Below are 144,179 nucleotides of genomic sequence, written 5' to 3' on the forward strand. Positions count from 1 at the left end.
TTTGGAAATCACCTAAGAGTTCCTAAATGATTATTCTTAAAGCAAAGCATTTGAATTTTGAGTTTTTAAAGGCTTGGATTTCACCTCAATCTTGAACATTATTTTCTTTAGGTACATAAAGGGTATGATTAGAAATTATTGAAGTTCATGTATAGGTTGAATAGGTTAAATTCCCAAACAAAAAGTAATTTTATATAGGATTTAACCTGAGAGAGTAAATCAATAGTAAGCTCCCCTAGGAGTATAAAATCTTTTGACATACTAAAATATAGGAACCTACCAAATCTCATCAGCATAGACTTGCCCTCTTTTTCTTTTCTTTTTTTTCTTTTTGTTTTTAATAAGGGTACAAAATTTTATTAATAATAGAATTGTAGAACATTGCCCAAGTTTTAGAACGTTGTGCATGGCCTATTTGTACTCGAGGTGTACAGAAAGCAGCCATACACTATACATCCTCACCAACCCCGCTTAAAGCTAACTATATAATTAATATTATACATGTAAAGTGTGTGATATAATTTCCATTAGAAATATGAAAAAATGTATAAGGTGTCAACTTTAATCCTATAGAGTAAGTTGCAATCAAAAGTCTAGTTAAAAAGGAAAAAGTTGTTTTGATATAAGAAAACCATCCAATTGATCTTCTCAACTCCGAATATATAAATATGAGGAAAAAAAATTTGAGTCATGAAAATAGTGCATCTTGCAGCACATTATCTTGACCTTCCATTTTATAGATTTTCAAGTGGTTATAGATCTACTTGAATTGTACCATTTTTAGAGTTTTGAACTCCATAATTAAAAGTGAAAATAGACTTTTAGACCATAACTGTCTCTTTTGGCACAGTTTGGAATACCTTACTTTGATTGTTTAAATTGACAACTTGAACAAACCCACACCCTTAAAATATGCTTAAGAGAACATAGGTTAAAATGGGTAAGTTGCCTTCATAAAATTGATTAATGGAAAGTCTCCCGTCGATGTGGACGGTTGAAGGGTGCATAAGCACCCTACTAATCGTTCATATTGAGCCAAGCCATGCCCAAAGGCCAAGAAATTATTTTATTTTATTTTTTACCCAATAGTGATAATACTTGGATTCCTCTAAAAGGTTTAAGGGTACTTGGTATTCTGTCAATTTTTTATTTAAAATATTTCTAATTATTTTGCTTGGGCATGCTCCGTGTTGATTTTGTTTTGCCCCAATTTTTGTTTCAACATAATTTATAAAAAAATAAAAATAAAAATTAGAATAACTTTGTGGCCCTTGGATAGAACTAGGTTCATATCAAACTGTTGAATGGTACTTGTGCATCTCCTAACTCCACATCACAAGAATTCTATACCATCTCACTAATTAATATTAGGGAAAATTTCGCATAAAACCCTAATTCCTCATATTATTTCATGGTAAACCCTCTTTCTGTTTTTCTTTCAAGCGGCATAAGAAAACTTATAAAGATTTGAACCTACCTCATCATCTCTTATTTCCCTCTTTTATTGATTTTTTATCATAAAAATTAGTCCCAACAAATCTTTTTATACCATTTCATTTCAAAAAAAAATTTAACCTTCTTTTTCCATTGCCACCAATTAAAAAAGTTTTTGAGTTTAAATGGTATAAAAATATTTGTTGGGACTAATTTTTATGATCAAAATTCACTAAAAGAGGCAGATAAGAGATGAGAGAGTATTGTGAAATATTTAGGGTTTTTTTATGCCGCTTGAATGAAAAATGGAAAGAGGGTCTACCATGAAATAACATGAGAAATTAGGGTTCTATACAAAATTTTTCCTTAATATTATTGGTTTTAAGCACCAATATAAGCATAGAATCAATTATCTTTTCTTAAAGAGATTTAAATGCAATAATGCAAAAAGCGGTTGCTGGATGGATGTTACAAAAGAGGCAATAATGTTCACAATTATTTCTTTTCTTTTGATGTTACAGGAGTAGGACAAGTATTTGACACCAATTCTTCTGATTCTTTTACTTCTTTGCAAACCATTTACATCAACTTAGACTTGATCTTCTTCATAATGGAATTGCTACTTTATCATGAGATTTAATAGATTTTCTGAACTTTCTAGAGATGGTGGGAAGTTGCCTACATTAGCATGAACAACACCTTGTTGTATGACATTTTTTATTTTTTTTTATTTTTTTATTTTTTCTTTCTCTTGATCATCATCTTTTTTTTATTCCTACTCTCCCTCTTCTTTATTCTCGTCCTATAATATGATGAGGATTGAAACTTATCTAAAAGCTTGCTCTGCTACCATGTTAGGGGAAGAGGATATGTTTCTGGACACGGTTTTTATGCGGCCAAGCCCGCATATGTAGAAATGTAGGCCTATTAAAAAATCTACTTTTGAGATAGATTTTGGATTTAATTTTTAAGGACATGTAACTCTAACATGGAGATCATGAATATGAAAAATTAAATAAATTTTAAAAACTAGAAATAATAATTCTATTAAAAAAACATTTACACCGTTAGTTTCCATTGTTTTTAGATGGAACACCTACTTACATCCATCTTTACAATGGACGCTTTACACTTTTTAGACCGCATATGTAGTCATCCGGTCCAAGCCCGCATGAAACATTTTCCAATGTTTCCAGAATGGAAGCACCAAGATTTGTGTTTTATTTCCTCATAATGCATGGTAACCCTTATGTGAGGTAAATACATAAAACAACATCCAGTTTTAAATTTTACATGGAAAGAACTGACCTTAAAATTGGGGAGAGGCAAAGATGCATGCTGCCATGTAAAAGAGGCACAATAAAAATAACATAGGGAGTCAACATGTATCATATTGAAACCATAATCACATTATAGTTACAACCAACACTCTAATGCTATGTCAGCATCATAAGTTGGCTAATATGTTACTAGTAGTGATCAGCTACCATAATCACATTATAGTTAGGACACGGTTTCTATGCGGCCAGCCCGCATATTGTCGAAATGAGGGCTTGGTAATAAATATATATTTTAAATATAATTTGATCCTATTTTTTAAAAAATATATTATCTTTAACGTGGAGATCATGAATATGGGAAAAACAAAATTGAAAATTAAAAATAATAATTATATTTAAAAACATTTGAACCATTAGTTACAATTGTTTTTTAGATGGACCACCTATTTACAACTATTTTTAGGATGGATGATTTATAACTCTGGACCGCGTATTGTAGAAATGCAGTCCAGCCCACATAAAGTAATTTTCCTTATAATTATAACCAACACCGTTTGCACAATATTAGAACCTTGCAAAGAGAAAGTCTGTGCAATCTCATGATAAAAGATCTCGTGCAACCTCAAGGTGTAAACTAGTTTGCACAATATTAAAAAGTGCCTTGCAAAGAGAGTTCGTGCAATAAAAATTCATCAAGGTGCAAAAAATGTGGGGGCTTTCTGCACAGGTCTCATGTCTTGACTTCTTATGATATTATGTCGAAGTTGTAATAAAAAAAAATAGAGAAGAGAAAGATCAACACAACATATACGTTGTTCGATAATGGTGTTTACGTCTACAGAGGATAAACCAATATCTCATTCATAGAGATTATTTGAGTTTACCAGATATTTATATAGTTATAATTTTTGTCTTTTAATAAACAAATCTCATTACAACTGTAAATTCCACAAAATAGAAAACTCTCAATATATGAAACTTTATATCGTGTTGTTATAACCTTCGACACATCATACTCCGGGAGTAGATTTTAATACTTACTCCCAAAACAAAATCCCTTGTTAGAGGAATTTTTGGAAACGCCAGAAATTCATAAATGAGTAAACTCTTTTAGAAAAAAGAAAGAGAGTTTTGAGTTCCAAAAACACCCATGCGATGGACTTCAAGTACTATAGGGACCGGATTTTTTCGGAGCAATTTTAGGGTGCAAATTCTTCATTTTTTTCTATTAAGAAAAAGTATCTGGTCCACATTATGTGGACAGGTGGGAGGGTGCACAAGCATCCTTTTAATGGTTGAGATCTCATATGGCCATATACAATGGCCGAAATTTAGACTCATATTTTATTTTTATTTTTTATTTTTTTAAAATAATAGGCTTATCTAAATTTTGGCGTGTAGGTGTATTTTTATAAATATAACTAAATAAACATGATTAAAAAATATTTCAAACAAAAATCACTAACATACCTCTAAATTTAATTTGGTCAATATTTTTTATTAATTTTATTCAATCTTACTTATAAAAATGAATCTAAAATAAAAAATTTATGATAGTATTTTAAATAAAAATAAAACAACATGCATTATTGGCCCTTGAATGAGCATGGTTCGAACGTAACCATTGGTGCATGGCACCTTTAAAGCTTCCACGTGCTATGGAAGCAATACTAACCCTTCCATTGTGAACTCAGTAATGATAGGATCTTTGATTTGAGTAACAGAAACACAAAGGTTTGGACTTGTAAGATCCTAAAAGGGAGGGTTAGAACCTTTTTATGGCTTTTGTAACAAGCCAAGGTACTTACGGGAGACCAGTTGAGAAAGAGAGGCAAAATTTTGATTTTGATTAATGTATGCTTCCTATGTCTTTAAACAAATGAGGATTGTCATCACTTATTCTTGCATTCTCCTTTTGCAAACTATTTATGGAGTTCGGTATCATTTATTTTCAATTGGCATTGGATTATGCCAAGTAACATTCAAGGTTTTTTTTGCTCAAAAGTGCTCAATCCACCTTTTCCCAAATCGGGCATCTATTTGTGGTGTATTATTTGTGCTGATGTACTTTGGTGTTTATGGAAAGAGATAAACCAACGGATCTTTGAGGGTGTAGTTAGTGATAAGGAAGTCATTTCTAAAAGATTTATGAACCTCACAGTTCACTGGGCCCAGGCCTTTCTATGCTACAAGGACTATCCCAAAGAAGCTTGCTTCACCAATTTTGGGGATCTTTTCTCTCGTAGGCAGTATGAAATGCATCAAACCCTCCTTTTTGGACCCCGCCATGTGGAGGCTAAAACTCAATTTCCATGTGGCTACTAAAACTCAACTTTGATGGCAATGTTAGACAAGAAACTCATAACGCATGATTTGATGGGCTTCTTAAGAGATCATGAAGGCAATGTCATCTTCTCATATTTCGGGGAGTTATCGTTTTGTGATATCAATCAGGCTGAGTTAAGGGCGGTCAAAGAACGGGCTATCGGATGAACACGAACATATTTAATTGAAAGGGATTCCACTAATGTAATTCGATGGTGTTCACACCCCTCTTCAATTCCGAGGGAATGGACTACGATTTTGGATGAGATCTGCTTGTCAATAGGCACTAAGGAGGTTCATTTCCAGCACATCAACAGAGAGAGGAATAGTGATGCTGACGCTCTTGCTAAGTTAGGATCTTAGTAATTTTTCCTCCCTTTTTCGCTCTCCCTCCTTGCTTGCTCTGTATTCATCTTCTCTCTTCTTTTTCTCTTGCTTAGTTTTATCTTTTGTTACTTACTCTTGTAATTTCTCATTCTCACAATGAAATTTTACCGTTAATGATAATAATAATAAAAAAAAAACCCTTCCATTACTAGCTAGAATGAGTAGATAGTAGCTCCATAATTGGAGTCCAAACATGAGCAAATTATACATTTTGCTCCCATGGAAACAAATGTTGGTAATCAGATCGGATTGACCCATGGATTTAGCAAACAATAATGAGAAAAAATAATAAATAAAATAAAATAAATAAACTTAAAAAGGTTGAGAGAATATACCATCTCTTTGGATCTATAGAGGAGTCCATCGCAAGATCTTTTCACAAGATCAAAACACATTCTTTATTTTTTATTCACTCTCTTTACAAAGAAAGACTTATTCCTTTTAAATACAAACTTGTAAAGAATAATAAATAAAAGGAAAAATTTCGTACAAATCCCTAATTCCCCATCTTATTTCACGGTAGACCCTCCTTCTATTTTTTTTTCAAGCAGCATAAAAAAACCCTCAAGTATTTCACCGTACCCCCTCATTTCTTCTCTCCCACGTTTATTTACTTTTGGCCACAAAAACTAGCCCCAACAAATTGTTTTATTCCATCTCAATCCAAATGTATTTTTAACCTTATTTTGTATTTTTTCAGCCCCATCTCTCGTTTTCTTTCCCTTGTTATGGCAAGGGTTCTTTCTCTATTATAATGAATCTACATTATACATAAAAGAAATGAGAGAGATGGGGTTGAAAAAGTGCAAAATAGGTTAAAAAGGCTTTTGGATTGAGATAAAATGACACAATTTGTTAGTTTTTGTAGTCAAAAGTGAATAACCGTGGGAGATAAGAGATGAGGGGTACCGTGAAATACTTAAGGGTTTTTTTATGCAGCTTGAAAGAAAAATAGAATGAGGGTCTACCGTGAAATAAGATGGGGAATTAAGGGTCTATACGAAATTTTCCCTAAATAAAATGAATAAAAATATAAAATTAAATTTTGTATCTCCCTTATCTCTTAAAAACAAGTCTTAATATTTCCTAACCAACCCAATGATGCTAATCTATATCTATATCCATCTTTTTAAGGAAAGAGTTAAACTTCCAATTCTTTCCTTTAAATATATGCAACTAAAAATACAAAAGTAACAAACTAAAAACCTAAATAATACTGAATCTAAAATTAAAAAAAAAAAAACTTACTACATCATTCTCCTGGGGTTGGGAGAAGCTCGACTTTGAACTTGTTGAACTTAAATCTTTCATAGGCCTTCTCAAAGTTGATGATGCAGTTCCAATATTTTTTTGGGTACTTTTTTTTCTTCAAATAAACAATTGATCTGTGCAATTTGTAGTGGAACTCTAAGATACTAAACTCTAGGATACCAAATTGAATCTTGATTTTTTCTTTAGGCTGATTGAGTTGGGTTTCACATATTGCATCACACATATCTTATTATTCATAGTTGATTTTCAAAATTTCTTGCACTTTAAGGTTATTGACGTTGTCTTTTGTATTGAGATTTACCTTTTCATATTCGTATTCCTCTTATTGTAATCTATTAAATCAATATTGTAAAGTTGCTATATTGATCTACGAAGGTCTTCCACGTGTCTATCAAATTGTTGGTCCAATTGCTCAAATATTTGATCAAATCAATCCAAAAGCCCCATATGGTGTATGGATCTTTGATCTGAAAGCTCTAATATCAACTAATGCAAAGAAAATAATTTAAAATTTAAAATTAAAATAAAGGTTTAAGATATTATATTATCTCTCTAGGTCTGTAAGGGAATATACCCCATGTTCTTTTGACAAGATCAAAGTCTACTCAATTACCAATCACTAAATAAACTAGGGAAAATAGCATATATATCCATTATATTTGCTGTTATTATAGGATTACCTACAAGTTTCTGGTATTAGACTTATACTCATTTTTTTCATCTTCCTAATAATTTTTTAAAAAAAAACCCAAAGATGCCTAATGTCGGTCCATTTCTTTTGGAGTGTTGTGTGAATGTCGAGCTCCTCCCTCCTCTCAACGCTTCCCCTTCAAAGAGCAACCCCCCACCCTCACTTCTTCTCCTCTCTCCTCTCTAGTTTCGGAAGAGCTCTCTGCCCAGCTTAACCAACAGAAGAATTAAATCGATCAGTTTCTCAGAGCTCAGGAACTCCTCTTCTCTCTAGAAGTAGAAACGTTATTCATTGGAAACACTTGTGTGTTTATTTTGGTAACCAGAGTTTAAACTATTATGAAAACCACAATCGAAGGCCTGCAACTGTGACCACTCTTTCTCCTGAAACGTCTATGAGCTAGAAACGTTGTCTTCCATGGCTTTATATTTTGCCTTTTTCTAGGGAAAAACCCAAATGCTCAGGGGAGGATAGAGAAGCTCTCTCTATCTTCTATTGCTATATCATTTCCTTATTTTTTTGTGATTGAACTCAAATATCAGCACACATGGGGAAGGATAGGAGAGACACTCTCTCTATTATCCAAAGGAAAATTGTTTCTTTCAGGCTGATCACATTTCTACAATATGCAGTTCCAACGTATAAAGCATTCATCTTATGGATGCAGATCACATTTCTACAATATGCAGTTCCAACGTATAAAGCATTCATCTTATGGATGCAAATAGGTGGTCCATCTAAAAACAATTGAAATTAACTGTCCCAATATTTTTTTAATAAAATTATTATTCTTAGTTTTTAAAATTTATTTAATTTTTCATATTCATGAAGTCCATGTTAGAGATCACATGTCCTTAATAATTAAGTCCATCTAAAATAGATGTTTAAGAGGTGACTCATTTCTATATGGACACATAAAAATCGTATCCTTTGACAAAACCATGTCTTTTACTTATGGGTTTTCCGCTTTTTTGAGAGAAAAACCAAATATTTAGAATTTAATAACACATGGTCCCTTTCTCAATGATAACCCTCTCTTCTTTTAACAGGGTGATGGGATCAATTGAAAGAAAGACGTATGTGATCTTTTATCGGAGAATAATATTTATTTATTTATTTTGTTTTATATCACCTCTTTTGTTTTGACAAAAGATCACTTATAGGTGGTCTTATTACAACAACATATACTTCAAAATAAAATCAACATGGCAATAAAACCAAGATCTTAAAACTTGATGTCATTGAAATAACTATACGTTATGTTTGAGAATAAAAAGTAAGATTGGAAGAAATAAAAGAGAATAGTGTTGGAGATTACCTCAACCGAGCTTATTACACCCCACACCGAGTCACCACCATCTGATGGAGCGGGATCAATGATCAACGTTCAATCTAAAACTGGGAAAGCAAGCTTAGGCCAAGCCAAATATGGACCCCTTTGATCACAAACTCAAACCCTAAGTGAATTCCCTTAGCAACCAAGTTTGAGAGAAATGAATTCTCTTTTTGCTAACCCTAAAAACCCTTAACCCCTTTTCACAATGTGGGAGAGAGAGATCAAACATGAGAAAGAGATAGAAATATAAGGTGTAGAGATTTTGGGTAAAGATCATCTCTTTTTTATAGGCTTGAACAAGATTAGAGTTTCTTAGGGTTTTCCTTGGCTTGCTTCTTCTTATGAGATTGAACATAGATCGTCAATCAAGGGTGACTTATGGGGTGAGAGATCTGAGCATCCATTCCATAGATGGGCCATCAACATTATAGAAGGTGCATGAACTCTTATCCCCCTTTCATAAACTATTTTCCCATCAATAGAAAATAATTTAATTAATTTTAATTAAATATTGTGTAATCTATAAAATAACATATCTCTACACATAGTGATATGCTGTTTTATGGAAACTTTGATAGTTTCCGTAAAATCTATCAAAGATATATCAAGTCAATAGCTACTTTCACATTATGTCAATATATGGTCAATACATACTCAATCTATAATTTGACGACATGTCACAATTTAAGTTACCAAAACGTAAGGTCACATGGACCACAAAATAAAACTTTCCATAAAATGGAAAGTAAGAAGTGGGGTGTGCCACCCATGAAAGGCACATGTGGGCTTATGTGCACAATGGGCCACCATGATTATTTTTTATGCACTTAAAATTAACAAAATAATTTATAGTTAATATTAAAACATTGTAAAATCAATATCTTTAATTTATAAATTAAAAAATTATAAATAAAATATTCAAAGGTTCATAAAAATTCAAATAGTAATTCTAAAATAGTCATTATTATAAAACAAACACAATTAAATTAATTTGATGGAAAATTGATCTATATAATTTAGGAATTGAATCAACAATCATGGGGCACTCTACTTTCAACTATGGACTACAGACCACACTTGTTTTATCAGATCGACCTAGTGTTTTCCATGACCTACAGTCCAACCAGGGGCTCATTAGTGCGTCACCAAAGTCTGGCCAATGAGCCAATGGGTCGCAATCTCAATCTGTGGATTATAGGTCCTCCCCTAGAGACGAGTCCAGGTTTAGGTTACCAAGACCTGATGCGACCATAGCTCTATGACGCATAGGGAGATCTCTCGCACATGCATACGCTTCACCCTAAAATGTGGATTTCTGGCTTTCCCGAATGATCTATCGATATGCATGACGCATGATGGCACATGGATGAGGTTTTGGCCCCCGTCTCTTTAGGTCACACAGTCCCTCACCTCACTCATCCGGGCATGGTCCCCGACCTCATCAAGGGCTAACCTATGAACCCTCATTGGTTTGTTCTTCATGCCCAGGTAACATGATTTTTTTTCAATTGACTGGCCTAGATCGTCAAATACAGTTCGGTATCTGTAAACATCGTTTGCATGGTATAGTCCACGAGGGATCACACTCCCACTGAATTCATGTTTTACTATATCATTTCATTTTACCAGCACTCATAAAGCATTTAAAGGCCACATAAACCCAACATCAATTACTCAGATAAGATTGAGCAACTCTTATTTCTCCATGAAGCAAAATTGACAAACTCTCTCTCACACCCAACTCTTTCTCTCCCCCTATTGCCTCTCTTTCTATCTCATGTGAAAATTTTGAACATTTCAGTTTGAAAAATCGAATTCAACCCCATTTTATTTAATTTTTTGAAAAACAAAAAATGGGTATTTTTTTATCTTTTTTTAAAAACAATGGTTAGGATGGTAAAAAAATAGATATAAGTATACTAAGAGAAGCTTTGAGGTAATCATGTAACAACGGTAAATATAACATATATGTATGTTATTTTCTCAATAATATCATAATCTAAATAATACCGAATCTAAAATCAAGAAATATAAAATTAAAGAATAAAAAAACACCTTACATAAACAACCATTAAAAAATAATAATAATCTAGAACCGTGTATGAGTCGAGTTTTGGACGCAGCCATTCAGGTCAGGGTCATAGACCCAAAACACAACCTGACCTATTATATTCTATATTTTTATATTATAAAAAATTAAATTCTATATTCATCTAGATTTTTATTTGTGATATTTTGATCCATTTTTTATGAAATGAGACCCTTCATGGTGGCTTTGAGACGCGTTTAAAATCCGGTAAAACCCATCATGTCCAAGTCCGCCAACTTGAAAGGACTACACAGTTTTTTAATAAAACACCAACGGCTGCGGTCCCTCATCCATGACAATTTGGGAAGTATAGGAAAGTAGCCTCAATGACAATATGTATTCCAAGAGTGCCCTTGGTCTATTAAAATGTATATAAAAATTGCCCCCTATGGATTTTCTAGGCCATAATTTAACTCAACACACTTAAATTTAAAGGATAAATTTACGTGCTCCCAGGGGACCAAATTGGAAATCTGGTCCCATAAATCAAACACCAAATTTGGGGTATTTCTTGGTCTCTAAAGATCTCGAATAAATGCCTCAAATTAAAGCACCTTCTAACGCTGAGTTTGGACTGTTAATTTGATGTCAAATCTGGGGAATTGTGTGCCCAGCTCATTTTTTGTAGATCACAAAATGAATCAAGCTCATGAAAATTCCCCCACATACTTTGGCCATGGGACCAATGTACATGCCACAAGTGGAGATAGGAAAAAGACTCATTTTAGCTCTCAACATCTAGAAAAACTTGGAGCGATTGATAAAAAAATACAAAGGAAATCCATAAAAGGCGACCACCTTATACTATAAAAGTGAGGCATATCTCAATAAAATACTGAAAAAGATTATTCTAGTGCTAAAAAGCCCTTAAATTGATCATCTCAACCTCAAGATTTATGGACTAGGAGCAATAAAATAGTGTATATTGGATCATATTACATTTTGTTGGATCGGTGTTCCAAAATCACCACCAATAGTTTTTTCTCATTGTTAAAGGTATTTTTTAGTCAATGTGAAAAGCACTTTAAGATGGGGCATTATAAGCTATATTTTGGAGAGAGCGAGAGTAAGTACGTGTGAAGGAGAGATCTTGTTGAGGTTGAGATTGGGAGTTTTGTGCCCTATTTTGAGCGGTTTCATTGTGGTTTTCTATTGTAGGTAGTGATGAAGTTAAGGTTAGTTTTATGGTTCTTTTGTGGTAGTGAAAAGAAGAACGTGTGGTGCTTTACCAATTGTGAGGTAACTATTGTATTTACCCAATCTTATAATTACTCTATGATGATAAAATCATTTCCTTTTAGGTTGCCCATAGATGTAGCCTGATTAGGCTCCAACCACATACATTTATATGTTGATAGTGTTTAGATTATGATTTGTAGTTTGTTGTGGTTTTTAGTTATCCTATTTTTCTTCTCTTGGTTTCATAATGTTTTTCCCAAAAATTTATTGCAACAAATATCGTTCTTGGGTATTTTCAATTATTAAAATCGATTTATCAGTGATAAGCGAGTTGGGTTCAAGGTAATAGAGATTTGGTGTAATGAGGGATTCACACAAAAAGAGGTAATCGAGAAAGTCTCAACATCCAGGAAGTAGTATCAAAGCTCAAGGGTAATAATTTGAAAAAAATAACTAGTTACCAATTTGAAGTAGAGAAGTTTGACGGGAAGACAAATTTTGAACTTTGAAAAATAAAAATTGCAACAAGGTCAATACAAAGTATTGGAAAGAAAATCAAAGAAAGTGAATGATAAAAAGGATGATGATTGGGGAATAATTTCATAGGAAGAGGCTCACCAATACTATCTTGTGTTTATAAGATAAAATACTACTTAATATAGTGGGCGAAACGATAACAAAGGATTTATGAGCAATGTTAGGAAGCTTGTACCAAACCAAATCCTCACAAACACAATTTTTTTTTTAAAAAAAAATTGTATTATTTGAGGATGAGAGATAATATAAAAATATTAGAGTGCTTAAATGGATTAAACAATATAAATTTGTGAACTCGATAATATTGGGGTGAAGATAGATGAGGAAGATAAGGCGGTGACATGGCTTTGATCATTACCAAGCCTTATGATAATTGGGTTAACAATGAGGAATCCCTCAAATTAGATTCATTTTGCATTGCTTTCTTTGCTAGTTAACTTCGAAATAAGGTATGGAGGGGTAGTTTGATGATTCAAGAAAGGAATGTCTTTAATGAGAGGCCCATCAAATATACAGGCTGGTTCATTCAGAAGTCCCTCAAGGGGATACGGCTCATCTTTGATCAAAGTCAAGATCTAAAGACTAAGGTGATTTTTTGTTTGTGGCAAACCGAGCCACATAAAGAAATATTATTGGGGAAAAAAAAGGTAAATTCCTCAAAGGGTTCAAGTTCAAGAATAAAGCTCACCGGGTTAAAGAATGAACATCCGGTTATATCAAAGATGAGGTATTGATGGTGGGATGAAATCTCATGTTTTTTTATTATAAGAGGCTCAAATTATATATGACCAAATAGATCATGGTTTGATGCATATAAACCATATGAGGATACATTAGAATTAATGGGAAACAACTTAATTAATAACACAATTGTTATAGGCTCGATTCGCGTAAGAATGTTACGATGGAAGGTTCAAACTTTTGAAAATGTGATGCATGTACAGGGATTGAAGAATACCTTTATTTCACTCTTTTTTTTAAACATAAGAGGTTGTAAATTTACTGAGCAAAAGTGGAGTACTCAAAATTTCAAAAGGGCTGTAGTCGTGATGATCCACGTAAATACATAATAAATTGTTAGGGAGTACAACTGTGAAAATAAATTTGGTTGAAGAGAAAGATGAAACTCAAAAAAAGGAAATGCAACTTGACAATAAAAGATTTTAATGGTGCAAAGCAAGGTCATAGTAAGGAAGGGGGTTGAAGAGGTCACATACCCAGAATTAAAGTTAATCCTAGATATACTTTTACCCTGAGTAAATAAGCAGTATACTCCTGCCGGAGTATAATATATTTAGCTTCGCTTTTTGGGATGAGATAAAGAATTGGTGGGATTTTGAGAGGAATGGCATCATCGTAATTTCTCTTCATCTTTGGGTAGTTGGTTTACTTTCTTCTATAAAGCAATTTGAGGTTTAATACAGATTGGTAGCGATGGTGCAGAAGAGAGGGGAGTTTCAGAAATCAGGAACTCATGGGAAACTGAAGAACAAATCACAGTGCAGGAAACAGATCCCTCCGATCAACCACGTAAGTGAACTCAATGTCCTCATGTTTTTAATTTTATCTACAATGGCAACTTATACATCTGGTTCGCAGCAGAGCTTGATGTCGCAGCAGTGCTCTGTGAGTTTGAACGAGAGAATCGGAGTGAAAAAATGGCTTTGAAATTTCAACCCACAAGCATCGATCATAAAGATTGATGTTCTGTAAAGTGCATTGAATACAAATAACATATGGGCGGTGCAAAACAAATCCAAAAAAATGTATTTTAGATTCTAGAAAAGTTTGTTTTATTTTTCATATTGATGATCGCCTTGCTTTAGATTATGAATTATTAAATTTTTAAATAAAAATTCATCCTTAAGATGGATTTTAGAGGGGAACACATGTTAATATGAGTCGGCTGACTCATATGACCCCATCCAAATTTTGAGTCCACAAAGGTTAAATATATGTATTTTTGTTCTTTTCCATAGCTGAATTTTATTTTCTTGAAATAACTGCAAAACCCATTAAAATAAAACCTAATCTCTTCAAAACCTCATCCATACCCATTTTTTTCATTTTTTATATTTTTTTACTAAAATAACCATTATAGTAGTGTGAAGACGTCACGGTAGACTCACTATCATGATGGTCATGGGCAGTTTAATATTTCGAGGCATCCCGGCACCTTAATAGCTATGATGGTCATGGGCAGTTTAATATTTCGAGGCATCCCGGCACCTTAATAGCTATGATGGTAATTAAGAGGCATCACGGTACTTAAAAAATCATGATGAGACCAATAAACCATCACGAGTCTCTAAGCGTCGTGATGCTTTAAAATCATATTTGACTTACAACTCACCATCACCATTTGAGTTTTCAATAGACCGTGATGCTTTACAGTTCTAAAACTATCGTGAAAGTTATTTTCATCTACTTACTAAAAAAAAGACATCTAAAAAAGACATCTATGAGGTTTTCGAAAGTTTGAGGTTTATTTCTAATAATCCAAAAATTAAAGTATATTTTTTATAATTTCCCAGTAATCTCGTGAAAGTGCATAGTTTTTCTTCATAGCATAGCAGGGTTTTAAAATTCCATTTACTCGGGTAAAACAAAATAATAATTAAAAATCATAAAAGCTATATTTTTTTGGAAAAATTACACGTATATCCATTATTATAAGTGTTATTACAATTTCACCTAAAATTTTCTATTATTACAACTGTACCTATTTTATATCCATTATTACAATATTTTAAAAAAATGACCAAATTGCCCTTTTTTGAAACACGTGTAATTTTCCCAAAAAAAAATATAATCTTCTTGGCACATGTCCCACTTGCATAATTTTTCTTTTTTTTGGATTTTAAATTTTTTTTTACATCTATAAGTCAATTCTTCTAAATCTATATTTTATATTTTTTTCATATTATTGGAATTTTCAGTGTTGTTTATTGTTTACTTTATTTTTGTTTATATTTTTTTTGTAATTCCTCTCAAATTCATAACCCTTATTTGAGCTTGTACATTACTCGGGTGAGTTCACTCAGCTCGGCCATGCCTTGCAATATCTGGGAGTAATTTGTTTGCCATTATTGCTCTTGGATAAAGAGGCTGGAGAAATTTTATTTGCACCTTCTACAATCCATTGAAAATGGTGTCTTCATAGTAATAGCAAAAAAAAAAAAAAAAAATTATTGACATGATGGAAACCCAATAGGTGTATGAGAATTCTAATGTGTGGATAAGAAACACAAAAAAACAAATATTTTCCTAATATTTTAATACATATTTTTTATTCTGTTATTTTTCACTTTCTTTATAAATAGGTCATTTCGTTAAGGGGAACATCTTATGTCCTTTATGTGGGGAAGCATATAAAATTCCTTTTTTTTTTTTGTCAACAATTAGGTCGTATAGCATCAACTTCATGCAGTAACAACTAACCCACCTAATTTAGGATAAATTAAGTACATAGTGAGGGCCAGTGTATCAAAAATCACCAATTTAGAAAAAGGGCTCGAGTCGTCAAGGAGGTAGCACCACATACCTAGTCACCACATTATGGTTTTCATTCCTACCACTAATATCACTTACCAATATCTTCAAAAAAAATTAACTCGTAATCTACTTGAAAAAATAGGTAGGGGCTCGTCTTCTCCACTAAATTTCCCTTATTTTTACCGTACGCATCACTATAGCTTAATAATATAGGATAAATATTTGAAAGTGACTATATGGCATTTTGGCGTACTTGGCGACCAATTAAGTTAAAAAGATTTGAAGCTTTGCGGAAGAATACTTTCAGTTTATTCCCTCATGTAAATATCAATATAATAGTATTTTTAGGACTCAATATTTGGCAATGTATTCTTTCCAACTTATCTATCAACTTCAAAAATTAAGAAATTTAGCCCGAAAAAATAACATCACAAAATTGACAGTAGACCTCTAAATTTGAGACAGCGAGATCTAAGCATTAAAAAACTCCAAATCCAATTCGTTAAGTGGATCCTGAAATTTGCAATCCAACAAATCCTCTTAAGTTTTTCACCAGAGGGAGTAAGTGGATAGTATATGCTCCCACAAGGGAATAATATATACAAGGGCAAGTAAGGTGTATGTGGACATTTTGTGTTTCATCTTCTGGCAATTTTAGGAAGTGCACTTACTTTTTAAGATTGATGCCTTAGTATAAACCACACCCTAATGCACAATTCATATATTTTTTACAATAAAATAATTTTGTATATTCAATTTTCCAACAAGCTCCAAAAGATAATATAACATAATGAATTTGGCTGGTGGCTGGTGGCTGGTGGCAGTGTACCTTTCTTTTTTATAAAAAATAACCGGTCTAACCTACAATATAACCAAATAATAGGGGCAAATATAGGGTTTAAAGTGGGAAAGAAAATGTAATAAAGGAGAAATAAAAAGTTGACCAAAATATACAAGAGACCTAATATTTTATGTATTGTTTGTGAGGGAATTTTAGTCCTTTTCTACCATTAAAAAACAAAGTTCAAAACTTTCCTAAAGCCTCCATGTCAACGTGGGGAGGGTAATTTTAATAACCATTAAAATATGGGAATAGTATATATAGAGCCGGAGCTTTAAACAATCAAATTTGAGCCTACATATAAATTTTCACTAAAGGAGCTTGTTTTGATATCTAAATATCCTCAAATTGATCATCTCAACGTCAAGATACATAGACATGAGAAAAAAATGGATTTCAAAGTTTTGAAAATAATGTATTTTGTTATTTATTTTTTGACTGTCAATTTTCAAGTTTTTCAAATTTTTCATAGATTTGTTGATGACACTATTTTTGAAGCTTTAAACTTTATAAATAAAGATAAAAATATATTTAAGGCTATCACAAAGATTTTCAATATTGAAACCACATTTCTCGACACAATTTGAAAGAAGGTTCTAATTTGATTATTTAGAACCTAGGCCCTATACAAACCCCACGGGAGTAATTTTCTTTTATATACTTTTATATACTTTAATGATAGAAAGGGTGCGATTTGTATAAAGCCTAGGCTCTAAACAATCAAATTAGAGAATGAAAATACCTTTGCCTCGAAGCCATACCAAAAGTTGCCAGACCACCTTTTAAAAAACAATATATCAAGTGTTCGGACCACGGCACTCTTGTGCCAGACCGAGGGCTACTACTGTTGGACTGCTTGGTCTATATGTCGGACAGCATTTACGATATACCGTACCGTTTGGTCTATGTTCCGGACCATTCATTCAAAAAGTGCCTTCCTACCACAGTGAGCATTTAGACCGCCACCATAAAGTGCCCGACCAGCTTTTGATAGCTGAGCGTCTCCAAAAATGTGATCGCTTCATGTACGGGCAAGGGTGTTTCTGCCCTCCAAACCATTAATTTTTTTTTTTTTTTTTTTAACTTGGATGAGTTTTTGATATAAAAGTTAGGTTTGAGGTGGAGAATTTCAAGAAGTTGAGTCTAGGGTTTTTTTTTTTTTAATTTGCTCAAATAAATTGCAAGACTTTGATTTAATACTCTTGATGCGCCTCTTTCAATTAATTTAAAAATGACTAAAGTGCAACATAAGGGGGTTTGATTTTCACTATGGGGTGTTTCGATACCTAAAAATCTGTTACGATAAGATGGAATTTGGCAACAAAGTGCATCGTTTGGGTGCAAACGACCCCCTAAGGAGGCAGGAGATAGAAATGGATTACCATAGTAATAATATTAGTTCTCTACCTAATTACTTGTCATTTTTTACCATTTGAATATAGAAATTTCTCTTTATAAATGAATGGATTTTATACCAGATGTCTAACTTTAAACAATCAAAATAAGATCTTAGTAACAATATTAGTTCTCTACCTAATTACTTATCATTTTTCTCTTGAACAATATTAGTTCTCTACCTAATTACTTATCATTTTTCTCTTGAACATAGAAATTTCTCTTGACCTTATACGAGATGTAAACCTTAAACATTCAAAGTAAGGTACACTCCTGTCTAACTCAAAGTTGCCATAATTGGGCCAAACTAATAAGGGAAAAGTTTATATAGAGCCTAGGCTCTAAACAATCAAATTAAAGCCTACCTCAAAACTTTCACTAGAAGAGGTTATTTTGATGTCTAAGTATCATCAAATTGATCATCTCAACATCAAGATGTATGGACATGAGAAAAAAATGGATTTCAAATTTTGGAAATAATGCATCTTATAACACATTTTTTACCGTCAATTTTCAAGATTTTCAAGTTTTCATAGATCTGTTTAATCTAACTATTTTTGAAGCGTTAAATTTTATAACTACATATGAAAATATATTTTAAGGCTATCACAAAACTTTCTGGTATTGAAATCATATTTTTCGACACTATTTGAAGATGGGCTCAAATTTGATTGTTTAGAGCCTCGGCTCTATACAAACCGCACCAATGTTTTAGAAAACGGTTCACCTGGCGCCCGCCTAGGCAGCCTGGACCAAAAATCTGCCCGCCTAGACCTAGGCCGCCCTACACGAGCAGATGTACCTGAGCGAGCACCCCGGTCTGATGTACTTAGGCAGGCGCCCCGAGCGGATGTAATTGGCCGGGCGCCCAAGCAGGCTAGGGAGGCACCCAGGGATGTTAGGTGTTTCTCGTTTTTTTAAACTGCGGGGCGCTTGAGATTTTGGGTGCCCACCTAGGCACCAGGCTGGTCGCCTAAGGGTCCCCAAGCGTTTTTTGAAACCTTGTCTAAAGGTATCTACTATTTAGGAAATATGATAGGACCACCACCTCTTATCTTAATGCCTCATTTTCAAAATCCTTTTCTTCAATAAAAATAGTTGCAAATCATCAGTATACTCAATACCAATTATATCATTGACACATGGTATATAAAACTGTGCAGGTCCTTCAATACTACTTTCAAGAGATGGAGAGGCCAAAGCTGATTTTTTGTGTACATCTCCTGGGATTGCTATGCTTCACATATGTGGTTTGCGGCCAAGATGGTAAGTATGAAAGTAAACTTCCAGCTCCCTTACTCCTTGGTGGATTTACGTGCATTGCACATAAAGGTATAAAAAAATAAAGAAAAAAGAGTCAGCCAACTCACCTGTGCATCTTAAAGATGGATTTTGGATCCAAAATTTTGGTATTTGTTAATCTCAACTTTTATGGTGATTATGAATATGGAATTTTTTTTTGTCTTTCTAGAATCCAGCACCATTTTTTGAAGTCCATCCTAAGGAGATGTACATGTTTTAGTGAGTCAGCTGACGAGCCAAAACTGTATTGCAGAAAAATAAACTAGAAAATAATTGAAGAAAACTAATAATATTTTCTAAACCTTTAATGTTAGAATGAGCTAAAATATGAATTACTATTCTTATGTTCTAGACAGTTAGGTCCAAGAATAAGAGTTTAGAAATATTGGAAATGGAAACAAAATTGATATGATTTTTCAAAAACATTAAAGTCTTTAAATAAAAACAAAAACGACATGACTACACTCTAGCTTCGACTACACAAATCTTTAGCTTTGAAAGCTTCTTTATTTTATATCAGTACTCACCATCCATCTTAGCTGAAGGCAGTCTAGATCCTCCATTTTATGCTTTACTCAGATTTATGTTCTTGCTCTGCATCTTCTGTGAAGATGTGGACCAGAGAATAAAAATAAGCCCTGGGGTTTGTAATTGTAGAGGAAGATGAATTTCTACCAATGCATGTAACTCTTCTTTTATAGCCTGTAGTCCACACTGTACACCTACTACTACTTATAAGACTTCACCTCATAGCAAGAATGATCCGATGAAAGAGTAACTACTTCCACCACCTGGTTTTGCATAACTAGCAAAATGAACTATAGGAACTATAAAATGGAATAGAATATTAAAAAAAAAAAACACTATGACATGGGCGATGTATCATCAAAATAGGTGGAAGATGATCTCCATTCACATTGTAGAATGCCTATAATATAGTTATGCGTGAAAAGGAAATATATTACTAAAAAAGTGTACCGTCAGTACTAAACATCAAAGAAGAATCATGTGGCGGTGTGGAATCTACCATATGTGAATAATCACAAGTCATACGGCTTGACGCATTATTGTCAATCACCCTTCGTATAAAACCGACACTAACTTGCACTAGAAGATAGAGATTAGGATGGTCAATCTCATTGCAAGATGCAGGAGCAATGTAAGATAGAAATCTTTTTTTCTTGTTTAGCAAAGAACTCAAACTTCCGTACGTATGACTAAACTGCTCTCTAGAACAATATACCAAAGGTTTAAAGATGCAACATCTTTTAAAGATGTGACATTGTAACATGTCATTCACACCTTTCTAAATGTCACACATTGTTTTTCCAACCATGTGAATCATAGATATTCAACATACATGGTTGCATGTGTGTGTCACATGTGCATGCTTGAATGTTATTGTGGTAGAACTATTCCACTTGATTATATTATAGAGAAACAGAACAATTCCCTATGGGGATGTTAATAACTAGGCTGAAGTATTTGACATGATGATGAATTTGGTTCAGGATCCGTATATCTAGATTGTGGATATATGGGAGCAGAGTATCTGGATCCAAGCACAACCATCCATTATACTTCTGATGCGATGTACATCGATACCGGTGAACCTATGACCATCAACAACTCTTCCTTGTCAACTCAGTATCAGTCACTTCGAGCATTTAAACAAGGAAAAAGGAACTGTTACAACGTGACTGGTTTGACACACAACCGTACATATTTGATCCGAGCATGGTTTGTGCATGGAAACTATGATTCCAGCTTCCAGCTGCCAAAATTTGATCTTTACTTAGGGGTCGATCATTGGTTCACGGTGAACCCCCAAAATTTCAAAGATCAAGTATGGACTGAGACAATGAGCATAATTATGACAGAATATGTGGCAGTATGTCTCGTGAATATAGATCTTGGAACGCCATTCATATCTGCATTGGAACTTCGGCCATTGGCGGGCTCCATGTACCCCGTTGTCAATCCTTCGCGTTCTTTAACCACCTTGGTGAGGAGGGATATAGGGAGCTCATCTGACACAGCAGTCAGGTTAGTAGTGACTTTCTTGGACCTTGCAATTCCCTTTTACTTTTTTCCTCTTTAGTTCTAGTAACCCACTAACACCAAATCTCTCTCTCTCTCTCTCACACACAATTGAGTCAGATTTCACATAAAATTCAGTGGTAATTTCATTGTAATCTGATGTTTGATTTAATGTGATGCAGAATTTTTCCTGGCAAATCGAAGGAAGTAAATTCTAATATAAAATGCTGATGATCTCTATTGTCAATGCCTACCATTTAGGTACATGTTGGACCCATATGATCGAGTATGGGAGCCCTACACCTCCAAAGACTGGGTCCCTCTCAACTTTTCTTCATTCGTCATTGACTCCAATGACGAACTACAACCACCAGCAGTAGTCATGGAGACAGCGGCACAGCCCTCAGACCCAAATGGCAGCATCAGCGTTAGCTGGGACCCACCAACATGGGACCCCGATTCACCCTTCTTCTTTTGCTTCTACTTTTTTGAAAGCACTCCTGGCTCCCGAATTGTGGTCGTGGAACTCAATGGAGCAGAGTGGGACACAATGAACACAACAATTAACACCTGGCTGTGTACGAAGGAGCCTGAGCGGCGGTTTAGCCAATATCACGTCACTTTCAGAGCACCAAGTGCATCAAGCTTCCCTCCCATTCTCAATGGGTATGAGGTCTATGTGGCCAATATGCGCTCTCAATTAGCAACTGATGCTGGAGATGGTATGTGGACATGCTCAGGCCATGATGCACAAGTGAGAGAGAGAGAGAGAGAGAGAGAGAGAGAGAGAGAGAGAGCTCTTTTCTTATTCATTTGTTTTCAATTGTAAGTACTTGATGGTCGAGTAGAGAGTAGAGTTCTATTAGAGCTACTGAGTCTAAATTCCTCAGATTTTTGGTATGAAATTCAAACCAAATTCCATCCATTAAACAAGGTTTACTATCGCGCATGTCAATTTACATTTTGGCACTCCACTTCATTTTTGAAGTCATAAAATGTAAAACATAGTCAACTTTTTACCCAATTCTTTCAATTATGCTGCCTTTCAGTTGCAGCACTTATGGATATCAAAGATAAACTCAGACTGACGAACAGGAGTTGGACTGGAGACCCATGTTTTCCAGAAGACTACTCATGGGATGCCTTGACCTGCAATCAAGCACCAAACCGTCGAATTATTGCACTGTATGTAGCCAACTAGCCATGTTTATGACCATATGTTTTCCTTGAATTCCACATTGGCACTTTCCAAAAAGAGAAGGAAAAGAAACTCAGATTTGCAAAAGGAAAATAAAAGCATGATACTAAAGGGTTTTGTTTGTAGGGATCTCTCGGGCAGTGGATTGAATGGAGAAATACCGGCCTCTATAGCCAACCTGAATGAGCTTACATCACTGTAAGTAATTCATATAGTCACATAGATGCACCTGTACATGCACACGAGTAATATTCTCTCAGTTCTTTCCTTTCGAAGGAAGCCAGTCCAAGGACCTTCACAATAGTCAGCTCACATTGTTTTTGGGTAGTTTGAACTCAAAACCTTCAAGATTGCGAGGACAACCATCTTCCATGGAGAAATGGGCCGGAATCCAACAGAAAACCACAAGATCATAATATATTAGAAAGAAAAGACAAGCTTTTGAAGTCCTAGAGATAGCAAGCATCCTCACTCCTCACCATCTAAAACACTAACAATTCACTCTAGGCAATTGTGTACGACTGAACTCAAACATGGGAAAGTTATATACTCAAGCTGGCAATAAATAATTCAACATTTGCCGTTTCATGGATCTTAAGCTTTATGACTCTGTTTCTAACTGTAAAACCAAACAGTATTGCTTCAGTGTTGGACTGATAACATAGATGTAAAACTCGCCCAATATGTGATTCACTCTTGGCTCCGCCAAAGCCTTCTTTTACATGTATGTGAGTTTATTTCTGTCTTCACATGAGAATCAATGAATTTGGAAGTCACCTTTTCTTTAACAAATGCATTTTCCAAGTCAGTGTGTTTCATATGTTGGGTAACTGAGTTGTTTGTATGGCTGCATGACTCTCACAAACCATCCTGAAGAAATAATCCACATTGATGGCTAGATTCCCCAACAATAGTTTCAACCATACTATTCATATGTTGTATAGACATATTTTGTTATGAAAATACTCTTATTCTAATACATGATGAGTGTGGCCTTGCCAGGTCACCTCAACATATCACAACATGGTCAACTTGCATCAGAGATGTGCTGTTCCAGCATCCCTTCCCTCCATTGGAATAACATTATCCCATATTCACCACTTTGAGCCTATCCTTAGCTAACCCTACACCTTGGGTCTGCAAATTTATGTCCATGTAATTAGATGGAAGCAATTGTAATCCTAGCTATTGTGCTTCCATGAGACCTCTTAAGGATTCTCCAAGTTAATTCTTGAAATGATCGTCATGCCCAAGGACAAGCAGTGGCCCATACAAATTTCTTTCCATAATCTTTCCGCCATTTAGTCCCATGACTATACCCAAGTAAAGGAGAGCTCCTTCGCCTAATTACATCACGTAATCCCTTTTACCAAGCAATTATGTAAGTTAATTTATTGGTCTGTGACTGCATCATATAGAACTTGAGGATCATTCTCAAGTTCTTGATAAGGGTAGTAGAGTGTGACAAAGGATCAATATATTATCTACCGAATGGAGTTGAGAGGCTGTAATGCAAATCTTAGCTACCAAAGAGCCCTGAAGTGTACCCAACTTGGCTACATTGACAATCAGAAAAGAAGGACGAAAGCAGATTTCCTTACTAAAGAAGCGAGCTGGGGATTCATTGACCTTATAAGGTGTCATGAATGCAAAACTCCATCATCTATCTTCTTCACGAGTTCCAAACCCAATACAAGTGATCAACGGGTCCAAAACCCATCACCTTAGAGGTTGTAGAATTTAACCACAATTTGGCCTCATAAACAATCCATAGCCCGCCAATATCTATCTATCCTTCAAGTAGACACTTTGTTAATGGGATACAATGAATCCTGGTACCTCCCTTACCCTCAAACCAGTAATACCATCCAAGATCTTTTACACTACCCCCAAAATTAATAGGCCAAGTCTACGCCCCTTCCACCTTAGGTAATGCGATGATGAAACATTTGTTCATCACCTTCTTGATTTGAGAGTTCTTGTAATATTCATGGAAGACCTCCAAGAGATCCCCTTCATTAGTTATACAATTCTCAGAAAAAAGCCAGAGTGAAATTTGGGGTCCTATCTATGTACCCATCATAAAGATTTATGTCTTACGATCCTCCGCAGGCTTTGCCCTTTTCTTCTCTACATGCAGCATTGTATCAGAATAAAGATACTAAGAAATTACAGCTTAACAGGGGGAAACCTACAAAGGTTTACAGCTGAAAAATGAATAATGTCATTACGAATAAGACTTAGCACAAAAATCAATAAAAACTTTTTATCACTCCATGTGTAACTAATACAGTAGATATACTATGAATATGTTAGGAATATCTTCCCTATTAGACAAATTATATGAAGCCCAAACAGGAGATAAAGTAGCTAAGATGGAGGCAAGTTCAAATATCATTTTGTGCATGAAATACCTGGACCAACCTCAGGGACTCTAGTACAATAAAAAGGTGAGGGAGAATGTAGCATAGCACAAGATCAAAGTCTAGGACCACACGAAATATTGGAACGAGGGTGTGTGGGACTAGAAATGCTATGAGTAACCTGGGTAAGCCAGGAAAAGAAGTGAGCGCTAGTAATTGAAGGACAATAGAGAGTGAAGAGGAGAAAAACATGAGCAACACCACCTCCAATTCTGAAGCAGTTACTGAGTTACATGATCATCAGGAGGCATGAATCAAAGGGCTGGTGTGGGATTGAAACTTGTATTTCCTTTGCTAATGGTTGTTCTCTTAAGTTCATTACCAGTATAGAGTAATTTATGCAACAATTACTTCAACATTGATTTTTCCATCTGTTTTACAAACAGTACTCAGCTAGACTAGGAAAATAACTTCAACATTAACTTAGCCGTTTTTATTTCCTATGAATGCCATGAAATATTGTTTTATGTTATTTCTCATCAATATATTTTAGACATCTTTACCAAGAAAAAACAATTTACCTTACCCAAAACGTATTTCTACAAAAGTATCTATGCATAGAACCCATGATGCTTCATAGAGAACTTCTATAAAAGTTCACTTGACTTTTTTATTTCTATAAAAACTAATTTGAACTTATTAAGCCTACCCATGTTATCGGGGCATCTGGCCAAATAGTTAGTTCTTTTGATGGAATACGATATCACTTATTTTCCTCAACATGCTGTCAAAGGACAGGATCTAGCCTATTTCTTGGTTGCACGCTTGATGCTGGAAGGGTTGCCGTTAGCAGAAGAATTATTGAACGAGGTAGAAGACTGTCCCAATTGGGAAATTTATTTCAACATTGCCTCTCAGGCCAAGGGAGCCAGCATCGGCATCCTTTTTGTTACTCCCGAGAAGGGACTCCTCCCTTACTCCTTTTCTTTGAAGAGGAAATGCTCAAGAAATCACAACAAGTATGAAGCTCTTATCACTAGGTCATGAATGGCCCATGCACTCAGGATTGACATGCTTTTGATATTTGGGGACTCACAATTAGTAAGCTGCCAAATTGACAAAAGTTACCAAGTGAAGAAAAAGGAGTTGCTCCCCTATCACCAACAAGTTATGAGTCCGATACATAATTTGAGGACTCTACTCTTCACCCTTTATCACGAAGCCCGAATAGTCAAGCGGATGCATTGGCCAAACTGGGAGCATCAATAACTCTCCTTGCTTCCAAAATGCTGCAAGTTTGGGTCCAAGAAAAGAAGATTCTCATTCCATCAATGGAAGCATATCAATTGCCAGGGCTCACAATACCAAATATTCCATCGATGATCAATCGTAAGGATGCACCGGCCACCATTGTATGACATGCCTCTTGCTCTCAGACAGATTCACCTGACTGGAGACAACCTTATATAGACTTTATACAATATTATTCAATATAGGATCCTCCCACATGAGAAAAATGAAAGAGACTTGATTTGGAGGAAAGTGACAAGATTTACCCTCTTGGACAGGGTTCTCTATCGAAGAACCTTTGAACTGACACTATATTACCATCTTAATCCACATAGTTAAAAAACTCCAACTATATGCCTACACTAATCCTCAGCAATCCAAAGTCATGCAATGCGTTAAGTTTTCAGATAAAGGCATGGATTGTTGTATTATAAAACACAATGGACTCATTTGATGTTTTTGTGAATTGGGAGCATTATGGTTATTCAACTGATTTTTAAAGAAATTCTGGTTATATTCATGATATTTAAAACCATTGTTTCTTATATAACCAAAAAAGAAACCATATTCTGAATTTTTATTATTATTATTGTGGATACAGGAACCTATCAAATAATCAGCTGACAGGTCCCATACCAGAACGTTTTGCTCATCTGACCAAACTAACGTCATTGTAAGTACAGATCCAATCTTTCAAAAGTGTAAAAAAAGGGAAATGAAAAACAAATATGATTTTCATGGACATGCATATGGTTTGGTTATAGGGATTTGTCAAGAAACAATCTAACAGGGCTGGTTCCAAGCACATTAATAGATAAAAACAACAGTGGAGTACTTCTATTACGGTTAGCATTGATATTCCGACTAATTTTTACTTTACTCTTTGAGAGAATCACTTATAACTGACTAGTCTGACTTCTTGTTTGTTTTCTAACTTAACGTTTGCAGCATTTTCCAAAATCCCAGCCTTCTAAGACCCAACTCCTCTGAACCAACTCAAAAGAAGAGCAAGAAGAATGTGTTTATTGTTGTGATATCTGTTAGTGCAACAATGGTCTTGCTCTTTGCCTTTGCATTTATTCTGATAATGAAGAGAAGGAAAATAAATGGTGAGCTTCCATTTACTACCCAACATCTAGTATTCTAATATACTTTAGCATCTGGTATATACTTTTTCTTTCAATTATGCCACTCCATACCAAATAACCAAAGAACACCAATATGCGTGCATTCAACCTCTGTTTGACCTCCTATCCTCAAGTTTTACACAAAAAAATAACACGTATTCCCAAATCATGCTTCGAATTGGTCAAAACACCTAAATATTTTAAAAAATACGAGCTCTTAAGGTTAATGCCTTAACGGTTTCTTCTTTTTTGTTATTTACTAGTTCCTCAAAAGTATGAGAAAAATGAAGAAGTTCCTAACTTGGAAAATATTTCTTGTTTTGCATACTATTTTCATGCTTACACTAAAAATTTTGTACCATTGTATGTTTATGAGCATTCTGTGTTGGGGAAGAAGCATTGGTTTTACAAATAAAGTGATAATCCAAAAAACACCCGCATGGAGGTTATAGGGCTGCAAAAGTTATTATTAAAATTGCTATAATGTGGGTGAATGTTAAGGATTATTGTACTAATTTGAGGCACTACCCCTTACATATAGTCAAGATAGCAAGCCAAGGCATGCGTATGGAAATAGTTCCAGCAAAAATATAAAAAAGACAAAATAACAAAACCTCATATACAGTGGAAAATAGAAATACACCATATATATTGGCATACTCTGTCAAACACGAACATGTAGATCCAGGAAAAAGAGAATATACATTAACAACATTTACTACTTTGAATGTATGGTTTCCGTGAGCAAGTTTAGTGCATGTTAGTTCGTTGGGATGAAGAAAAGATGAAGTTTACATCATTGAACTCCAAAATGGAATGATAGTCCATTTCAGCATGAATTAAGCATTTACGTGAACTCAAATAGCACAGCAATAAGCATAAGCTATTGGTGTCAGAGCAGTCAAGTCTACTAAAATACAATCTCAGATATTCTCACAAGTGGTTGACATGATGTACTAATCATCCTTCCCATTGGATTTTATAGCATGCGTGCAACTTCTTTGATTTCCATTCCATGGTAGCTAAGGATTGTGATAGAGAAGGAAGGGTTGTTATTATGAGGTTGGGAGTACATTGCTGTTTTGATTCAACAATCAACTAGAAAACAAATATATTTATCTACTTACAATAACCAATTACCATCTAGGAAGAAAAATAAACCGTGGGAAACCCGTTTAATTGCTCAATACTGAAGGCCCAAAGGCAATGCGCATTCTAGAAAAAAGGTAACTCCACCTTCGCAGAAACCAACCTATCAATTATGATTACTCAAGTGTTGACTGCACCCATACATCATGAAAACAAACCATGGTTGTCCATGAGGCATGGAAATGAATGATGCAAATAGTACCTCGTTGGTTGAAGCTATGCTTAGGCGGTTTGGGGCTGGTTGATTTTTTTCCATCAGCCACCCTTGGCTAGTTTTTCATTTTAGTTTTCTTCCTTCTTTTTGATAATCAATTTTGCACTAGTGAGAACAAATAGAAATGTACTTAAAGAGTACATAGAAATTGACAAGCCTACCACTAGACAGATAAAGAGCAAAGATAGGTGAAGGGGAAATTGACAAGAGAAATAAAAAGAAAGGAGTGTCTTATGGACTAAGGATCATGAAAATGTAGAATGGCACATACATGGCCAGTTTCATTACGTAAAATAAGCTTATTGGGTTTTGGTATACTACCACAACAATTTTCCCCAATAACTAAAATAAAAATAAGTGGTTCTCTACAAGATCTTCATAAAGCAATACAACATTTGTTTCTTATAGCTGTTCCTGGAGCTCCCAACTTCTGCCATCAATGCACAACAGCTTCCTGACTTGGCATTGCAGGACCATAGGCACAACTTAGATAGTGGATAGCATAGACGTAACAAGGATTTTTCAATCATTCAGACGTTCCCATAAACAAGTTTTATAGGGCTTGGACACCATCTACTAAATTTAGAATGTTTTGGTAAATATATGGGGGACTTTATATTTGGTAAGTTCAAAGCTGATGACTCTTATAAGTATTTTCATGCCTTGCTACTAGCAACTGGCAGCTAAATATTAGGTTCAGTTTACACTCTCAAACTTGATTCCTTCCCACAGGTACCACATCATTGGTGCAGGATTTCCCACTTGCTGTCTTGTAAGACTTGTCTGTTAAAGCTTCTCATTTCCATATAAAATCTTAAAATGAACTACATTGTTGACAGTCAGCACAGAAAAAGTGACACCACAGTTCCAGTAATTGATATCACTGCTTGAACATAAGCGGTGGCACTGCTTATGTACACATTCAAATTTTCTTTCAGAGGTGCATAGTTAACAAATCTTATACTCATTTTTACATCTTTCAAAATTGAAATCAGAGCACGGCATCCTTAACGATGATGTATGGTTTGGGATTCGACAAGAACACATCTTAGAGGAAGTAACAAGAAGTAATTCAAATTGATTATGTCTCTAAAATACCCAATTGTCTCTGCCAAAAGACTCAAGTAACCTTTCAAGAAAATGTTTCCTTTTGTGGTTCAACAATTTTCTCCACACTGACTTGACAGTTTCTCAAAATAAAGAGAATGACAAAACAGGTATTATATATCATAGTTAGGTCTTTTTCCGATAGTAAGAATTTAAGTAGTAAGCCCAGGACCAAAAACCAGTTTAAAATTTCAAAGAAACAATCACCATCTACAGGGCAACCAACCCACCACAAATCAAAGAAATTTGGTATAATACAAGACAAAATACAAGTGATTATCTTAGAAGAAATCATTCAGTAAAGGGAACCAATTTTTCAAGATCAAAAGCCAATGTAACTGCCCTAATTTCTCAGACCTTAAGTCAAGGTTCCAGGTTTTTTTAGCCTTTGTGACTGCTGCATCCATGTTTATGGACAAACTTATGACTTCCTAGCAAAATATAAGGTAATATTATTTCCCAGATGTATTAATTTTTGTCTTTTATATTAAAATAGTATTAATTTGGTATCTTAATAATCTGTACTGGGATCATTTCCAAAAACTGTGAGATTTTAGAAACGGCTGAGGAAACCAACTAGGAGTAGAGACGGAATAGACCATGACAAAGAACATGCCGGAATAGCTAATGCAGAATTTCGAGAATAATAGAAAAGTCAAATGGAAATATCTATCTTATTGATTTGTCTAACAGACTGTTTTACTCTCCATTAATTGCACCAGGAACAAAGATCTTAAGCATGAGAAACAGAAAAAATTCATCAAATTCAGATGGCGCTCGAGCATTTACACACTCTGAGATTGTTAAAATAACCAATGACTATGAAAAGGTCATTGGTCAGGGAGGATATGGGACTGTCTTCTATGGGCGCGTAGCTGATGGCCGTGAAGTTGCTGTCAAGATATTGTCCAAAGACTCACGACAAGGAGTCAAGGAATTCTCTGCTGAGGTTTGTATGAAAAAAGAACCTAAATCTAGTTTGACATAAACATATTCTTAACTTGTAATAAGGATAAATATTTGGATTTTGGGATAAGGCTCTGAAGATGATGATTAAGGATAAATATTTGGACTTTGGCAAAGCAGGTCAAACTGTTGATGAGAGTTCATCACAAGTATTTGGCCTCCTTGATAGGATTCTCTGAGGAAGACAAAGAGAAGATTCTTGTCTATGAATATATGCCTAAAGGAAATCTATATTCGATCCTGTCAGGTATGATATTTGAATTGCTTTCTTTCACTTGTATCCTATTGTAAGTTCTGTCTTTTTTCCTTTTTCTTTTCTCTTTTTAAATCTTTATTGGACTACTAGCAGTGAACCCTTTTTACAACTCCACCACTCTCAGGACAAGTGTATTATTAGGAGATACTACCATTTTCATTTTTATTCTTGTTATGTATAGCTGTAAATAGAACCACTAAGGCAAACAAACAGGACCATTAAATCACAATAAAGATAACTTTATCCACTAGTAGCAAAACAGCTTGTGCAGAAAATCATAATGCTCATAAAGCATTCATTTGTTGACATGAATTAAAATACAAATAGAAGAGTTACAATAAAACTAATTAGGATCATTAACAATGCCAACCATGAGAAACGAACAAAACAATGAAGAGTGACAAGGTACTTATCCCAACATAACAATATCTAACTATGATGCAACTAAAGCATTCTAATGACTCCCTAATTAGCCATGTTTACCTACCACCAAACAAAGATCCATTCTAGTGAGATCACTACAGCTCTCAATCTCTTTTGGGTTCATCAGCTCTCAATCTCTTGTGGGTTCATCAGCTTTCAATCTCTAGTGAGATCACTACAGCTCTCAATCTCTTTTGGGAGACACCCCTGGTTTGCTGGCTAAAGGTCAAGGGTTTCCCTTGAAATTCAGGCCTAGAATAACAAACCAAGCTAACCTACGCATTGTTTTTTGAAACTCAATCTTTACTAAAGCTTATTAAGGTCCTTTGTATAGCATCATGGACTTAGCTACTTTGCTTGGATGTTAACATATATAGGGCATATTGCCCCATGATTTGAACAATGAAATATACATCAGTACTTTTTACCCAATCATTGTGCTTGAAGGTTCTTTTCCGCTCTTCTTTCTTAAGCTTAATATGCTATCAAAGCAGAGCTAAAAATCCTAAGATGTCAATTGTTTTTTAGCAACCCTAGAATCAAGATTTTCCTTTCTTCTTGGGATTTAAATTGAGATTTTCCTTTCTTCTTGGGACTGTTTCCCTATTTTACTGGGAAAGTTCATCCCAGATTCTTTTTCTTTCATGCAAAACAAATAAAAAAAAAGGAAACACCAAACCTCATTCTCTCAATTTTTTTTACCCCATGCCAAAAAACAAAATATATTCCATATCCTTCTTGTCCAAAAGAACAAGAAAAAAGGAAAATTATCAAACTTTGAAAACTAGTAAATCAGTACATTAGGAAAAGACAGTGTGTTTTGAGTGAGAGAGAGAGAGAGAGGAGAGAGAGATTAAAAATCAAACACAATATTTCCCTAGGAAGCAGTCAACCTGAGCACCCAAGATTGACGATCACTATAGTTAGGTGGGACAAACTATTTAGAATGGTCTCAATCTGCCAAATGTTCATAGGAAGATAAAGAAAATTGGTTACATCGCAAGGAAGGAGAAGAGCCTCCATCCATGATGAATGGGAAAATGAGTATCTGAATCTGACTGTGATGGCATGACTTCTTCATTCCATGTTGCCAAGCATCAATAGGGGATTGCTTGGGCTCAATCGGGGCCTAATGTATGCAGCCTAAGGCGGGCTTTGCATCTTCACCAATCGAAGCACTTTCACCAAAGGGCAAGAAATTTGTACGCAATAGTAGCATTGGGTCCAAAAGGAAGTACTAAAAACAATTTTCTCTGCTTTTCTCCTTGACCACCTATTTCTAGTCCACTTCTCTAAAGTGAACATGCTCCTTAGCCATCTTTTTACTTACATAGGCTTTGAGGAGTGATAAATGCAGTGGCAATTCTAGTGACTCCTGCTTTTACTCTCGCTCTTTTGTAAACTCTCTCATCATGCTTAGGACAATAGTATGTTATAGATTAAACTAATGAATAGACTTTGCTTTGGTGATTTCCCCATCAAACGTAGAGGTCTTACCTATGTCCTCAAGGTTGAGATCAGCAAAATGAGATGCATGGCGTCCAAAACATTTGCCTCCTCTTCAAAGTCAAGAGATGCCTAGTTGCAGAGGAATTACCAATGTTGGTGAGACTCTGTACCACATTATCTACAATTTCATCCATCAATCCACACAAATAAGTGGCATCATGTGATATGTCTGATGCATCAATAGATTTCACAAAAACAGTACCTTAAGGAGTCTGAGACTTACTATCAGACCGCCATTACACATGATGGTCACCCCATACGTCTCCCGCCCTTCTTCTTGAGAAGTCAAAATATATTTCACATCCTTTATGCATCATTCAAAAGAAGCTTCCTGAGCTCATGAAATGAAGGGGGTTTGGACCTTGAGTCAAACTGCCCAATTGCCCCAACCATAACCTTGAAGCTATCAATGCTCTCGCTATTGAAAGGAATACCAGCTAGATAAAACCACTTGGCAGCGTATTTACCAACCTTATGCCTCTCTTCTTTCTTGTATCTATTCTTAAGCGTGGTTCGTTTTGTTTACTTCTTCCTGTCCTCAACCATAACTTGGGGTTAAGGGTACAAAAAGCATCGATTGGGCCCTTAGGGAGAGATTTGATATGAATCTCCACTGATATTTATAACTCTCTCCCTTATAATTCTACACCCACTTCCAACTTTGGAGTTGGCATCTTCTACATCATCATCACACATACAAATATCATCTAACAATTCTTTTTATTTTATTTTTTCTCCTCTATATTTTTTTTTAAGGCCATCCAAATATGCCCTAATCTCACCCATTGCTTGAGGAAATGCCCTCACATTCCCGATAATTCCGACAAGATGTCGTTTTTATGAGAAAATTCCCCCAATATATGTTTTCTGACATAGCTTACGAATCTTGAATATTTCAATACCGGATCTTTGTTGCTTGATGAAGAAGACATTGTTTTAAAAAAGAAAGTAATAGTTGATGGAACTTACAAAAAATAATGACCCAAGATTCCAAACCCTAAATCAAAAGAACTTTCGGTTTCTTGGATTCAATCTCCTAGGCTTTAAATCCTTCGAATACTCGTTGAATTTTTACCATAAGACCATCAAAATGAATCTTCAAAACAATATCAATCAATCGACCAAAGATTCAGGAACAAATCCTGAATTCTTTTCAAAATTTTTGGAAGCACAAATAATTTTTTAATCCTTTTTTCTTTTTCATTTTTATTTGAATCCCCTTAGAATCATGGAAACATGGTTCTAAGGGTTTTTAGGGGGGGTCATATACCCCCCAAATTGTTTGGACCCCATGTCCGTCCTGAGGTGATAACTAGTTTGCCCAAGCTCGTGGAAAAATTTCCATCCACGAGACATGGCCACATATGCAGGTATTACCAAATGTGTGATGTGGCCCATATGTGGTAGATGTGCCGCATATCAGGCCGCATCATGAAAACCCATATATATGGGTGTGGGAGATGCACCCATGGCTGCATACCGCATTATGCAATTTCTCTAAGTAAAACCTCTTGCAACCAACATCGTGTTGTATCTTTCAATTGTGCCTTGTATTTCATGGTAAAAACCCACTTGCATCCCACCACCTTCTTTCCCTTAGGAAGTTTAGTGATCTCCCAAGTGTTATTCCTTTCAAGAACTTGTATTTTCCCCCACATAATAGCCTTCCACTGAGGTTGCGATAAAGCCTCAATTACACTGGATGGAATATTAACAGTAGACATGGATTATAGGAAAACATGATAGGAAGGGGATACGACATTATAAGAAACAAAGTTACTGGATTTTGTGTACATGATCTTACCTTACATAATACAATCAGTAGGTCAATATCTGACACAAGGAATGGATTAGAAGGTGAATAAATACTAGGATGTGAAGGATTATAACTTGGCTCCAGAATGACACCAGAGTCATGATCGTTCCGAACTTCATGTCATACCAACTTCTTCCTTCTAACATAAGTCTTCAACATCTTTTCCTTGATTGCAAATGGTACATTCCCATCTTCATTTTGAGGCATCTTAAAAACTTCAGAAATAAAGGGAGTTGGAGTTGGAGTAGATAAAGGTAGTGGCATAAGATTTCTCTCTTCCTGACTTTTGTGCTCTCCTTGAAGAGAGCATAACTATCCAAGAGGAGAGAAATATGAAATAGACTCAAAAAACTAAACAGATCTATAGTTGTGTTTGGATGTTATTTTCCTCTCTTTCTTCTCAAACATAGCAGACCTATAGTTGTTTTTTTTATTTCAAATATTATTTACATATAGTTCTCTTATGAGATCATCTCTCAAGTGAACCATGATCTCGAGTAACATTGAATCTAACGATATGTGCGAGGCACTTCTATCTTCACAGAAGAATATAGGTATAACTCATATGAAACGAACGATGCACACTCAAACAAGCAGATAAGTTAGCTTGAATGTAATGGCCCAGAAACAATGTGGGATGTGATTGTGCTTCTCTACTTACTGATAAATTTGTGTAACTATTTTGAACTTTGAAGTTATTACAGTTGCATTCTAACCTTTATATTTGTATAAAAAAGTTACTTAAAATAGAATAAGTTATTAGATAAACATGTAATACAGACATCTTTCAAGTTATTAAATAATATTTATCATAAACTACACATATATAAATACAACGTGAAATATACATACACACATGTATTATATTCACATATAAATGCATCATACGTACAAACCTAAATGCACATACATACTTCTATATGTATATGTTCATACATAAACTTAGCTCTGTTATAGTGCCTTTTATGGAACAATTTTTAGAATCAATAGTGGGTGTGACCATGATTCTCTGGTTTGAAGCTTTTCCATCCTCTTGCACAGTCATCTAGGGTTCCAAATAATGTTCGCAAAATCAAACCGGAACGGTTAACCGGACATGGGGCCAAAAGCGGTTTAACCGGCCTAACTGGTAAACCAGTCGATTCAACCGTTCTAACCGCGCAAGTCTCAGGCGGCCAAAAAATTGTTGAAAAAAATAAAAAAGATGCAAAAAAATAAAATATGAAAATCATGTAAAGAATGATTAAAAAAAAACGCATTCAAATGACGTTGAAAGTTAATGAAAAATTGAATTTTAAACGTGAGTATTAATGACCAAAACAATTTTTAAATTTTTTCACAATATGAAAATATTAAAAAATGTATATCAAATCAAATTTCTTATTTTTTGGATTTTATAGACATTTTTTTGAATTTTTTATTTAAAATACCAGCAGATCACCAAAACCGCCCTAAACCGAAACCGGAAAGGGCCGGTTCCAATCTAACCGGGCGGTTACCAATTAGATCGGCCGGTTTTTCTAACAATGGTTCCAAACCCTCTTCCATTCAACAAATGTAGTGCATACCTCTTGCACAATCACTAAGATCAAAGTATCAAAGCACCTAACCCTATTTCATCGTTGACGAGAAGAACTATTTCTTGCCTTCTTTCCTAAAACTATATTTTATTATCACTCTTTGTTACAAAAAATATGAAATATGGACTCCTCAAGATTTCAAATTGTTAAGGATAAAATGACAGCTTTTGCCTTGGAAAAGAGTCAGAGAAATCTTGCAGTGATCAGAAAAGTTAAAGAAAAAAAAAAAAAAACAGAATGCTAGCCAAAGCAAATAAATTATGAAGTATGGCACTATGGCTGCATTATATAAATTGAAGAAAAAAAAGATATAATCAAATCATAGGGGAATAACACAACAAACAATCTTTTAACATTGCTATTTAATTTGTATTGTGTATCTGGAAGGAAATAAATTACTGCCGCCATTCATAATCCGGATTCCGGTAGCTTTAAACAAACTGTTCTATTGAATTATAATACTACAATAATTGGGAGTACCTATTATTGCCATTGGTAATTCACAGATTGGTAGAAGGAAATTAACAAAAAATTTCAGCATATTGACTGCTGGCTTCATTCCACCACTTCGTAGTTTTGGAGTCACATAATTCTCTTTTGACTCCCAATGATAGCACAGTCATGTATCCAGCAAAATAAAACCATTATTATTGTAGTTTTCAGCAGTTCTTGATAGACGAACTCTAAAGCATATAGACTGATACTCTCCAAAATATATATAGAGAGACAAAGACCGATACATTACTTCAGTGCAAACTACCAAACCAGTTGAGGCACCTTGTTTCAAATATCACTTCCTGTGCACATCACAAAGACAGTTCTGCAATCAAAACAAATGCCTTCTATTAAGCCACTCATATCTTCCACTATCAAAATAATGATATAGATTTGAAACTTGCGCAACTCACATTGAAGCATCAGCTTCAACTATAATAAAGTGTATATAGCACTGCAATGAAAAGAGACTCAGAATTGTGTGCCACTTCATGCAGACAAGAGAAGCAACTCAATAGTACTAAACTGGGAACAACGAATCCAAATAGCTCTGAGTGCTGCACAAGGTATGCAAGAACAATTAGTATCAATTGTTTTCCTCCTTTTCTGGATTTCAATTACTTAACAAGTACTTATATTTGTAGGATTGGAGTACCTACATTATGGATGCAAACCGTCAATTGTTCACAGAGATATCAAGACATCCAACATCCTTTTAAATGAGAAATTCGAAGCCAAATTAGCAGATTTTGGGTTGTCCAGATTCGGGCCAACCGAAGGAGATACTCATATATCAACTACTGTTATGGGCACACCGGGATATGTGGATCCTGAGTATTGCATCATGTCCTTTAGTTTTCCTTCCAGTCTACGAGTTTTGGCCTCACTATTCTCTCAACCAACCAAAATCAATCAACCAAAAGGACACATTCTATGCCAATTTTTCTCTCATCAATTCCATCTGCCCTAAGAAAGTCTTTTAAACTCTAGCCGTCCTTGCTGCTTTTTCTGAGGGAAAAAAATATTTTATCCAATATAGACGAAAAAAATAACCTGAAACGTTTTAGTGTATGTTCTTTCAGCCTCTGTAATCATACAAAACCATGCTTGAAAGTACACTATATTTCTTTTATCTCATCTATTCCATCTAGAAGCTATAGGGTCATGTGCTTTCCTATAATTCAAGTAACTCTATTCAACTATATAAAAGGGGAAGGGGAACAGGAATTACGGACACATTGGAACCTTATTTACCATTTTCTTAGATTATCTTCTTTTTCTAATTTTTTAGAAGACCTGAAGCTTTTTACCAGAATATCTGACATTGTGGAGAGCTATTCTTCACCAATTTTGCTTTCCTACATGAGCAATATACGGTTTCCAGTTGGCTGCCTGAGTGATGGTTTGGTTTTCCTTTATTATTCCCTTTCATTTCTACGATGCAAACATAGGGCCAATAGACAGTAGCCGACAAAGAAAAATGATGTATATAAGACCAATATTTTGCATGGATTCTTCTCATATTACTTGAACTTGAAATGGTATTTATTTTTCAATATGTGAAATATTAGCTAAACTAACTTCTATAAAATTGCAGGTATTACATTACCAACCAGCTAAATGTGAAGAGTGATGTTTATAGCTTTGGGATAGTTCTCTTAGAAATTATCTCAGGTCAGCCGGCAATAATTAAGGAGGAAGAAGCAATTCATATAGTACAATGGGTAACTCCCAAGGTTGTAAGAGGGGATATTGAAAGTGTGATGGATCCACAGTTGCAAGGCGGGTACGACATTAATTCTGCATGGAAAGCTGCAGAAATAGCACTGGCATGTACATCGCAGTCTGCTATGCAGAGGCCCACCATGAGTGATGTTATCAGTGAATTGAAGGGATGCATCGAGCTGGAGCGCTCCCGTCTCAAAAGGAGAAGCTCAAGAAAGGAATCCTTCACATCAATCAGCATGGAATCAGAAATCCTGTTTCATCCTTCAACAAGGTAGTGAGCACGGCAGTTTTAGGCATAAGACCAACCATTGTAGTTATTTATTTGGAGCAGCAACGAATATATGCCAATGCCAGAGTTCGCAATTAAATCAACAAAACCAGGAAATGTTTTCATCACCATTTTTCTCTTATGGTTGTTCCCAATTATGAAAAGCCACAACCAATATATGTATCTTGGACACCTCATTTGAAAAGTCAACGTAGGACTTCTCATATATTTTTTGGGTAACTCAGTGGGGGATGTCGAGCCCCTACCTATCAGTTTTTGAAATCGTCAGTGGTTTTTGAATGCGTTAGGTATGAATGGGACTCGGATCATGGTGGTAGCACCATTTGTACGTACAAATTTTTGTAATGAATTAGAGAGATAACGATATGCTTACCTTTTGCATTCATTTATTTCTTATTGCCTTTTTTTTCTAAGCTACCAAATATTTTATCTACTCAAAACAATGAGAAAACCAGAGGCTCTAACTTGAATTAGTAAGCCAGAACAAATCCCAGTTACAACCAATGACTAAAAGGGATGCTCTATGAGTTCGAACAGTCACAAATAAGGCCTTCGAACAAACAACAATTACTTCGTTCACAGTTTGGTCCATATTTTTAATTAACATCTCAACATGCCCTCTGATGAGATTAACGGAAGAGAATCATAAGTAGCTCATTTGTCTACGAATCAGAAATGCGAGCCATATGACGTTGTCTAAATCAAGAAATTATGGAGAAGCATTATACTTCATAAATGAAGCAAAATGTGTGACGGAAGATTAAAAAGAATTGGTTGTTCTTCACAAGATTGAATAATGATGAAAAATTTCAATAAAGGTGAACATTTTGTTCTGAGAAATGGCAAGAGGTAATCGATTAGCGGTTTCCCTTCAATCTTAAAGCAAGTAGGTTGGAATTGGGATCACTAACCTGATGAATGTTTTGAAGAGAGTTTAAGTGGTGGGTCATGGGTTGAGAGAATCAAGGATCGCGTGCGTGAATCAATCATGGCTTGCACAAAGATGAGATGGGGAGAGTTTTTGGAACAAATTAGAGTATAACGTGTTGAGGTAAAAGGAATAGAATAGAGTCATGGCGAAATATCATATACAATTTCAACAAGAACCCAGAGGAGAGTCATGTGGGACAAAGTTTTGAAACCCAAAGGTAGCTTAATCTAAGCTCGAGGCTTTAAAAGCATTTTATGAATAAGACTTCTAGGTTTCTCAAATATTTTTAAAAACTCAGCTATGTAAGTAGCAATCTCAGACCCTCAAGTAAGTTTTAAAGTCTATTGCTAAGTTAATAAATACGGATACAAATTAGAAAACCTTCAATACGAGTCTCATGCTAAGTTAATAAATACGGATACAATGTAGAAAACCTTCAATATGAGTCTCAGTCAGGATCATTGTTTGCAAAATTGTCAAATTTAACCGCTAATCACCCAGTTAGATCGAAACCGGCCAGTGGCCGGTTCCTGTTTTGGGCTGTTAGGGTGATCAACCGATATTTAAAAAATAAAAACTTAAAAAAATGTATATAAATTCTCAAAAAAAAGGAATTTGATTTGTAATGCATTTTTAAATATTCTTTATATTATGGTAAAGATTAAAATTTATTTTGGTCATTAATACTCACTTTTATATTTTCCCATCTTTTTTAGAAAATTTTAAAAATAGCCTTTGGAAATTATAAAATGAGCTAAAACCCATTTTTTTCAATAATTTTCAACTTCATGTGAATGTGTTTTGCTTTAATCATTCTTTCAGTACTTTCGTATTTTAGTAGATCTTTTTTATATTTTTTTAATTTTTTTTTAGCACCTTTTTACCGCCCAAGACTTGCCCGGTTAGAGCGGTTGAATCGGCCGGTTTACCGGTTAGGCCGATTAAATCGCTTCCAGACCCATGTCCGGTTAACCATTCCGGTTCGATTTTACGAACACTGGTCAAGATGAATGAGCTCACCAACAAAAACATGAATGTTTCGTGCCTCGAAGATATTGTGAAAAGAAGGAAGCCTCCTAGAGCATGGGATCTTTTTGTTAGTTAATCTTCAAAGAAATGATTCATAACGTGCATTATCTTCAAGAGTTCCACACCAATAATGACATTTGTCTTCTTAGGCTTTGGCTTAGTAGTAAGCATATCGGGTTGGGTGAGGGAGGTCAAGAATTCTAAACCCTGAAGTTTGTCTTGAAAAGCCCAGTGGCCCAAACAAATAGACCAGCCCTTTTCCCTTGGAGTTTGCCCAAAAAATCCCAAACAAGTTGAGACACGCTTTTTTAGGAATGGTCGCTAGGCCTGGATAGTCAAGGTGGCAGGTGCCACAATATGACGTCTACAGTTCCATTTCTACAACTGAACTATTGAAAAGAAATTAATAGGAATGACAATTGCTGACATAAGTTAATTATGCAAGCAAGATGCAATATTGATGGACCATATATCACTGCATTATAATCATTCATGGGGAATATGAGTGTTTCGCCCCATTGCATTATAATCATTCATGGACATGCTATGTTCGTGGCGATTTATTGAAAGTAAGAAAAGGTACATTTTTTTTATAAAAATACTCTTGTTCGTACATAAAAATTTAATTTTGGTCGAACATTCACGTGGCTTACATGGGTTGCCGGACCGCTCTTTGATATTGCTGGACCCCGTTAAACTAAACATAATGCCGGACCGCACTTTGGGTTTGTTGATGGACCGCATAGGCCTGTTGTCGGGCGCTCTTTGACAGTGCCGGACTGCATGGGCCTAATGCTGGACCATTCTTTGTCAGTGTCAGACCGCCATTTGTACTGCTGGACCGACATTACACTGTCGGACCGCCCTAAGAATACGTCGGACCGCCTTTTCGTGGGAAAGAGGAGAGAGACATGTGGGTAAAAATAAGGGAGTGTAGTTTAGACTTTTTTTTTTTTGGTTGGGGGGTATTTGCGAAGAAAGTATATTTTGGGATAAAAAGTGAGAAAAATATTTTAGTTCTGGGTAACTTGCATAGAAAGCCTAGTCTTGGGGGTTATTTGTAATCTTCCCTTTAACTTTTGTGTAAGAAGATTATAATCATTCTTGTCCCTTATATTTCAAAATGGGTGGTTGTAAGAATGTCATAGATTAGATACAAAGTTCCAAAAAAAATTCGAACTTCGTGACTCACCCCAAGCCATTCAATTTTATATCGAATGAGTGAGAATAGTTGTAACCTACATATACAAAAGATAAATGGTCTCTTTATAGACAATCCTTTTCTCAAAATATTGGAATCCAAATCAGTGGTAAATAAATTCTAGTCTTTTTATTAGAGTTTCAAGATCCGATATCAATAATTATTTTACCACTTCAGATCTTGAAGGTCCAAAGTGGCAATACTTTTTTTTGTTAAAAGTATTAACTTCATATCTTCAGGGATCAAACTTAAGATCCATAGATTGTTTCAAAACTTTAAGGTCTGAAGTTAGAGTAAGAAAACTTTTCATACTTTGGTCGAAAGTTGTTATTGCTTCGGATCTTCAAGGTTCGAAGTGAAGTAAACGAAAAGATAAAAAGAGAATGAGTGTAAAATACAAAATTCTTGGAAAAAATATAGTAACAGATATTTGTAGGGTCCGAGCGTAAGTTTCTCAAGAGCAAACAAATGCCATGATCTTGAAATCTAATATACTCAAACTAATCCTAAGGAACTATTCTAGTGAGGCATATTGAGAGTATCCCTTATTTTTTGTTTTTTTGGTTGCTCTATATAGAAAGACTTCTTATATGTGGTAGAAAAAAAACTCAAGACGACATATCGTAGTGCCCCACAACCCTAATCACCTAGCCTTAGCCCATCCATGATTATCTTTTATTGATCAAAATTTTCAAGGAGGTAAAAGTTATAGAGTTAATGTTATGAGCACTTTCAAGCCAAATTAGAATACATGGTTCCACCAAATGCTTAAGGAAAGGCTAGGATATTGCAATATGTAGATTGATATAGTATTTACTATTCTTTTGAGTGGTCAAATGCAACCAATGTTCAAAAGCAAGGCTCGTAATCGGGACTCATCAGGGGTCTCGAGTTTGAGTCTCTATGTGAAACTTGGCGAGTATGTACTAGTTGTAATACTAACGGAGTACGGATACCGTGCTCCCGCGGAATCCACTCCCTTTGTAAAAAAAGACCTGCTTGAGAGAATTTTTTTGATCTGAAATTTTGGAAATCACCTAATAGTTCCTAAATGATTATAGTTCCTAAATGATTATTCTCATAGTAAAGCATTTGAATTTTGAGTTTTCAAATATTGAGCATAGCCTATATGTACTTAAGGTGTACAAAAAGCAGCCATACGCCATACAACCTTACCAATAGGCAGTGGAGAGCTGATGCCCCTTGACAGACTTAAAGCTAAGTGTATATAACTAATATTATACATTTGAAGTGCATGATATAATTTCCATTAGAAATAGGAAAAATGTTTAAGGCGTCATCTTTATACTATAGAAATAAGATACAATCAAAAGTCTAAGGAAAAAGGTTGTTTTGTCATTATTAAAACCATCCACTTGATCATCTCAACCTCGAATATATAGATATCGGAAAAAAAAATTTGTCATGAAAATAATGCATAATGTAGCACATTATCTGGACCATCAATTTTAAATATTTTCAAGTGTTTATAGATCTACTCGATTTGTGCCATTTTTAGAGTTTTGAACTCTATAATTAAGAGTGAAAATAGACTTTTAGACCACCAAAAGTGTATATTTTGGCACAATTTGGAATGCCTTACCTCAATTTGAAAATAGACTTTTAGACCTTCAAATCTTAGTTTTTATTTATAAATTTGTCTTCCCTAAAGATTAGGACTAGATTCCTTTTTATGGAGAGTACCCGATAGAAATAGAAATAATACTAGGATTCCTCTAAAAAGTTTAAGGGTACCTGGTATTCTAGTGTTTTTAATTCTTTTTCTTGGGCGTGCCCTTGTTGAGTTATTTATGCCCCAATTATTACCGAATGTCTTTGGCTTCAGGCCCTAAATGGAAGGAAAGCAAATTAATCTCTTCCACTAAATTGACTATATCAATAAAATTTACAAAAGTAATCCCTATTCATACAAAAGAGGCCATAACACATAAAAACAATTTAAAAAATTATTCGTATTTGTATAAGCTATGTCTTTATATTTAAGAATTTTACAACAGTGCCAATTTTTTTTAATTTAAAAACATATTTGATGACTTCTCGTGAACCACCCTGGGACAAAGGTTCTTGTCTTTCTTGTCAAAAATAAAGAGTTCTCTTAAGCAAATCTGATAACATTGAGTGAAACTAATGCACCTTGTGACGTATCAATGTGCATGGAAATGATTAGCACAAAAAATGGAGCAGATTACCTTCGCTAAACCAATGGTTATGTGGGCTCAAACCTAGAAACATGACAAATGTTGGGAATGGCATTGGGGTAAGCGTGGTTGTGGGGTGGATGCATCAGTATAACATCGTAGACTGGTGGATGCATCAATACAACTTCTTGCCCTCCATTCCACCATTAACATATATAAAAAAAAAGAGAGGAAAATGGTAGTCCTCAAATCATATAAATAAAATTTAAAGAATATATATATATATATATATATGTATATTAGAAAATATCATTTTAAGCACCTACAATCTATTGCAAAATCACTAAGGAGTCAAAAGATGTCAATTAACATTATGGTTCACGTTTTAACTTTCATTTTACCCAGAAATTTTTTTCCAAAAATATATTTAAAAATTCTCAAAGTACCCGTGCTTAAAGATGGAAACCTGAACAAAGCATGGGCATTTCAACAATTTGACCCATGTTGAAGAAGCAGGGATGCTTGTGATGGGGGATTTCAATACTAGACCAAGAAGTATTTGGGTTGCACCGAGTCTAGGTGGGCTCAAATTGAACATTGACGATAGTTCTTGGCGTAATCTAGGAGCGGCAGGTATTGATGGTGATGTGAGGAATTGCTATGGTAATATAACTTTTACCTATGCAGGACCAGTTGGTATTGCCCTTACTAATCACACAAAATTACTTGCTTTACTTCAAGCTTTGAAATTTGTTTTTCTTGAAATCTTGGTAATTGTTGTGTGATCGAAGGTCACTCGATGAATGTAATAAAATGGTGTAACAAAGAGTAAAGGGTTCCTTGGGAGCTCAGATCTTGCTGGTTGCAAATTCTTGATTTGGCTAAACCATTATTTGTAGCTTTTTTCCATGTTTACAGAGAGGCGAACTCTTTGGCCAGATTATCTTGCTCAATGGGGAGCTTTTTTGACAGATTATCTTGCTAAAGGGGGAGCTTCTTTGCTTTCTCTTTCTGTATCTAATGATGTAATTTTTTTCCTGTGAGACCTCCATCAATAAATGTGACAACATTTGGTAAAGAAAAAGAAGCAGGGATGCTCCCATCATTTGGTTGGGGCCTCTTATGTGGGCTCAAACTATTGAAATGCTTTTATTTAATTTAAGCAAGATTAATTTTTGAACGAGGTACTTAAACGAAATGAAAACTAGAAAGTAAACCCTCTATTATCAATTTAGATGTCTTGACCCCCTTAATGATTTTACGAAAGACCCTAAAATGATATTGTTCCCTATAAGCTAAATATTACAAAAATTGCAATTTGTTAGAGGGTGCGGTTGTATATGCCGATGCTCTAAATAATCAAAGTAAAGCCCACATTCAAATAGTGTCGATAAATGTGGTTTCAATACTGGAAATCTTTATAATAACATTAAAATATATTTTTATATTTAATTATAAAATTTAAAGCTTCAAAAACAGTGTAGATCGAGTAGATCTATTAAAACTTAAAAATCTTCAAAATTGACTGTCCAAAAATGTGTTACAAGATGCACTATTTTTAAAACTTTAAATCTATTTTTACATGATCGAAGTTTGGGGTTTTGATTCAAAACACAGTTTCATGAGATTTGCATAACCTATATCATTCAAACCATCCAAACGATCTTGTTTTAATAATCAGGTTTTAACATAACCAAAGTTTGGCATGATAAGGTTTTGATTTGAAACACGGGTTTATCAACTCATGGGCCAAAGGATCCAGTATAGTATACATCCTCATGCTTGAGAGCAATTTTATCGAGGTAACTAAGACAGTGAGAGGGACACAAATGTACATTGTTTCCTGAACTGATTGAGACTCCAATAAATTTCAGTAAGTCTATAATGGGTTTTGCAAGCTACCCACTACCTTGGTAAAAGATCAGATACTTGTTCAATGTTCAATTTCTATATCAACTGAATTTGAACCAGTGGGAGTGCTTGTATAAGATTATTTTTTTAAGTTCTCTATCTCTATGCAGCTCTTCAATTCAGTGATACCATCACTCATGGTGGGCCTCTCTTTGGCAGTGTCTGGTGTACATGCCACTGCTATCTTTGCAGCTTTCCACATAGAAGAAATCTCATACTCCCCCTTCAATCTTGGATCAGCCACACTTGCAATGTCCCCATTTATGAGTTTGGGAGTTACCCAACGTAAAATATGAGTCTTTTTCTCATTGGTGATTATTGCAGGCTGGCCTGAGATTAGCTCTAAAAGAACAATCCCAAAGCTATAAACATCACTCTTCTCATTGGGTGTGTAGTGAGTGTAATACCTGCAAATTTCTGGAGTAAGACAGCTTCATAAAAGAATTTTCCTAAAACTAATGCATGCTCATTTGATGAATGCTATAATAAACAAAACTTCTCGACTTTTGGTGGTCTAAAAGTCTAGAATTTCTTTACGACTGATTTGGATTCAAGTATTTTGAGAAAAGGATTGTCTATAAAGAGACCATTTATCGTTTGTATATGGAGGTCACAACTATTCTCACTCATTCAATGTAAAATTGGATGGCTTAGGGTGAGTCACGAAGTTCGAAATTTTTTTAGAACTTTGTATATAATCCATGACACTCTTACAACCACCCATTTTAAAATCTAAGCGACAAGAATGATTATAATCTTTTTACACAAAAGGTAAAAAGAAGATTACAAATAACCCCCAATACTAGGCTTTCTATGCAAGTTACCCACAACAAAAATATTTTTCTCACTTTTTATCCCAAAATATACTTTCTTCACAAATACCCCAAACCCACGTGTCTCTCTCTACGCTCCCTTGTTTTTACCCACGCGTCTCTCTCCTCTTTCCCATGAAAAGGCCGTCCGACAGTGTAATGTCGGTCCAGCAGTACAAATGGCGGTCCGACACTGACAAAGAATGGTCCAGCATTAGGCCCATGCGGCCCGTCACTGCCAAAGAGCGGTCCGACAACAGGCCTATGCGGTCCAGCAACAAACCCAAAGTACGGTCCGGCATTTTGTTTAGTTTAACGGGGTCCGGTAATGGCAAAGAGCGGTCCGACAACCCATGTAAGCCACGTGAATGTTCGACCAAAATTAAATTTTTATGTACGAAAAAGGGAATTTTTATAAAAAAAATGTACCGTTTTTTACTTTCAATAAACCGCCACGTACATAGCATGTCCGTAGTGGGGCGAAACACTGTTATCATACTATGAAGTAATTTATCATTGTACTCAACAAATTTTGGACACTTCTATACCATTGTTTTGTACATGGAGCATATTTTTAATAAGGGTATTTTTGGTCATTAGGAGATAAGTGATGTCATCTATATGAGGTGTGATGTCATCTACATGCGGTATGACATGACCCATATGGAGATTTTGAGATGGATTTTAAGACTTAATTTCTAAGAACATGTAATCTCCAACATGGAGATCATGAATATGAAAAAATAAAGAAGTTTTAAAAACTAAAAATAATAATTATAGTAAAAAAACATTTGAACAATTAGTTTTCATTATTTTTAGATAAAACATGAACTTGCATCCGTCTTAAACATGGATGCTTTACGCTTTTTGGACAGCATATGTAGGAATGCGGTCCAGCCAGCACGAAACAATTTTCCCTCACAAATAATTCTCTTTTTGAAGTTGTTCAAGTTATCCAAAGATTCATATTGTGCAGAGCACACAGCATTTGGGGTATCTACACAAGCAAGTCGCCGTTTTCCATCCCACTCTGAACAGGCCGTTATCTCCTTAAGTCAAAAGTCCTATCTCATGTAAGTGAAAAGCCAAATTTTAGTTAGGAAGATTTGTCAAAATACACCTTATTTTTCAACTAGTTAACATTTTACCTGTTGTCTACTATTCCAACTTGAAATCATGTATGATTTGTTGCGTATTTAAAGTTAAATCAAACATCAGTAAAATATTAAATAATTCATTAAAGTACAACCTTAAATAATTAAATTAAGGTGCACCTTCAAACTTGGTAAGGAGATGTAATTTTGCTGTTGAAAATTCTTAGGATGGTATGAGAATCTATTTTATTTCTAATATAAAATATTAATGTAATAATCTTAAAAAAAAATTTTTAAAAAAAAGGAAACTTTTAATAAGTTATGGTCCTTATGAGCATGATGGTCTTTAGGGACCATCACTACTTTCAAAAGCTTTTGGTTTAAGTTTTTGCTGCCTTGCCGCATCCTTTAGTGGACGTGGGCTTTAAACATTCTGGTGTAATATAAGCGTTACATCTCATGTATGAGGTGTAACTCAATAAAATAAAATAAAATAATAAGGTGTCTTATGAATTAAAATATGAGAAGTGAGGACTCCCACCCTAGAAATTTTTTTGAGATCTTTCTCTCTCTAGCCGAAACGCAGGGAGCTCCTCTCTCTAGCCGAATTTTTTTCGGAAGCTCCTTCTCAAATATTTTAGGTAAGTGACTTCATTATCTCGAAAAATAATCCGTTGTTTTTAAAAATGAAATGAAATAATTATTTCTGCTTATTATCATGAATTTTAGGCGCGATAAATTTTATGCGCAAGCGACCTCATTATTTTGAAAAATAATATTTTTAATAAAATAATGAAATTAGAAATTTTAAATGCTGTAAATTCTTAGAAATAGATTTATTTATTTATTTTTCTTGTCTATTGTTAGAAAATTTTAGAAATAAAATTATTAGAAATAAATGTGATATTTCTGCTGTTAGTAAAATTGTGAGATTTCTTCTACTATTTTTTAATATTTAGACATTGTAAATTTCATGTGCAAATGACTGCCTTATTATTTGAAAACTGATATTTTTGCAATTGATTATAGCATTGTCTGTGAAATATTTATTTACGAATTGACATCCCATAAATTGTGATGATTACGTATTCTTGAATTTCTATATGAGTTTTTCTATACATATTAAATTGGCTATTATGCTAGAATGTCTTTACGAACTGCTACCTTTCTAAATTGGAGCCCAAAATATTTGACTGGTTATTTTTGAAATGTTATTGAAAGTGACTGTTATTAATGGTTTCAGTGAAATTCATATTAATAATTTCAGTAATATGTTGAGTACATGATATTGCTGCTTTCGAATGTTTAAAGAGATTTAAAAATACTTTAAGTATGCAAGTGGACTCATCCGGTTCGCCGGTGAGGTATAAGTGGACTTATCTGGGATGTCGGTAGGGATTAAGTGGACTCATCTGGTATGCCGGTGAGGTATAAGTGGACCTGCAGGGATTAAGTGGACCTATCTGGGACGCCGATAGGGATTAAGTGGACCCATCAAGTCGCTGATGGGGTATATAGGTGACCTACTTGGGATGCCAGTAGGGTATTTTGTGAAATCTTTTGAATTATACACTGCCGTTAAAATATTATATGCCTTTCAATTATTCGGATTATACTTAATTATGCATTTTTGAAAGTGAAACTGTTAATGCATTTCTGTTAATAGATCTCTTTTTTGAAAATATTGATATCTTTCAATCATGATTATTTTTAGGATTATGATGATCACTTACTGACTAGCCAAACTCATCAAATTATGGTAAATATTTTTTTAAAATAATTACGATTTCATTTTGAATGCTCGTCAGGATCAACTCTGAAAGATATTGTAGTTGTGCTTAAACTGTTTTTTGTTACTTTGTAAGAATTCGCCGCTGTAAATTTGTCCTATCAAGAGATGTATATATGTTTTGACTGTCACATCTAAGGAATATCAGTGTTGTAAATTCTTGGGGCGTGACAATTAAACTCCAAAAATTATTCAAATCAAGCAGTAAACGTATGAAATCCTGAAAATAGACGGTTCAGATAATGTGTTGCAAGATGTACTATTTTTAAGACTTGAAATCTTTTTTTTTTTTCCTCCATATTTATACATCTCGATATTGAGATGATTATTTAGATGTTTTTTAAACATCAAAACAACAATTTTTGAACTATTTTAGAGGTGCACCTTAATTCTACATTTTAGTGCGCCAAACTTTATTCAGATTTATTCGGTTTTTTTTGTGTTAGATGACCTCACTGTTAGGTATGGGGTGTGGTTTCTATAAGGCCGAGGCTCTAAACCATCAAAGTAGAGCGCGCCTTCAAATAATGCCTAAAGATGTTGTTTCAATAGTGAAAATCTTTGTAATGGCCTAAAAATTTATTTTTCATATCTAGTTATAAAATTTAATGTTTAAAAATAATGTAGATCGAGTAGATCTCTGAACTCTCAACCATCTTGAAAATTGAGAGTTTAAAAACACATTACAAGATTCATAATTTCTGAGACTTGAAATCCATTTTCGGTCATGTGCACCTATCTTGAGGTTGAGATGATCAATTTGAGTAATTTTGGGCATCGAAACCGCCTCCACTAATGATTTTTTGAGGTGCACCCTAGTTTGATTATGTAGACCCTGGCACTTGAATAAACTTTTTCCTTTAGTTATTTAGCCTTAAAGTTTTAGTTATTTACTTTCCCCCCCCTTAAAGTTTTAAATTTAAACCGCATGCTGCCCACCCTTTGGTTGAAATTCACCCCAACCCCAATGCTCTATTTTTTTTAATTGGCAGAATTAATCAATCATGGCCCAAAACTGGTCGTGTTTGGGAGGAAAGTCAGAAGGCAAAAGCTGGGTTTCAAATAAATATGTGTGAATTTTGTGTGAGTTTTGATGGAAGATGCCGAAGAAATGAGAATTTCATTAGAAATTTGATGAAACTTGAACGTGGTATGGAGTTTTCTTCGATAAGTAGGTTTCTTCTCCCTTTTTGGTTTCCCTTTATTTGTTTTTCTTAGTTCACTCTGTAATTAGCAGTTTAATAGCTTTAGTTCTACTTCTATTGATTTGATTTGGTATTTTTCAGGTTTATATTTTCATGGATTCTGCTCAAAATTCTTGCTCAGTGATTGTTTCTCTCCGGTTAAAATATTGCATGCATTTATTTTTATAACCTTGATTTATTTAATGCATGACTGGGTTGAGTAATAGGGTATAGAGATTATTTACTCTGGTATTTGGGAAGGGGAAGTGTTATTCAGTTTTGCAGAATGGAATGTGACATTTATCTTTGTTAACTTTTCCCTCATTTGTCCTTTTTTCCATTCATGAGAAATGATAGTTGCATTAATGAAAATAAAGCAATTAAAATTGTATGTAAAACACAAACAGGAAGCCACCTGATTTATGAAGTCTTAAATCTTTCTAAGTCAGCATTAATAATAGCTAGACTGTCGCCAATGAGTTTTGGGTTAATATCCAACAATGAGCTTGTTAATTGTGTCTTAAATCAAGGCGACTAGAATGGGAAATAAAGGAACAAGTCATCGTTACTTGTGATAAGCATTTGTTCAATAAATTTTCAGTAGTCAGCTGATGATTAAGGAACATAACATCCATTTATAAATCAAATCCCAATAACAGTGAGCTAATTATTCATATGGGGTTTAACATAGATTGATTGTCCACATTATTTATAGTTCTTATGTCCACTTAATTGTAATGGTAAATAATCCTTATCCTTTTAGGCTCTTCTCATTATTTTATTTCTCCACAAATGGCCAAAGCAAGCACAATCATATCAAGTATTACCTAAAATGTAACTACCACATTTTTTAGTATCAAGATATGAATTTAATGCTTTAGAAAGTAGGGCCTTCTCTTTCCAAACCCCTTATCAAATAAGGGAATCTGTTTGTAGCTTTGTGCCTGTCTTTATTCATTCCAAAATCCAAACTATCAGCAAATCATGTGGTCTCTCAAAAATTAATCATTACCCATTACTATTTAGAAAATGTCATATATTCTTCCTCATATTCCCCACGAATGATTATAATGCAGTGATATATGGTCCATCAATATTGCATCTTGCATGCATAATTAGCTCATGTCAGTAATTGTCATTCTTATTAATTTCTTTTCAATAGTTCAGTGGTAGGAATGGAACTGTAGATGTCATATTATGGCACCTACCACCTTGACTATCCAAGCCTAACGACCATTCCTAAAAAAACGTGTCTCAGCTTGTTTGGGATTTTTGGGGCAAACTTCAAGGGAAAAGGGCAGGTCTATTTGTTTGGGGCCACTGGGGCTTTTCAAGACAAACTTCAGGGTTTGGAATTCTTGACCTCCCTCACCCAACCCGATATGCTTACTACTCAGCCAAAGCCTAAGAAGACAAATGTCATTATTGGTGTGGAACTCTTGAAGATAATCCACTTTATGAATCCTTTCTTTGAAGATTAACTAATAAAAAGATCCCATCCTCTAGGAGGCTTCCTTCCTTTCACAATATCTTTGAGGCACGAAACATTCATGTTTTTGTTGGTGAGCTCATTCATCTTGACCAGTGTTCACAAATACGAACCGGAATGGTTAACCGGACATGGGCCTGGAAGCGATTTAACCGGCCTAACCGGTAAACCGGCCGATTCAACCGCTCTAACCGGGCAAGTCTTGGGCGGTAAAAAGTGTTGAAAAAAAATTAAAAAAATATAAAAAAGATCTACTAAAATACGAAAGTACATAAAGAATGATTAAAACAAAACACCATCAAATGAAGTTGAAAATTATTGAAAAAAATGGATTTTAGCCCATTTTATAATTTCCTCGGGCTATTTTTAAAGTTTTCTAAAAAAGATGGGAAAATATAAAAGTGAGTATTAATGACCAAAAGAAATTTTAATCTTTACCATAATATAAAGAATATTTAAAAATACATTATAAATCAAATTCTTTATTTTTGAGAATTTATATTTATATATATATATATATATATATATATTAAATATCAGTTGATCACCCTAACCACCCAAAACCGGAACCAGCCCTTAGCCGGTTTCAATCTAACTGGGTGATTAGCGGTCAGATCTGGCAATTTTGCGAACAATGATCGTGATTGAGACTCGTATTGAAGATTTTCTAATTTGTATCCGTATTTATTAACTTAGCATGAGACTCGTATTGAAGGTTTTCTAATTTGTATCCGTATTTATTAGCTTAGCAATAGACTTTAAAACTTACTTGAGTGTCTGAGATTGGCTACGTAACTGAGTTTTTAAAATTATTTGAGAAGCCTAAAAGTCATCTTTATAAAATGCTTTTAAAGCCTCGAGCTTAGATTAAGCTACCTTTGGGTTTCAAAACTTTGTCCCACATGACTCTCCTCTAGGTTCTTGTTGAAGTTGTATATGATATTTCGCCATGACTCTATTCTATTCCTTTTACCTCAATTATACTCTAATTTGTTCCAAAAACTCTCCCCATCTCATCTTTGTGCAAGCCATGATTGATTCACGCACGCGATCCTTGATTCTCTCAACCCATGACCCACCACTTAAACTCTCTTCAAAACATTCATCAGGTTAGTGATCCCAATTCCAACCTACTTGCTTTAAGATTGAAGGGAAACCGCTAATCGATTTCCTCTTGCCATTTCTCAGAACAAAATGTTCACCTTTATTAAAATTTTTCATCATTATTCAATCTTGTGAAGAACAACCAATTCTTTTTAATCTTCCGTCGCACATTTTGCTTCATTTATGAAGTATAATGCTTCTCCATAATTTCCTGATTTAGACAGCGTCATATGGCTCGCATTTCTGATTCGTAGACAAATGAGCTACTTATGTTTCTCTTCCGTTAATCTCATCATCAGAGGGCATGTTGAGATGTTAATTAAATATGGACCAAAATGTGAACTAAGTAATTGTTGTTTGTTCAAAGGCCTTATTTGTGACTTGCATGCTGTTCAAACTCAATAGAGCATCTATTTTAGTCATTGGTTGTAACTGGGATGTGTTCTGGATTGGCGAAGGGAATCCTAGATTGGCTTGGCTTGATGCAGGATTGGCCAAGCCATCCCACAGGAGGCAACATCAGGCTAAGCCAATCCTGGATTGGCTTAAGCCCTAAGCCAATCCTATTGTAATTACAATCAGGGTGAAGCCAACCGAGACCGCCTCGCCAAAATCCGTCCCTCGCCATACTAGACATTCGGGGTTTGCCACCAAAAACCCCCAACTAGGCTCGGTAAGATAGGGCCCACAGAGGTACCCTGCTTGTCAAAGCACACCTGGTGTAATAGCAAACAATGAGGGTGAAGACTTTAAAACTATCTTATACGTCCAACATGGGTGAGGACATTAAACAGATCCCATAAAAGTCTCAACGTCTGGGGTAAGCCAACAAAACCCTCAGCCGTTTGAGCACCTTGGTAGCCCCTACGAGAAGTAGCTTTACACGGGTTTCCCTTTGACGTTCGTGTGATCTGGTGACCAGGAGGAAAACTAAAGTCGAAGGAACAATTTTTTTTCGAATGTTGTACTTCTCACTTCTCTCGAAGTACAACATTCGACGGGGCAAGCTGTTTGAGGTCATTTTCCATCACTTGTAACATCGGTGCAAATAAGGAGAGAGCAATTCGTGACCTAGGTCCACAAGTACCAAAATGCCTGTGGACTACGGAAGCCGTATGATAATAAGCACTGATCTGAAGTAAAAATTCCAACGTTCGAAAACATGTCAGAACGTGGCTAAGGGTATCTTAAGAATACCTGCCAAGTTTCGTCGCAATCCGACGAGTTTTAGGCAGTGCAGACATTAAAACAGTTTCAAGAAATCCTACCTCTATCATACTGAAAATGGGCTTTGAACTACAGCATCATTATCAGAATGTCAGATGGTCTCCAGACCATCACCGTTGGACTCAGAACGGTCACAAACCCCAGAGTTCCAGGTACGTTTGGACGCCTCTAGAGCAAGTTACGGCCAAATTACTCAAAATGGGTAGAACGTACACTATTACGGTGAATCCTCGGCTAACCAGTTTTCATTTATGGAAATTGTGTATCATTAATTCTACGACAAACTTCATAAAGTCATATCATCTTTATCCTGAGTTAGATCAAGCTCAAATTTGGAGAGCATGTTTGTCTCGTCGACCTGGTAGATTTGATATATGGCATACACGGTGACATGGCCCGAGCCAGGAGAAATTGAAGAGAGAAGTTCGCCAAAAAAACCCAAAAGTTGCAGGGAATTCCAGCCATGTATCTCGCCTATCAAACTCCCCTACCACAGCGCTCGTGCGTCGGATCGACTTTAAACCAGGCCCATTATGGGCACAAGGTCATGTGCTTCATCTGAGCCAAACCTCGCACATATGAATGGTCAGATTCGACGCATGATGAGTCCGAAGTTGCTACAATTCTGGCCACAAATAATCCAAACTCCGGCCAAAGTTTCCCAATTTTGAAAACGATCATCTGGGCATCAAATCGAGCCGTTCTTTTTGCAAAACGATCGTGGCAACTTCCTCATCATGCTATAATCAAGAAATCAGTGAAAAACATTGTGGAACGCGCTGAATCTTAAAATCAAGATTGCACGTTTTTCCATGTTTTGCCTTGTCATAATCATGGTTCGAAACTCAAATCCATGACCTGAAATTGGTACCAAAATGATCGTCTTCTCGAGCTCATCAAGAAAAGAGTAATCTTTCAGTCGGATGGTGACCTGAAAAGCCCCGAATTGGCCATAGAAAGTTTACATGATTGAACAACCATGATAGGGACTGATTTGAAATTACTCAGGTTGTTGTTGCAGGGGTAAAATCATCATTTTGCCCCATTTTATTAGATTTTTTTAATTCTTTTAATGCCTAATTTTCAACAATTATGTTAGAAATTAATTGCATACCCATATTTGGGCCCCGTCCCTATACAAACAAGCACGTATCTCATTGTAAAGGACCCCACTTTTGCTTAATACAAATTCCATCTCTTGTTCACTATTGGGTCACATTTGAGAGAGAGAGAGAGGAGAGAGAAGATTTTTGGTTGGTACTCTTGAGCTTAAGATGACTCTTTCTCTCTCCTCTCATCTCTCTCTCTTTTAATCTCTTCTCTCTTTTCTGACTCATCTTTTTCTCTTCTTTCCCACTCTTCTTTCCCCTATTTTCTTTTCTCTCTCTTCTTTCTCTCTTTTCTTTATCTCTCAATTTTCTCTCTCTTCTCTATCTCCCTTCTTTCTCTCTTCTTCCTCTCTCTTCTTCTTCTCTTCTTTCTCTCTCTTCTTTCTCTCTTCTCTTTCCTTCTTCTGTCGTGCACGATAGTGAATGCTGTCGAGCACGATTGTCTCTCTCAATCTCGCACGTCAGTGAGCATTGTTGGGTGCCGAGTGTGACCCTCTCTCTCTTCTCTTTTCTCTCTATTTTGCACAGCAATGAATACTGCCAAGCACAATTTCTTCTCTCTTCTTTTCTCTCTCTTCTTTCCTCTCTTTTCTTTTCTTTCTCTCTCTTCTTTTTCTAACATTTTTCTTTCGCTTCTTCATCTCTCTTCTTTCTCCATCATCTTTCTCTCTCTTCTTTATCTATCTTCTTTCTCTCTCTTCTCTCTTTCTCTTTCATCCTCCTCTCTTCTTTCTCTCTTATGTCTTTCTCTTTCATCCTCCTCTCTTCTTTCTCTCTTCTGTCTTTCTCTTTCATCCTCCTCTCTTCTTTCTCTCTTTTGTCTTTCTCTTTCATCCTCTTCTCTTCTTTCTCTCTTCTGTCTTTCTCTTTCATCCTCCTCTCTTCTTTCTCTCTTCTTTAACTTCTCTTCTTTCTCTCTCTTCTTTATCTCTCTTGTTTTTCTCTTTTATTTCTCTCTTCTTCCCTCTCTTATTTTCTCTTTCTTCTTCTCTCTCTTCCTTCCTCTCTCTTATTTTCTCTCTCTTCTTTCTCTTTCTTTTCTCTCTCTTCTCTTTCCTTCTTCTGTCGTGCACGACAGTGAATGCTGCTGAGCACGATTTTCCCTCTGTTTCCTCTCAATCTCCCACAACAGTGAGTACTGCTGGGTTTCGAGCGTGACCCTCTCTCTCCTCTTTTCTCTTTGTCTTGCACAGTAGTGAACACTGTCAAGCACAATTTCCTCTCTCGTTTTTCTTCTCTTTGTTCTCTCTCTTTCTTTCCTTCTTCTCTTTTTTCTTCTTTCCTTTCTCTCCCTTGCTTTCCTTCTCTTTCTTCTCCTTTCCTTTTCTCTCTCGTCTCTTTCCTTTTTCTGATATCCACAACAATGAATACTGGTGAGTAAAACTTTCTCTCTCTTTCTTCTCAGTCTCGCACGGCTATGAGTCTTGTCGAGCATGACCCTCTCTTTCTTCTCTCTCCTTTCTGTCCCGCACGGTCTTGAATGCTATCGAGAGCAACCCTCTCTTCTCTCTCCTTTCTGTCTCGTACGTCAGTGAATGCAGTTGAGCTTGACCCTCTCTTTCTCACCTTTTTGTCTTGCACGGTAGTGAATGCTGTCGAGAGCGACTCTCTCCTTTCCTTCTTCTTTCTATCTCGTGCGACAGTGAACGCTGCCGAGCGGGACTTTTCTTTCTTCCTGTGCAGCAGCACACACACTGCTGGGCATTATCTTTCTCCCTCATTTTCTGTCTTACATGGCAGTGCATGTCGCCGAGCATGATTTCTCCATCGCCCCTTTTTTTTTCTTTTGATCATAGGGTAGGCTGAGCCTTGTGCAGCCGTGTTAATCGTGACACAGGGTAGCCTAGCCGTCGTGTCGGTCTCGTTACCGAGCCCATCTAACTGCTGTGTCAAATCAGCCGTTGCACCAGATCAACTACCGTGGTAGTCTTGTCATCGTTCAGCCTAGCCGTCGTGTCAGTATAATTACCAAGCTCGTCTATCTACTGCTTTTGACTAACCTCTATGCCAGTCTTGCCATTGTGCTAGTCTAGCGGTCTGATTAAACTTCTTCCCTCTTTTTCACCATCACTCATCTGCTTTCTTATAGCCCACTAAGTTTGCATTTTTATTATTGTAAAATATGTACTAAGGGTCCTTTGTCAAGGAGACGTCAGAAGGCTATCGAATTGATACGAACTCAATCATGTCATTTTCCATTTTTCTTTGAATACACACGCTTGTGTGTGCTCACCCTATGATAAGGTGGGGTCTTCAGAGCCACTTGTCTATACTCTAATATGTGTGTGTGACTATAGGAAGAGAAGAAATAGGCCAAAGAAGGCGATTTCGAACTGGTTACAAGTACAAGAGGCATTCCAATGTGATCTAAGAGGGTACCCAGGCGAGTCAGCCCGAGTGTGTCACGAACCTAGGTGAGGTAAGTCCCACCTCACACCCTAATTCCTCTCTCACCTATTGGTATTCCTGCCCTTGTCTTCTTCAAACGATTCCCGAGAGAGCGGTTTCAGGTCCTAGGTCCATCTCGAACTCGAAGCCAAGCCACCAAATCATCCCGAACTGAGGGCGAGATCGAGGCACCTAACCACCTAGGTCACTAGGTTGGAGGCTTTATTTTCAACGCAATCTTGATCTACAGGTGTTTCATGAACCTACGTGACCAGACAATCACCAGCTCTCCCCTTATTCGCATAGGCTTACAGAGGTATGTCGAAAATGACGTACAACAGACACTGGCAAGCCAAAGTTCTACCGTAGCATAAAGCCTTAAGACATAGGACCTCAATACTGTGCCATCGGATTAAGGACCTTACAACTGTAGCCTTATGCTAACGACTTCAAAACTACACCAGACCATCTCCATCACAATCAAAATGTCGAAAACCCTCGGGGACCAAATTTGGGCTCAATCGGACTACCCAAAAGGGGTATACGCCCATGTGTCCTCGCAACAGGCGGGTTTCACACTAGCGCGGTGCGGCTTCACCAACCCAGCCCCCGAACATGGAGACTATGACATCGTGTTTCGGGAGTAGCTTCAAGGACCCATGGGGCGTTCTACTGAAACCTCGAAAAGCTCAGATCCAGATATGTTCTAGATCATGTCAGCCTCGTCATTTTGACCTAAGGCATGCACTGTGGTGCGACCTAGAGTCAAATTTCACCTGGAAAGAAGGTGCCCACAAAACCAGAAAAAACCAGGATGTAAGAAGAAGAAGCCTCAAATCCAATGAAGCATAGCTCGACGTCCAAGCATCGGGTCACCGGGGACAAGTTCAATGCAACCACCTCACAAAGGGCTGCAAACTGGTACAACTCTTGCATTTAATCCAAGGTCCAATGGATGCAAGTCCCCAGGTCACAAAAGAAGTAAATCCGCTCGGTTGCCAGAATCACTCTTTTCGGCAACCTCCCAAAGTAGGCAAAAACGCAAACCAGAACCAAATCATCCCAAATTTGATGAAAGATGATTGTGACTGTCTCCTCTATTGTTTGCAAGCAGATCCAGGAGGCAAAACATCGCAAGTTGAACTGCATTGACAAAAAAAGTTTACGAATCTGGTCGGACTTCCACCCCGTGGGAAAATCACCACCCCAACACAATTTAAAGGGCATCAAAATTCTCAAAATCGTAAGGACATTGAAGATATGTTAACAAATCATCTGAACCATTGCCACAAGTTACAAAAAATTCTTCCAAGATCGGGCCACAGCAGAACGACCTTCATGCGGGGACAACTTCGTCATTAGCAGAAAAGATTTCAAAGTCATTTTGGTCATTATGCCTAATTTCGGGATTTATTCTTAATTTCTTAAATTATAATTAAGCTTTGTTTTCTTAGCATTCACCCCTGTTTGGTGAATCCTCTATATAAGCAAGCTTAAGTCACTTGTAAAGGGACTCTTTTCTCTTTAGGCAGATTATTGACTCATCATAAAATGAAGGCATTACATTTGTCCCTTTGGTCACTTGCTTCTGAGTCCTTAATCCCGTCGAGAGGAGAGATAAAACTTTGAGGGAGAGAAAATACCTCTGAGTGCGCAGGTTCACAAAAACCTCCGAGTGCATAGACCCATCCTCCCTCTCTCCTAAACTAGGTCACACCCAAACCTCTCTCTCTCTTCCTTACGTGACATACTGTCTGACCCACGTAGAAATCACGTCTTCAACAAACACATGGAGATAAGCGAACCCACTGGCCCTAACCCTCAAGTTCTCTCACACCCCTCCATTGGCCAGCCAACCCCCTTTAAAGGATAGTCCAAAGGAGAGACAACAGATCCCATACCAATCCTAAGCTACAGAGAGAGAGTAGAGAGGTTGCGACCTGCAGAAAGTCTTTGTCCAAACCGTACTGGCACACAATCGAAGGGCTTTGTGACTGTTCCAAGAGGGCCGACTGCCCTGATGTGTCCCACGAACCCCAAGCGGTGAGGCTAGCATCTCAAAGCGCCCCCCGCTATCGAAAATCTCCCTCATTGTTGGTACCTATATGCACTCAAGATCCCTCATGCTCGTGCGTATCCCACACCGGTCTGTGCCCCCACATCCGTGCATGAGTGACCCCGAGGCTGTTTGAGAGAGGGTTCTCTGTCGAACCCCGAGAACCAGGGCTAACCAATTGGCGACTCCTTTTGGGACATGTCATCCCATCATTGGCTTGGACTGTTATTCAGGTACCAACCTCTCTTTCTTCTCTCTCTAAAGTTGTTATGGTATCCCACTGTCCCTCTATCCTGATTGGGGACTTCTACATCCCCATATTTGCGACCTCACCCAGGGCGAGCGAACCATCTGGTCCTGCGTCCCCGCGTCCTACTCAATCAGCCTGGCTGGCCCTGATATCCTAGTCCTGCCTAGGAAAACTCGGGGTATGAGTTCTCAAGCTCCCTGCCCCTCCTCTTCCGGCATCAAGGGAAAATCCCTTGATGTCAACTGCATGGGCGGCACTACAACCACCCCCTCACACAAGGACCTTGTCACTGGTGGACACCCCGCCAGTCACATGCCTCAACATGGTCCTAACGCAACTACCCCTCTTTGCCCAGTTGGTCCCGGCAGAACCACTGCCTCCGCAGGTAATCGAAAGGTGACCCCAACCATCTCTCACATGAGTGGCAGCCCAACCGTCGTGCACACATACACATACATCATTTGTTGGCGATCCAGCCGTCACTGTGATGAGTCAGGGTAGGCGACAACTCACCCCACTTGCCCAAACTATTTTGGGTCTCTTCTGACCTAGACGCAACATGGGTGGTCCCAAGACCGCCCACATCATGCATGTTAACGCTCTAGTTTGGGGCAGCCCAAAGGCTGGCCCGACGAACACGCGACTTTGGAGACAATCAAAAGTCCCATAAACAAGTACACATGTATGTTCGAGTCCCTGAGGCCTCACCAACTAAACGAGCGGGTACCACGAGTACTTTGTCCCTCACTCCACAAAGGGTTGGTCCCATAACCACCCCAAACACCACCATGGATCGTACACACACGTGCAGGTCCAAAGACGCTGCCAGTTGTAAAGAAGAGCAAGCGTCTGCCGCTCCATCAACTTCTTCCATGCCACTCGCTACGTGGTACTCGAAGAAATTCCCTTAGAGCACCATCCTCGCCCCAGCTTCCCTAAACGCGCGAACCGACCCTAGGCATGAGATTCGAGGAAGAGGATGCTGCTTGTAAACTATCTCCTCCCTGGGCACTACACTTTGCCCGAATTGATTGGATTTCTCACGCATCAGTGAACCGAGCCTGCCAAGAAGGAGATTGGAATAGTTTCCGATTCTGGGGAAGGATTCATTGGAATTTGCAGCTCAAACAAGCAAAAGGGATGGGAGTCGCTCCTACAGCGAAGGGTGGAGGCCACCGCCTTGAAGGGTTTGCCATAACATAATAGGTTTGAGCCGTTGTGAGACACAGAAAGGCCTGAAACTGACAACGCCGCTCACTGCTGCGCCACCAGGGCATGAATGGGGTGTCTCGCCCATCCGACCCACGGCTCCAAGGCCGTTGTGAGCAAACCAAGGAAACACGGCCCCAAGGTCGTCTTAAGCTCAACCGACCCAAATGGTGCCCCCAAGGTCTTCAAGCACTAAGATCAATGGCAGCAAAGGGCTAGCAACCCCCTAGGTCTTCTCAGAGAAAGGCATTGGAGAAGTTTGGCCAAGCCAGCCCCTTGAGTCATGAAGCATGCCACGTGTTGGTTTTCCACCAAGGATGCACAACAACCCAGGTGGACCGGATGCGACTTCAGTCGGGAAGGAGGCTAAAGTTGGATCGGAAGCCCCCTCCATCCAAAACCCTGAAATACCTCGGCTCACCTCCAATCCCTTACTAGGAGCCAACCATCTTCTTCGGCGAACCACCCCTTCCCCTACAACGTCTAGAGACTGCGCCAACACCTCAGGCTAACACCTCTGCTACCCCACTCCAAACTTCCACGCCCGCACAGCCTCCACCCCATCTCACTCCTGCTGCACTTGTTCCGACCGTACAGTGCAGCCGACCTCCCCCGCCTGAGCTTGTTGCTGCGGCTGCCGCTCCTCTGACAGCCGTGGTGGATCCTTCCCAACCAAAGCCCATCCCAGCACTATCTGCTCCTCTCAAGATAAGGGAGAACTAGGGAACTGCCCTTCCCAAAGCTCATAAAAGTTAAATACGATGTGGTCAGACATCTAAGGAAACTCCCTACCGTCTTGAGCATCCATGATGCCCTCATGTTGTTTAATGACCTCCGATTGGCCTTGCTGCAAGCACTCTCCAGTCCCGAGGTGTATGAAACTGAAGTCGAGTGAGTTGATGTGGACCCTGCCATACTCAACAATTGCATGACTGTCACATTCTTAGATGATGACTTAAAACTGGGTGAGAAGTCACACAACCGCCCCCTCTTTATGGTAAATGAGTGGCACAACTGTCACGTCAATCGCATCATGCTGGATGGAGGGTCCGTGGTGAACCTAATGCCCCTAAGGGCCTTTCTTGGAATGGATTAAGCGCGGACCAGCTCGAACCCACTTGCGTAACAGTTCAAGGATTCAATCAATCGGAGGAAAAGCCGACGGGCACTATTTGGCTCAAGCTCGAGATTGGGGACTTGAACACCACCACCTTGTTCCATGTCATCCAAATGAATACCTCTTATAACATCTTGTTGGGTTGCCTCTGGCTCCATGAGCATGGCGTGGTTCCATCCACACTTCATCAATGCTTCAAATATAGCCGGGATGGAAGGCAACATGTGGTTTACGCTGACAAAGGGCCATTCCCAATCGTTGAATCACACTATGCAGACACAAAGTATTACTTTGCAAACCCAATACTCCCCCAAGGGCCCGTGTTACCTACAAAAGCCCGAACAGACCCAAAATTGAGGACAACTGCTCAAACCTCTCATGAGGATGTGGAAGACATGACGAGGTAACTTAATCATCTCTACCAGGAGGAAAGGAGACCCATGACTCTTGTAAACAATAACCTCTCTGTGCCCTTGGAAGACCCGACAAGCCGAAAGGACATGGGAGGCATGCCGATCCCCCTCCCCCCAGCGCATGTGGCCATATCAATAGAGGCCAAAAGTAAACCTGGAGGTAGCACAGTCACATGTTTAGGCCCGTCGGTGCCCGCGCTCACTTGCTATGAAGGAGACATGAAAGTGTTGCATATCCTTGTCCCCCTGCCCAACGCTGAAGCGGCATGGACAACTGAAAAAGAGCCAAATGCCGGTCAAAAAATCTTACGCATCCTATCCTCTTTAATAGGAGCGGACGACACTCTTACGCCTCAGATTGATTATTCCACAAACTAGCTCAAAGTTCTGCAGACACGTGACACGCTACGCGTCGAAGAGGATAGGAGCGACCTGCCTCAACCCTCTAGGCTACATTGACGGAGTCCAACCAAGACCCTTAAAATTCCTAAGGTCCTATCCTTTTTCGCTTTGAAAACAGGAAGAAGCAAAGTCAAACCTACAGCCCAGTCTTTCCACATGCTGGAGTTTTAGAAGATTATAGCCTTACCAATCCCCGTATCAAAGACCTGGCTCGCCTACCTGGAGGCGGGGAGTGGCTCTTCCTTCCCGAACCACAGCCCTACTAAAGGTTTTTGTCAACAGCATGGGCTTTTGGCGTGAGATCCAATGCTTGTGCCAGGGGAGCAGGACCAAAGTTCACTTGACCAAGCGGAGGCAATAAGAAAGGGAAAATCCAAGACGAAGGGAGCTGTCCCTTTGAAATCTCCTCCGCTCCATTACCAGTTTTCGTGTTGGAACTCGGGAGACATCTATCCGGACAAATCCACAAAGTGACCCTTTGCTAGTAGCCGCGATCAAGCCTAGGTAGGACCTATACAGCCCGGAGGCTCACTAAATTATGAAGAAAATGGACTACGACCCATCTGGCAATCAGGGACTGAATGACGATAAAGGAATGCTTGCCCCCTTTGCCATAATCAAGGCCGCATCGTCTCAACACCATCAAAAGGAAGGCCTTGATTACCCAGGACTACCAAGCCTCCCACCATGTCTTTTCCCTGCTGAGAAAGTCATCCATGTAACGGTGTCTCAAGAATCACCGTCATCCCCTTGAAAGTTTGTTCCTGAGGAAGCGTCCACTCAGGGCCCCCAAGCAAGGACATAAATCGACCAAGCCGAGCAGGAGTCTGTGGAACCCGAAACACTGGAGGTGTATGCTCTCATCAAAGATTCATTACCTCTTAATGATGAGGAAATAGAGGAAGCCCCAGATGTCCTAAAAGATGGTAGGCAGGCCTTTTCGGACGACTTGGAGGAAATATACTTGGATGAACAAACCGACTCAAGACCCACTTTCATCTCCGTCGTCATGTCCCCCAAAGAAAAACAAGAGTATACGTAGTTCTTGAGGGCCGACTGTCACCTGGCATTATGAGGAAATTCTCGGCCTTGATCTGCGTGTAGCAGCCCACAGGTTGGGGATTGACCTAACATGTAAGCAGGTCAAGCAAAAACCAAGGAGATTCAGGGCCGACCTGGAAATTCAAATCGAGGCGGAGGTGGACAAACTTAAAGTGGCACGCTTCATTTGGGAAGTCAAATACCCGAAGTGGTTGGCTAACATTGTACCCGTAAAAAAGAAGAACGGACAGATCAGGGTCTGTATTGACTTTTGGGATCTAAACGTATTCTACCCAAAATTGAACTTCCCACTCCCCTTCACAAAACTCTTGATCGACTTGACCACTAATTGTCAAGCCTTCTCCTTTATTGATGGTTATTCCAGCTACAACCAGGTAAAGATGGGCCAGGAGGACGAAGTATCCACGACCTTTCTAACCTTGAAAGGAGTCTTTTCCTGTACGATAATGCCCTTCGGCCTCAAAAACGTCGAGGCCACCTACCAAAGGGCTATGACTACTATCTTTGAGGACATGCTCCACGAAAAGGTCGAATGCTAGGTGGATAACCTAATAGTCAAATCAAACAGCAGAGGAAATCAAATAGCGAACTTCATTCATCAGCCACCAAAACCCCCGCCTCCCAACGGTGGTGTCTTGGCCCTTCACATAATGGGGCATGGATCTTGTAGGTCCCATCGACTTGCCGTCTTCCTCGAGGCACGTGTTCATACTCGCTGCAATGGATTATTTTTCCAAATGAGCCAAGGCGATTCCTCTTAAGAAGGTCCCCGACACTGTAGTGGCTGACTTTGTGAGTCACCATATCATATATCAGTTCGACGTTCCCGATCGAATCATCTCTGATAACATGCCCCAATTCCGAAGTAGCTAAATTGACAGGCTAGTTGAGAAATTAAGGTTCACGTGGAAATACTCGACCATGTATCACCCAAGAGCTAATAGCCTCGTCGAGGCATTCACCAAGACTCTATGTGATGCCTTAAGGAAATCTGTCTCTGACACCAAGAGAGATTGGCACGAGAAGCTTTCAGAAATTCTCTAAGCTTACTACATCACAACCCGAGGCCCAACACAGTCGACCCCATACGCGCTAGTGTATGTGGGCGAGGCTGTGTTACCACTGGAAATTCAATTGCCTTCCCTTAGGGTAGCCCTCCACTACGGGATGATAGACAAAGAATGGGCTGCGCTTCGTTGCCAAGAGCTAGGCATACTCGATGAAAAAAGGTTGCAAGCGCTACAGAGCCTTGAGATCCACAAGAGTCACATGCAAAAAGCCCTTGACAGATCCACCAAGATAAGAGCATTCACGAAAGGCGCACGTCCTGGCCACGTGACGTTAAACTACTTCACGGGTCGGTCCAAGTTATACGACCTTAGACTATAGCACACGTCTTGACCGCACAACGATAAATTGCTCCGCAGGGTTACCCACACTACATGACTCCCAAATACAACGTGTGATCTAATTCCTAAAACAAAACAAAAAAAAATCGTGGAGCACAGAGCGGGAGCAAAGATACAAACCAAAGAGAAGATTTTATTTCATGAACCCAAAAGGGATACAAGTATGTTTACATTGAATCTGTAATTCCCTACAAAACCAGGCGGTTCTAAAATAAGTCATCATCCTCGGATGCTGCTCCCCAAGGAGCGCCTCTATTTCCTCAGGGCAGGTGTGTCTTCTCTCTTCAAAAGGGTAGAATTCTTCGCTCCAAACAGAGCTTGAAATGCCCAGGAAGAATCTGCTCTCTGCTTCCCACCATGAAGCTAAGGTGAAGAACCAGGAGTCAGTTAGAAGACCAAGCCTACGCTGAAGGCCTGAGCACAATGCTTCGCCGGCAGTAGCAAAGGTTGTTCCAAGCATTTACACACAGCCTTGGACCTTGAGCTACGGATTCCGTACAAACAGAGGGGCCCTGAACCCACGGGCCCGTCATCTAGCACGAATCCACTGCCACCTTCTGCTGGATTGAACATCTTCACCGAGACGCCTAATGCTCGAACGCACCCCCAAAGCAGGGACCTGTTAGCCATCCCCAACATAGGACATGGCCTCCCGGTGAAACACACAAGAAAGAAAATTTTTCGTTCGTCCTCCACCAATAGGAGTTGCAAACCAAGAACTTTGCAAAGACAAAGGGAAGAGCTGCCCTTATGCTCTCTGGCCTAAGCTCTTTTTAAAGAAGTCATAGGCCCATCATCAAAGCTCGTCGCTTCCCAAGCAGCACGTCGTCCAACAACAAAGACACATGTCATCACAATGGCACCTCGTTTGATTGCCATTTAAGCCTTTCGACGCCTCGCCTCCCAACACCACTTTCAAAGCATCACGATCAAATCTTCCACTGCCCTGCCGCCAATAAAACATCATCAACGGAATCGCACCAGTGCTCGGCTTCTCCATCTAGCATGAATGTCCCAAGTCTAACTTTTTGCTCATCTGAGCATTGCAACACTTCCAAAAACTTCTCTATATGCCTCTTCCATCTTTTGGCCTTCTCTACTCTTCCTTGCCTCAGAAAGGTTAGGGGCGCTAGCCTTCTAAACCTCTCAATCAAGATACTATCGTTCTGCTTTAAGGTAGGGGTGGACTGAAATGGCATCGACTCTTTCATCATCTGAGTCATGGCCCCAAAGTCTTATAGAATTCATTGAGTGCCTCGATGTTCTCATTGTTGGAACTCTCATTGTGGGTACAAGCTCTCAGCATCTTCAACCTAACCATAGGAGCACCCAATCACTTGTTTACCCCAAAGCTATTCTAAAGACTCCCCTCCTAAACTCCCTAGGCCAAAGACCCTAACCTGACTGCTCTGATACCATAATTGTCACGACTCCACCCCCGTCTGTCCCACCTTACCCTGACAGAGGGCTACCGACCACGGGTTCGTGATCCCCTTGTAGCGTTTGTCTCTCAGGTAAGAGTGGATTCAATGCTTCTTTCTCGGTAATCGAGCAAACCAAGGAAAGTAAAGGCTTACATAAGTCTAGAATTTAAAACTTGGTCAAACCATTCTCCAAAAGGATGGTACATTAGATTACATCCAAAAGCAGGGCTCCAAGCCCAAAGTTACATAATTAAAGAAAATAGTACAATCAGGGCTAAGAGCCCGACAACCTACAAGATCTAAAACTCCTCCTCTGAGTGGCGGCCTTGATCCTTGGCTGCAACCACTCCGAACATACTACCCTCAGTCTACAGGGAGGGAAAGAATAATGGAATGAGCTTTGATGCTCAGTAAGCAGACCTAGTGTTATGCATTAGTAACAAGTCTATCCAAGATAAATAAATAATTTATTTGAACATAATCAATGGCAGTGCAGTAGTCCTGTAAATTGGTCATCAGGTCAGTACATCAATTATAAACATGATATCCAAGTAACAGTGCATTAATTATAGACATGGTATCCAAAGGATAGTGCGTCCATTTAGACATATCATGCTGTCATTCTAGTTATAAGAAATCACAATCACAATTTACCCATTACATACTCACTCCCTAATTCACCTACTCCTGCTAATAGAATCCCTATCCATCGGGCCAAGCCAATCCTATTGCTTAGGGCTTCTAGCGTCCCACAGGAGGGAGGGTAATGACAAGTGGGTTAACCCACTTTGTAATATCCTCAACTCACGCACACGGTTCCAGCGCGCCTTGGGGGTTTAACATGCCTTTACCTTGCAAAGCATCCATCCATCGCATTTCTCATCTCATAAATAACAGGGAGCGACCTGCCTTTCTCCCCTAACCAGTTGCTATCATTATGCAGGTTAGGGAAAATCAGGTTAGGGCTTCTACCATCCCACATGAGGCGACATCAGGCCAAGCTAATCCTGTTGCTTAGGACTTCTACCAATTACAACCAATGACTAAGCCAATCCAGGATTGGCCTAAGCGCTAAACCAATCCTGGATTGGCTTGGCCTGATGCAGGATTGGCCAAGCCATCCCACAGGCGGCAGCATCAGGCCAAGCCAACCCTGGATTGGCCTGAGCCGTAAGCCAATCCTGTTGCTTAGGCCAAGTCATTGGTTGTAACTGGGATTTGTTTTGGATTGCTTAGAGCCTCTGGTTGTCTCATTGTTTTGAGTAGACAAAATATTTGGTAGCCTAGAAAAAAAGGCAATAAGAAATAAATGAATGCAAAAGATAAGCATATTGTTATCTCTCTAATTCATTAAAAAATTTTCAAACTATACGCACAATCCTAGCCCCATTTTTACCTCACGCATTCAAAAACCACTAACGATTTAAAAAACTGATAGGTAGGAGCTCGACAACCCCCACTTAATTACCCAAAAACTATATGAGAAGTCCTACGTTGACTTTTCAAATGAGGTGTCCAAGATGCATATATTGGTTGTGGCTTCTCATAATTGGGAACAACCATAAGAGAAAAATGTTGATGAAAACATTTCTTAGTTTTGTTGATTTAATTGCGAACTCTGGCATTGGTATATATTCGTTGCTGCTCCAAATAAATAACTACAATGGTTGGTCTTATGTCTAAAACTGCCATGCTCACTACCTTGTTGAAGGATGAAACAGGATTGCTGATTCCATGCTGATTGATGTGAAGGATTCCTTTCTTGAGCTTCTCCTTTTGAGATGGGAGCGCTCCAGCTCGATGCATCCCTTCAATTCACAGATAACATCACTCATGGTGGGCCTCTGCATAGCAGACTGCGATGTACATGCCAGTGCTATCTCTGCAGCTTTCCATGCAGAATTAATGTCATACTCGCCTTGCAACTGTGGATCCATCACACTTTCAATATCCCCTCTTACAACCTTGGGAGTTACCCATTGTACTATATGAATTGCTTCTTCCTCCTTAATTATTGCCGGCTGACCTGAGATAATTTCTAAAAGAACTATCCCAAAGCTATAAACATCACTCTTCACATTTAGCTGGTTGGTAATGTAATACCTGCAATTTTATAGAAGTTAGTTTAGCTAATATTTCACATATTGAAAAATAAATACATTTCAAGTTCAAGTAATATGAGAAGAAGAATCCATGCAAAATATTGGTCTTATATACATCATTTTTCTTTGTCGGCTACTCTCGATAGGCCCTATGTTTGCATCGTAGAAATGAAAGGGAATAAAAAAGGAAAACCAAACCATCACTCAGACAACCAACTGGAAACTGTATATTGCTCATGTAGGAAAGCAAAATTGGTGAAGAATAGCTCTCCACAATTTCAGATATTCTGGGAAAAAGCTTCAGATTCTAAAAAATTAGAAAAAGAAGATAATCTAAGAAAATGGTAAGTAAGGTTCCAATGTGTCCGTAATTCCTGTTCTCCTTCCCCTTTTATTTAGTTGAATAGAGTTACTTGAATTATAGGAAAGCACATGACCCTATAGCTTCTAGATGGAATGGATGAGATAAAAGAAATATAGTGTACTTTCAAGCATGGTTTTGTTTGATTACAGAGGCTGAAAGAACATACACTAAAACGTTTCAGGTTATTTTTTCCCTCTTTATTGGATAAAATATGTTTTTCCCTCAGAAAAAGCAGCAAGGATGGCTAGAGTTTAAAGGGGGACAGATGAAATTGATGAGGAAAAATTGGCATAGAATGTGTCCTTTTGGTTGATTGATTTTGGTTGGTTGAGAGAATAGTGAGGCCAAAACTCGTAGACTGGAAGGAAAACTAAAGGACATGCTGCAATACTCAGGATCCACATATCCCAGTGTGCCCATAACAGTAGTTGATATATGAGTATCTCCTTCTTTTGGCCCGAATCTGGACAACCCAAAATCTGCTAATTTGGCTTCGAATTTCTCATTTAAAAGGATGTTGGATGTCTTGATATCTCTGTGAACAATTGGCGGTTTGCATCCATAATGTAGGTACTCCAATCCTACAAATCAAAGAACTTGTTAAGTAATTGAAATCAAGGAAAGGAGGAAAACAATTGATACTAATTGTTCTTGCATACCTTGTGCAGCACTGAGAGCTATTTGAATTCGTTGTTCCCAGTTTAGTACTTTTGAGTTGCTTCTCTTGTCTGCATGAAGTGGCACACAATTCTGAGTCTCCTTTCATTGCAGTGCTATATACACTTTATTATAGTTGAAGCTGATGCTTCAATGTGAAATGCGCATGTTTCAAATCTATATCATTATTTTGATAGTGGAAGATATGAGTGGCTTAATAGAAGGCATTTGTTTTGATTGCAGAACTGTCTTTGCGATGTGCATAGGAAGTGATATTTGAAACAAGGTACCTCAACTGGTTTGATAGTTTGCACTGAAGTAATGTATCGGTCTTTGTCTCTCTATATATATTTTGGAGAGTATCAGTCTAGAGTTCTTCTATCCAGAACTGCCGAAAACTACAATAATAATGGTTTTATTTTGCTGGAGACATGACTGTGATATCATTGGAAGTCAAAAGAGAATTATGTGACTCTAAAACTACGAAGTGGTGGAATGAAGCCAGCAGTCAATATGCTGAAATTTTTTGTTAATTTCCTTCTACCAATCTGTTAATTACCAATGGCAATAATAGGTACTCCCAATTATTGTAGTATTATAATTCAATAGAATGGTTTGTTTAAAGCTACCGGAATCTGGATTGAATGGCGGAAGTAATTTATTTCCTTCTAGATACACAATACAAATTAATTAGCAATCTTAAAAGATTGTTTGTTGTGTTATACCCTTATGATTTGATTATATCTTTTTTTCTTCAATTTATAGAATGCAGCCATAGTGTCATACTTCATAATTTTTTTGCTTTGGCTAGCATTCTGTTTTTGTTTTTTGTTTTTTTGTTTTTTTTTTTTAACTTTTCTGATCACTGCAAGATTTCTCTGACTCTTTTCCAAGGAAAAATCTGTCATTTTATCCTTAACAATTTGAAATCTTGAGGAGTCCATATTTCATATTTTTTGTAACAAAGAGTGATAATAAAATATAGTTTTAGGAAAGAAGGCAAGAAATAGTTCTTCTTGTCAACGATGAAATAGGGTTAGGTGCTTTGATACTTTGATCTTAGTGATTGTGCAATAGGTATGCACTACATTTGTTGAATGGAAGAGGGTTTGGAACCATTGTTAGAAAAACCGGCCGGTCTAATTGGTAACCGCCCAGTTAGATTGGAACCGGCCCTTTACGGTTTTGGTTTCGGGCGGTTTTGGTGATCGGCTGGTATTTTGAAAATAAAAATTCAAAAAAATGTTTATAACATCCAAAAAATAAGAAATTTGATTTGATATACATTTTTTAATATTTTTATATTATGAAAAAATTTAAAAATTGTTTTGGTCATTAATACTCACGTTCAAAATTCAATTTTTCATTAACTTTCAATGTCATTTGAATGCGTTTTTTTTTAATCATTCTTTACATGATTTTCATATTTTATTCTACCTTTTTTATTTTTTTCAACAATTTTTTGGCCGCCCGAGACTTGCGCGGTTAGAACGGTTGAATCGACCGGTTTACCAGTTAGACCGGTTAAACCGCTTTTGGCCCCATGTCCGGTTAACCGTTCTGGTTCGATTTTACGAACATTATTTGGAACCCTAGATGACTGTGCAAGAGGACGCAAAAGCTTCAAACCAGAGAATCATGGTCACACCCACTATTGATTCTGAAAATTGATCCATAAAAGGCATTATAACAGAGCTAAGTTTATGTATGAACATATACATATAGAAGTATGTATGTGCATTTAGGTTTGTACGTATGATGCATTTATATTTGTATATAATACATGTGTGTATGTATATTTCATGTTGTATTTATATATGTGTAGTTTATGATAAATATTATTTAATAACTTGAAAGATGTCTGTGTTACATGTTTATCTAATAACTTATTCTATTTTAAGTAACTTTTTTATACAAATATAAAGGTTAGAATGCAAGGGTAATAACTTCAAAATTCAAAATAGTTACACAAATTTATCAGGAAGTAGAGAAGCACAATCACATTCCACATTGTTTCTGAGCCATTACATTCAAGCTAACTTATCTGCTTGTTTGAGTGTGCATCATTCGTTTCATATGAGTTATACCTATATTCTTCTGTGAAGATAGAAGTGCCTTGCACATATCGATAGATCTAATGTTACTCGAGATCATGGTTCACTTGAGAGATGATCTCATAAGAGAACTATATGTAAATAATATTTGAAATAAAAAAAACAACTATAGATCTGCTATGTTTGAGAAGAAAGAGAGGAAAATAACATCCAAACACAATTATAGATCTGTTTAGTTTTTTGAGTGTTTTTCATATTTCTCTCGTCTTGGATAGTGATGCTCTCTTCAAGGAGAGCACAGTAGTCAGGAAGAGAGAAATCTTATGCCACTACCTTTATCTACTGCAACTCCAACTCCAACTCCAACTCCCTTTATTTCTGAAGTTTTTGAGATGCCTCAAAATGAAGATGGGAATATACCATTTGCAATCAAGGAAAAAGAGTTGAAGACTTATGTTAGAAGGAAGAAGTTGGTATGACATGAAGTTCAGAACGATCATGACTCTGGTGTCATTCTGGAGCCAAGTTATAATCCTTCACATCCTAGTATTTATTCACCTTCTAATCCATTCCCCGTGTCAGATATTGACCTATTGATTGTATTACGTAAGATAAGATCATGTACACAAAATCCAATAACTTTGTTTCTTATAATGTCGTATCCCCTTCCTATCATGTTTTCCTATAATCCATGTCTACTGTTAATATTCCATCCAGCGTAATTGAGGCTTTATCGCAACCTCAGTGGAAGGCTATGACGTGGGGGAAAATACAAGTTCTTGAAAGGAATAACACTTTGGAGATCACTAAACTTCCTAAGGGAAAGAAGGTGGTGGGATGCAAGTGGGTGTTTACCATGAAATACAAGGCACAATTGAAAGATACAACACGAGGTTGGTTGCAAGAGGTTTTACTTAGAGAAATGGCATAATGCAGTATGCAGCCATGGGTGCATCTCCCACACCCATATATATGGGTTTTCATGATGCGGCCTCATATGCGGCACATCTACCACATATGGGTCACATCACATATGTGGCCATGTCTCGTGGATGGAAATTTTTCCACGAGCTTGGGCAAACTAGTTATCCTTTCAGAACGGACATGGGGTCCAAACAATTTGGGGGGTATATGACCCCCCTAAAAGCCCTTAGAACCATGTTTCCATGATTCTAAGGGGATTCAAATAAAATGAAAAAGGAAAAAAGGATTAAAAATTTATTTGTGCTTCCAAAAATTTTGAAAAGAATTCAGGATTCGTTCTTGAATCTTTGGTCGATTGATTGATATTGTTTTGAAGATTCATTTTGATGGTCTTATGGTAAAAATTCAACAAGTATTCGAAGGATTTAAAGCCTAGGAAATTGTATCCAAGAAATTGAAATTTCTTTTGATTTAGGGTTCGGAATCTTGGGTCATTATTTTTGGTAAGTTCCATCAACTATTACTTTCTTTTTTAAAATAATGTCTTCTTCATCAAGCAACAAAGATCCGGTATTGAAGTATTCAAGATACACCAGTGCAAAGGATCAAAATAGTGTTTTTCGTAAGCTATGTCAGAAAACATATATTGGGGGAATTTTCTCGTAAAAACGACATCTTGTCGGAATTATCGGGAATGTGAGGGCATGCCCTCAAGTAATGGGTGAGATTAGGGCATATTTGGATGCCCTTAAAAAGAAAAATAGAAGAGAAAAAATAAAATAAAAAGAATTGTTAGATGATATTTGTATGTGTGATGATGATGTAGAAGATGCAAACTCCAAAGTTGGAAGTGGGTGTAGAATTGTAAGGGAGAGGGTTGTAAATATCAGTGGAGATTCATATCAAATCTCTCCCTAAGGGACCAATCGATGCTATTTGTACCCTTAACCCCAAAGTTATGGTCGAGGACAGGAAGAAGAAAACAAAACAAATCACGCTTAAGAATAGATACAAGAAAGAAGAGAGACATAAGGTTGGTAAATACGTTGCCAAGTGGTTTTATCTAGCTGGTATTCCTTTCAATAGAGAGAGCATTGATAGCTTCAAGGTTATGGTTGGGGCAATTGAGCAGTTTGACTCAAGGTCCGAATCCCCTTCATTTCATGAGCTCAGGAAGCTTCTTTTGAATGATGCATAAAGGATGTGAAACATATTTTGACTTCTCAAGAAGAAGGGCGGGAGACGTATGGGGTGACCATCATGTGTAATGGCGGTCTGATGGTAAGTCTACGACTCCTTAAGGTATTGTTTTTGTTAAATCTATTGATTCATTAGACATATCACATGTTGGCACTTATTTGTGTGGATTGATGGATGAAATTGTAGATAATGTGGTACAGATGCTCCCTAATATTGGTAATTCCTCTACAACTAGGCATCTCTTGACTTTGAAGAGGAGGCAAATGTTTTGGACTCCTTGCATCTCATTTTGCTGATCTCAAGCTTGAGGACATAGGTAAGACATCTATGTTTGATGGGGAAATCACCAAAGCAAAGTCTATTCATTAGTTTAATCTATAACATACTATTGTCCTAAGCATGATGAGAGAGTTTACAAAAGAGAGAGAGTAAGAGCAGGAGTCACTAGATTTGCCACTGCATTTATCACTATTCAAAGCCTATGTAAGTAAAAAGATGGCCTAAGGAGCATGTTCACTTTAGAGAAGTGGACTAGAAATAGGTGGTCAAGGTATCAATTTGGGAGAAAAGCAGAGAAAATTGTTTTTAGTACTTCCTTTTGGACCCAATGCTACTATTGCTTACAAATTTCTTGCCTTTTGGTGAAAGCGCTTCGATTGGTGGAGATGCAAAGCCCGCCTTAGGCTACATACACTAGTCCACGATTGAGCCGAAGCAATCCCCTATTGATGCTTGGCAACATGGAATGAAGAAGTCATGCCATCACAATAAGATTCAGATACTCATTTTCCCATTCATCATGGATGGAGGCTCTTCTCCTTCCTTGCGATGTAACCAATTTTCTTTATCTTCCTATGAACATTTGGCAGATTGAGACCATTCTAAATAGTTTGTCCCACCTAACTATAGTGATCGTCAATCTTGGGTGCTCAGGTTGACTGCTTCCTAGGGAAATATTGTGTTTGATTTTTAATCTCTCTCTCCTCTCTCTCTCTCTCTCTCTCTCTCTCTCTCTCTCTCTCTCTATCTCTATCTCTCTAACTCGAAACACTATGTCTTTTCCTAATGTATTGATTAACTAGTTTTCAAAGTTTGATAATTTTCCTTTTTTCTTGTTCTTCCAGACAAGAAGGATATGGAATATATTTGGTTTTTTGGCATGGGGTAAAAAAAATTGAGAGAATGAGGTTTGGTGTTTCCTTTTTTTTTATTTGTTTTGCATGAAAGAAAAAGAATCTGGGATGAACTTTCCCAGTAAAATAGGGAAACAGTCCTAAGAAGAAAGGAAAATCTCAATTTAAATCCCAAGAAGAAAGGAAAATCTTGATTCTAGGTTTGCTAAAAAGCAATTGACATCTTAGGATTTTTAGCTCTGCTTTGATAGCATATTAAGCTTAAGAAAGAAGAGAGGAAAAGAACATTCGAGCACAATGATTGGGTAAAAAGTATGGATGTATATTTCATTGTTCCAATCATGGGGCAATATGCCCTATATTTGTTAATATTCATGCAAAGTAGCTAAGTCCAAATATAATATGATGCTATACAAAGGACCTTAATAAGCTTTAGTAAAGATTGAGTTTCAAAAAAGTATGTGTAGGTTAGCTTGGTTTGTTATTCTAGGCATGAATTTCAAGGGTTAAACCCTTGACCTTTAGCCAGCAAACCAGGGGTGTCTCCCATAGATAAAGCCTAAGGGCCTATTGGCTGATGAACCCACAAGAGATTGAGAGCTGTAGTGATCTCAATAGAATGGATCTTTTTTTGGTGTTAGGTAAACATGGCTAATTAGGGAGTCATTAGAATGCTTTAGTTGCATCATAGTTGGATATTGTTATATTGGGATAAGTACCTTGTCACTCTTCATCGTTTTGTTCTTTTCTCATGGTTGACATTGTTAATAATCCTAATTAGTTTTATTGTAACTCTTCTATTTGTATGTTAATTTATGTCAAGAAATGAATGCTTTATGAGCATTATGACTTTCTGCACAAGCTGTATTGCTACTAGTGGATAAAGTTATCTTTATTGTAATTTAATGGTCCTGTTTGTTTGCCTTAGTGGTTCTATTTACAGCTATACATAACAAGAATAAAAATGAAAATGGCAGTATCTCCTAATAATACACTTGTCCTGAGAATGGTGGAGTTGTAAAAAGGGTTCACTGCTAGTAGTCCAATAAAGATTTAAAAAGGGAAAAGAAAAAGAAAAAAAGACAGAACATACAATAGGATACAAGTGAAAGAAACCAATTCAAATATCATACCTGACAGAATCGAATATAGATTTCCATTAGGCATATATTCATAGACAAGAATCTTCTCTTTGTCTTCCTCAGAGAATCCTATCAAGGAGGCCAAATGCTTGTGATGAACTCTCATCAACAGTTTGACCTGCTTTGCCAAAGTCCAAATTATCCTTTATCATCATCATCAGAGCCTTATCCCAAAATCCAAATATTTATCCTTATTACAAGTTAAGAATATGCTCATATCAAACTAGATTTAGGTTCTTTTTTCATACAAACCTCAGCAGAGAATTCTTTGACTCCTTGTCGTGATTCTTTGGACAATATCTTGACAGCAACTTCACGGCCATCAGCTAGGCGCCCATAGAAGACAGTCCCATATCCTCCCTGACCAATGACCTTTTCATAGTCATTGGTTATTTTAACAATCTCAGAGTGTGTAAATGGTCGAGCGCCATCTGAATTTGATGAATTTTTTCTTTTCCTCATTCTTAAGATCTTTGTTCCTGGTGCAATTAGTGGAGAGTAAAACAGTCTGTGAGACAAATCAATAAGATAGATATTTCCATTTGACTTTTCTATTATTCGCGAAATTCTGCATTAGCTATTCCGGCATGTTCTTTGTCATGGTCTATTCAGTCTCTACTCCTAGTTGGTTTCCTCAGCCGTTTCTAAAATCTCACAGTTTTTGGAAATGATCCCAGTACAGATTATTAAGATACCAAATTAATACTATTTTTAATATAGAAGACAAAAATTAATACATCTGGGAAATAATAGTACCTTATATTTTGCTAGGAAGTGATAAGTTTGTGCATAGACATGGATGCAGCAGTCACAAAGGCTAAAAAAACCTGGAACCTTGACTTAAGGTCTGAGAAATTGGGGCAGTTACATTGGCTTTTGATCTTGAAAAATTGGTTCCCTTTACTGAATGATTTCTTCTAAGATAATCAATTGTATTTTGTCTTGTATTATACCAAATTTCTTTGATTTGTGGTGGGTTTGTTGCCCCGTAGATGGTGATTGCTTCTTTGAAATTTTAGGACTGGCTTTTGGTCCTGGGCTTACTACTTAAATTCTTACTATCCGAAAAAGACCTAACTATGATATATGATACCTGTTTTGTCATTCTCTTTATTTTTGAGAAACTGTCAAGTCAGTGTGGAGAAAATTGTTGAACCACAAAAGAAAAAATTTTCTTGAAAGGTTACTTGAGTCTTTTGGCAGAGACAATTGGGTATTTTAGAGACATAATCAATTTGAATTACTTCTTGTTACTTCCTCTAAGATGTGTTCTTGTCGAATCCCAAACCATGCATCGTCGTTAAGGATGCCGTGCTCTGATTTCAATTTTGAAAGATGTAAAAAATGAGTATAAGATTTGTTGTACCTTACTATAACCAATAGAATGAAATATACACCTCTGAAAAAAAAATTTAATGTGCACTTAAGCAGTGCCACCGCTTATCTTCAAGCAGTGATATCAATTACTGGAACCGTGGTGTCACTTTTTCTGTGCTGACTGTCAACAATGTAGTTCATTTTAAGATTTTATATGGAAATGAGAAGCTTTAACAGACAAGTCTTACAAGACAGCAAGTGGGAAATCCTGCACCATTGATGTGGTACCTGTGGGAAGGAATCAAGTTTAGGAGCGTGTAAACTGAACCTAATATTTAGCTGCCAGTTGCTAGTAGCAAGGCAAGAAAATACTTATAAGAGTCATCAGCTTTGAACTGACCAAATATAAAGTCCCCCATTTATTTACCAAGACATTCTAAATTTAATAGATGGTGTCCAAGCCTTATAACACTTGTTAATGGGAACTTCTGAATGATTGAAAACTCCTTGTTATGTCTATGCTATCCACTATCTAAGTTGTGCCTATGGTCCTGCAATGCCAAGTCAGGAAGCTGTTGTGCATTGATGGCAGAAGTTGGGAGCTCCAGGAACAGCTATAAGAAACAAAAGTTGTATTGCTTTATGAAGATCTTATAGAAAACCACTTATTCTTATTTTAGTTATTGGGGAAAATTGTTGTGGTAGTATACCACAACCCAGTAAGCCTATTTTACGTAATGAAACTGGCCATGTATGCGCCATTCTACATTTTCTTGATCCTTAGTCCATAAGACACTCCTCTCTTTTGATTTGTCTCGTCAATTTCCCCTTCACCTATCTTTTCTCTTTATCTGTCTAGTGGTAGGCTTGTCAATTTCTATGTACTCTTTAAGTACATTTCTATTTGTTCTCACTAGTGCAAAATTGATTATCAAAAAGAAGAAAGAAAACTAAAATGAAAAACTAGCCAAGGGTGGCTCATGGAAAAAAATCAACCAGCCCCAAACCGCCTAATCATAGCTTCAACCAACGAGGTACTATTTGCATCATTCATTTCCATGCCTCATGGACAACCATGGTTTGTTTTCATGATGTATGGGTGCAGTCAACACTTGAGTAATCATAATTGATAGGTTGGTTTCTGCGAAGGTGGAGTTACCTTTTTTCTAGAATGCGCATTGCCTTTGGGCGTTCAGTATTGAGCAATTAAACGGGTTTCCCACGGTTTATTTTTCTTCCTAGATGGTAATTGGTTATTGTAAGTAGATAAATATATTTGCTTTCTAGTTGATTGTTGAATCAAAACAGCAATGTACTCCCAACCTCATAATAACAACCCTTCCTTCTCTATCACAATCCTTAGCTACCATGGAATGGAAATCCAATGGGAAGGATGTTTAGTACAACATGTCAACCACTTGTGAGAATATCTGAGATTGTATTTTAGTCGACTTGACTGCTCTGACACCAATAGCTTATGCTTATTGCTGTGCTATTTGAGTTCACGTAAATGCTTAATTCATGATGAAATGGACAATCATTCCATTTTGGAGTTCAATGATGTAAACTTCATCTTTTCTTGATCCCAACGGACTAACATGCACTAAACTTGCTCACGGAAACATACATTCAAAGTAGTAAATGTTTTTAATGTATATTCTCTTGTTCATGGATCTACATGTTCGTGTTTGACAGAGTATGCCAATATATATGGTGTATTTCTATTTTCCACCGTATAAGAGGTTTTGTTATTTTGTCTTCTTTATATTTTTGCTGGAACTATTTCCATACGCATGTCTTTGCTTGCTATCTTGACTATATGTAAGGGGTAGTGCCTCAAATTAGTACAATAATCCTTAACATTCACCCACATTATAGCAATTTTAATAATAGCTTTTGCAGCCCTATAACCTCCATGCGGGTGTCTTTTGGATTATCACTTTATTTGTAAAACCAATGCTTCTTCCCCAACACAGAATGCTCAAAAACATACAATGGTACAAAATAGCATGAAAATAGCATGCAAAACAAGAAATATTTTCCAAGTTAGGAACTTCTCCATTTTTCTCATACTTTTGAGGAACTAGTAAATAACAAAAAAGAAGAAACCGTTAAGACATTAACCTTAAGAGCTCATATTTTTTAAAATATTTAGGTGTTTTGACCAATTCGAAGCATGATTTGGGAATACGTGTTATTTTTTTGTGTAAAACTTGAGTATAGGAGGTCAAACAGAGGTTGAGTGCACGCATATTGGTGTTCTTTGGTTATTTGGTACGGAGTGGCATAATTGAAAGAAAGAGTATATACTAGATGCTAAAGTATATTAGAATACTAGATGTTGGTTAGTAAATGGAAGCTCACCATTTATTTTCCTTCTCTTCCTTATCAGAATAAATGCAAAGGCAAAGAGCAAGACCATTGTTGCACTAACAGATATCACAGCCATAAACACATTCTTCTTGCTCTTTTTTTGAGTTGGTTCAGAGGCATTGGGTCTTAGAAGGCTGGGATTTTGGAAAATGCTGCAAACGATAAGTTAGAAAACAAACAAGAAGTCAGACTAGTCAGTTATAAGTGATTCTCTCAAAGAGTAAAATAAAAATGTCAGTATATCAATGCTAACCTTAATAGAAGTACACCACTGTCGTTTTTATCTATTAATGTGCTTGGAACCAGCCCTGTTAAATTGTTTCTTGACAAATCCCTATAAACAAACCATATGTATGTCCATGAAAATCATATTTCTTTTCATTTCCCCTTTATTGCCCTCTTGAAAGATTGGATTTATACTTACAATGACTTTAGTTTGGTCAGATGAGCAAACCTTTCTGGTATGGGACCTGTCAGCAAATTGTTTGATAGGTTTCTGTATCAATAATAATAAAAAAAAAATTGAGAATGTAGTTTCCGTTTTGATTATGTAAAATACTATAGTTTCAAATATCATGAATATAGCCAGAATTTCTTTGAAAATCAGTTTAATAACCTTCTTTTTGTGGAATGCCATAATGCTCCCTATTCACAAAAACATCAAAAGGGTACAACAATCCATGCCTTTATATGAAAAATTAATGCATTGCATGGCTTTTGGCTGCTGAGGATTAGTGTAGGCATATAGTTGGAGTTTTTTAAATATGTGAATTAAGATGGTAATATAGTGTCGAGATTATTTTCTTAGTTCAAACTTCAAAGTTTCTTTGATAGAGAACCCTGTCCAAAAGGGTGAATCTTGTTGCTTTCCTCCAAATGGAGTCTCTTTCATTTTTCTCATGTGGGAGGATTCTATATTGTATAAAGTCTATATAAGGTTGTCTCCAGTCAGGTGAATCTGCCTGAGAGCAAGAGACATGTCGTACAATGGTGGCCGATGCATCTTAGGATTGATCATTGATGGGGTATTTGGTATTGTGAGCTCCGGCAATTGATATGCTTCCACTGATGGAACGGGCATCTGCTTTTCTTGGACCCAAACTTGCAGCATTTTGGAAGAAGAGAGAGTTATTGATGCTCCCAGTTTTCCCAATGCATCGGCTTGCCTATTCGGGCTTCGTGGTAAAGGGTGAGGGGTAGAGTCTTCAAATTATGTATCAGACTCATAGCTTGTTTGTGATATGGGAGCAACTCCTTTTTCTTCACTTGGTAACTTCTGTCAATTTGGCAGCTTACTAATTGTGAGTCCCCAAATATCAAAAGCATGTCAATCCTGAGTGCGCGGGCCATTCATAACCCAGTGATAAGAGGCTCATACTTGGCTTGATTTCCTGAGCATTTCCTCTTCAAAGAAAAGGAGTAAGGGAGGAGTCCTTACACGGGATTAACAAAAAGGATACCGATGCTGGATCCCTTGGCCTGAGAGGCACTGTCAAAATATGTTTCCCAATTGGGACACTCTTCTATTGCACTTAGTAATTCTTCATCTAATGGAAACCCTTACAGAATCGAACGTCCAACCAAGAAATCGGCTAGGGCCTGTCCTTTGACAGCACGTTGGGGAAAATAAGTGATATCATATTCCATCAAAATAACAACCATTTGGCCAAACACTCCGATAGCATGGGTAGGCTTATTAAGGTCAAAATAGTTTTTGTAGGAATAAAAAAGTTAAGTGAACTTTTATAGAAGTTCTCTATGAAGCATCATACAGGTTCTGTAGATAGATATTTTTGTGCTCAATAAGATCACATACCCTTTCGGTAAGGTCTAACATCTGTTGATGAGAAACAACACAAAACAATAATTACGTGGCATTCATTGTAAATTAAAACTGAGTTATTCTCCTAGTCTAGCTGAGTACTGTTTGTAACGCAGATGGAAAAATCAATGTTGAAGTAGCTGTTCCATAAATACTTTATACTTGTAATGAACTTAAGTGAACAACCATTAGCAAAGGAGGAACAACTTTCAGTCCAACACCTGCCCTGTGATTCATGCCTCCTGATGGTCATGCAACTCAGTAACTGCATGTTGACCATGTTGAGATATGTTGAGGTGACCTTGGCAAGGCTACACTCATGCTATAGATTAAGTGTATTTTCATAACAAAGTATGTATATACAGCATGTGAATGGTATGGTTGAAACTGCTGTTGGGGAATCTAGCCATCAATGTGAATTATTTATTCAGGATAGGTTGTGAGAGCCATGTAGCCATACAAGCATTTAACTCAGTTATCCATCAACAGATGAAACACATTGACTTGGAAAATGCATTTGTTAGGGAAAAGGTGACCTCCAAATTCATTGATGCTCATGTAAAGACAGAAATAAACTCACATACATGTAAAAGAAGGCTTTGGTGGAGCCAAAAGTGAATCACATCTTGGGCAAGTTTCAGATCTATGTTATCAGTCCAACATTGAAGCAATACTGTTTGGTTTTTACTGTTAGAAAACAGAGTCATCAAGCTTAAGATCCATATTGATTGGACTGAGAGTGAAAATGTTGAAATTTTTATTTGCCAGCTCGAATATATAACTTCCCCATGTTTGAGTTCAGTTCTACACAATTGACTGAAGTGAAATTTTAGTGCTTTAGATGGAGGAGTGAGGATGCTTGCTTTCCCTAGGCCTTAAAGCTTGTCTGTTCTTTCTAATATATTATGATCTTGTGGCTTTATGTTGGATTCAGGCCCATTTCTCCATGGAAGTTGGTTGTCCTCTCAACCTTGATGGTTTTGAGTTTAAACTACCCAAAAACAATGTGAGCTGATCTTTTGTGAAGGTGCTTAGACTGGCTTCCTTCGAAAAGGAAAGAAGTGAGAGAATAGTACTTGTGTGCATGTTGAGGTGCATCTATGTGACTATATGAAGTACTTACAGTGATGTGAGCTCATTGAGGTTGGCTATAGAAGCCGGTATTTCTCCATTCAATCCGCTGCCCGAGAGATCCCTACAAACAAAACCCTTTAGTTTCATGCTTTTATTTTCCTTTTGCAAATTTGAGTTTCTTTTCGTTGTCCTTTTGGCAAGTGCCAATGTGGAAATCAAGGAAAGCATATGGTGATAAACATGGCTATTTGGCTACATACAGTGTAATAATTCGACGGTTTGGTGCTTCATTGCAGGTCAAGGCATCCCATGGGTAGTCTTCTGGAAGGCATGGGTCTCCAGCCCAACTCCTGTTCGTCAGTCTGAGTTTATCTTTGATATCCATAAGTGCTGCAACTGAAAGGCAGTAGAATTGAAAGAATGGGGTAAAGAATTGGCTATGCTTCACATTTTATGACTTTCAAAATGAGGTGGATTGCCAAAATGTAAACTAACATGCTGGCTGTTAAACCTTGTTTAATGGATGGAATTTGGTTTGAATTTCATACCAAATTTCTGAGGGAATTTAGACTCAGTAGCTCTAATGTAACTCTACTCTCCTCTCGACCATCAAATATTTACAATTGAAAACAAATGAATAAGAAAAGAGCTCTCTCTCTCTCTCTCTTGTGCATTATGGCCTGGGCATGGCCACATACCATCTCCAGCATCAGTTGCTAGTTGAGAGCGCTCATTGGCCACGTAGACCTCATACCCATTGAGAATGGGAGGGAAGCTTGATCCACTTGGTGCGCTGAAAGTGACCTGATATTGGCTAAACCGCCGCTCAGGCTCCTTCGTGCACAGCCAGGTGCTAATTGTTGTGTTCACTGTGACCCACTCTTCTCCATTGAGTTCCACGACCACAATTCGGAAGCCTGGAGCGCTTTCGAAAAAGTAGAAGCAAAAGAAGAAGGGAGAGTCAGGGTCCCATGTCGGCGGGTCCCAGCTAATGCTGATGCTGCCATTTGGATCTGAGGGCCGTGCTGCTGTCTCCATGACAACTGCTGGTGGTTGGTACTCATCGTTGGAGTCAACAAGGAATGAAGAAAAGTTGACAGCGACCCAGTCTATGGAGGTGTAGGGCTCCCATACTCGGTCGTATGGGTCCAACATGTACCTATACAATAGGCATTGAAAATGGAGATCGGCACTTTATGTTAGAATTTACTTCCTTTGATTTGCCAGAAAAGAACTCTGCATCACATTAAATCATTTATCAAAGAAACAACACATAATTATCAACTTGCAATGAAATTATCACTGAATTTTATATGAAATCTGGCCCATTTGTGTGTGTTGTGTTGAGAGAGAGAGAGAGAGAGAGAGAAATTTGGTGTTTGTGGGTTACAAGAACTAGAGAGCAAAAAAGTAGAAGGGAAATGCAAGGTTCAAGAAAGTCACTACTAACCTGAGGGCTGTGTGAGATAAGCTCCCTATATCCTTCCTCACCAAGGTGGTTAAAGAACGCGATGCATTGACAACAGGGTACATGGAGCTTGCCAATGGGCGAAGGTCCAATGCAGATATAAATGGCGTTCCAAGATCTGTATTAACGAGACATACTGCCACATAGTCTGTCACAATTGTGCTCATTGTCTCTGTCCATACTTGATCTTGGAAATTTTGGAGGGTCACAGTGAACCAACGATCCACCCCTAAGTAAAGATCAAATTTTGGAAGCCGGAAGCTGGAATCATAGTTTCCATGCATAAACCATGCTCGGATCAAATATGTACTGTTAGGTGACAAATCAGTCACGTTGTAACAGTTCCTTTTTCCTTGTTTAAATGCTCGAAGTGACTGATACTGAGTTGACGAGGAAGGGTTATCGACGGTCATAGGTTCACCGGTATTGATGTACTTCGCATCAGAAGTATAATGGATGGTTGTGCTTGGATCCTGATACTCATCTCCCAGATACCCACAATCTAGATATATGGATTCTGAACCAAATTCATCATCTTGTCAAATACTTTCAGCCTAGTTATTAACATCTCCATACGAAATAGTTTTCTGTTTCTCTATAATATAAACTAGTGGAATAATTCTACCACAATAGCGTACAAGCATGCACGTGGCCCACACATCCAGCCATATATGTTGAATATCTATGATTCACATGGTTGAAAAACAATGTGTGACATTTAGAATAAGGTGTCAATGACTTGTTAAAACGTCACATCTTTAAAAGATGTTGCATCTTTAAACCGTTGCTATATAGCTCAAGAGAGCAGTTTAGTCATAGCTAAGAAAGTTTTGAGTTCTTTGCTAAACAAGTTGAAAAACATTTCTCTTACATTGCACCTGCATCTTGTAATGAGGTTTACCCCCTAATCTCTGTCTTCTAGTGCAAGATAGTGTTGATTTTATAGGCAGGGTGATTAGCACTAATGCATCGATACGTATGACTTGTGATGATTCACATATGGTAGATGCCGCCTCGCTACATAATTTATCTTTGAAATTTAATACTGATGGTACACTTTTTTAGTAATATGTTTCCTTTTCACACATAACTATATCATAGGCTTTCTACAATGCGAATGGGGATCATCTTCCACCTATTTTCATGATACATACCCCATGTTATAGTGTTTTTTTTTTTTTTTTGAAATATTCTATCCCATGTTATAGCTCCTATAGTGCATTTTGCTAGTTATGCAAAACCAGGTGGTCTAAGTAGTTTTTCTTGAATTGGATCATTCTTTTCATGAGGTGAAGTCTTATAAGAAGTAGTAGGTGTACAGTGCGGACCACAGGCTATGAAAGAAGAGTTACATGCATTGGTAGAAATTCTACTTATGATTTAATCGTTGTTCAAGGAGATAAGGCAGGTTTTAGGTGTGTAAAGTGAGGACAGACTGAAATAGTTAGTTGGAGTGATATAAAAGAGTCCACCTACTTGGTACTGTGGTATTTTAAGGAGTATGGTACTGACATCAAGGATATTTCTGCCCCTGTAGTTCATATCCCTAATTGTTATAGTTGTTAAGTCATAATAGTAAACAAACACAAAAATGTGTTTTTACAGGCAGTCTCCACCTGTCTTTTTATAGTACTCAAATCAGCAAAAGTCAGTATAAGACCTCCCTTCATTTAAAACTTGTTCCCCACATGATTGTGTAGATGCAGACTCACATCATTATTTTAGAGGGCCAAGGGACCAAATTGCCTCTCTTAAAAAACACAATGCAAATCTTTGTTTCTTCTATATTCAACCCTAAGTTAATCCTAGCAGAACTTGAGATTCATACTGAATTGCAAAGCTTAATATGGGAAGTTCAGCTCCATGACCATTAAAATAGAGGTGTAAGCTCCTAATATTCAAAACACTCGAAAGTTATTTCATTTCTTAGCCATCTTTGTATAGGAAATGCATCTTCCTCTGCAATTACGAACCCCAGGGCTTATTTTATGCTCTGGTCTAAATCTTCAGAGCACATGCAGAGCAAGAACAGAACTCTGAGTGAAGCATAAAATGGAGGATCTAAACTGGCTGAAGGTAAGATGGATAGTGATTACTGATATGAAATAAAGAAGCTTTCAAAGCTTAAGGTTGAGATAGCAGAGGAAGAAATGGCCAATGTGATAATTCCAGGTTTCTGGCTAGCAAACATTTGTGTAGTTGAAGCTAGACTGTAATCATATCGTATTGAATACAAATGCAGACAAATTTTCAAATTTATGTTAATGATTTGGCAAATTATCAAATTTCTTATAATGAACTATTAAATTCTCAAGAATTTTAGATAGTTCCTTTTACCAAAATAGGAAATAGAGTACCATATGCTATCTCTTCAATCATTGTTAATAAAGATGGCCAATTTCACTTAAAAGTTTCACACTGCAAAAATATTTAACGACTTATTTTTATTTTTTATTGACAGACTTTAATGTTTTGAAAAATCATATCAATTTTGTTTCCCTTCCTAATGTTTCTAAACTCTTATTCTTAGACCTAACTATCTACAACATAGGAGTAGTAGTTGATATTTTACGTCACCCTAACATTAAAGTTGATTTAGAATATGATGTTAATTTTTTTAATTATTTTCTAGTGTTTTTATTTCTGGACACAGTTTTTGTGAGTCAGCCGACTCACCAAAACATGTACATCTCCTCATGCATTAGGCATCCGTCTTAGAGATGGACTTCAGAAAATGGTGCTTCTACTATACTTACCATGATGGCCGCAAACTACATATGTGAAGCATAGCAATCCCAGGAGATGCATCCACAAAATCAGCGTTGGCCTCTCCATCTCTTCTTGAAAGTAGTACTGAAAGACCTGCACAGTTTTATAAATCATGTGTCAAGCATATATTTGGTATATAGTATACTAGTGATTTTGCAATTGTTTTATTGAAGAAAAGGACTTTGAAAATGAGGCATAAGTTAAGAGGTGGTCCTGTCATATTTCCTAAAGAATATTTAGCTTTAGAAAAACACAAAAATGGGAAGTTCTGGTTATTAGTTTGGCCCACTTATGGCAACTTTGAAATAGCAAAATTACTCGTGCCGTATGTGCTATAGTTGTAGACACTCAGACTGTATCTGTGGCAGAGATTGACCTGTTTAAGGTTGACATCTCGCATAAACTCCATTCATTTATAAAGATAATTTTCTATATTCAAGTGGTAAAGAAATGATACGATAAGTAATTAGGTAGAGAGCTATTATTATTGCCATGGTAATCCATTATTTCTATGGTAATTAGTAATTAGGTAGCTTATGCTCTAGCTAAGAAAGTATCGGCTTCTACAGGTGCAACAATTTGGTGCAAGACTTTTTTTCTCTTTTATTATTACATGATTTGGTGCAATTGCCGTATTATAGTGCTATAAAATAATGTGTTCTTTTTCCTATTAATGAAAAATTCGGGTAGAGGGCTTTCTCCCCAACTGACTTACCCAAAAAAATTTCGTTTCTTGCTCAATGAGGACCCAAACGATGCATTTTTAAAAATCCGCCTCATCATAATAGATATTTAGGTATCCAAACAGTGAAAATCAAACTCTCTTAAGTTGCACTTAGTCATTTTTAAATTACGAGAAGGAGTGCATCAAGAGTATTAAATCAAACTCTTCGCAATTTATTCTTAAGGGAAACTGAAATGATATTTATACAAATAAGAATAACACCAGTATTCTAAAAGATATAAAAACTACCATTTAAGCATTCTAATTTTTTTTTTTTAAATTATATATTTTTTCTTATTTACGTTTTCATTTATTTCCCCTTTCTTATATTTTATTTTCCAATTTAAACTCTATTTCCCCCATTATTTGGTTATACTGTAGTTTAAACCCGTTATTTTTTTAAAAAAAGGAAAGGTACTGGCCACCAGCCCAATCCATTATGTTTTATTATATTTTGGAGCTTGTTGGAAAATTGAATATACACAATTCTTTATGGTAAAATATATTAATTGTGTATTTGAGTGCGGTTTATACAAGGCATCAATCTTAAACAATCAAAGTAAGCGCACAGAAACATGAAACCAAAAACGACCTAACTTGTCCTTGTGTATATTATGCCCTTGTAGTTGCATATACTATTCACTTACTCCCTCACGTGAAAAACTAAGAGGATTTTTTGGATTGCAAAGTTCGGGATCCACCTAATGAATTGGATTTGGAATCTTTTAATACTCAGATCTAGCTGTCCCAAATTTGGAGATCTACTATCAATTTTGTGATGTTATTTTTTCAGGCTAAACTTTTAAATTTTTGAAGTTGGTTGCTAGGTTGAAAATAATATATTCCTAGAATTTGAGTCCTAAAAATACTCTTATATCGTGATTTACCCGAGGGAATTCTTACGTAAAGCATCAAATCGTTTTGACTCAAAGTAATTGTTGTTTTATGTTGAAAAACCCTCTAATTAATCATCTCAACCTCAAGGTGTATGAATATGAAAATAAACAAGATTTTGAGTTCCAAAAATAATGTATCTTGCAACATATTATCTAGACCGTCTATTTTCAATATTTTCATATATTTATAGACCTATTTGATTTTGACTATTTTTGGACTTTAACATTTTATGATTAGATCAAAAAATAGATTTTCAGATAATCCTACGATAATCCTAAGAATTTTTTATGACGAAAGTTAGAGGTGTGACTTAATTGGATTGGTTAAAGTTGCAACTTGCAACCTTATAGAAACCACGCCCTATCCTATATTATTAAGCTATTATTAAGCTACAGTTAAGTGGTAGACCCTATCTCGAATAAGGATGTAGGGCAAGTGACTTTCAGTGATAGGCATTTACCCAGTAAAAGACTTCTAAGGGCGAGGCATTTACGCAATAAAAGACTTCTAAAGGGAGGAGTTTAGGTCATCCGTGTGGGATAATGGTTTCTTTGATAAGAACCGTATTCAATACTAATTGGTAAACTGGTCGGTTCAACCAGCCTAACCGGGCAAGTCTTGGACCGTAAAAAAGAAAAAAAAAAAAATCTAATAAAATATGAAAATTATATTTAAAGCATGATTAAACAAAACACATCCAAATGAAGTTTAAAATTAATGAAAAAAATGAATTTTAAAGAACCTAATTTGTGCTTAGGGGTATTTTTGAAATTTTTTAAAAAGATGGGAAAATGTGAAGTAAATATTAATGGCAAAAACAATTTCCAATCTTTGTCAAAACGATGAAAAATATTAAAAAAATACATTATAAACATAATCCCTTATTTTTTGGGTTTATATATAAATTTGTTTTGATTTTTTTTTTTGAAACACTTGGCTGGTTCCCCAAAACTGGCCGAAACTGGAACCGGCCAGTTCTAACCGAGCGATTAGGATTTTAACCACCTGATTTTTCCTATACTGGATTCTACTCACAAGATGATCAAGGTCCCTAATAAAACTTGGTGATTCCCACCAAGTTTGATTGACTAGTGTTATGGACGTGCATTGCACGTGATATTAAATATAGAAAATCGGAGGTTCTGCATTTCCAATGAGATTATTTCATTATATAATTGAATATATTTTTACTTATATTAGTAAACACATTATTTACTTACCAATATATTATTTGAAAAATTTTAAAATAGAAAATATAAAAAATAAAAAAATTTAAAAATGAAGAAAATAGAAAAAATTTTAGTTTCCATAATATGTCACATAAACATAAAAATATGTCTACAATTATTTTTAAGGTATTTAAGATATTAATAATTCATAACATCTTTGGCATCAAAAATAAAATTCTTATTAAATATTCAAGGCTTAAATATGAAATAATTAAATAACTTACTTTTTAAGTTTTATAATCTACGATTTTATTTTATTGTAATAATTAGGAATGCTAAATATTACTATAAAAAAAATAAGGCATTACAATAATTCAAAAAGGAAATTGTATGTAAATTTATATAATATTTGTTATTTTACTATTAAATACATTACTAATATTTGATTAAAAGTTAAAAATAATATACAATCATCATGAATGACACTTAAAAAATATTAACATACATAAAAAATCGGGAAGAACACCTAAAAAAGATATAGAGGTGATGCAAAAAGTAAATTAAAAAAGCTTACTACAACTTACTTTTAATATGAACACCTAAAAAATACAAACAGAAATAATGGAAAAATAAAAATAAAGGGAATCACTATGACTTATCTTCAATATGAAGGTTCTTCACCTTCATTCAAAGGTAAATAATACCTGAATGATATTGCAATTGCAAAATTTATAAAAGTAAGTACCATGCAAGGCATTTGAGATCCGAGGATCAAACAATTTAACACATCGCACAATTAAGCACACAAAATCAATTGTTTTCTTCATCAATAAAAAAACTCAATAAAAACTATATCAATATCAGTGTCCTGTCATAGATATAAAACATTAGACACAAAATAAGGCATTACAATAATTCAAAAATGTAATTATAAGCAAGTTTATATAATATTTATTATTTTACTATTAATTACATTAGTAATATTTGATTAAATTTAAAAATACTATACAATCATCATGACACTTAAAAAAAGATGAACATACATAAAAAATCGAGAAGAACACCTAACCAAATATAAATAACACCTAACCAAATATAAATATAAGACACAAAATAAGGCATTACAATAATTCAAAAAGGCAATTATATGCAAATTTATATAATATTTATTATTTTACTAATAAAAACATAAGTAATATTTGATTAAAATTTAAAAATACTATACAAGCATCATGAATGACACTTAAAAAAGATGAACATACATAAAAAATCGGAAAGAACACTTAACAAAAAAATATAGGTAATGCAAAAAATAAATAAAACAACTTACTATGACTTACCGTCAATAGAACACCTAAAATATACAAAAACAAATAATAAAAAAATAAAAATAAAAGGAATATCTATGACTTACTTTCATTCAAAGGTAACTAATACTTGGATAATATTGCAATTGCAAAATTTAGATGTAAAAAAATAAGTACTTACCATACCCATATAAAATTTCTCGATACTATATAAAATTTCTCGATACCATTTGAAGGTGCGCTTCACTTTGATGGTTAAAGCCTTGGCTCTATACAAACCGCACCAATAAAATTTCTCAAGTTCAATAAATTGCTTATGTGCTTACCTGCAACCTCTTTACGGAAAAGCAATAATAGAAGGGTGCGGTTTGTATAGAGCCGATGCTCTAAACAATCAAATTAGAGCCCTCCTTCAAATAGTGACGAGAAATATGGTTTCAATACTGTAAAGTTTTGCTATAGACTTAAATCATATTCTCATCTTTAGATATAAAATTTAAAGCTTCACAAATAGTATAGATCTAGCAGATCTATGAAAATCTTGAAAATTGACGGTCCAAAAATGCATTACAAGATGCACTATTTCCTAAACTTGAAATCCATAGTTTTCTCATGTTCATGCATCTTGATGTCCGGATGATCATTGTTTATGATATTTATTTCCAAAACTTGAAAGCTATATTTTTCTCATGTCCATACATCTTGATATCTAGATGATCACTTTTTATGATATTTGGGCATCAAAACCACGACTTCTAGTGAAAGTTTTGAGGTAGGCTCTAATTTGATTGTTTAGAGCCTAGGTTCTATATAAACTATTCCCATAATTAGAAAAAAAATTACACCCAGGTATTGCAAGGCAATTATCAGCTACTGCCCAGCTATATCTTTTTATTTCTAAAACTAGTACGGTGCTAAGCTGCATAGTTTCACTCTCATATATCACTAGGAAAAAAATTGAGTTGAGAAACTTTAGATCGCTGTTAAGAAAAAAGATAACATCAAATATTCCAAAAAAAAAAGAAAGAAAGAAAAGAAGAAGAAGAAGATAATATCAAGAATAAGAAAGTGATTTTAGGGATGAGAAATAAGATAATGGGTTTTGCAGTTATTTTTTAAAAAATAAAATTCAGCTCCGGAAAAGAACAAAAATCCATAGAGGACTCAAAATTTGAATGGGGTTCCTATGAGTCAGCCGTCTCGTATTACACATGTTCCCCTCTCTAAAACCCATCTCAAAGATGGATTTTTTTATCTAAATTTTTTAGAATTCATGATCTAAGTCAAGGTGGTCATGAATATGAAAAATAAAACAAGGTTTTTTAGAATTGAAAATGTAATTTTTTGGATTTTTTTACTCCATCCATATGTTATTTATATCTGGTGGACTTTACAGAATGTCCATCTTTAAGATGGATGTTCGTGGGTTATATATATATATATATATATATATATATATATATATAAATAAAAAAAAGATAGAGAGAGGTATAAATTGCAAATATATATATAATTAAAAACATGAGGATATTGAGTTAGCTCACTTGGTTGATCGGAGAGATCTGTTTCCTGCACTATGATTTCTTCATCAGTTTTCCATGATTTCTAAAACTCCTCTCACTTTTGCGCCATCACAACTCTGCTACCCATCCGCATGAAACTTCATTTGATTTGGTTTGGTTAGGTTTGGTTTATAGAATATACCAAAGGCCTTGGAGACAAAACTACCCAAAGATGAAGAGAAATTACGATGTTGCCATTCCTCTCAAAAGCCCACCATGGTTTGTCAAAGAAAATCCTCGTCTCATCCCAAAACAAAACAAAGCTTAAAGATATTGTATTCCTGCAGGAGTATACTGCCTATTTATTTCTTAGGGTAAAATCCCATCTAAGATTAACTTTAGGGCTTTAAATTTTGGGGATGCAACCTCTTCAACGACATCTTTGCCAAGGCCTTGCTTTCACCGTTAAGATATTTCATTGTCAAATCACATTCCCTATTTTGAGTTTTATCTTTCTCTTCAACCAAATTTACTTTGGCAATTGTATTTCCTAACAATTTACACATTTCCTTCCCAAACACACTTCACATAACTAGAACCTCTTTTCAAACTTTGAGTGTTCCAGCTTTTCTAGTAAATTTGTAACCTTTCATATTTAGAGAAGAAAGCGAAACGAAGGTATTTTTAATCTTGACACATGCTTCACATTTTCAAAAGTTTAAACCACTCCAGCATGCATTCTTATGCAGATCGAACCTATTCCAATTGCGTTAGTCATTAAGTTGTTTTCCATTAATTCTAACATACCCTCTCACATAGCTTATATGCATCAACCCTTTATCTATTTGGGCAGACACCAGTATTACGAATCCAACTGTGTTAGTACGTAAGATTGCATCCTACCATCAACACCTCATCTTTAATAGCTGAATGTTCTTTTTTTAACCAAGTGAATCTTATTCTTGGCTTCACCTTGCCATTTCATTATCAAACCTAAACCCTTCAAAGAATTTACCCTTTTCTCCCAACAATATTTCTTTTTGTGGTTGGGCTTGCCACAAAATCAACAATCACTTTTTGTCATAAGATCTTGACTTTGATAGGAGATAAGCCGTACCACTTGAGGAACTTCTTGGTAAACCACCCTTTTTATTTGACGGACCTCTTCCGACAAGTACATCCCTTCTTGAACCATCAAACTATCCGTCTATACCTTCTTTCGAAGTTCACCGGCAAAGAAAGCATTACAAAATGAATATATTTTCAGGGATTCCTCATTCTTACAATTCAAGGCAATAAAAAAGTTATCATAAGACTCCGGTAATGATTAAATCAATATCACCGCCTTATCTTTTTCATTTATCTTCACCCTAATAATCTTGAGTTGACAAATTTATGTTTTTGAATTCATTTAAGCACTTTGACACTTTCAACTTGTTTCATCCTCAAGGAATACAATTTTTGTTTTTAAAAGAAAATTCTACTTGTGAGGGATATGGTTTAGAACAAGCTTCCTAACATTGCTCAAAAATCCTCTGCCATCATTTCTCCTACTATTATTTTATTTGATAAACACAAGAAAATATTAGCAAGCGTCTTCCTATCAAATTCTTCACAATCATCTTCCTTTATATTATTCACTTTTTTTTATTTTCCTTGTAATGCTTTATATTGACCTTGTTGCACCAATATATCTTAAATTTTTATTTTCTAAAATTTAAAATTATCTTTCCATCAAACTTCTCTACTTCAAATTAGTAACTTGTTATTTTCTCAAATTATTACACACTTCCCTTGAGCTTTGATACAACTGGTTGGAAGTTGACTTTCTCGATTGCCCATGTTTGCATGAATCCCTCACTACAACTAATCTCCACATCTAACTCACTCACTTAGCACTTGTAAATCAATTTTAACACTCCAACAAACCTCAGAATATATTTGTTACAATAAATTTTCAAGAAAAATAATATGAAACCAAAAGATGCGAAATCGAAAAAACTCAAAACCACAACAATTTACAAATCATAATCTAAACACTATCAACATGCAAACATACGTGATTTAGCCTATTTGGGCTACATCTATGGACAACTGGGAATAAAATGATTTTATTATTATAAAAGAATTACAAAATGGGGTAAATACAATGGTTACCTTGCAATTAGTAAAACACCATAAATTTTTCTTTTGACTACCACAAAAGAACCATCAAAACTTCCCTTAACTTTAAGGTTCTATCTATAATAGAAAATCACAATGAAACCACCCAAAATAGGGTACAAAACCCCCAATCTCAACCTCATCAAGAGCTATCCTTCACACGCACTCTCCAAAATAGCTTATAATGCCCCATTTTAAAGTGCCTTTTACAATGACTAAAAAATACTCTTAACGATGAGAAAAAGCTATTGGGGGTAATTTCGAAACACCGATCTGACAAATATAATATGATCCAAGATGCACTATTTTTTTATTGCTTTTTGTCCATAAATCTTGAGGTAGAGATGATCAATTTAATGCATGCCTTTTCGACATTAGAACAATCTTTTTTAGTATTTTCTTGGGGCATGCCTCACTTTTATAGTATAAGGTGGACGCCTTATGTGAAGTTTTTCCTTTATATTATTTATCAATCGCACTTAGTTTCTCTAGATGTTGAGAGCTAGACTCTGTCTTTTTCCTATCTCCACTTGTGGCATGTGGTCCGATGGCCAAAGTATGTTGGGGAATTTTCATGATGCCAAAATTTTCAAATTGACTTCATCAATTTTGTGATCTAAAATATGTGCTGGCACACAACTCCCCAGATTGGGCCTCAAATTACCGGTCCAAATTCATCCTTAGAAGGTACTTTAATTTGAGATATTTATTCAAGAGCTTTAGAGACCAAGAAAACCCCCAAATTTGGTGTCTGATTTATGGGAACAGATATCCAATTTGGTGGTCCCATCATATCACTTATTTATTTTTTTTAAATCTAGGGATTATTTACAAAGAGACCATTTATCTTTTGTACGTGGAAGTTTACAATTATTCTTGCCCCTTAAATTTCAAAATGTGTGATTTTAAGAGTGTCATTTAATAGACATAAAGGTTCCAAAAAAAACAAAAAAAATTGTTTCATACGGCTGGACCGTATTTCTACATATGCGGTTCAGAGGTATAAAGCATCCATCTTAAAGATGGATGCAAATAGGTGGTCCATCTAAAAACAATTGAAACTAACAATCCAAATATTTTCTTAACAGAATTAATGTTTTTAATTTTCAAAATTTATTTATTTTTTCATATTCATAATCTCCATGTTAGAGATTACATATCCTTAAAAATTACGTCAAAAAATCCATCTCAAAAATATATTTTTAGTAGGCACCTCATTTCTACATCGACTCATAGAATCGGTCCTAAAAAAAAAGGTGTAATGAAATCGATGGATGGCAGTTTGTCTATACATTATAATTGACCAATGGCACTCTTGGAATAAATATTGTCATGAGGGCACTTTCCTATTTTCCTCAAATTGTCATTGATGTGGGACCGCGGTTTGGTTTACAAAACTGTGTAGGGTCACTGTCCCATTTTCCCAATGTCCTTTTTAGTCGGCTGACTCGGACATGAATGGTTTTTACCAGGTCAGGTATCGACCCGCCGCCCTCATAACACCTCTTTGCTGGCCCCTCATTTTTTTGTCTCTCTCTAATTTCATAAAAAATGGATGAAAATATCAAAAATAAAAAGCTAGATGAAATATAAAATTTTATTTTTTGTATATTATTAAATATAGAATATAGTAGGCCGGGTGGGCCAAGCCTAAGTTTTGGGTCCACGCTTTTGGACCCAGACCTGAACCGTTGCATCTAGAAGCTCAATTCATATCCGCTTGCAAGTAGGGTTGTCTTGCAGAGTCCACGGGTCGACCCGACCTGATTACCAACACTAGCTTTTATGAGAGCAAAATGTATGTATGCAAACAATTTTTGGACCCGTAATTATGAAGAAGCTATCTACTCATTCTAGCTATTAATGAAGGGTTGGTATTCCGTCCACATGATGTGGACGCCTAAATCAATGGTTTAGATTGAAGCGTGCTTAGATAAGTATCTTATTTAAATGAAATATAAAAAATAAAATATGAGACTAATTTTCAGCCATACGATATCTCAACTGGTATAAATACTGTAATTCAAATTGCTTTTCCAACTATCGATTTTAACTTTTTGTGGATGCACTATTATTTGACGTCCATCTTAGAGATGGTCATTTAATGCATGAGGGACCGCATAACAGTAGTGAGTCAGCTGACTCACCAAAACCATGTTCATAAGTTTATGCCTAAAACTAAACTTTTCATTTTCCTCCTTAGAGAAACTTATTATCACAAGATATTATTTATTAGAATACCATAACTGACCAATTCAAATCTAAATGACATCTAAATTGATCTTCTGTGACCAATTCAAATGATATTGAAATGACAAAACCTCTCATCTAATGCCTCATTTTCAAAGGCACGTTCTTATTAAAAAATTATCCTTATTTTCCTGATAAAAATCATGAACCTCCATATTAGCCTCATGTTATATAATGTAGAGCTTATCTTGGGTCATTGATGAGAAGAAATGGAGAGGAGGAAGCTAATTTTGTCTCTGCATTTCTTGTGCTTATTATACTGACAAGAAGGTGCATACAAGCAACTTACAATTCTTTCGACTAATTTCCTGAAATTTTTATGTAATTTGCAAGCTTGACATTGGGAAATTATTGGATACCTCCTTTGGAAATGAATTCAAACAATTTTGTCATCTCTATATTGCTCTATGAACCCAAAGCAACAAATTATTCCACACCATGTTATCACATACATAACAACATTTTTTAGGGAAAATTATCACTAAAATGGTTAAAACTCCACAAAAAAATCAATGAGGTGGTTAAATAGAAGGTTTTACAACAAATTAATTACTGTTTAAGAGTTTTTCCCATTTAGATTCCTCCTTGAGATGTTGTGACATAATGCCCAGATTGCCCTTATTTCAGATATGTAAGTTGCAAATTGTAGCCCTGAACAAGCCAGCTTATCTTGGTAATTTGACCCATGCCCTAAATATCTAAGCTTGAGTTTTAAACCCAAAATATGGTTTTCACTAAAAAAAATTTAAAACCCAAAATATGGTTTTCACTAAAAAAAATTTATTCAGAGTTTGGAACCTAAAACAAGTGGGGAACTTTATTAATTTAGCCTAACTTGAGTCACCCAATTCAAATGACATAAATACTCATGGTTGTTCTTAGTTCAAAAGCCAAAACAAGTTTTTTAATGATAAAAACATGTTCTAGGTTTAGAAACCTAAAATATGCAAAGGTGTTAGATCATTTGGCTCAAGTACCTTAAGTGCAATAATTATAAAATATGCTCACTACCTCAGGGTTTTGTAAGGGTGGCAATTGAGTCGGGCCGAACAGGTCCCAGTCCATGTTTTGGAAGGATTGAGGTTGACCAAACCTGACCCGACCTGACCTAGAATAAAATATGTATAAAATATAAATTATACACTAAATAACATATAAAATAAATTTTTATTTTTAAAATTTTTAGAACCAAGTCTAGGTGGGACCTAGTCCGGTGGGGTCTGGGTAGATCCCGACCCAACCCATTGCCAACCCTAGGGTTCCGTACCTGGAACCAGGAAGTACCTAAGTGAAGTAAGTTGAGTAGAGTAACGAGTTTATTAGTATATTAGTTGATATAACCACTTTATTGATATTTTCCCTACTTTATTTCTTTATATCTTTATATCATAAAAATACTCTATATCTCATTGTTTAAACAAGTTGAAAAGGTTACTGATGGTTAAAGGGGAGAAGAGCACCTCGGGGCCTAGTCGAAACCTAAAGGTACCACTAGCATTTGTAGTTATGGATTGTGGTTAGAGAAAATCATTACTCCATGATGATAGCCAAGGGCCATTAACATTATATCATCAATTATAACAGGCTTTACAGCCATATTTCAAAGGGATCGTATACATTACGATCGTTTATCTCAATCACATGAGGGAGTTTTCATATGAAAATGCTTTCACGGAAGTATTTTCATATATACCAAATGTATCATCAGTAAAAAAAATTTTGTCGAAGTACACTGGTCCGATTTTTCAAAACATCAGAGTATTTTAAATTAAAAACTAAAAATAAAATTAATCTAGTCCCATATTTCCAACATTTGACGGCCCAGTAACTTGATAGATGGGAGACATGAAGAGAATCAATAAAAAACATGACATTTGACCAAGCGGTAGGTCTCAATTTCTTTCCATCACCGTATAACCTTGGTTTTCAAATCTGCACCATAGTATGCTTTTCGAGACGGGAAATTTATCAAAATTTAACATGAGTGATGTGTTAACATTTGTGATTTAAAAAACTGAAAAAAAAAAAAAAAGTTGGAACATGAAGCGCTTTTAGAATGCATAAAGCACATCGAGATTAAGTGTGTGATTTGATTCAGGATTCATAAGCATGGATTGTGGACATCTTGGAGGGAGCTACCAGGATCCAAACACCACTATCATTTATACTTCCGATGTAAATTATGTAGATACCGGAGAAGTTATGCCAATCGATGATAGCACTCAACCGATGCAGTACCAGCATCTTCGAATGTTTAAACATGGACAAAGGAATTGTGACTGGCTTGATCAATAACCGCCGATATCTGATCAGGGCTTGGTTCTTGCATGCAAACTATGATTCCATCTTCAAGTTGCCTAAGTTCGACCTGTACTTCGGAGTGGACTTCTGGTATAATGTGAGATTTAAGAGTTTCTATGATCTAGTATGGACTGAGATTATCAGCTTGAGTAAGGCGAATTCTATGGCTATATGTCTAGTGAATATAGGCCTTGGGACACGTTTCATATCTGCATTAGAGCTTCGGATATTGCCTGACAACATGTATACTATAGTCAATAGTTCGTCGTCTTTGACAACTTACTGGAGACTTGACGTAGGGAGCCTTTCGCCTATAAACCTTAGGTTAGTGATGGCTAGAACCTTGCCTTCATCTCTGGTTTTCCTAATGTTTGTGGATTCAAGATCCCAGAACAAGTAGGGTCGTTGCCGTAAACTGACTTGAGCGGTTAAATCAAAGCAAGTTACGTAAATAGCCTCGATTTTTCTGAGTTTTGAAGTCAGAACCATGGTTATTAAGGTATTTAAAATACAAATAATGGGAAAAAGTAGTTGTGTCATACTCCTTTTATAAAGTAACTAGTTAAAATTTAGATTGGATGTCTTAAACACCTGATATATTTATGGAGATGCTTTACCATGATATTTTCAGAAGGAGAGGATTCTGTGCCCAATACTATACCAAGAGGTAAGATGGCCAAGAAAAACCTAGTCAAGTGGATTTTAAGAACTTCAAAACGTCCAAATTGTTTTTTATAGACCTAGTGACCACTTTTAAGACAAAAAAAGAACAAGTATTCCACAAGAATGATCAAGGTGTCTCGAGCATTATTTTAAAGTCAATCCTCCCGTGAAAGATGAAAGAGAACTCAGAAAACAAGCTTTTACAAAGAGTTTCTGGTGCAACTCATTCCAACTACCCCTTAAAGAAATAGGACCTTCTGGCTTCTCAGCTAGAAAGCACATGACCCAAGCTATAATTCCCTCGATTTATCTCCCCCACAACAAAACACATATACATATCCATTGGTACACTAATTTTTTTTTTATAAAAAGTATTCTAGACAAAGAATCCACAATAACTCTTTTGCTACCAAAAGTAAATGACAAAAAAAAAAAAAAAAAGACCCTTAAGTTTGACGAAATATAAACAAAAACATCCTATTGAAATCTAGGAAGAGAGTGGAGCTGCAGAAAGTGACCCAAATTCCAGACTTTGGACCTTTAAATCAGTTGAATTTCGGGCAAATTTGAAACAAACCATGCATTTTAATCTAGTTCTTCTCTTTATGTCTAACTCAAATTCTGAGATGGCAGAAGTTCAAGACTACAACAAAGTTCTACTCAATGTAAGTGCCCAAAATTAAGGATAAATTTCAGGGAAAGGACTTCATACTTGGAGAAGCTAATCAAACAAATTAGTGAGAAACTTATTTCTACTTTTTTCTGTTTTTCTCATAGGTACAAATCAGACCCTTACGATCGAATATGGGTGCCATCTACCTTCAATGGCTTGATCAATCTTAATACTTCAGCTGCCATAAGCATAAAGTCTGACGACAACTACCATCCGCCTATTCAAGTCATGCAAACCGCTGCACAGCCCATGCACAAAACTGACAACATAAGCCTCCATTGGGGGTCCCCGTCATGGAACCCAAACTCTCCCTTCTACTTCTATTTCTTCTTTGCCAAAGTACTCAACACCCAGAATTTGACTCGAAAGCTGAGCATCTATCTCAACGGGAGCTATGGTTCGACTCATTCAACCTCGATCACAGACTGTCTTGGGGGGGCACGACTAATCCTGAGTTGCGCTCCCAAGGGTATATAATTGATATCATGGCAACTGAGTCATCTGATCTCCCTCCTATTCTTAACGCAGTCGAACTGTATGTGGCCAATGCACCTTCTCCACATGCAACCAATGCTCAAGATGGTGTGTAACCATGAACAACTTGTGCATAGTGCATATACCCATAATGTGGATGCATGCATGGATTTGTGTGTGTATGTGGAGCCATGAACAAAGTGCCTTCTATTTGAGCTATGCCCCTTCTACATGAACACACAGCCACACACTACTCACATAAAGAAAAAACTCAACTAACATAACTGTGGTATTTCTCAGTTACTGCACTATTGGATATTAAAGATAAACTTGGACTGAAGAATAGGAGTTGGGTTGGGGATCCTTGTCTTCCCCAAGGCTACCCATGGGAAGCAACCTGCAATGAGATGCCAGACTCAAGAATTATATCATTGTAAGTAACCTGTCTCACTACCTGGTTTCCTTCATTATTGTGTTTGAACATAATAAAGCAGGCAACCAATGTGCTTTATTTGCAGGGAACTCTCGGCGAGTGGATTAGAAGGAGAAATTCCGGTTTCTATGGCCAACCTCAATGCACTTGAATATTTGTAAGTTTGGTAATTAGAACTACTCACACAGATGATCCTACAAGCACATTGCAATAAGGAACTTTTTGTATGAAATTGAGTTTCAAACTGCAAGAATATTTACTTGGACAAGTTTTGCGCCAATTATCAAAGAGAGAAAAAGTGACTTCCAAAGCCACAAAAGGAACCTCACTTGAAATTCCATTAAAGTATTTTTTAAGTTTTTATCGGAGAAACACCCCAAATTATGAGCATAACAAAATCATCAAATTTATAGCAACATAATAACACCAACCTTTTATATATAATGACAATCACTCTCCCATTTACAGCCAAATATTTCATCTCTAAAGAACAAAACATATCTAATAACCAAAATTAAATTTCACCTCCAAATAATGAGATGTAAGCAATACTACCACAAATATCTTCCCCTTTTGGACATGATGTATGAGGCCTAAAAGGACAAGTAACAAGTGGTTCTATGAGGTGTGCAGATCTCTGATAATGGAATAGAATGCCACAGAAAAAACTGGTTAACACTAAGCTGAATTCAGAGATCATCATGAGGATACGAAATGATAGTCCAATAAGTTTGGAAGAGTATAAACTAAAATAACCAACAAAAAGTTTGGAAGAGTATAAACTAAAATAACCAAGTAAAGGGACAGATCTACAAAATAGATATCCAACTCCCAAAACCACCACTAAACCAAAGTGCCTTCATGAAAACCATAAAAATCCTGACTCAATTACATTAATAAGGGGGCATGACATGAGCAATTCCACCTCATGGGCATGCTACTAAGAAAGCATGCAATAGAATAGGCTCATTCATAATATTAGTCGAATTTAAAATGTTAGCTCCATTAAGATGTTTATAATAAGTGTATTCCATATGCAAAACTATCAAGAGAGAAGCGCATTCTGCATTATGATGCTTATCATAAGTGACATTACTATCTATGCTAGTTAGCTAACAAGCGACTTCTTGCCCTTTCAAGGCTAGTGGGGTGTGGGAACGTCACTTGGGTACAATTATTTATCTCTTTGCAAACAAAATCACCAACCAATCTATACTTAAAATATACAATTCCAGTTTATAGAAATATCAAATAAAAACAAATAAAAAAAAATCTAGAAGTAAATACAAGATTCAGATTCAGTGTGTTCCTCCCAATACCCAAGAAACCTAGAAAACCAACTTCAAGAAAACCTATTCTTATAGAACTCTTGCTATATGTCTCAAAATTTCCCCAACATTTCTCCACCAATTCACATCATTCATTTCTCAACCCATTCACTGCATTCATTTTCAATAAATAATGGAATTGTAACATTGGAAGTTCCAATGACTACTTCGAATAATTTCATGAATGTGGCATAACTAGTGCTACCGAAGAAGTGACTATTTTCAATAAATCGTGGCTCTCTGGCACTTGAACTTGTAAAATCATTGATCTCTTGCACTTGAACTTGTAATTTCTCTGTTTTTTTTGCTATTATTGGACCAGGAATTTATCAAACAATAAGGTGATGGGTGCCATACCAGAATTTCTAGCTGATTTGATGGAACTAAAAACATTGTAAGTGTCGTCGAATATAGCATGTGTAAGAGCAAGGAAAAGAAAAACACGTGATATAATACATCAGCATGGTTTTCATTTACAGAGATTTATCAAGAAATAATCTAAGTGGGCAGGTTCCAAGGGCACTGCTAGATAAAAATGCCAGCAGAACACTTCTACTAAGGTTAGAATTCTTAAATGTATTTCTATTTTGTTATATTTATGCATCAGTTAAACTGATTCATTGGGTCTTTGAACTTGTGCAGTAGCAATGAAAATCCCAACATTCTAACCCCCAACTCACAATCTCCAACCAGTCAAAAGAAGACTGTGGTTATTGCGGTTGCATCTACTGGTGCTGCAATTGCTTGTTCATTGCTTTGGCCATAGGATTCATATTGAACAGAAGAAAAACACAGGGTGAGCTTCAGTTTACTCATCAACACTGACATTTGGTCTAATATATTTAGCACCAATAGTACATCCAAAAATTGCTATATAATGTCCCATTTCCAGTTTAACTTACCAGTACTTTATTGCACCAGGTGTGAATTCCTAGTTACATACCATCCAAGGCAAAATAGCATTCTGCCAGGGCAAATCGGCAATTAGCCAGTTCAACATGTCAAATGATGATTTTTAGTCAAGTGCTGCTTGTGTACAAGTTTCCTTTGGGAAAGCGGCCAGCATGATTGTGAAAAGATGTTTTGCCACTACAATATGTATGTGTTACATTCATCACATGAATGAATACTTGTTTTGAAAATTATAAGTTGTACACTGCTTCCTCAAAGAGCAATCATCAGTTTATGATTCAAGATGCTTTAAGAATTTAGTTAGTAAACTAAGAACAAGTTCAGGCAATTTAATCATGTCCCTAGAAATCACTGGTTTTCTTTCTACATCCAAATTGCTCTCATAACCTTCATGTAAAAGTTCAATTTCCAGAAAGGTTTTGGTAAGTAATTGAATAGTTCTAGGGAAAGAATGAAATGGTAAATAAAGATCAAGACCCTAACATCCTACTGAACAAAGACACTGAGATGAAAGACCAAGACTAGAAACTAAACCTGAAAATTGGAAAATGCAACCTCCATGAAGGGAACATCACATGCGAAATCCGCCATTGTCAAAGATCATTCTTAAAAAATAAAAAACGCTGACAAGATTTCAATTTTAATGCTAGGAATCACCTCGTTAAAAGCCATACAATTGCTACCTACTCAACTTTTCTGTGGATGAGCCAAAATCGATGGTTTTAAGTTTTCAACCTTGTGCCTATAGCACCAAAGGTTAGGTCCTTGCACAAAGCCAGGCCTTCCCAAGTTGATGAAAATGCATTGTCATTGTGGTAATTGGTGATAGGTCCATAGTATGGAGGTCACGGCTCCATTGTAATTTGGCAATGAAAAGGTAGCCCTATCTATGAATTTCGAGTAGTTTAGTCTCTCAAAATCTAGTCACATGATCATTTTTCTAAAAACTATAGAACTTCAAAATGTTTTAAGGAATCTTTGTAAGACTGCAAGTTTAAAGAACTACGAAGGCGAATTTGCCCATAAATTTGAGGCAAAAAAGTTCAGATGACAATTCAGACCTGTATTCTAGTAATTCTTGGGCCCGACAGACAAAAATATTAAAAGGAAGCGTTTTCCCCAATATTAAAAGGAAACATTTAGCTTCTCACTCTGCATTAACTGTATCAGGTATAGAGGGATTTGAAATGGAAAAAAGGAGAATTATCAGAACCAGATGAAGCTCGAGCATTTTCACATGCAGAGATCATAAATATCATCAATAACTTTGAAAAGGTCATCGGTAAAGTAGGCTTTGGGACTATTTACTATGGACATCTAGAAAATGGATACGAAGACACTCTCCCAAGAATCAAGGCAGGGATCAAGGGGATTCTCCGCTGAGGTTTGTATGGGAAAAAAAAAGAAAAAATAAAAAACTAAATATGATCTGAAATGTGTGTGTACACCAGAAACGAGAACATGTGCATTGGGAGTTGATCATGCAGGTCAAACTGCTGATGAGGGTTCATCACAAGTACTTAGTCTCTTTGATAGTGAGGAAGGCAAGGAAAAAATTCTCATCTATGAGTACATGTCTGAAGGAAATCTGAAAGAGATGCCGTCAGGTATGACTCCTGGTTCACAATAATCTTGTTTCCCATTTATCCATGTAATTTTCTCCTTTCTAGTTTCAAAAAATATTGAATAATGATCAATAAGTTCCCTTTATAATCCTCTAGTTCAAGCATAGAATTAGTATAAGCATACAATTTCTTATACATTGTGTCGAGTACATCCATAGATGCAAGGAAATGAAACATCATATTACAGCAAATCCATGAATTTAGTCATCAATAAACAGCACTACTTGTGAAAAGAACCCAAATGATTTTTTTATTGATTTGGTGATACACATACGTCCACACACACATACACAAATAATAAAAAGGAGTATCTATATATTAGCACAATTGCACACAAGTATAAGAATGACAATAGTATTATAAGGATGAAGATATGACAATATGAACCTAAAGAAAAAGAACAAAACAATAATAAGGTTACAAGATCACTATCTCTAAGAGTCCTGAAATCATCACGTGATGGACCAAAAGCATGCCAGTCAGATGGAGGCTCTCAATGGATGGTCCTTGTAAGACCACCACTCCGATATCCACTTGATGAATATTGGGTCTGATGACTTTCAAATCCGCCAAATATGCACTTGACAGCACACAGTTCAAGCTTATGTTGTGTTTTCTAAGGTTTAAATTAGGGAATAACTATGATGGGCATGTGTTGATTATTTTTGGCTAAGCTCAGTACTATTAGAATTTAGTCCAAACTGAAAATTTTGCATCACATAAATATGATGCAACATTGGATCTTCATAACTTTTGCAATGTATACTATGAAAGATTACCCCAAAAGCAGAAATCTATGCTAGGAAATGACAAAAGGCTCATATTAGCTCCCAAAGAAATAGACTAAAAGCACAATCTCCTACAAACAGTATTACATTCAACAGATTATGAAGAATGACCAGTAATTACAAGTTTACAACCATATACAAGGTTACTAACTTATCTGAATGAGTTCATGGTCTACCATCTAAGCATTTTACACAGCTCAAGATTGGAAATGGGACAATGAGGTCCAGTCAGATATGTTTTGGGTCAAATAACCTTGATGTGGATTTGCATTCAGTTATTTCTTTTTTCCAAGAAATTGGGCATGTAGCTTTTAACATAATCGTCTATATTATGTCACCTATGGATAATTGACAAGACAAGAAAGGATAAAATGAATACGTTCGAGGGAACTTAGATGTGGCTTCAGTAGGTGATAAGATGAAGGAAAGTAGACCTAGGTGGGCGGGCCATGTGTAACGTACACCCAATACAACATTAGTTAAGAGGTACTATTTGGTTCAAGTGAAAGGTCTAAAGGGCAAGGACAACTAAGAAGGACATGGATGGAAGTAGTGAGAAAAAATATAAAGATGTTTGGTATTACTGAGGGTATGGCCCTTGACAGAGCAGAATGGCAAAACAGGGATAAGGCACTGATGATGATTATAATGATGATAATCTATATTATATCACCTCAACCCTATTTTCTAGTTTACGGCAATAGTGGCCATCCATATGCGGGCTAATTTTAGACAATTTTATTTTATCAGTTATTCAGACTTCCATGATAGTAGAATGATATTTGGTCACTGGTAGAAATATGGAGCATCTTCCACAGTTAACTGGATGAGCTATTTTTGGACTTTTCTAAAGAACAACATTCACTCCAGAAAAATTTACTGCTCAACTAAAATCACATGACCTGAAAGTAACAGATACAGGTCATTTTCAACAAACTGACATCTTAAAAGACAACTCCGTAGTTGCAAATTGGACAAGGAAGAAGTTCAGTTGCTAAAAATGCCAACAACACTTTTAATTTTGCAAGAGACCAGAGGAAAGTGGTTAAAACAATAAAGAAATAGAAGATAAGTAGAATATAAAATTCAGATCACAGCTAAATCAATAATGATGATAAGAGACAGATAATACTCAAAAGGTAGTCAAAAACTGAAAGCAATGAGATCACCTCATAAGATCGACACTTGTGACTATAGTTTGAAACTCTAATTTTGACATGTACTACTACTTCGCACTTGAAGATAATTATTGCGACTCATAATCCATAGGTTGGTAGAACTCAATAAAGAAACTAATCTGCAAAGTATTTTACCGCAATTCTACGATTGAATATGTCTTTATGGGCATGTTTGTCTCGTACGATATCTCTCTCATGGAGAGAGATTTTCTGCTGGATCACCACTTTCCCATGATTGTTTTGTGAGAAAGATGCAACGATCAAAAGCACTCAAGATTCAGACCACCATACAAAATAGTGGCATTTCATGGGAAAGCGGCTTCATACCTTTAAAGATATGGAGCCATTTTCCCATCTCATAGGAAATCTCTCTTCTGGAGAGTGATTTCCAGAGAGAGATATTCTGAAGGGTGGAAGAGTGCATATAGCATGCTATATTACCATTGTGCTACTATAGCTATGATTTTCAATTTATATACCTTGTCCTGAACCCATGCATGTTGCATAGATCATTATAGCTTCAATTAAAACAATGCAATCTACTGAGTTCCAATACATGTTTCACTCTTAAGATATCAACATTTCATTGAGTACATTTCCCTCAGCATTTTAAATTGAAGTATGAGCTTAGGCCATTATAAAGTTCATAAAGCACAAGGAATAAAAAGAATGCGGAAGTATGCAATTTGATACAGACAAGAGTAGCAAACCCAGAGTCTTAAATTGGGCACGTCGTCTTCAAATAGCCCTTAGTGCTGCACAAGGTATGCATGTAAACATGCCTAGCTTCCTTCTATATTCCTTTTCTAAATTTATCACCACATATTTTGGGTTAGTTGTAGGATTGGAGTATCTTCATAATGGAAGCAAGCCACCAATCATTCATAGCGATGTCAACACTTCCAACATCCTCTTAAATGAAAAGATGGAAGCATGTCTAGATTTGGGCCAACTGAAGGAGATGGTCATATATCAACTGCAGCTGTTGGCACCCTAGGTTATGTGGATCCCGAGTAAGTTATTGAACAGAAAAAAACATAACCACCAAACCAAATAACAATTAGAGTAAAAAAAACCTTGTTTTATTTTCTTATCTCTCCTCTCCGTATTCCCGACCTTCATGCATCCTCCACCTTCCAATCCTTTAGCTTTCTCACTAAAAGGATTTTGGCAAAGAAATACACAAAGCTAAACATGTCAGATTATTTTGTGGACCTCTCAAGCCAAAACCAACCCTGCTAGAAGAAAGGCTACTAGGGGAAGACTTTCTTGGTTCTTTTATTTTTTACTACCCTGTGAATTCCATCTATATGCCACAGAGCTCTCAATTCCTATAAGCTGAAATGATTCCCTTAGTTGCCCCAATTTTTTATTTTATTTTCTTTTACTGTTGTGTTAGTGTCAGGGGGGAGACGGAGAGGACCATAGCTACAAAAAACCCTTGTGTAAAAATTTCACCATTTTGCCAGTTTTAATTTAGTTATGTTTTTTACAAAACATGAATGTTACTTCCAAACAATCTGATACCAGAATATTTAGTTTTGCTTCTAAATATTGTTCCTAGATTCTTACGAGGTAATAACTTGGATATTCTTTCATTTTCTATCCATTTCCACCATGTAAGCCTAGAGCCAATAGACAATTCAAGAAGTCCAGCCACCAACCATAGAAGAAAAACAACATCATAAAAGATCAATTTTCTGTGGATTGAAAAGAATTCTCTCTTTTAGGGTATATTAAGTAAAAGCATAACTGACTCCACCAACTGGAGGTATCACACTCAGTACACACTCAATGAGAAGAGTGATGTTTACGGCTTTGGCATTGTTCTCTTAGAGCTCATCACAGGGCAGCCAGCAATAATTATTAATGAAAGAAAAATTCACATTGTACAATATATAGTTTCCGAGCTTGCTAATGGGGCCATCGTTAGGGTGGTTGATCCAAGATTGCAAGGAGAGTACGACATTGATTTGATGTGGAAAGCAGCAAAGACAGCACTGGCATGTACACCAGACACTGCCAAACAAAGACCCAACATGAGCACTGTTATCAGTGAACTGAGGATTTGTATAGAGCTGGAATGGTCTCGTTTGAGAGGTTCAAGAAAGGAATTCAAATTATCAAGCACTCCCACTGATTCAAGTAATAAGGAAATAGAACAAGCATATGATCCTTTACCAAGGTAGTTGATCCAGCCAGTTTCTAAACAACCTCCACTATAAACTAGCAAAATATGTTGGAGCCTAATTCAAGGAAACAATGTGCTTTCTGGTCAGCATTGTCTTTCTATGTTAACTAGTTACAAGACACTGGCTTTCGAATTATGAGGCTATAAGAGCAATATGTTGATCTATATCTAGATCAATAGGCTACAAGATAAGATTCATGGCACATTTGGTAAGAGAAACACTCATTTAGGTTCTCATGTTATTTTTAAAACACTGGTTACAACCGATGATTACCAAAAAAAAAGAAGTTGATTATAAAAACTCATAAGACTGAAAAAAAAGGATTATAACATTGCGGATCAACTAGTACATCTGGTGCTATTAGCATAAGAATCTGATGTCATTAATAAAGGCTACAATGGTTAAAAACAATACATGAAAGCCCAAACATAGGAAAGATTGTTCATTTTCATCAGCATTTGTGGATAACATTGACAAAAAATTTGGTTGTTGCTTCTAGGAATCACGCTTCGTCTTAATTGGTTAAGTTTTTTACAATTGTAGCATCACATTCCAAGGTCGAATACTAAAGCTATAACCACCGAAAAGAGAAAATGGAAAACATTCTTGATACTTTACTGAACTTAGTCAAATTCCTCCACCCATTAATTGAGTCATAAGAACAAATTTTGCAGCAAATCCACTTTTAACTTGAATCAAAGAAAGCACTCTAAGCAATGAATGGATACAAGTTTCCAAATATGCAGATAAATAACCAAAGGAATAGCAAAAACAATTTGTGAGGCCAGCAAACACTCACAATCACACCCTTAGAAATTTCTTGATTGGTGGTTCCCATTGATCATGGCCTCCACTATTGAAACATTACAATAAGAACGTTATTGCTAGCCCATGCCTCAAAAATCTTATAAAAATCGCGGGGCAAGCACGGTCTTAGGGTTTAATAATCCCTCACAGGAACTTGGATGTTAGATCTCATCGGTACCGTGTGCTGAACCGGCTAAATAATAATAGGAAAATTGTTTCATGCGGGCTGGACCGCATTTCTACATACGAGGTCAAGAAAGTGTAGAGCATCCACCTTAAAGATGGATGCAAGTAGGTCTTCCATCTAAAAACAATAAAAACTAACAGTCCAAATGTTTTCTTATTAGAATTATTATTTTTAGTTTTTAAAATCTATTTATTTTTCATATTCATGATCTCCATGTTAGATATTACATGTCCTTAAAAATTAAGTCTTAAAATCCATCTCAAGAATAGATTTATTAAGAGGCCTGTATTTCTACATATGCAGGCTTGGCTGCATAGAAATCGGGTCCATAATAATATGAGCAGAAGTTTAAATCATTACTGCAAGTGTGAGAACATGAAGTATAAAAATACACATACTATTACAACACAAAGGTTGTCGTGGTTCACCACTAAGGGGCTACATCTATAGCTATATCAAACTAAAATTCATTATACCAATGAGAGTTACATTATATATTTTAAGACACAAAGTAATTGCTCTGACTCTGGACAAAACCTAATCGAGCAATCTTTTTAGAATTATAGATATTTTATAACTAAATCATTTTATAAAAAGATAACCCTGATAGCAACCGAGACTTTCTATCTCCAAAAAGAGATAGCACGTAAAACTACTATTGGAATCACTTCGGTAAAAAGAATAACAAATTAGTGCAGGAGAATCAACTTCTCTACATGAAACAACCTTTTCTACACAGTGACCCAAAATAGAGCAAACAATTTTTATTTATTATTATAAAAGGTGTTTCATGATTAGATTAAACAATAGTGAATATATTTATAAAATAAAAAGTAAAAAAAATAAAAAACATGAGGGCCCTTGGAACCATCTGGCTCAGTTTTATCGCGAAAAAAAAAGAGAAAAGTATGTCCTTAAAGTCTTAATACAATGGGAATGAATTTGGTTTCCCATTGCTTTGTCTTCTAATTGGTTTATTTTGATTTGGAATCGATTTTTTCTTTTTTTTTTTCTTTTCTTTCTTTTGTTGTACATTTTGATGATTCGATTATGCCAAGAGTGCTCTTGAACCTTATTTGTTTAGTAACATGTTTTATATTTTTTCCATCTCCATCAGTTTTAATAAATAAAGTTTCGGGGCCGTTTAAGTACCTGGAAATCTATTACGTGATAATAGATTACAATGAAATATGACATTTTCATTGTTTGGGTACACTTTATAAGAAAATAGAAAGAGATTACTCGAGATTTCCCAAAAAATCAAGAAATCCATTACGCCAGGTGATAGGTGAAAAATTTGAGTTACGGGTAATTTTGGGAAAAGTTTAGCGTTAGTTTTTTGCCCATCCTATTCTGATTAAAAAAAATTTCTCCCTTTTTAAGCTTCCCTCGTCTGAAGGCGTTGTCATATAAAATAAAAAATAATAAAATAAAAATCAGTAATTAATGAACACAATCATAATAAAAAATTCCACGCAACATAATCCTCATAAGAGATTATTAAAATCTCAATTGAAATAACATATCTCTTTCGTCCCTTCCAATACCTGAAAAATTTATATTGCAATTACAAAACCTTCTAGTTTACTAATCAAACTTCTTCTCATTTTTTAACTTGTATCATAAAGATTTTGAATTTAGTATCATAAATTTATTGTTTATTTGAAATTATATATAGAGACATTTGAAAGACTTATATAATAAATAAATAAAAATAACGCTTATCATAATAAAATCATGTTATTCCAATCATATTGTTCCAATGATTTATCATGTTCAAACCAATGTCGTGTTAGAAGACATGTGATTCCATATAAGTGCTAAAGGCATATAAAATAAGTAAGAAATGGTATCACAATGACGGTAAAATGGTATAAGTTATTATTAGAAAATCTTTTTGGAATGGTGATGATATTATTATTAAAAATCTTTTTAGAATGGTGTGATGATGATTTTCATTCCATATTGTAGTAAATTTTGTAACAAAATAGAAAGAAATGATAATTCTACATTTTAATAGAATTTTGTGACAAAAAAGAAAGAAATGATAGTTTATAGGCACGTGCCGGTAAAATATTAGTAATGCATTTCGTATATTTCTTCCAGACATAGCCAAACAATAACAATGTATTTCTCAGGTTGCATCTAAATACTATCCAAAGAGTAACAATCCATTTACAGGTAATGTATTACGTAGTAATGCATTACGCCAGTAATATATTTTACAAACAATATATTTCCAGATATGCAAATGGCCTCTTCATGTATGAAACAAAACAAAGTCTTGATAATATGAAACTCCTCACTTATCTAATTTGGAAGTAAAAGGAACAAGAACGTAGTACTTCACCTTCCATTATTTGCGTTTTCTTATTATGAGATTTTATTGTGAAGAATTAATTATGTTCATTTAATATAACAAATTTGAAGGGGTGAGGTTTGTATAAGGTATCAACCTTATACTATTGAAGTAAGGTGCGCCTCAAAACTTTGCTGAAAATTCATTTGGGGTGCTGTAAACCTTGTGATGGTATGAAAATCTATTATTGCTTCAAGTGGTTTAAAAAACGGATCGGTGTTACGGATCGGGCACCCCCAAAACTCATCCGGATTGGTGAATCAGTTTTTCAGATAGTGAATCAGCCGAATCGGTTGGATTCGACCATAAAAAAAATTTCAAAAAAAAATATTAAAAATCATTATAAATATTATTTTTTAGGAATCCAATAAAAAATAAGGGTATTATATTAATAATTTTTATTTTTTTTGCATCAATAAGCGAATATTGAGATGTTCGATCCCTGTATGAAGATTATCATCAAACATTTATTAAAACATAACTAAATACAATATTATACATTGAAATTACAAGTATTGGTTTGTATTTTATTTTTTTATCATCATTTTACTATACACATAAAGTGAAATTAGTATCACATCAAAGTATCAAACATTTATTATTTTGTTTTACTCATCCAAAATTATTACAACCTAACTAAGTATAATAGTATATATTGAAATTGAAGTTGTTGGTTTATAAATTTATATTTTATAACTATTTTATTATACAAATAAAAAAATATAAAAGATCTTATAATATCATCTAATTTAAAAAAATCTTATTTACAATTATAAGAAAAAGTAATATATTACAAATTTATAATATAAATAAATTAATAAATAAAATACAAGATTTGGTTATCAATGTATAATATTTAATTATAATATAATAATAAACATGATTAAATATTAGTAGAAAAATACTTCCATATCATATGATTAAAAACAAAATAAAATCCCCTATAAATTGTAATGTGATCATATTCATATGATTATACTGACATAAGTTTAACAAGTTATTAAGATAAATAAACAATACGACTTTCAATATAATTATACTAATTTTTGTAAATGAATTAAATAGAATTTTTTATGTAATTATATGCAATTAAAACTTAACTATGTACTTTTACTTTTGTACATTATAAAAAAGGAATAAATATTATTAAATAATTAAATAGAATTTTTTTGTTTATAGTATTATAAATATTTATAATTACACAACACCTGTGAAAACTACGCGTTATTTTGAAGACGCTTGGAGCTGGACTGCGCGTTATTATACAACAACACAGTGTTTATTACACACTTGGAGCAACTGGTGAGAACACTTAGTGAAAACTACGCTTGCAGTGCTAAGGGATGGACTACACTTGTAGCACCTGGTGAAAGCACCTAGCGAGAACTACACGTTATTATACAGCAGCCGATGGAGCAAGTCCCACATCAGGGAATTTAGGAAGAGAAAGGCTTTGGGCTTGCACGGTGTGCCGAGAAAAACTGCAGCAGATGGTTATGCCACAAGGCTTGTAGATGAAAGCTGGCCGATTGTGCTTTCCCCATGACTTGTGGACTTTTTTCATAAATTGTGATGATCAAATATATCTATCAACACTTCATAAATTGTGATGGTACTTTTTTCATAAATTGTGATGATCAAATATATCTATCAACACTTCATAAATTGTGATGGTAATTTAAAAATCTTAAGCTGGCCAATTGTACTACTTATAAACACTTAAAAATTTAAATCTTAAGCTGGCCAATTGTACTATTTATAAACACTTAAAAATCTAGGCTGGCCAATTGTACTTTTTCCATGGCTTGTTGATGAAGGTTGGCCAATTGTACTTTTTCAATTATGAAATTTTAAGTTTAAAAAATAGTGACGATCAAATATATCTATAAACACTTAAAAATCTAACTTTTTCAATTATTAAATTTTAAGTTTCAAAATAGTGACGATCAAACATATCTATAAACACTTAAAATCTTGAAAATAGTGATAATTAAAAATGTTGCATATAGTGATATCTAAACTCACCCACATATGAAATATCATAGTATGTGGGATTGGGATTGAGATTTGATATCTAAAATCACCCACATAATGAAAATCATAGTATGTGGGATTGAGATTGATCATAGTGATATCTAAACTCACCCACATAAGGAAATATCATAGTATATGGGATTGGGATTGAGATTTGATATCTAAAATCACCCACATAATAAAAACCATAGTATGTGGGATTGAGATTGATCATAGTATGTGGGATTGAGATGGATATTGATCAGGGATAAAAGATGAAAGATTGAGATTTGATATCTAAATTCACTCACATAATGAAAATCATAGTATGTGGGATTGAGATTGATATTGATTAGAGATGAAAAATGAAAGACCAATGTGCCCTATTGAAATTTTAAGTTCAAAAAATAGTGACGATCAAACATATCTATAAATACTTAAAAATCTTGAAAATAGTTATAACTAAAAATGGTGCATATAGTGATATCTAAAATCACCCACATAAAGAAATATCATGGTATGTTGGATTGAGATTTGATATCTAAAATCACCCACATAATGAAAATCATAGTATGTGGGATTGAGATTGATATTGATCAGGGATGAAAGATGAAAGACCAATGTGCCCTATTTGGGTCACCATTTGGAAAAGGTGGCTTCCGGGGAAAGATGGCTTCCTCTAGAGAGAGAGAGGCCTTCCGAGGAAAGGTACCTCTTGTGCATGACAAGTAAAGTCTCTCTTTAGAGAGAAGAGAGCTTTCTATGGAGAGAAACACCGAGAGAGAGACGGTAGGGACCTCCTGTGCATGACAGGCGAAACCTCCCCTTAGAGAGAAGAGAGCTTCCTATGGAGAGAAAAACTATGGATGCCCTTAGAGAGAAGAGAGCCTCCTATGGAGAGAAACACTATGGATGTGCCTCATGTAGATTGAGATGCTGGCTTTTTGTAGAAAGTGATTCCCATTAAGATTTTGGGAAGATAAGTGATTCCCATGAAAATTTTGGGTGACTGCCCTTTTAGTAAGAGAAGGTCTTTGTTGCTCTCAAGGTTTTCTTCCTGGACAATGGCGAAAAAGTCTTGGTTGCTCTCAAGGTTTTCTTCCTAGACAATGGCTTAACTATGGTTTAACTGTGAAATAGAGATGAGTCTCTTCCTGAACAATGATTTAGCTATTGAATAGAGATTATAGATTGGCTGGACACGCTGATCAGGAGAGTGGGTCTAAAAAGGTTTGCTCGACTGGGTTTTGTCGAGGATTAAAGATGTAACTTTATGTCCCAAAATCTATGATGTAACTTTCATTGGTATAGTGGATTTCAGTTTGTTGTGCCCGTGATGTAGCCTTCTTAAGGTGAACCACATAAATATTTGTGTTCTTGTGGCATATGTGTTTTATGTTTTATTTATCGTATTATGGTTCGTACTATCTCCTATTTTGTTTCTAGTTGGATAAGTACACGATCTTGGTGGGATTGAATCTTTGGGAATCATGTTTTCGCATGTAAGAGAGTTCTTAAATCCTAACAAGAAATCCCTTTTTTTTTTTTCATGTCTATGAATTTCAAGATCTAGATGATCGATTAGAGGGTTTTCCGGCATAGGAACAACTATCACTAGTGTGCTTTTTAGGTGCGCCTTACCCGTACAATATAAGGTTGAGACCTTATATAAAACCTTAAAGTATTTTATGCTTTAGCAACAAATCTTTATTTTAATAAAATTAGATATGCCAATTTAAAACTACGAGATTTCAAAATAAGCAACATAACATCTTCTAAAATATTGTTATGACAATCTAATAAGACGATGTAATAGTGCAACATCCTACTTTTTTATTTTATTAGTAACAAATTTTATCTTTTATTAAATAACTTATACCATTTCAAAATATGATTTAAAAATAATTTACAATTATTACAATTCTAAATAAGGTATTGAAATCTCACATTTGTTTTTCTTGTTCCCTATTGGAAATAGAGTATGAGAGGATTAGGATTCACATCAAAGTGAGTATGGCTGTCCCAAAATTTGTTTTTAGAAAATATCATTATTTTAGAAAGGTCATTTATTTTGTTTGATTTAATAACAAATTTGATATTTTATCTAAAATAGAGACCCAATAAATAAAGTTTTCCTTACATATATGGGTTTAAGGGAAAGTTCTAAAGGCTCAAGATTGATGGCTCGTCCTGTGCCAACCCTAGAGAAATTGGCTGCAACGGCATTACCAGGAATGACATCGAGGGTTCCCTTGCCTCCTTTGTTGTTCCTTTGGGCCATACAACAAGTAATGTTGATGAATTTTCAGCTCTCAAGAGATGCAATGTTTCCCCTTGCTTATTGGAAGTGATTAGCAGATCCATTTTGAGTCGTCATAAACCTCCTTGGAATCTTCTCACCTCTGTATCCAATTGCTCTCACCATCTTGCAAGTCGTTCCTGGAGAATCTCACACATATATTACGATGCCAACATAGTCGCAGATGACTTGGCTAAAAAAAAGCTGCAACCCGCTTTAAGGCCACAGTTTGGCGAGCCTTCTCTTTAGATCTTTTATCTTTACTCGTTTCTTTTGATATGGCTGGGAGTCCGGGACAAAGGATTTTAACTTAAGCTTTGTACTTCTATTTCTTTCACTATTAATGATAATAGGGATGGACCCAAATCCCCAATGGTTTACACAAAAAATATAAGGGAAATGTTTATATGTGACCCAAACAACATATAAGTTATAAGGAAAATTTAGTATAAAACCCTAATTTCTAGTATTATTTCATGGTAGACCTTCTTTCCGTTTTTCTTTCAAGCGGTATAAGAAAATCTCTAACGATTTCACCGTACCCCATCATCTCTTATCTCTCTCTTTTATTGACTTTTGATCATAAAAGATGGCCCCAACAAATCTTTCTCAACCATCTATTCAGATTTGACAGCTGAGATCAATGGTCAAATATACTATATATGTGGGTGGGGTCAAATAAAAAGGTCACTCCAAAAAAAAAAAACAGAGCAAAGTTCTAAGTATAAAGAGCTTCTCAATTTTCTTATTTCAAAGCAAAATCAATTAGTATATCACCTTCATAAAATTTTAAACTTCGAAAAATAATTCACAATTAAAATTTAAAATTTGAGATTTAAATATATATTTTCTGTACTGGGACCAGATACAAATCTTTAATTTTGATTTAGTTTTAAATCATGCAGTTTCAGACAATTTAGAGTGCAACATTACAAACCTAAATAGGGTGCAACATTACAAACTATAGCTAAAAGGAAAGAGTTTATAGAAGGTGCCAACCATATACTATGGAAATAGGGTGCCCCTAAAAGTTGTTTTGCTAGCTGAAAAACCATTCAATTGATCATCTTGATGAATGGATATGAAAGACACAATAGATTTCAAGTTTTAAAAATTGTGCAACTTGGAACACATTATGTAAGCAATCCATTTTCAAGTTTCCTTATTGCATATAGAACTGCTTCATCTGCATTATTTTTTAAACTTCAAATGTTATAATTAAGGGTGGAAATATATTTTTTGGTTTTTAACATCAAAACTGCATTTTTTCCATAGTTGGGAAGTGGGCATTATTTTGATTTTTTAAGGTTGACATCTTATACAAACCTAACTAAAATAACTACATATTTAGAAAGAAAGAAAATACACCAAATTGTTTACATCTCAAAAGAAGTGTTCCAAAGTGGGTAACACATAATCATTTATGGCTATAATATGTCCCTAAGTATGGGAACTTGGAAATAAAGGTGAGAATATTCAACGCGAACCAGATTGATTGGAAAGCTTTCTATATAACCCATTTACATAAAGTACGTATGGCACTCCTTCCTAGCCATTTGATTTGAATGGATGGTTATGATTTCTCATGTCAAGATGCACACCAAAGCTATGTTTGATTTTTACTCAATAAAAAGAGGGGACACTTGAAATTTCACTCAAAATCAAACATAGCTTTGGTCTTTTTATTGGGGTTTATCTAATAAAAATAAAGGGAAATTATCCAAAAAATCACTATATTTGTCAAAAATACCAAACATTTTTAAAAATTTACATCCATACCCCTTCACAACCCAAATAAGACTATGATGCTGGAGGGACTTAGGCATTCCGGCCGTCCGTAGTACACCATCATGACCCTAACAAGGCCGTGATGCCCAAGGCACCCATTGGGTGCCTTTGATGCACCCAAGACATCCGAGGGTACACCAATGAAGGTGTGTTGGACATTACATCCTTGTTGGGGCCATGATAGTGCATCATGGCGCTAATAGGGACGTTATGCCCAAGGCGAGTCGTTGTACATCATGGCCGTGTGAGGGCCGTCAATAGGGCAATGAAGGGTATTTTTAGTTAAAAAAAGTGTTTGTATGGATGTAAATTTTAAAAAATTATAGTATTTTGAAATTTTGAAAACTAGAAGTATATTTTTTACATTTCTCAAAATAAAAAATATTTCTGATGCAAATATATCTCTAATACAAATAAATGACCAAAAAGCCCTTCCAAGGTTTAGGGATATTCTAGTAATTTTTCATCGCCAAATATTTTTTTGTTATTTTAATGATGTGTGGCCCTATTAGATATATGCATGCCCCAAATTTTACTATAAATTATTTTTAGAAATAAAAATAAAAATTAAACACTTTAAGGGATCAAGATCCGACGTTCAAGTGCCAACTCTGTCCGGATCATTTTCCTTTATTTTAATAGTTGTAAATAGGGAAATTCACATAATTATCCCCCTTTTTAAGGATATTTTAAAATGTCCCAAGAATTTTGAAGTTTATGTAGATGTCTTTTCCCATCTATTTGTTTCCCAACATGCCCATTAGTTTTTGTGAAAGTTATTGTTCGCTGCTTAGAGTACCAAACATTTTTTTGCCTTAAATAAAGTTCGATACACTCAATTTCGAATATTTGAGAAATGTAATAATTTATTATTAAGAGAATTGAACATAGCATAATAATAAATTTCTTTAATACTCTTAATACCTAACTTTATTTAAGGTATTAATATGTTTGGTATTCTCAATACTGAATAATCTTTTTTACAAAAACCAACTTCAATATAATTTGGAACTGAGTACCGAATGATGGTCATTTTGAGAAAAAGTAGACCGAAAAAAGGGACATCCACTAAAGTTCAAAATTTTCAAAATATTTTAAATACCATTAAATAATATACATAACATGATTTCCCGTATAAGTACTTTTGCCCCTTCACAATTGAAAATTGAACTGAAACCTTGCAAAATGGGCAGACAAATATTAACAAAATATTAAATTCTAAACAAAATAAAAATTACCACCAACAATAATTATTAGAACTTAGAAATAAGATAATGTAAAGAAATTAATATACAATGGTACATGATTTGTTAATGGTACACCATTGTGGCATCCATTATTAGTTATCGATAGTTAGATATTATCCTAGTTCCTTATAAATGAAGAAATTTAGAGAATAATATTCATGTAAAATTTTCCAAACCCATAGAGAGGGAAGTGGGTTCTATTTATAATTGTTATGTACTCTTCTTTGATTGACTCAATCAAAGATGTAATTACAACAAATCTGTATAGATAAGAAAGAGATTATCATAAGAAAGAGATTCAATATATCATGTTAATCTTTATTATTATCATTCTCTAGACCATTATCATTATTCTTAATACTCCCCCTCAAACTATTGTCAATGTAAAACATGGACAATTTGTTTGCTATCGAACGATGTTGTAAAGTAGGAAGACCTTTTGTAAAAATATCAGCAAGTTGTCTTGTAGTTGAAACATAATCAGAAGTAATTTCTCCACTTTCAACCTATTCTTGAATAAAATGATAATCCAATTCAATGTGCTTGGTTCGTGTATGAAGAACTAGATTAAAGGCAAACTTAATTGCACTTTGATTATCACAACGTAGAAGTGCATGTTGAATTCTTATATCAAATTCTAATAGAATGTGGCGGTACCAAGTGATTTCAACAGCTATAGAAGACATTGCTCGATATTCTGCAAACTCGAGCACGAAACAGTCCTTTGTTTTTTACTACTCCAAGACACTAGAGATCCTGCAAAGAAAATATAAAATCCAGATACTGGCCTTCTTGTTTCGGGATCTTCAGCCCAGTCTGTAATAGAATATGCGATAAAGTTAACTTGCCTTCCACCAATGGGAAAGAAAAGACCATCGCCTAGGGTACCCTTCACATATCGGAAAATCCTTTTAGCTGCTATGAGGTGCATCTCATGAGGATCATGCATAAGTTGACATGCTTAATTGACATCACAGGTAATATATGGGCGAGTGAATGTAAGGTATTGTAGACTACCAACAAGAGTTCTATACGTTTTCGGATCTTGAACATGAGCACCATCTCTTGCAGATAATTTCTTTGTTGTGACCATTGGTGTTGGCGATGGATTACAGTTACTGATTCCAATTTTTTCTAACAAATCCAATGCATATTTTGTGTTGTGTCAATTTCATATCTTGTCGCATATGCTCAATTTCCACACCTAAGAAATACTTTAGATTTCCAAGACCCTTCATAGCAAATTGTGCTCCTAGCATTATCTTTAGTTGCTTAATTTTTCCATCATCATTTCCTGTTACAATGATATCATCAACATAGAGAAGCATCATCATCAACTTTTATCCTTTCTTTTTGAGAAATAGAGAGTTATCTGTAACACTTCGAGAATACCTCCTATAAGAAGGGCTTTGCAGAAGCTTTCAAACCAAGCTTGTGGGGCTTATTTGAGACCATATATTATCTTCTTTAATCTACACACAAGATCATACCCTTCACATTCTTCATACCATGGCAGTTGCTCCATGTAGACTTATTCTTGACGATTACCACGCAAAAAAGACATTTTTACATCTAACTGATATAATCTCCAACCACAAAGATCAGTTATTGCTAATGCTAGTTTTACAGTTCCCATCTTCACAATTGAACTAAATGTTTCTTCATAGTCCAACCCATACTTTTGATTAGAACCTTTAGCCACCAATCTTGCTTTGTACTTTTCAATAATGCCATTAGCTTTGTACTTGATCTTATAAACCCACTTATATCCAACAACATTCTTATTTTTTGGTCTAAGTACAAGATCCCAAGTATGATTTGATGAAGAGCAAGCAATTCCTCATTCATGGCCTTAATCTACTTAGGGTTTTTTGTGGCCTCTCTGTAGATATTTGGTTTTGTATGTTTAGTGAATGTAATGATAAATGAATAATGTTCAGGGGAGTGTTCACCATCGAATGCCCAATCTTCTATCGGAAAGAACCTTCGTAGTTGAATGTCTCTAGAGGACCAACGTGGCAGATTATTGTGAGTTGGTGTACTTGAGGTACTTTCTATGGAGGGAGTAACATTACCACTACCACTTGATACTTGGCTAATAGTTGCATCTATCAAGGACTCAAAACTACTTTGCAGCAATGATTGAGATCTAGCTGATAGCGTGTCCCCAGCAGGGGACATAATAAAAGAAGGTTAAGGTTGTGACTCATCCTTCAGAAAAGTTTTCTTTGCTTTCTTGTAGAATCGTCCCTCATCAAAGGTCGCATGACGAGAAACATGTTTCTTTCCGCTAACAGAAAAGTCGTATCGATCTCATTTATGCTCGTCACTGTACCAAACAAACATATATTTTTCTGCCTTTGCAGAGAGTTTCCGTCTTAAGGATTCATCAATCTTAATATAACATATGTAGTTAAAAGCATGCAAAATTGAATAATTAGGAACTTTTGTTGTGACCATTTGATATGGGGACATGTGGTTTGGATTGGCAAACGTTGGTAACTGACTAATAACAAACACAGTTGTATGAAATGCCTCACTCCAAAAATGCATTGATATCCCACTATGAAATATTAAAGACAACCCCAATTCATTGATATATCTGTGTTTTCGCTCTACCACACCATTTTGAGCAGTATATGTGGACAAGAGAACTATTGTTTGATATTATGAGTTTGACATAAGGATTTAAAAACATAAGAAGTAAATTCACCACCATTATCACTACGAAAGAATTTATTTCGCAGTTGATAATGTTTTTCAAAGAATTCTTTGAAGGATTAAAAAACTTGAAGAGCTTGAGATTTGGATTTTAGAAAATATATCCATATAAAGCAGGTGAAATCATCAACAAAACTAATATAATAACGAGAGCCAGAGCGAGAAGTAACATCATATTATCCTCATAAATCAGTACGAATAAGTTCAAAAAAGTGAAAAGTACATTTATTTGTGCTAAAGAAAGGTAATTGGTGATTTTTTCCAAGCTGACAGTCTTTGCAAACAATGTTGTTTGACACTTTATTATATAAAGAGGGCAGAGGGCAATGCCTTGAGTTTATTCAAGTGGTTTACTATAGCGCAGTTGGTGTGAGCCAGCCAATGATGTCATAGTTCTATAGAGACTTTAGGACTACTTGTAGATGCTAGAACAACAACAAACAAAGCATGGACTTCATCACTTTTAAGAAAATAGAGATTTCCTCGACGTTTTTCTTTAGCGAGGAGCTTCCTCAATCGAAGATCCTTAATCAAATGAAAAGCAGATGTAAATAGGAAAGAACAATTAAACTGGTTAATAAATTGAGATACAGAGATGATATTGTTCAGAAATTTAGGAGTAAGAAAAACATTAGGCACTTTTAGGTAACCCATTGACGAAACAATAGAGGCAATATCAATATGTATGATGGGAACTGAGGAACCATCACCCATAATGATACGATATAAACCATTGTAGGGAATAACATCAACAAGCATACATGAATTATCAACTACGTGATTTGTAGCTCCAGTATCTACAATCCAACTTGCCTTAGATGGTGTGGTGCGAGACGTAAACCCGAGAGAATGAGTCAAAGTATTAGGGTTGTCTTGAGAGTTTTGTTGAGAGTCCCTATGATAACACTGAGGAGCGAGATGGTTTGTACGACAACATATTTGACAAGATGCAACACCAGTCATATTCATAGGATTTGTTGGTGGTGCTGGTAGAAGTCCTCACCCTCGACTTGCATAGTGTGGTGGACCGCCTTGTCTACCAGAGGGATTACCACGACCTTGTTCTCTTTCTCTTCCACGACCTTGTCTTTTACCTCGTCCCTTGTGCATTGGAGAGGAGGCATAGAGAACCCGTGCGTGGGTGCAGATGTAGTGGTTGAGTCAATGTTTACCATAGGTGAAAGATTGAACAACAATTCATGCTCAAGTAGGAGCGGGTGGAGATGTGTGTATGACGAGAGAGGTGGTCGAGCCATAATTAAAGTAACAAACAGTTTATGTTCCTCACCAAGCCCACACAAAACATACCGAACTTTTTCTTTGTCATCAACTGGATGTTGTATAATTGCCAACTAATCAAAGAGAGATTTCATCTTATTTAAATAGTCTTGGATAGAATGTGCCCCACGTGTGCAATTTTGAAGCTCGGTTATCAATCGCACCTCAGATTTTATTTTTTTTGACAAATAATCGGACATCAGATTATTGTGCATAGGAATCATGAAGGATAGACCAGAGATCTTTTACAGTGGCAATGTCCGGAACTTATGCGAGAATATCTGGAGATAACGTAGAGTTTATCCATGCTATAAGAAGTTGATCACATGTATATCACTATTCATATGCTGGGTTAGGAGCATAAGGGGCTCTGATATAGAACCATCAATATGTTGGCATCTAGCAATATGAATAATTTGACATTTCCATAGTAGAAAATTGTCATTGGAGAGTTTAATTGTTATAAGTTGTGGAAGAAGATTCGAAGAGTGGAAAAATGAAGCCATGATGTAGAAAGAATGCTAGTTGAGAATTTTCTGAGAGAGAGAGAGAGAGTGAGAAATTGACTTGGAAAGATTGAAAGGAATTGTGATTGATTGGTTGTTGAAAACAATTGAGGAAGAAAGAGAGAAAGAGAATTACCATTTTGTAAAGAGAGGTAGATCAATAAGTGAAGAGAGAGAAAGAAAATTACGGCTTTTGTAGAGACAGGAAGATCATTAGTTGCAAGGGAAGAGTAAAAAGAGAGATGGATCTTTTGAAAAGTATAGAGATGAGTTTATAGAGTAAGAAAGCATAGGTGAGAAGGCAACGTGAGGGACGAGAGCTTGGAGCTTGGTTAAAAGTTGAAAGTGGTATACGAACAAAAACATGGACCCCAAGTAAAGACTAAAGAGAGACGATATTATTTCCTCAGAAGATGGCGGAAGAGGATGCAGATAATAAGGAAGCTATGGCTACAGGTGATACCATATTAACTATTGTGAAACTCTTATCGTATGAATTTTTTTGAAGAAACGGAGCAGGCTGAGCCAATCAGATATTAACTATTGTGAAACTCTTAGGAGATTAATGATTGGTCAAGGGATTTTTTTGGAGAGAGGGAGAGAGATTTTTTTTTTTTTTGAGAGAGAGAGAGACAAGAGAAAAATTGGAACTTGAATTATTTTAGAGATAATGTAACTTACTTGAACTAGAGACTTGCGAAAGCGTTAATGGATAGCTCTGATACCTTAAAGAAATTTATAGGATAATATTCCTATAAAATTCTCCACACGCATAGACATGGATGTAGGTTCTATTTATAATTGTTATATACTCATTTTTTAATGAATCAATCAAATTACAACAAATATATACAGATAAGAAAGATATTACAATATATTATGTTAATCCTGATCATTATCATTCCCTAGATCTATCATTATTTATACCATCAGTTATTAGAATGGACGGTTGATGGCCCCAGCCTGCACCATCGACCATTACATCTCCTAGTATTATATAATATTAAGAAGTTAAATTAACCCAGCATGCTTTCATAGCTCAGTTGGTTAGAGCACCCGTTTAGTAAGCGGGAGGTCTTGAGTTCAAATCTCAATGAAAGCAAATGTTCGGTCCTTGGTTTTTTATATTGAGCATTAAAATGAATGATGCCTTCTTAAAAATCTAAGCATAAAAATGAATCATAAATTTTTTATGAAAGTGCTAACTGTTGACGTTAAAATTTTAGAAAATCATAGAAATGTTAAGAAGTTTTTCTGATATAAAACTCTTTTTATCAAATCATTTCTTAAGAAAATGTTGGAGTCCTTGTTATTGAGCATAAAAATGTGTTAAGTGTTGACGTTAAAATTTTATGAAGTCATTTCTTAAATAAATGTTGAAGTACTTGCTCTTGAGCATAAAAATGAGTGATAAATTTTTATAAAAGCGTTAACTGTTGACGTTAAAATTTTAGAAAATGATTATAAAAATGAATGATAAATTTTTATAAAAGTGTTAACTGTTGACGTTAAAATTTTAGAAAATCTTAGAAAAGTTAAGAAGTTTTTCTGATATAAAACTCTTTTTTATGAAATCATTTCTTAACCAGAATCTATGGCTTTTGAATATCATTTTTAAATACGAAAAAAAAACTCACATAATAGAAGTAAAAGAAAACTAGAAAATTTATGAATTGGTTCTGTAGTGTAATGAAGGTTTAGTTATCTTTTCAAAGAAAAAAAGAGTTAGGCCTCATTTGTAACTGTGAGTAGAACATAATTTCAGTTTTTAGGCAAAAGATATTGGGAGTAGATTGTCCATTTACTACCTCAGGTAAAATCCCACCTAAAATAATGTTAGGACCTCAATTTTAGGGATGTGACCTCTTCAACCTATAGATTAACCTCAATAAAAGAATTTTCTAGTTGTGCATTCTATGCACTTGAAGAATATATATAGGAAAAAGTTTATATAAGGTTGCAACCTTAAAATGTAGAAGTACAGATGCACCTCAAAAATCTATTGAAAAGGTTGTTTTAATGTTGAAAAACCCTCTAATCGATCATCTAGACATCGAGATGTATGAATATGAAAAAAAACATTTTGAGTCCCAGAAATAGTGCATCTTGCAAAACACTATCTAGACCGTCCATTTTCAAGATTTCCATATGTTTATAGATCTACTTGACTTTAACCATTTTTTGAGTTTAAATTTTTCTAATTAGATATGAAAATAGATTTTAAGATAATCCTAAGAATTTTTTATAACAAAATTACATGTTATGATAACAATTGGAGGTGCACCTTAATTGGATTATTTTATATATATATATATATATATATATATATATATCATTGGTTGCAAAATCGTCCGATCTAACCGCTAACCCCCCAGTTAGATCAGAACCAGTCAGTGGCCAGCTCCGGTTTTGTACGGTTAGGGTGATTCGGTATTTAAACAACGAAATTCAAAAAAATGTATATAAATTCTCAAAATAAGGAATTTGATTTGTAATGCCTTTTTAAATATTCTTTACATTATGGTAAAGATTATAATGTGTTAGATCTAAGTGTGCTAGAAACTCAAATTTCAAAAAAAAAATAGAATAATTATCTACTAATTTTTATGTAATTCTCAAAACTTCATATTGAACAAAATCCCCAAAGTAGGACTTTTGAGAAGTAAACTATGCTTCCGAAAGAGCATGGTATACCTGCTCTTAGTTTTATTGTAGGGTCATAAAGGTTATGGAGTTATTTTGTTGATGACCTTGTAGGGCCCTGCCGTGTTTGAGATCGTATCGTAAATCCGGCAGGCAGGGTCCCAACCGGGCCAGTTAGGATATTTTTGTGGCAGGGCTAGGCCCAAAATATTTTTATTTTTATTCCACATTGCTAAAAATTTTCTCTGTAGGGGCTGGATTCGGGCCTTGATATTAGGCCCCTCAAACTAAATTTTGGGCGCAGGTTAACCTACACTTTTTTTGGGCTTGGCTAAGGCTAGGGCCCGTTAATTGCCCTATGATCGAGTAACGGAAGTCCGTCAACAGGGAGTAGACCGAGTTATTCCATGTTTCATTCCCGAATGGGTCGAGGAGAGAAACGGCCATAACTCCAAAACTTCATCTATACAAACGGTGCTTTATGAATTGTTGATAAAACGAAGGGTTCGGTTTCTACATGGTTGTAATCTTAAACAAGGCTCACCTCCAAATTTTATCATAACATGTAATTTTGGTCTAAAATGTTTTTAGGATTATTTAAAAATCTATTTTCATATCTAATTATAAAATTTTAAATTCAAAAAATTGTTATAATCAAGTAGATCTATAAATATATGAAAATCTTGAAAGTAGATGGTCTAGATAATGTGTTTCAAGACATAATATTTTTAGGACTCAAAATCTTTTTTTTTTTTATATATTCATACATCTCAATGTCGAGATGATCAATTAGAGGGTTTCTCAACATTCAAACAACATTTTTCGATGGATTTTTGAGATGCATCTGTAATTCTACATTTTAAAATTACAACCTTGTATAAAGTTTTTTCTAAACGAAAACAAAAAAATAGAGAAACTTGAAAACATAGTGTTGTGATGCTTTTACTCCATCCTATTTGACATTTCAAGAATGTGACAATTGGTCCAATCAAATAATCTCAAAAAAGTTGCAAACCACTAATTTGGAACTTAAAAGCCACTAATTTGGAACTTAGAGCTTGTTTTTTAGTCATATCTTAATCTAAGTTGAAAGATTTCCTCCTCCCTAGGGAGGATACTATTCGTCGGGCTAGATCTCAAATTTTGGGGGCATAATCTTTACAACACAATAATCTTGGCAAAACTTTTATCCGAAATAAACTCTTTATGTACTAGAAAAAACTTAAGATTGAATAGAGACCGTCCAATTTTTGAACGGCTACGTCTAAGTGTCACAAAAACTCAAATATTTTATTTTAAAAATAATCAGTAATTATTATGTGCTTCCCGAATTTTTAGACCTGAAAAGATTCTTCTAATGGTATTTTATTTTATTTTAAAAATAATCAGTAATTATTATGTGCTTCCCGAATTTTTAGACCTAAAAAGATTCTCCTAATGGTATTTTGAGTGAGGGAGGAGATGCGCAATATCCTCCCATAGCATATGCACTCTAAAGTGAAACCGGAACCACTATCAATTTGACTAATTAGAGCAGATTTGATTTAAAGAAAACGAAGTTTTCCAATTGGGGTTAGTGTAGGAAAAATCGAAAGTTTTCAAAAAGGATGGAAAAATATAAAAATGATTATAAATGGCCAAAACAATTTTCAATCTTTGCCAAAATGATAAAATATTTTTAAAAAATACATTACAAACAAAATCCCTTAGTTTTGGGATTTTATATAAATTTTTTAACTTTTTTTTTTAAAAAAAATACACAACCCGTTCGCAAAAATCAGCCGTAACCGGAACCAGCCAGATCTAACAGGGCAGTTAGAATTTGAACCGCTCGATATTTCCTACTCTCATTGAGGTTTAACCTTGATAAACCTAAAATTTAGGGTCAAAATTACTAGGTTGGACATTTTGCTACTTTTGTGGATAGAATCAAGTCTTGTGAATAAATGAACTTGTAAAATGCTATGGGGTGGCTTGTACCTATCAATTAGATAAGTTCCTGGTTTTGTCAAAGTTATACATTAGATTTTACTTTTCTGTTGACTATCACTCAATTACTTCTTAATAAATAAGAAGTGAAAGAGCTATCCTAGAAGCTACTCAAAAACCTCAAATTTTTCACACACACTCTAGTATTTAGCAATTCTAAACTACCTAAAGCCGGTTTAAATAAACTACCTGATTCACTAATTTTAAACTAGGTCTGAAATGATTAACTATAATGGGGTTGTACACAATGTGTGCTATAATTCATACAAAAAGGTCACAAACACCTCAACCAGTTAGTAACAAAATTGGACAGCTGGAACGTGTTATTTATCCATAGAAAATCTACAGAAAAATATCTCGAAATTTGAGCACAATTAATGGTAAACCTTGTACGGCAGAATTTTACATCTAATGGCTATGGGTGATTGTAACATTTTTTTTCAAAAACAAATTATCTAATTTTATATTTTTCGAGATGTAATTTAACTAGTTCATATAAATGTGTATTTATACATAAGACAAATAAACATGCAGGACAATAGGAGAGTGAAAACTAAAATATAAGGGCAAGCTTTCTATGTTTTTTCTACCGCATAAAACTTCTATACTTCCCCCTATCCAACCATCCATTTTGAATGGATGGATGAGATGACCCTAATCACAATGTCACGTCTCTACATTATTTTATTTTTAATTTTTTTTCCACAAACTATTTTGCCTCTAAATTTTAGATGTCTGCTCCCCTCTTAATCTCACATTGGAAAAATACAAAAAAAAAAAAAAAAATATCAATAAAATAAAATAACTAAAATACCCCTAAAAATTTTAAGGGGTATTTTAATCATTATATTTTATCGATAAAAATCTTTTTAAATATACTTTCTTAAGATACGCTCTATTGAGATGATGGCATGTACCAAAATTCATATTCATATAATTTGTAGAAGAAAAACTAAAAATAAAATACTTTGAGACGTCGGATTTAGTTCAAATGGTCAGTGGCTCATTTGATCTATATTGGACGGCTGGATGGGGGGAAGTATATATCTTCTATGTAGTAGAAGAAGTATAGAAACCTTTCCCAAATCATAATGTTGTAGTGCCACAAAAAAAACATATACAAGCACAGGCTCAAATATTTATTCTTATGCTAAATTAATTCCAATTTAGAAGTTCCACTCCTCTATAGACTACTCAAATGCTAAGTCCAAAGCCCCCAAACCTCACATCCTTTTCATACAATGCAAAAAAAATCCTCATGTAAACATATTTTGGAGTTGACTTCCAAGAGTGAGAGAAACACTAACAAATTTCCATACAGATCTCTTTCCTATGAAAAGTTCAAAGTCTATGGTGGATTATTGAAGAAATATTGAGGAACATGTCAACACTAGATGGGACTAACTCTTGGATGCTAATGTGATGAAAACAATCAAATTAAGAGTTTTAAAGGAAGACCAATCCTTTTTAATTATCCTTGTATCTATCAAAAAAAATATATATATATATATAAACAACATAATTAACTAGTCTTTTATTGAGTATATAAAGCATGGGTTTTAAAATTGATGGGTGAAAATATATCTTATTAGGGCTCGATATCTTGTCCCTTTGCACTTCATCAAGATATTATCTTGGGGTATATTTACCTAGAACTACCTTTGAACAATCAAAGTTGTGGAAAAATAAAACCACAAATCAATAAAAATTTATTTATTTATTTGATATTCAAGTCATCAAATAATAGAGGGGCCACTCCATTGACTTTTACAATGCAATTGGATTGGAAGATTCAAGGCAATTATTGTTTGCAAGAAGAGCCATTTCTATATGTTTACATTATTAGGTCCATGATTAAGCCCCATAGTTTTTTTTTTCTTTTCCCATATGAAGATTTCATAGGGCTCTAGCCATGGGTAGACTCAAGGCAAGGCATAGATAGGTTACCAACATTACTTTTCAATTTCCCCAACAAAATAAAGAAACAACCAAAGAGCGCGTATACTATGCGCCCTCGGGAGCATAGTTCACTTCAACTCCCTCAGTCAGAAAGCCTACTTGTGAGGACTTTTTCAATTTAAAATTTTCGGAAGCACTAAAGAATTACTAGATCATTATTCTAAAAAAAAGAAGTGAAATTTTGGTTTTTTTACACTTAAATCCTACCATCTAAAAATTAAATAGTCTCTATTTAAGATCGAGACATTATTTTTTCATGTGCAAAGAGGGCACAATTAGAGATTTTTTTATCGAGGTTAATATATAGGTTTGAAGAGGTTACATCCAAAAAATTTAGGGTCCCAAAACTAATTCTAAGTGGAATTTTCCCCGACAGAGTAAATCGATATTCTACTCCCAGCCGATATTCTACTCCCGGCGGAGTAGAATATCCTTAGGCACAAATGGAACATCGAAATGCAGCTCAAAAAACCTTTGTATCCTTTAAAAATCACCCGCTTTTAGTTTTGAGAAAAGTTTATATAGAGTTGAGGCTCTAAACAATCAAATTTGAGTGTATCTCAAAAATTTCACTAGAATAGGTTGTTTTGATGCTCAAATATCCTCAAATTGATATCTCGACATCAAGATCCATGGACATGAGAGAAAATGGATTTCAAGTTTTGGAAATAGTGTATTTTGTAATGCATTTTTGGACAGGCAATTTTCAAGATTTTCAAGTTTTCATAGATCTATCAATCTACACTATTTTTTAAGCTTAAAGATAAAAATATATTTTAAGGTTATCAAAAATAATTTCAGTATTGAAACTACATTTCTGGATAGCATTGAAAGGTAGGCTCTAATTACCGCACCCTTTAGTTTTTTACTGTAATGAAACTTGGTTATTGGCGTATATGGTGGTCCGATGGACGAAATTGTAGACTTTATTCCCCCGGAACACTTGTTATGACCTGCGTATTGTTTGCTTCACATTGGATGAATTAGACAGATATATTTCCGAGCTATTACAACCCGAATGGACCATCCGTAATCGGTCTTGGAGGATTAGTTGATCTGGATCAAGGTTTTTAAACTCGGACGGGTCACTCACTTATCTGAGTTGAACGTTTTTTAAACTCGGACGGTTCACTCACTGGTCTGAGTTGAACGTTTTTAAAGTCGGACGAGTCACTCACTGATCTGAGTTGAACTAGAGAATCGTCGGGTCCAGCTCATACTGGTCACCCACTGATCCAAGTTGAACCGTTAATCCTTGAGTCAGCTCAACTAACTAGACTTTTAACCTAAAAAAAGAGGAAAAGATAGCAGAAAAAGGGTAAAAATAAAAATATAAAATCGAAAAATTACTTATATAATAAGATGTATAAATCAAATAAAAAATAAAAAAAATTAAGATCAAAAAATATATTGGGAAGAAAATGGCATACAAGAATTGCCCCCCAAAAAAAAAAAACACCTTTGAGATTTTTTGGTTTGATTCAAAAATCTTTGCTAGGGCTGTTGTATAGCAATGTGTTCGAAACATTTTCAAACCAAATATGCATGAATTCAGTGAAAAATAAAGGAGAAATCAAATACTTTCAATTTTTGGTTTAAAACGTTAAAATTTGGAATCTCGATTTCTTCCATTGCTTTGTTATCCAGCAAATTGTTCTCTTAGAGGGCAATACCAATATTTTCAGTTAAATAGTACATAATTTGGTTGACAAATGAGACAGAGAGACCACAAAAAAGATGGATTGGTTTTACCTTCTTCTCAAGTGAAAAGCGGTGCCCGTTGAGTCGGGCGTGAGGAGTTTTGAGTCGACTCGGGAGATTCTTAGAATACTAATCTAGATCTTTTTTTGAGCTCTGAAATCATTTTTTATCTTAAAAAATTAATCTTGGAAGAATAAGAACGATTTTGAGAATTCTAGGATAAAAAAAATACAAAAAAAAAAGAAGAAGTGTTTGGTCAGGGAACAAAATTGTACACTCCGGTCCCTAGGGATCACCATGTCTTTCGTCATGCGGAAGAAATTAGGAAAGTTCAGCCTACAATTTCTTATGTAGTTTCTTTTTTTTGGTAGTTATTTATAATGTAGTTTAAAAAATCACTGCACACGGCATGTTTCGTATGATTCGTTTTTGGGAAATTTTCAGAAATTCAACCTCAGCAGGCCAAGCCAAAATTTTTGTCAAAGAATAGACATTTTCGATTGCCCATTTGATGGAAATGGCATCTGGAATTTCGTACGCTCAAAATAATTTTATTTTCAGAATTATTGTTGAGGTGAATCTAAGATAATTCGATAGTTTTCAAGCTAAAAAAATTAGATGAAGTTTTTATAAGGCCTAGGCTTTATGAACCTCAAATCCTCATCCAGAAAGCACTTTTGGTAATGATGATCTCAATTATGGCTCTAAAATCAATTTTTAATATCGACAATAAAATTTGAAACTAAAAAAATGGTGCAAATCTTATGGATATGTGAACACTTATTTTTTTAAAAAAATAGATGGTCTAGATAATTTATTTTAATATACATTACTTTTAGAGCTTGAAATCCTAATTTGTTTCCACAACCATAATGTTTAAGCTAAGATCATGGATGTAAAGGTTTTCCAATACTTGAATTCCAATTTTCAATGAGTTACGAGGCGAGGCTTTGTTAATTTTGATAGGGCTGCAACCCTATCAAACTATTTTCAATCAAACTATTTTCCAAAAAAATACTGTGATTACGACGATATTAAAATAACAATAATAAAAATAATAAATAAATAAATCTATAACTATGTGCTTGGGGTGGTGGGAAACATGTGGGCCTGGTGGTCCTGCGGTACCATCATATGAGTGCCGTCTACATTTTTCTGGGAAATTAAATTAAAATTTTCTTTTTATTCCCTAGACAAAATTTAAACCAAAACCTGAAATGCACTTTATTTCAAGACTACCCTTGCTTCCAAAAATACCAAATGTGCCCTATATATTTAAGGAGGGAATAATGCTTGTGAGACATTAATGCTTGTCTACTTGTCTTGTAAAGAATATTCTCCTACATGTCCAGCCATAGGGAACCTAAGCCATTGAAGAATGTCATTGATGTGTTACTATGCAACCCTAAGTCCCATATATAGATACCAAAGGGAACAAATGCTAGGGCGGCTACTTAGGGTTACTAATTTTAATAAGAGAACCTTCCACTTGAACCCTAGATGTCAAACCGGTGGCCCAACGGGTCCAAGATTACTCCTTGTGCCTGTTCCAAAGGCCTAAGCATATGGCTTGATCAAGTGGTTTGATCGGTAGCTAACTAGTTTTAGGGCATAGTGCCCATCACTGTTAACCAAAAGTTCAAACTCTTCCATTTAGGGTTCATTTTGATATGGAAGCACAACACTGGAAATTGAACAAGTCGTACATTATTATTTTTCTACTTCTTTTCCATATTTCAATAGCCAAGAAAAGAATTCTAGACATTATGTCGTGGCACTTTGTAACCCTGACCACTAGGCCACCACCTAGGCCTAGTGGTCATTGCCCTAGTACATCTTTGGTTTTAAAGAATATACTGGTAGCTCCTCAACCATCTGATTGCAATGATGATTGGGAAGCATTCTTTTAGACTAACACTATTAGAAAATATAAAAGGGAAAGCTTTTTATACTCCCCCTACAACATAGAAGTTCTATCATCTCCCTACCATCCATCCATCCATTTTTTATCAAGAGAGCCACGTATCGTTTGATCTTAGATCTGATATCTTAAAGTATTTTATTTTTAGCTTTTTTAATACAACTATTCTGAATATGAAATTTGGTATGTACCATCTTCTCATTGGGGTGCACCTATAAAAAATAATAACAATAATTTTTTGATAAAAATAATGACCAAAATACCCCTTGAATCTTTCAAGGGTATTTTGGCCATTTAATTTTATTGAAAATATTTTTTTATATTTTTTGTTAGTGCGAGTTTAATAGAGGAATGAACGTCCAAAATTTGGTATCAAAATAGTTTATAGAAAAAATTAAAAATAAAATAATGTAGAGACGTGACATTGTGATTGGGACAATCGTAGCCCTCCAATAAAAATAGACGGTTAAACAAGGGGGAGGATAGAACTTCAATGTTGTCGGAAGAACATAAAAATCTTTTTCGATATAAAATAATCGGTTTTTGAATAGTGACTTTTAGTTTCGGATTTGGATTTTCAAAATTCTAGTTCCATTTTAGAGGACGCTGAAATCTAATATCATGAAAAGCATACTGATAAGTCCATCCGATCCCTTAGATGGCCAACTTGAGGTTGGCCAATCTGATGAAAAACGAGGTTAGATTAAAACGTGGCCAAAACAATATTTAAGTGATTTGATAGCCCCGTTTTGATTGGTTGGATCAACAATACATGATAGGTCAACTTTTCTTTGTAATATATTTTATATTTTTAAATTATTGTTCGTATTTTTTCTTTATTTCTTAAAAATGCAGTCCAATAGCTTCAACCCGCGATCATATTGGTTTTGACTGGACCAAGCCCTGGGCTGTTAAGTAACCAGTCCGGTTACAATAACACTAATTAAAATTCGAATTTAAAATTTCAAGCTCTAATGTCTTGCTAGCTCCATGCTTCAAAATTAGAGAGTCTAAATGTTGCCAAAATCCCTCAAAATTCAAAACCATGCCCTAAACCAACATTGGATGCCCACAGATAGCACCAACATGAAACAATCGGCATTAAGAACAATCTTTATGGTTTGCTAGGTTGGCCAATGTATTTCAATTTCAATAAGCCCTAAGGAGATGGTCCAAGCCCAATAGGATTTCTTTTTTCCTCATTTTATTTATACTAATAGCAAGTGGGAATCAATAACTTCCCCTAAACAATTAAGGGGTTTTTCTTATTCCCCATATACATCCTTAAAATATTGTTTTCAATGGAACCAATAATAGTGGAATCTTTAGATGGGTGGAAACTTCAAGGAAGTAAAGGACAAGCAAGGCAAGGTTCATATGGGACTTCACTAAGCCTTGACTAATCCAAACAGATCTTGGGATCACTTATTATATCTACTTAAAAAACCCAAGTCTATTTATGTCAAACTGTTATGTAAATATAAAACCCTAGTCTCTCATTTTATAACCTTAGAAAACCCTATGCCTTTTTTGTCCCCTCCTATACAAAATTGCCATGACCCAATCCACTCATATTTAAAAGCTGTTTGGTCACTTTTAACATCCAAATCCAAGTCAGGCAACCTCTTCTTTGATTTGATTTGATTTGCTCAAGCCAACCATAGTTATATGACTGGACTGAATTTTCTCTAATCAAGGTATAAAAAATTTGCAAATTTACTAAGGGTGTGGTTTGTACAAGGCTGAGGCCCTAAACAATCAAAGTAAGATGCACTTTTGAATAGTGTCGAACAATGTCGTTTCAGTACCAAATCTTGTTGATGGCTTGAAAATTTGTTTTCATCTCTAATTATAAAATTTAAAAGCCTCTAAATAAGTGTATATCAAACAGATCTATGAACACTTTAAAATCTTAAAAATTAACGGTCTAGATAATATATTACAAGATGCACTATTTTCAAAATTTGAAGTTCTTTTTTTTTGTTACGTCTATTATCTCAAGTTTGAGATGATCAGATTTGATGGGTTTTCAACACCGAAACAATTTCTTCTAGTGAATTTTTGAGGTGCGCCTTATTTTGATGGCTTAGGGCCTCAACCTTATATAAACTTTTTCTATTTACTAAACCGTAGGTAAGTTTGGGAGTTCTTGCAAGTGAAATTCTTTAGAGTAAAACCTTATTTATTATTATTATTATTGACTTATCTCAGTGATGTAATCTTGAAATGGTATACAAATTTTAGAATGATGTGACATTAATCAAAATTTTGGAAGCAACGCGTTTTTTTGTGTATTCACACATTGACTTGTTTTTCTTTGAAGGATTTTTATGTTGTTTCGAGGAATACCTTTTGACAAGTTCGATGAGAATTTTTTTTTTTTTTTTTAAGGTAATTAGTTCCATTAGACTTTTATCATATATTTGCATAATTTGGCTTTTTGAAACCACAATATCATTTGTAACACACTTCAACCCATCCAATTTAACATAAATGATTGTGACCTCTTTATAACTACGGTAAATGGTCTCACAACATACAATCCTTTTATTTTATCAGGCAAAATTTATTTACATTTGTGCATCACTGTAGAAAATTGTTACTGTGGTAGAAGAGACTCCTAACACATCAGTACAGCAGAAACCCTCCCTGGCCAGACTATATGATATGAAGTAATTTGATAAATTTTTCTAAAGAAAGTATTATGCAATAAAAAAACAAAAAATCTAAATGCCCTTATTATTATTATTTTATTTTTATTTTATTTTTTTATTTTTTTTTTTCGAGACGTAAGTCAGTAGAGGAGAAGGCCCCCTACCAAATAATAAATATTTATTTCGAAGAGACAAAACTAAATTAATAGTGCTCATTGCTTCATAGAACATGGCATCAACCAAAGACAAGGGAATGTTCAACTTTCATGCATGTGCATGCATCATTAAGAGAAACCCAACAAAGGAATCCGACATTATGGGTGTGCATATAAAAAAAATATCTACTATTAAACAAAAGACACTAAGGAGCCCCAATAAAATAACCACAGATAAGGGGATATCTTCCCTGTTGAATTACCGAAAAAAAAAAAAAGTCTTCCCCATTGAATTACCCAAAAAAAAATAAACTCATTGCTTTTTTGGGATGGGGAATGAAATTAAAGACGTGTTTTGGTAATTTAATTATCAATGGTATTTGGGGAGTATTGGCAATGCAGGGCCTAGAGGTATAGAAGGTATTAAGAAACAAAATAGAAATGTTTTAAAACCCGGATGGTGGATTGTTCACCCATAAATTTGATATAGATTGTTGGATTTATATCAAATTGTTGGATCGGTGATCTAGATTAGATATGACTCGGTCAGAATCGATAATCTAGAAAACCATTAAAAAAATATAATACAATAGAAATTAAAATAAAAATTTATGAGATGAAGATTTAGATGATACTTAAGAAAACATTAGATAAATTTTTTTTAAAAAAATAAATAAATATATAAATATGGAGGAGAACCAAACCAGAATCCATATCATCTTGAAACCGATTTAATCTCGATTGATCCCTTTTCAAATTCAAGTGCCATATCATTTTTTGGGACCTAACCCGACCCGACCTGCTGCCACCCCAAAAGAGGTAGAGAGAGAATACTTTGTCCATGAAGGAATCGCTTACATAATCTGGGGAGAGAGAAAGAGAGAGAGAGGATACTTCGGCCATGAAAGAATGGGTTACATAATGTGGTGATGAAAGCAACGTGTTTCCGTCACTTTGAACCGGCCTCATTTCATGCACGTCTCGTGCGTGGTAAAGGCCCCACCATGTCTCCAATCAAATCCTCTTCCATCAACAAAATCACCTTTCCAGTTTTCCCACTTCAACTTCAAATCACTTTAGAGAGAGAAACACTCATATGATGCGTTCAAAGGAAGAGACTGGTGATTTTACAGATAAGGGATTCGCTCGGAATTGTGCCGTACAAATCGGGGCAAAAAACACTGTGGTCCGTTTTGGAAATCATTCATCGTATTCTGATTATATATATATATAAAAAAAAAGCCGAGTTTATAAGAAAATCAACGGTTATGCTGAGTAAGATGGTGATTTTTTATAGTAAAACGGCGATTCGGATCACTGATTCACCAATCAAGACCAATTCCAATTTTTGGGCGATTTATTGTTTTTTCACTTGTTTTTTTACTGATTCATTATTTTTTCCTTATAATAAATGAAGATCCGAAAGCGCCGATTCACCGATCTTGACTGGTTTTTAGAGTACCTAATCCGTATCACTCGTCTGTTTTTTACATCATTGGTAGAGAGTCAGTTTTTATATGCTATATAGATAGTGGTGAAATGCTTAAACTAAAAGGTACCGTTTGTATAGAGCTGAGGCTCTAAGCAATCAAAATAAAGCCCATTTTCAAATAGTATTGAGAAATATGGTTTTTATACGAAAATCTTTGTGATAGCCTTAAAATATATGTATATATTTAATTATAAAATTCAAAGCTTAAAAAATAGTGCAGATCAAACACATCTATGACAACTTGAAAATCTTGAAAATTGACAATACAAAAATACATTACAAGATGTACTAATTTCAAAACTTGAAATTTAATTTTTTCTCTCTATACATCTTGATGTCAAGATGATAAATTTGAAGACACTTGAACATCAAAACAACCTCTTATAGTGAAAATTTTGAGATACTCTCTAACTTGATTGTTTAGAGAGAAGAAGGGGCACATATCCTTATTTAATCTTGTGTTTTTGTTTCAAGAGAGAGAGAGATTAATTTGTTTTCTGACCTCTCCCAAATGAAATTTGGAGTAACACAAACGCAAATGATACCAATAATCAGACCATTAATCTTCAGATATTCTTCTAATTGTAATATTATAACCTTAATATTCTTATTTATTGCCTCATAATCCCAAGAATGACATGGACAAGAAGCTGGAGTCCATTTTGTAGTGAAAGAAAACCCAGGATTTACAAGAGAGAGAAAACCAACAAACAAAAAAACACAAAAGTGGGGGACTACACATTTATCATGAATATTTCAAACTCTGATACGTAAACCCCTGCTGAGAACCAAAAGAATGAGGAACACTTCCAACCTCCAATGGCTTCTTCTCATGGGCCAGAAGCCCATTAATGAAATCATAATCCATTAAAAGGCTTTCTTCAATTGCACCGTTAGTTGCACCGTCAAGTGCCCAATAAATGTAGTCGCTCTCCTGTGAGTAAGATGCCGTGGAAACCTCGTACTCCGTTAAATGTGACGGTGCAAATGACATGGTTTCAGTGACCAGTCTCTGAGGGTCTACATTGTAGGCGTAGTTGGGGATTTCAGTGGGTGAAATGGAGGTGGGTTTTTCTAGAGAGAGAGAGTCTGTGTAGTGAGAGAAAGTGGTGTCTTTTTTCAGAGGGATTTTAGAGTGAGAAGAAGAGGAGGAGCATGAAGATGGGGAACTGAGGGTGGTGGTTTTGGAGGTTTGAGGGGTGGTGGGTTTTGATCCAAAGAGCTTCTTCTTGAGCTTTGTGTTCCAGTAATTCTTCACATCATTGTCAGTTCTACCAGGCAATTGGGATGCAATTACAGACCACCTAGAGGGAAAGAGAGAGTTGATTACTTAATCGTATAGGATCAACCATTCATATGGAAAATGCAGTATAGAAATCCAAGAGAATAAACAATACAGACAGAGAGATAAACTAAATGAACAATGATTCACAGGAAAAAAGTAGCACAGAAACCCAAAAGAAAAAAAATGGAGAGACCCCATTAGAGAGAGAGATTCAAAAGAAAAGGAACCATAGAAATCATTAAGAAAAATAACACCAAAAGACCACTGGAGAGAAAGCAATCCATCCCAAAAAGAAATCATCTCAGAGGAACACAAATAAATAAATAAAAGCTACTAAAACTGTAGAATGAGATAGAAATTCACCAAAGAAATCCCCTTAACAAAAAAAAAAGGAACACAACACCAGAATATAAAAGAAAAAGAAAGAGAAAAAAAAAAAATTATCTCCAAAGTTGAAACATTTAGGAATAGAGAAAGAAACCATAACAAATAAAACTCATTAGAAAGTTCTAAAAACCACAATTTAGGACAATCCCTGAAACAGTGAATTGTGTTAATGTATTGACATGCATTGAGAAATGGGAGAATTTCTACCTGCTACCAATGGTCTTATAAAGAGAAATGATAATGTTGTCTTCTTCTTCAGTGAAGCCGCCATGTTTGATATCAGGCCTTAAATAATTGAGCCATCTGAGCCTGCAACTTTTGCCACACCGTTTAAGCCCTGAAAAAGATTGAGTTTTCGTGAATTGGGTCTCTCAATGTATTATGAACAGAGAGAAAATGAAAATTGAAAGAGGGAAGGAAATGGAAAATTGACCCTTTAGAGAATTAGAAACCGAGATTACTAACTCATCAGAAAATTTGGGTTTCAGGAAAAATGACAAAACATTTAGAGAGACAAAGTCAAACATGGAGAAATAGAAATGACTGTTTGGAATATGGGGTTTCTGCAATAAATGGTAGAGAGAGAGAGATGCAAGAAGCTTGAGGGGCAAGAAATTGGAAGGAAAGTGGGTTTGGGCAATTGGGTTTTTTTCCCTACTTTCTAAATTTTGTTAGAAAAAAAAACAGAGAGAGAGTTAGAGAGAGAGAGAGAGAGACCTGCTTTTTGTGGTAGAGCGATCCAGTTCCCACCAGTGCCATAGCGCTGAACATAGTTCCTGAGAGCGTTGTCTTCTTCAGGGGACCAAGGCCCCCTTTTCACGTTGGCTTTGTCACAGCAAGGAGCTCTCCCCATGCTTACTAGTTTCTTTCTCCTCAAAAGCACTTTCTCTCTCTAAAAAACTAGCTCACACCCCACCTTCCTCTCTCTCTCTAGAACCGCACTGTCTCTGTTCTCTCTCTCTCTAAAATATCACACACACTGTCCCCTTCTCTCTCTAGTTTCTCTCTCTACATGGAGTTGTAATTATTAGTGCACCACCGAAATCCTGGGTAGCACCACACATACTCCTTTTAAAGACCCCCGGCAACCAAGCCTGTCGAGAAAAGTCTTGGTTTTCAGGTTGTCCAGTTCTTTGTTTTGTTTCTTAAGAGAGAGAAACTAAATGACTTTGTTTTTCACTTTAATATCGGAAATACCCTTCGTTATTATTTTTTTGTTTAAGCAGCCAACCAAATGTTTGTAGTCAAACTTGATCCATTGGGTAGTAAATTAGTTAATATTTGATATTATCTGAGCCTATGCTCGACTTAATAAATAATAACAAATATTCTTTTGAATGGTAATAAACAAATGAAATTTTTACCAATTCAAAAAGTCTTAAAAAGAAAAACAGAATTAGTACTACTCTCACTCTCTCTTTCCCATAAAATTCTCATGAAAAATTGTCTGACTCGGAGATCGCCCATTTCGAACAGGAACCGGTGCAATACCAGTCCATGTTGGACTAGCTTGGTACCTTGTGATGCCAATTAATTTTATCTAGAATAGACTGCTTTATCTTAAAGACTCTAGATAATATTATTTTAGCTATTTAGTATGATATTATAAATAATTTTATCGAATTATTAAATCTTTTTTTGGAAATTTACAATAATTTCTAGATATTTCTGGCTAAATTCATGTGATCTTTGACAAATTAATTTGAATAAAATAAAAACTACTTTACAAAGAGATAAATCTATGTGTAAAATTGTCTATATGTTTATCTCATATCAATTTATATCAGACACTACAAAACAACATATAGTTAATTACTATGAGTGATGTTATTGAAATAGTGAATTATCACTTCAAAACATGCCCTTCCATTATTTCACCTAAATTTCCCTAGTGGAATTGCATATGAAATGTCAAGTTCAATGAGCCA

The 144,179-nt window shown here is 35.5% G+C and overlaps 4 protein-coding genes, 2 long non-coding RNA genes, 1 other non-coding gene and 1 pseudogene across 20 annotated transcripts; 3 read left to right on the forward strand and 5 right to left on the reverse strand.

Annotated features, from left to right (window-relative positions):
• Positions 1-13,880: 13,880 nt before the first annotated feature.
• LOC18443523 (senescence-induced receptor-like serine/threonine-protein kinase) lies at positions 13,881-39,498 on the forward strand. 3 transcript variants are annotated; one of them, XM_006853710.4, is made up of 14 exons: positions 13,881-14,060; positions 19,425-19,527; positions 21,075-21,609; positions 21,865-22,325; positions 22,653-22,788; positions 22,928-22,999; positions 27,056-27,127; positions 27,219-27,299; positions 27,403-27,563; positions 30,774-31,000; positions 31,138-31,264; positions 37,594-37,662; positions 37,741-37,930; positions 38,694-39,498. In XM_006853710.4, exons 1-14 carry the CDS (start codon positions 13,965-13,967, stop codon positions 39,097-39,099), a joined length of 2,736 nt encoding a protein of 911 aa, XP_006853772.4. In that variant the 5' UTR covers positions 13,881-13,964; the 3' UTR covers positions 39,100-39,498. The 3 variants fall into 3 exon arrangements, with proteins under 3 accessions (XP_006853772.4, XP_088723354.1, XP_088723353.1); XM_088867227.1 differs by lacking the exons at positions 13,881-14,060; positions 19,425-19,527; positions 21,075-21,609 and having other exon boundaries at positions 22,292-22,500; XM_088867228.1 differs by lacking the exons at positions 27,056-27,127; positions 27,219-27,299; positions 27,403-27,563; ... (3 more) ...; positions 37,741-37,930; positions 38,694-39,498 and adding an exon at positions 25,963-26,959.
• LOC148781907 (uncharacterized) lies at positions 37,028-37,653 on the reverse strand. The gene is made up of 2 exons (XR_016055786.1): positions 37,510-37,653; positions 37,028-37,421 (listed from the first exon to the last, which is right to left on the reverse strand). It is a non-coding gene; the product is annotated as an uncharacterized LOC148781907 (long non-coding RNA).
• A 6,925-nt stretch (positions 39,499-46,423) lies between the features above and the next one.
• Positions 46,424-47,458, reverse strand: LOC148781908 (putative LRR receptor-like serine/threonine-protein kinase At2g28960 pseudogene; annotated as a pseudogene).
• Positions 47,459-69,457: 21,999 nt separating this feature from the next.
• LOC18443525 (putative LRR receptor-like serine/threonine-protein kinase At1g51880) lies at positions 69,458-94,045 on the reverse strand. Of its 12 annotated transcripts, none has more exons than XM_088867236.1 (14): positions 93,923-94,045; positions 88,269-88,374; positions 85,495-86,029; positions 84,743-85,203; positions 84,305-84,440; positions 84,094-84,165; positions 81,573-81,618; positions 81,402-81,482; positions 81,140-81,300; positions 77,711-77,937; positions 77,450-77,576; positions 71,008-71,076; positions 70,740-70,929; positions 69,458-69,985 (listed from the first exon to the last, which is right to left on the reverse strand). In XM_088867236.1, the coding sequence occupies exons 6-14, from the start codon at positions 84,107-84,109 to the stop codon at positions 69,580-69,582; spliced, it is 1,323 nt and encodes a 440-aa protein (XP_088723362.1). In that variant the 5' UTR covers positions 84,110-84,165; positions 84,305-84,440; positions 84,743-85,203; positions 85,495-86,029; positions 88,269-88,374; positions 93,923-94,045; the 3' UTR covers positions 69,458-69,579. The 12 variants fall into 12 exon arrangements, 10 of the variants coding, with proteins under 10 accessions (XP_088723362.1, XP_088723355.1, XP_088723363.1 ...); XM_088867229.1 differs by having other exon boundaries at positions 81,573-81,644; XM_088867237.1 differs by having other exon boundaries at positions 88,189-88,374.
• Positions 94,046-100,553: 6,508 nt separating this feature from the next.
• On the forward strand, positions 100,554-104,931 carry LOC18443527 (putative leucine-rich repeat receptor-like protein kinase At2g19210). Its single transcript, XM_088867810.1, has 8 exons — positions 100,554-100,918; positions 102,035-102,124; positions 102,271-102,512; positions 102,705-102,837; positions 102,923-102,994; positions 104,488-104,559; positions 104,645-104,725; positions 104,808-104,931. The coding sequence occupies exons 1-8, from the start codon at positions 100,554-100,556 to the stop codon at positions 104,929-104,931; spliced, it is 1,179 nt and encodes a 392-aa protein (XP_088723936.1).
• A 5,444-nt stretch (positions 104,932-110,375) lies between these two features.
• On the reverse strand, positions 110,376-111,840 carry LOC148781909 (uncharacterized). Its single transcript, XR_016055789.1, has 2 exons — positions 111,660-111,840; positions 110,376-110,687 (listed from the first exon to the last, which is right to left on the reverse strand). It is a non-coding gene; the product is annotated as an uncharacterized LOC148781909 (long non-coding RNA).
• Positions 111,841-127,093: 15,253 nt separating this feature from the next.
• On the forward strand, positions 127,094-127,167 carry TRNAT-AGU (transfer RNA threonine (anticodon AGU)). Its single transcript has one exon. It is a non-coding gene; the product is annotated as a tRNA-Thr (tRNA).
• Positions 127,168-141,161: 13,994 nt separating this feature from the next.
• LOC18443530 (transcription factor RAX1) lies at positions 141,162-143,289 on the reverse strand. Its single transcript, XM_006853716.4, has 3 exons — positions 142,969-143,289; positions 142,459-142,588; positions 141,162-141,883 (listed from the first exon to the last, which is right to left on the reverse strand). Exons 1-3 carry the CDS (start codon positions 143,102-143,104, stop codon positions 141,325-141,327), a joined length of 825 nt encoding a protein of 274 aa, XP_006853778.1. The 5' UTR covers positions 143,105-143,289; the 3' UTR covers positions 141,162-141,324.
• Between the last annotated feature and the right edge of the window lie 890 nt (positions 143,290-144,179).

Source organism: Amborella trichopoda, chromosome 5, assembly GCF_054954075.1.
Source record: "Amborella trichopoda isolate Santa Cruz 75 chromosome 5, AtrichopodaSantaCruz75HAP2 v2.0, whole genome shotgun sequence".
Lineage (NCBI taxonomy): Eukaryota > Viridiplantae > Streptophyta > Magnoliopsida > Amborellales > Amborellaceae > Amborella > Amborella trichopoda.

Excerpts from the sequence above, each read along its gene's own strand:
- LOC18443530 (XM_006853716.4), bottom strand. The coding sequence starts at position 143,104 with ATGGGGAGAGCTCCTTGCTGTGACAAAGCCAACGTGAAAAGGGGGCCT. Across the intron at positions 142,589-142,968 it reads CGCTCTACCACAAAAAGCAG|GGCTTAAACGGTGTGGCAAA; the intron begins GTCTCTCTCTCT and ends AATCTTTTTCAG. Across the intron at positions 141,884-142,458 it reads TATAAGACCATTGGTAGCAG|GTGGTCTGTAATTGCATCCC; the intron begins GTAGAAATTCTC and ends CTTTCCCTCTAG.
- LOC18443525 (XM_088867229.1), bottom strand. The coding sequence starts at position 88,347 with ATGGAGAGGCCAACGCTGATTTTGTGGATGCATCTCCTGGGATTGCTA. Across the intron at positions 70,930-71,007 it reads AGCTCTCAGTGCTGCACAAG|GATTGGAGTACCTACATTAT; the intron begins GTATGCAAGAAC and ends TTTGATTTGTAG. Across the intron at positions 69,986-70,739 it reads CTGGGATATGTGGATCCTGA|GTATTACATTACCAACCAGC; the intron begins GTATTGCAGCAT and ends ATAAAATTGCAG.
- LOC18443523 (XM_006853710.4), top strand. The coding sequence starts at position 13,965 with ATGGTGCAGAAGAGAGGGGAGTTTCAGAAATCAGGAACTCATGGGAAA. Across the intron at positions 21,610-21,864 it reads TCATCTGACACAGCAGTCAG|GTACATGTTGGACCCATATG; the intron begins GTTAGTAGTGAC and ends CCTACCATTTAG. Across the intron at positions 31,265-37,593 it reads TCTATATTCGATCCTGTCAG|ACAAGAGAAGCAACTCAATA; the intron begins GTATGATATTTG and ends CACTTCATGCAG.
- LOC18443527 (XM_088867810.1), top strand. The coding sequence starts at position 100,554 with ATGGACAAAGGAATTGTGACTGGCTTGATCAATAACCGCCGATATCTG. Across the intron at positions 100,919-102,034 it reads CTTTCGCCTATAAACCTTAG|GTACAAATCAGACCCTTACG; the intron begins GTTAGTGATGGC and ends TTTTTCTCATAG. Across the intron at positions 102,513-102,704 it reads TGCAACCAATGCTCAAGATG|TTACTGCACTATTGGATATT; the intron begins GTGTGTAACCAT and ends GGTATTTCTCAG.